The 144,179-nt window shown below is 38.2% G+C and overlaps 2 protein-coding genes and 5 long non-coding RNA genes across 9 annotated transcripts; 5 read left to right on the top strand and 2 right to left on the bottom strand.

Moving 5' to 3' along the window:
* Positions 1 to 55,313: 55,313 nt before the first annotated feature.
* LOC116408807 lies at positions 55,314 to 61,458 on the top strand. Its single transcript, XR_004221268.1, has 4 exons — positions 55,314 to 55,997; positions 56,479 to 56,524; positions 56,717 to 59,837; positions 60,961 to 61,458. It is a non-coding gene; the product is annotated as an uncharacterized LOC116408807 (long non-coding RNA).
* A 4,199-nt stretch (positions 61,459 to 65,657) lies between these two features.
* LOC108645765 lies at positions 65,658 to 85,006 on the top strand. 2 transcript variants are annotated; one of them, XR_001924021.2, is made up of 7 exons: positions 65,658 to 66,464; positions 66,551 to 66,601; positions 66,691 to 68,166; positions 68,336 to 68,425; positions 80,437 to 80,498; positions 80,693 to 82,692; positions 83,941 to 85,006. It is a non-coding gene; the product is annotated as an uncharacterized LOC108645765 (long non-coding RNA). The 2 variants fall into 2 exon arrangements; XR_001171903.3 differs by lacking the exons at positions 80,437 to 80,498; positions 80,693 to 82,692; positions 83,941 to 85,006 and adding an exon at positions 68,641 to 71,225.
* A 2,177-nt stretch (positions 85,007 to 87,183) lies between these two features.
* On the top strand, positions 87,184 to 88,670 carry LOC108645766. The gene is made up of 5 exons (XR_004221145.1): positions 87,184 to 87,272; positions 87,758 to 87,849; positions 88,068 to 88,210; positions 88,288 to 88,441; positions 88,579 to 88,670. It is a non-coding gene; the product is annotated as an uncharacterized LOC108645766 (long non-coding RNA).
* Positions 88,671 to 90,431: 1,761 nt separating this feature from the next.
* Positions 90,432 to 95,956, top strand: LOC116408808. Its single transcript, XR_004221269.1, has 2 exons — positions 90,432 to 92,797; positions 95,455 to 95,956. It is a non-coding gene; the product is annotated as an uncharacterized LOC116408808 (long non-coding RNA).
* Positions 95,957 to 98,242: 2,286 nt separating this feature from the next.
* On the bottom strand, positions 98,243 to 100,710 carry LOC116408809. The gene is made up of 2 exons (XM_031896775.1): positions 98,717 to 100,710; positions 98,243 to 98,408 (listed from the first exon to the last, which is right to left on the bottom strand). The coding sequence occupies exons 1-2, from the start codon at positions 100,553 to 100,555 to the stop codon at positions 98,403 to 98,405; spliced, it is 1,845 nt and encodes a 614-aa protein (XP_031752635.1). The 5' UTR covers positions 100,556 to 100,710; the 3' UTR covers positions 98,243 to 98,402.
* Positions 100,711 to 101,258: 548 nt separating this feature from the next.
* Positions 101,259 to 102,653, bottom strand: LOC116408595. The gene is made up of 2 exons (XM_031896204.1): positions 102,182 to 102,653; positions 101,259 to 102,093 (listed from the first exon to the last, which is right to left on the bottom strand). Exons 1-2 carry the CDS (start codon positions 102,223 to 102,225, stop codon positions 101,259 to 101,261), a joined length of 879 nt encoding a protein of 292 aa, XP_031752064.1. The 5' UTR covers positions 102,226 to 102,653.
* Positions 102,654 to 104,997: 2,344 nt separating this feature from the next.
* On the top strand, positions 104,998 to 112,058 carry LOC105948483. 2 transcript variants are annotated; one of them, XR_004221271.1, is made up of 4 exons: positions 104,998 to 107,196; positions 107,269 to 108,964; positions 109,036 to 109,872; positions 111,854 to 112,058. It is a non-coding gene; the product is annotated as an uncharacterized LOC105948483 (long non-coding RNA). The 2 variants fall into 2 exon arrangements; XR_004221270.1 differs by having other exon boundaries at positions 107,269 to 109,872.
* Positions 112,059 to 144,179: the final 32,121 nt, after the last annotated feature.

Here is a 144,179-nt window from a genome sequence, read left to right on the forward strand (position 1 = left end):
TGCATTAATGTTCCCTGGCACAAAATGGACTGGCCAGTCAGGGTTAATAGGGTTAGTTAGTTAAATTTGGCTTAAAAAAATCCCAGTGTGGGCAGATCAGGAAGGCAACATTTGAAAAAGTAAATATTTCTGAAAGACAAAGTGGAAGGAACATTTTTTAGTTAGGTAACGTCATTGTCAGTTAGGCGCCTCTTTTAATTACAGCATTGATGAAGACTGAGTCAGTCCAAAATACTGTATATATCATGCAATCTTTATTTGTCATTGAAAGATACTAGGTTTCAAAAAACTGCGTAACTTCTTGTAACTCAAGTAACATCTATATACTGGGATGCTAAGATGCTTTGCAGCAGGACAGTTTGCAGCAAATTCTTTATTATTACCAAAATGCACAGAATTTCCTGGGTATTGTGATACAAGACACTCACACAATGTCTAACATATTTTATACCCTAACATTGTCAATTAGAAAGATGAAAAAAATGTTTCCTGGTCAAATACCATTATTCTAAACCAACATGGTATTACAAAAGTGATCATTCAAAATGAACACACACAGGAAAAACACACTTTTTTGAGTTTGGCAAAATCTTTAGGTACAGTACTTGAACTTTCTCTGCCTAGTTAAGAAGATTTGGTAATTATATAATGTAGGTTTTCATACTCAATAAACATACATTTTACAGATCATACAATGGCCTTAACTATTAGCTCAACAGTTCCAGAAACTTGATAATCAAAAGGGATCTGTTTTAAAGAATGCAGCTATAAGAGTTTGCAGCATTATTCGAGAGAATGTCTGCAGTACTAGGGCTGTGTTGATGTTAGGGTGATGGATGTGAATGCTTATTTCCTGTAACTGATATGCTTGAAACTATAGCAGAGTTTAGGCAATTTGATAAAGTTTTACTATATCTCTAACCTTATTTTGTGCAAATAGGCTTTGACCAAATGTCAAACAGAACTAAAACTCAAAACATTTGAAGCCTTTAGCTGTAGAAATGTTTGCAAGGATATCACTAACGCTTTAAACTCTCACATAGAATATTCCAAAACTCTGAATGAATTCATTTTACAACAGTGTTAAATCCTACCGGTTATTTGGTGGAAATTGTGCTTTTGATTTATAAATTATAACAACTTTTTTATATCAGGCAAACAAGGAGAACTATATGTAAAATATACATTAGTAAAGGCAAAGTAGTATTTAAGCTAGCGAACAATAACAGGTAGCTTGTTACTGGGGAGGTAGAACTGCAATGGAAGTAATGAAGGAATTGGCGGCAAAGAGGTAGCTTCTAAAGTCTCTGGTGTAATGTAGCAGATTATTGAGTTGAATAAATCAAGTTCTTTTATTTTTAGTTCTGTACCTTTGTTTTGGAGTTTTTTTGTTTTTACAAAAAGATGGCAAATAGAAAATGTTCCTATTTCCTAGCTGTTTTAGGGTAAGATGGATGGCGGACTGACATCTACTGGTATCAATGATATTCTAGTAAAGCCACATGAGCCTTTGTTTAAAATACAATATTCATTATATATTTTTATTGTGCTCAATATAAATATTGTTTTCTGTGGATCTAGATGTAATTTCTCCAGTTGACAAAGGAATCCTTTGGTTTAATGTATATTTTTCTCTTCTTCTTTCAGTTGACTGTAAGTGTATTCTTTTAGGCAATCACAAGCTGAGTTAATGAGTTTTTAAATTGAATATAACTTTAAATACATAACAAATATATGTAGGACCCTTGCAGACACAAACAGTTTATGTGGCTATGAGAATGGGTTTATATGAGAATGGGTATAGGGTTTTGGTTGTTTAATCACAGATCAAAAACCTAAAGGAAAAGGGTTTCTATATCAAGATGAGCAGATTCTGGGTTTTTATTATTTTGGAAAATTCCTGCAACTGTATTATATATTTGAGATAAAATAGCATTTGAAATATTAGTTTACTCTGCAGAGGGCACACATACACACACACACACACACACACACATATATGTATATATATATATATATATATATACAGTGGCTTGCAAAAGTATTCGGCCCCCTTGAACTATTCCACATTTTGTCACATTACAGCCACAAACATGAATCAATTTTATTGGAATTCCACGTGAAAGACCAATACAAAGTGGTGTACACGTGAGAAGTGGAACGAAAATCATACATGATTCCAAACATTTTTTACAAATAAATAACTGCAAAGTGGGGTGTGCGTAATTATTCAGCCCCTTTTGGTCTGAGCGCAGTCAGTTGCCCATAGACATTGCCTGATGAGTGCTAATGACTAAATAGAGTGCACCTGTGTGTAATCTAATGTCAGTACAAATACAGCTGCTCTGTGACGGCCTCAGAGGTTGTCTAAGAGAATATTGAGAGAAACAACACCATGAAGTCCAAAGAACACACCAGACAGGTCAGGGATAAAGTTATTGAGAAATTTAAAGCAGGCTTAGGCTACAAAAAGATTTCCAAAGTCTTGAACATCCCACGGAGCACTGTTCAAGCGATCATTCAGAAATGGAAGGAGTATGGCACAACTGTAAACCTACCAAGACAAGGCCGTCCACCTAAACTCACAGGCCGAAGCGCTGATCAGAAATGCAGCCAAGAGGCCCATGGTGACTCTGGACGAGCTGCAGAGATCTACAGCTCAGGTGGGGGAATCTGTCCATAGGACAACTATTAGTCGTGCACTGCACAAAGTTGGCCTTTGCAGTTTGCAGTTTGCCACAAGCCATGTGGGGGATACAGCAAACATGTGGAAGAAGGTGCTCTGGTCAGATGAGACCAAAATGGAACTTTTTGGCCAAAATGCAAAACGCTATGTGTGGCGGAAAACTAACACTGCATATCACTCTGAACACACCATCCCCACTGTCAAATATGGTGGTGGCAGCATCATGCTCTGGGGGTGCTTCTCTTCAGCAGGGACAGGGAAGCTGGTCAGAGTTGATGGGAAGATGGATGGAGCCAAATACAGGGCAATCTTGGAAGAAAACCTCTTGGAGTCTGCAAAAGACTTGAGACTGGGGCGGAGGTTCACCTTCCAGCAGGACAACGACCCTAAACATAAAGCCAGGGCAACAATGGAATGGTTTAAAACAAAACATATCCATGTGTGAGAATGGCCCAGTCAAAGTCCAGATCTAAATCCAATCGAGAATCTGTGGCAAGATCTGAAAACTGCTGTTCACAAACGCTGTCCATCTAATCTGACTGAGCTGGAGCTGTTTTGCAAAGAAGAATGGGCAAGGATTTCAGTCTCTAGATGTGCAAAGCTGGTAGAGACATACCCTAAAAGACTGGCAGCTGTAATTGCAGCAAAAGGTGATTCTACAAAGTATTGACTCAGGGGGCTGAATAATTACGCACTCCCCACTTTGCAGTTATTTATTTGTAAAAAATGTTTGGAATCATGTATGATTTTCGTTCCACTTCTCATGTGTACACCACTTTGTATTGGTCTTTCACGTGGAATTCCAATAAAATTGATTCATGTTTGTTGCTGTAATGTGACAAAATGTGGAAAAGTTCAAGGGGGCCGAATACTTTTGGAAGCCACTGTGTATATATATATATATATATATATATATATATATACAATATGTGAGTACAAAATGGACCGTTATTTCAATATAAGCACGGGGGGGGGGGTTCCAAATATTGCCCCCTTATCCCATTTGGAAATTAGGTGCTGAAGGATTATATTATGTATAGGATCATATTACATATAGGATTTCCCCTTCATTGGCTAGTAACACAAAAAGGTTAAAATAGGGCAGTCATACCATGTTAGGGTACTTCACATTGACTCCTGCATTTTACTGAGGCGTGTTCCATCTCTGTTTATTTTCGGTGATAGGCAGAATACCCAACTATACAAGCAATCTCTAGTAGAGTATCTTACATAATACAAAAGACTAGCACTATTTACTTCTTAAAACAAAGTTCTATGGTATCTTAGACAACAGTATTGAGGTCTTACTAGATAATGACGTTTTTCAGTGGCAATGTATTTTGGTAAAGTTAACTCATTTTAGTTGTATTTATATGGATGTGGAGACATGGCTTCATCAATTAGAAATGTCTGAATGCTGTTATTGTTGCCTATTTTACAGTACACTTTGACCATGGTTGGCCCCATAAGCATCATCATCATTTATTTTTATAGCGCCAGCAAATTACCCAGTGCTTTGCAATAAATTTAAACAAATAGATCCTAAAACTTTAACAAACAAAGGTATGCAGAGTAACAATAGGATCAGAGGGCCCTGTTTGCAAGAGCTTACAATCTAGAGAAGCACCATGCTGACAGGGTATTACACATACTGGGGTGCCAATCGCTTCATAGTGGGTTTAATGGTGGATGTGGCACAGATTCTTTTCTCCAGTTGGTCCATTAGGTTGTAATTTTGGGCAAATGTAGCTGTAGCCCCTGGCAATGCATTTGTTTGCCCATAGGGAATGTTTTTAGTTCTTTTCTGTGTCCTTTTTTCATCATACCATTAGAAGTTATTTAGATTTAAAATGCATCTTTGATAAAGGTAAGATGCTCTACTGGTCCTATTTAGGGGGCATTTTTCCTTTGATCCCATTTACTTTATACAATATAATTGTTTTAATTGCATATTCTGTGCTTATGGCAGTGACACAAGTGGCAAAAACCTGCAACCTATTAAACAGAAAAAAAACATCTCATTCATTCTAGTTTCACATTACTACTGAGTACTGACAATGAGACATAAAAGCTGAAAAGATGAAACTGCAAGAGCATCATTATATTCTGTGCTGGAATTCACCAATTACTTTTGATTTAATTGCATGATTGAATGTGTGTTAATTGTCTGTTGACACTGTTCAAATTTCATGCTGGATTTAAACAATTATTCAGATTAAGCTGAAACGCCATGGCACACAATTAGGCCTTAAATTGTTTTGTTTTGAGTTAATGCTGTTTTCGGTTAACCATAAAAACATTGTTCGTGTATCTCTGACTTGTGGCAGAGACTTTGCTTGCTTAATGTACCTAACCAACCTTGTGTAACTAATTTCTTTATTTTCAATGAACATTAAGATTATTTGATATTAGCTCTTGATTTAGATGATTCCTTAAAGGGGAAGTAAAGCCAGACCAGAAGCTCACTGCAGAGGCGCTTTCCTATGAAAAATATGACTGGAGGGGTAAATCGTTAGGGCCACCATATGGGGTTTACCTTGATGTGATATGGTCACTTGTTATTTTATGATCATAATTTTGTAACTAAAAACTGTTTTTGAAAATAAATGTACTTGCATAGGCATAGATATTAATTGACTAGTGAGACAGGGGACCAGGTAATGTGCATTCAATACCCTCTCTTGTGCATGCTTATAGCTAATTTGGGCAGATCAGCTGCACTTCCATTGCATTTGTATATTTTTTCTTAGCCTATAGACGTTGAGAAAGGAGGGGGATTTTGAGGTGTGCAGTGACATCTAGGAAGTGCTGAATGGAAAGTGAAAGTAATTGCCTATGGGATAGAGATGGGGCCGCTTTGCAAATCTGAATAGCTTGCATAGCTGAGATTGTTAAATACCTTTATAACAGGCATGGATGTTTTAATAAAAAATTGAATTTGTTCATATTTCATTCAAATATGACTGTAATTACACAGCCTTTCATGTCTGGGTGACAGGACCCCTTTAAAAAAGTAAAATTAAAGGAATTATTTAAACCAGGAAAGATTAAATAGCAATAGATAGTAATCAAAACATACCGAAATATTAGGGCAATGTTAGGCTAATGCCCTATAGTATTTGTTACAGGGCAACACGTTGTACATTAGTTATTGTACTGTAGGTATGTGACAGTATAAAACATGCAGATTTATACCTCTACCTGCCTTTTTATGCTGTAACTACACCAATATCCTAATCAAAGAATAAAAACAGACTGCTATAATATCTAGTCCCCGGATGCAGTAATTAAAAGGTGTAAATAACCCCCATAGGGAACTAACTCCCAAGAATACCACCCAATAGGTAGGGGAAGCCAGAAAAAATAATAGTAGTAGTAGTACTGAGGATAAGTGTTCTAATGAATAACCAGACTCCTGGTGTATGGAGTAATAAATAGCGTTACCAATTGCTATATGTTTTACACACAAACACCACTTGCGAGCTGGTATATATAATAGGTAAAGAGAAAATCCCCCACGCTTAGAAATAAACAAAGTGACACCCTCTGTCCCGGCCGGGAACTTACTCAGGTCACAGTGAGTTACAAGCCTTCCGGAGGATAATGTATGATAAGGAACATCTTGTTAAAGAGTTTATGAAGGTAGCTGGTGACAATTTCGCGGTTTTTCTCCCCGAAGTAGGTGAAGTAGTTAGAGCAGATCAGATAGGAACTATTTCATCAGCCAAATTGGAAAATTTACAGACTAAAAATAATCTGGATTGTTTTTTGGAGAATAGGGATATTTTGGAAAGGTATGTTAGACATCAGCCGAATACAAAAGGCAATAAGTTAGGATATCATAAATTCAATCGGGAAAAGACGGGGAGGGAGATAGGATCTGGAATAATATCTCAGGAGAAGGAAGGGAGATTCAAACGGAAAAAGTTTTTTATCAACAAAATAGACTGTGTAGATGTGATGCAAACCACTGTCAATGAGTCGTCCGTTGAGCATGGCGAGTTGGCCTTGGTGGTCCAGTATCACTATAAATTGCCCGAAATACTTTCTGTACTTGAGAAATTCTGGCCTATCCTTACACATGATCCTTTTCTAAAAAACAATTTACCAAAACACTTACCTGTAATATGTAAGAAAAATAAGACTTTAAGAGATATCCTAACGCCCACTGTATTAAAACTACATAGAAAAAACTCTACGTTCGAAGGAGAATCTATTCTAAATTATTTTTCCAGTATCTCGAAGGGAATAGATAGGACAGACAACATGACCTCTAGGGGATGGCATAGATGCGGTAACTGTTCCCAATGTAATTATTGTCCGAAGAAGATTGCAAGCATTAATTACTATAATTCAGAGAAAAAATATTTTATTAAGGGCCATATTTCTTGTTGGTCTCAGTATGTAGTCTATATAATAGAATGCAGTTGTAACAGAAAATATGTGGGACGCACTATAAGATCTTTTCGCACTAGACTGTATGAACACATTCGGAAAATCAGATTAGGATCTACAGAAATACCACTATATAGGCACTTCAAAGATGTACATACATCAGATGCTAGACACCTTAAGGCCTGGGCGATTGAACATATAGAAGTGGATTATCGAGGGGGAGATAGACTTATGGCCCTAGATAGAAGGGAATCTTTTTGGATGTTCTCATTGAATACTTTTGAACCGATAGGTTTTAATGAAAATTGGAACGTAAAATCTTTTTTAAGTTAACCACTAGATGGCAGCATCACTGGAGGACTAGTGAGGTAACCCCTGGGGATAGCTATGAGAATCGCCTTTAAACTCTAATATTAGGCGTTGTAAAGATTATTGTATATGTTTCTATATGTTGATATAGCAATACATTTATCAGGCACCTTTGTTTAGGCAGTTTCATTAATGGTTACGATTGGTAGTTTTATCTGTTGTAATCAATGATTATTATGAGTTACTTTTGATATTGCTGTTGATTTTATTTTTTTTTGAAGGTAGATCATTTAACCTTGTGGGGCTGTATCATTTCATTTTATTTAGCTAGTATTTATAAGTTTATAGGTCAATTGGTAGGGTTTATGATTATTAGATTTTAGGATTACCACCCAAGGGTTAACATTTGCAGCAGGGGAGGGGGGTAGGTCTATGTAATACTGAGGGGTATATAAATGAGAGGTGATCCCTGTGATTGACTAATCCATGATTAAGCGCAGGTGCGCGAAACGCGTCGGATTTTGTAACCCAGGAGGACCCGTAGCTCGATCCTTGGCTCACTGTAGTGACGATCCTTGGCTCACTGTAGTGACGTCATCATTAGGAGCGCAACGGCGGCGCCGCGTGTAGGAGCGCGATCCTCCGGAAGGCTTGTAACTCACTGTGACCTGAGTAAGTTCCCGGCCGGGACAGAGGGTGTCACTTTGTTTATTTCTAAGCGTGGGGGATTTTCTCTTTACCTATTATATATACCAGCTCGCAAGTGGTGTTTGTGTGTAAAACATATAGCAATTGGTAACGCTATTTATTACTCCATACACCAGGAGTCTGGTTATTCATTAGAACACTTATCCTCAGTACTACTACTACTATTATTTTTTCTGGCTTCCCCTACCTATTGGGTGGTATTCTTGGGAGTTAGTTCCCTATGGGGGTTATTTACACCTTTTAATTACTGCATCCGGGGACTAGATATTATAGCAGTGTGTTTTTATTCTTTTATTATGGATTAGGATATTGGTGTAGTTACCCTATTATATTGAACTTACTATTGTAATTTTAGTAAGGATTATATCCCTCGATTATCTATATTTCTCCTTTTATGAATTTTTAGACCCATATTCACTCTAGGTTCTCAAATTGTATAATATATCTCTGATTATATTTTTTATGTATTTATGTATTGATGTACTTTATTTTTAATGCCAAGATGTATTCTTATATATGAATGTTTTCTATTTCAATTAATTAATAAATAATCATTGGTTTAATTTATCACATTTATTTGATGTGAGCGCCGCCTCTGTGTTTAAACAGTTGAATTTACTATTGGGGATTAGTTTGGAGGAAGGCAGCTATTCACTTTGTTGTAATTCACATTTTTGTGTGGGGACACTTTAGTTAAGTATTTTTCATTGGGTAAAAAATTTTTTTCACTAGCGCTGATAAGGTTTAATATATTTTTATGCTGTACCCTATATACATTTTTTTTTTTCAAAGGTTTTTATTTATGCATTTGTAACATAAAACAACATTAAACATTATGACATTGGTTCTGCAAGCGTATTCTGTTCATGTCAGGATATATACAGTACACTGACTTATATAATCAGTAACAACCTACTCAAGGTAATGTTAAGGCTTCCGTCGGATAGGGTGGAGTTGACTCTGGGGTTCTCAGTGCCTATATACATTTTTAACCAATATTGGAGCTTGAAGGACATTACACATAAATAGTCACCAAAGCAGAATGGTTGGCTGAATAAAACCATTTTTGGTCAGGATATTCCTCCTGGAAAAGGAAATTTAGTCAATGTGGCTATAATTAGCAAAACAACAATGAAAAAGTTAGTTTTCTATAGTTTTTCTTATTAAAAACTCATTCATTTGTAATGACGAATAACATGCTTATTGAAAAAGAATAGTTTACTGTTTATCTGCCTTTACACCTTGTACCAGTAAAAGTTTTGGTATCTGTGGAGTGTTGAACAGCAATAAAGATCAACACTTAACTAGAAAACATGTAAACCCTATTGAGTTGAGATACTATGTAATGAGAGCACTATTATTTTTGAATAATGTTTATATGATACTTTTGAGGCTTACAATTTTAACAATAAACCAGAAAAGAGTCCCATAGCAAATTCTAGTTAAAGAAGAAGGAAAGGCTAAGTCACTTGGGGGTGCCAAAATGTTAGGCACCCCCAAGTGACTTAGATCGCTTACCTTGTACCCCGGGCTGGTGCCCCTGTATGGAGAAAACAGCACCAGCCCGGGGTAGCAGCGATCGCTTCCTCCTTCCTCTCTCGCTGCGCGCGCATGCACAGTAGAGTGAAAAGCCGAACTTTAACAGAAAAGTCGGCTTTTTCACTCTACTGCACATGCGCCGGACTCGGAGTCTAGGGGAAAGGAAGGAGGAAGCGAATCGCCCCAGGTGCCCCGGGCTGGTGCGGTTTTCTCCTAACAGGGGCACCAGCCCGGGGTACGAGGTAAGCGATTCAAGTCACTTGGGGGTGCCTAACATTTTAGCACCCCCAAGTGACTTAGCCTTTCCTTCTCCTTTAAGGGTTTAGTAGTTTGTAAATACCACCAGTTGTTAATATATCAAATATGAATATCTTTTTCTTCTGAGTATTCTTGCCATAGTGGAAAGCGAATGCTTACAAATACAGTTGTGCTGTTTATCATAAAAAAAAGAAGCTTACGTCCCTCATCTTCTCCTGTGTTCCAGTTTAGATGGCATTCTGTCAAGATTTATTTGTGTGCGTTTGGCATTCACCTACATTCCAATGTACACACGCGGGGATCATAAATTTTATTTCTAATTCTGTTCATTACACGATTACTAAATGTACTACGAGAGGCTGACAATTCCCCTGGGTGTGCACCCTTGAAGTCCTGCTGCTGTGATCCTCTCATGATCTACAGTATGCTGGCAGAGGGCAACTGTTTTTTAAGTGTAGCTAAAGTGGGTCATCCTAATGTGTTTTTAAATTCATGGTGTTGTACTTTCCAACATTCATTACAGTGTATTGGGGGTGGGAGATTTGTTATGAGAATACATATTTATTCTTGTATTTTGCTACGGTTGTATTAGTAATTATTAAAGGAAACCTACTGTATACCCCCAAACAATTTAGGTCTCTATAATATATTACATAAAGCAGCTTATACGTAAAGCCTTATTTTATCTAAATAAAACATTTTCATAAAAATATACTTTTTTTTAGTAGTATGAACCATTGGGTAATCCTAACTAGAAAATTGCCATTTTCAGTACTAAAGGCCACCCCCTGTGATCATACGATTCATGATACATGTTAGATCACATCAGCCATCAGTTTATTCCAACGTTTCTTCCTGTTGCAGTTAGAGCTGCATTATTTCCTGTCAGCTGGTCTCTGATACCTTAACAAAATGGTGGCTCAAGGAAAAGATGTAAAAGGGCAATAGTTACTATATATATATATATATATATACTATCTGCTGTGTAAGTATTCATTCTGGGGTACAGTTTTCCACAGCAAGTATTATATGAACTAAGCATGAATGAGCAAATACTTTACTAGAAACTTGAATATGCCATCATATAGTTTCATAAAATACTGGTTCATGCGTAATTACATGTAAGTTCTTTGTGGTGTATGGAGGGTGTGTAGGACTAAAATAAAATTAGTTTGAAGTAGAAGCATTATTCTGCTATTTAAAACCAGATGTCCATGAAGCAGAGATCATTCTTCCAGAAATCCATGCATTCTATGTATTTTATTATGTGGTAAATAATGTATATGCTTAAAATATAACCTTGATAACCTTTCTTGCTTGCTATACTGTCAGGCCTGACTTTGCCCTAGGGAGACATTTGCATGGTATTTGTAGTATGGTGAATATTAAAGAAATGCTAATATTCCCAGGTCTGAGTTGCTGATCCTAATGCTGGACATCTACAAGGTATATGATAAGCCTCTACTAGTCATATTTATTTATTTTACATGTTTTCCTAATATAACATGACAGGTGCATTCTAAGATGTTTTTTAAGTCTTATATAAAAACCCCATGACAGTCATCAAACTGTGTGGCAATTCATTTGCAGGTATGTCTAGTTCTAAGGGTACTCATCACCCTGCATTAAACTTTAGCTATAAAGCCTGATATGGAATAAAAAGTGTAAGGTTACAATTAACTTGATCAAATACACAAAATAAATATTTATGGAGATCATTTATGCCTTACTATCACAAATACCCTGATGATTCCCCTCCCCCTCAATTTTACATTAATAAAAACAATGCTTTACCAGCTATCATTCAAGGCCTCAAATGAAACAGTTTAAATTAGAATTTCCTTTTTTCTTGAGAAATGCAAGTGTAGAAGACTTAGGGGTTTCTAAGTTACTTGACCAAAGGCCCAACTTCCCAGGATTTCTCAGAGACGATGAATGGACAAAGCACTCTATTTCCTGGCTGGGAGATATTGCTGCTGTACTAATGGTCCAACTCAACAAGAGCTGTACCTATCCCTATAACCATTAAATAAATCACTAGTGCAAAGAAAAATGTTGACATATATCTTGAGGAATAGACACCAGAATGTTAATAAAGATAGAATGTGAGGAAAAAATAAGTCCACAAACCACATTAGATGTGACTCTGTCGAATGTAAATCTTGATAAATCTGCTCCCAAGTATTATGTTGTTTTGTGAATGTATTAAAAAGGGGGTAAAATTCCGTTTACATGCAATAATTCCTTCCCATAGGGAAATAATAATGTACATACCACTAATTTATAAAGCAGGAGCTGGCATAAGATATGATTGAATTTAATTCAGTCGGTTCTTGTTGCTATGTGATGTACAAATCATTCTATGAATCACCTGGAATTGATCTACATCATCTTGCAGCATTATGAGCACTAGCTCATCCTGAACTCTGGGATTTATATAAGATTAACTTTCTAGGAATTACAGTTAATTTGCTCTTCTCTAGCTGGGTTATCAAAACAGCATATGCAGTGATGAAGGTGAGAAGAGCCAAGGAATACATCACTTCAAGTACTGGGACAAAAAAAGGTTTTTTTTACGCAGAAAAGACTTTAGTTGTCATATAAAGTGATTGAATTTGGCATAGAATATAACATAAAATGTATTCAAAATATCTATAATTTATACTACTCGCTGAATTATTGGCACAGAATCAAGGGAGGTGTAGCTGCCATCCAGTTTTCTGTCGCCAACAGTGGATTTGTGCACCCTGCGCTTGTGCTTTCTTTCCTCTCAGCAGTTTAATTAATAGAAAGATTGATTATTTCTGATGACAGGCAGCAGCCTCACTTGGGTTAAACCTGGTTGAATGGCCATGATGTGTCATGGATGCTGAAAGCAGTATCTGAGCTAGTGGTTTAGCAGCAGGACCTCTGCTGAGAGCCTCATTATAATTCCTATGCTAATTAAAACAACAGATGTTCTAATTAAAAGATTCCAGTACTTAAAGTGCCAATAATGAATACATATGATGGGAACTGAATGCCAACCTAGAAGAGTTTTACCTAGCATATTGAGTTTAAAGTATCACCCTGTCTAGTGTAGAAAAGTGTTTACTTTGAATGATTACTGGGAAAATTCTTATGGCGAAGACTGCGCACGTGTGTGTGTGTGTGTGTGTGTTTGCGTGTGTGATAGAGACAATGTCTATGCCAACATCTCTGTATGTTTTTAAATGTTGCTAATTTAAAGTGCTCTTAAACCACAACAAAACAATTTAGCCAAATTAAGGAAAATGTAATTCTAAGAATTTGTTTTTTTATGACACTGTTTTATATTGTAAAAAAAATCTCATTTGCATATTTAGCCCCTGCACTTGAATATTATTAGAGATTGCCAGCAATAACAGCTTTATTTAATTTGGGGTAACTACATACCAGCCCTGCTTGTTGTGCGTTATTTTGTTTCATTTGTTTCAATTTACTGTTTGTTATTACAGAGAAAAAGGAAACATCTTATTATTTTATTAAAATGGAGTCTATAGGAAACAAATGAAAGATAAATAAAATTCTGTGCAGCCCCTCTAACTTCTGTTTCTGTTCTGTTCTCAAGCTGGCCTTGGTCACTACTAGCCTGGCCTTGAAGGCACAGCCACCTATTTGGCTGTAAGAGCAGATTTTTGTTCTTCTGTGCTGTAGAGTGATATCTCTATACTCTCATACCGGCAACTCCCTTTTCACTCCAATAATATTTCTACGTAAAAAGGGTATCAAAACTGTTCATTCTTTGTTCTGTGTTCTGATCCTTGAATGTGCAGAATCCACAAAGCTTCAAGTGGTCTCCTGCAACTGAATTTCTCCGACATAACCTTCTCCTTAATTCGGAGCTTTCTGGATAGCAGGTTTCTTGATAATCAATCCTATATCATGGACTCAACTGAGTATGTATGTATGTATGTATATCTTTATTTATAAAGCGCTACTTATGTATGCAGCGCTGTACAGTAGAATTCATTAAAGGAACAGTAACACCAAAAAATGAAAGTGTATAAAAGTAACTAAAATATAATGTGCTGCTGCCCTGCACTGGTAAAAGTTGTGTGTTTTTTTTTTTTTTAAAGGTTGATTTTTATTGGGTTTTTTTTTTTTTTTTTAAAACAATAAATTTAAAGTAAAGGAAGAAAGAAAAGGGAAGAGAGAGAGGGGTTGGAGAGTAACCAGTTATTGTGCCACGGTGGCTGGAGAGTCTATCCAAGGGGACCAGATTTGTTCAAATTTAGCCGGGCAGCCTCTGGCTAGGTAGACAAGCTTATAGAGTTCCAATTGCGAGTTGACCAGATTAATCCATTTACGAAGGGATGGAAGCGCTGGGCCCATCCAATGCAGGGCGATGGTTTTTTTGGCATAAAAAAATAGCAGTCTCAATAGCAATTTTATATTTCTTCTGGGCATCAGTGTGTCAAGGGTACCTAGTATGCAGGTGGCTGGGTCGAGTATTTGCGGTAGTTCCAGTTCTGTTTCCATGAATTCTGTGACTTTACGCCAAAACTTTTGTATTTCAGGGCAGTCCCAGATTAAGTGTAGAAAGTTGGCTGTGTGAGCTTTGCATCTTATACAACTAGGAGAGTCTAGTTTTCCCATGTTGTGTAGTTTTTGTGGGGTAAGGTATGTCTGATGGATGATTTTAAATTGTATCAGTCTGTCTCTTGTGCTTATCAGGGGTTGGTATAGGTTATCTATGATTTCTTCCCAATCGTCTGGGTTCAGTTGTATCCCTGATGTTTCCCACTTGAGCTTTACCCTAGGCCGTGGGTCGTATCTCTGACTAATTAGGAGCTTATAAGCATTTGAGAGCAATTTGGTTTTGGTTGGTTGCATTGTCAAGTGTTCTAGGTCTGAGTGTTGTATTTGCGGTTGTTGTTGGAACTGTGTTTCACATAAGTGTTTTATCTGTGCAAATCTGAGGTCTGACAGGCCGGGTCGGGAGGCAAATTGTTGCATCTGGGGTAGCGTGTGTAGTTCTCCACTCGAATAGAGATGGTCTATGCGTTTTATCCCTAATCTAGCCCACGATTCTGCTTCGGGGAAAGTTGAAAAGTGTATTAAATTGCTATTTCCCCATAGCGGGGTATCAGGGGAGATTGAATCTGTCCTATTAGTTAGGTGTAGTATGGAGTCCCAGGCTTTCTTTGTGGCATCCATGACTGGTAGCAGCGGACTGATATCTTTTCTTGTCCTATATAGGGCATTGTGTAAGCTTTCTACAGATGTAAAATAGAGAGCCTCTAAAATTGATGCCGGATTCTCAGGGTCGAACACTTTCCAGTTTGCTATGTGTATGCATTGTGAAGCTAGGTAATAGAGCTCATAACTAGGAGATGCTAATCCCAATTGGTCCTGTGGGGCGTTTAGCGTTTTCCTAGAGAGGGTTGGTGATTTGTTTCCCCAGATAAATGCAGATTGAATACGGTCAATTTCTAATAAGGTCTTTTTGGGTATATGGCAGGGGGTATTGCTGAGTTGGTAGAGGAATTTGGGGAGAAAAATCATTTTACATATATTGATTCTGCCTATTAGCGTGAGCGGGAGCTTTGTCCAGAATTTGAGAGTATCCACGAATTTATTGTGGAGCGGGTGCAGGTTATGTGCAAGGAACTGTGCTGACTCTTTATGTATTGTTATCCCTAGGTATTTGAAAGTGTTAGCTATTTTGAGAGTACAATTTGGATCTGTCATTAGGGGGACCTGATTATCTAAAGGAAAAACTATAGATTTTTCCCAGTTAATTTGTAATCCGGAAAATGTGCCAAAAGACTTAATTACTTCTAGGGCTGATTTAAATGAATTGTCAGGGTCCGCAAGGTATAGCAGTGTGTCATCAGCGTACAAAGAGATTTTCTCTTCTACATTCTTGTATATGAGTCCTTTAATTTGTTGGGAGTGTCTGATTTGAATTGCCAAGGGCTCAATAGCTAGGGCAAACAGCAGTGGGGAGAGAGGGCATCCTTGGCGTGTGCCCCGAGTGAGATGGAATGGGGTGGACAGGATTCCATTGACCTTGACCATTGCTCTGGGCGTGTTATACAGCAGTTTGAGCCATTTAACAAGAGAGGGACCAAATCCCATTCTGGTTATTACCTCCCAAAGGTACGGCCATTCAATGGAATCAAATGCTTTGGCCGTGTCGAGAGACATTATTATTCTTGAGCCTTTGTTTTCGTGTGGTAATTGTAGATTAAGGAATAGCCTTCTAAGGTTAAAATGTGTTGATTTTGCTGGCATAAATCCAGTTTGGTCTGGTTCCACTAAAGAGGAGACTACTTTAGCCAAACGCTTTGCTAGGATTTTTGCCAGAATTTTAATCTCCATATTAAGCAGGGAGATTGGTCTATATGAAGTGCACAAAGTTATATCTTTCCCAGGTTTTGGGATAACTACTATTGTTGCGTCTGAGAATGTCTCGGGAAGGGAGAAATTTTCAAAGGCATACATCAGTGTTTCGTACAGTTTTGGAACTATTTCACGAATATGGGCGCGGTACCATTCTATGGTAAAGCCGTCTGGGCCTGGGGATTTGCCTGGGGGAAAGGACATAATAGCTTCTGCTAATTCGAGTTGGGTAATAGGAGAATCCATGTATCTAGATTGTGGCCGTGAGAGTTTGGGTAGGGGGATATTGTTAAGGTATCTGTGCAATTCTGTGTTAGAATAGTGGGCAGTGGACGTATAGAGGAGAGAGTAAAATTTACCAAATTCTGCAGCTATATCTCTAGGGGTAAGTAATGTTTCCCCATTTGAGGAAAGTATTTTGGGGACAGCCGTGATACTCTCCTGTGGTTTGGCTAGAAATGCCAATGGTTTCCCATTTTTATCGCCGTAGGCGAACATGGTGCTGGTGGCATGGAGAAGTTGCTTTTTGGTTAGTTCTATTCTGTGCAGGTTAAGACGTCTGAGTGCGTCGACAAAGTAAGTGTGGTTAGCTGGTGTAGGATCAGCAGTATAGGTTGATTCACAGGAGCTCACGGCAGTCTCCAAATGTTGGAGAATATCTTTCGAGTGCATTCTGGTTTTCGTGATGGATGCCTTCAAGGCACCTCTCATGACAGCCTTGAATGCATCCCATACTATTAGTGGATTTGCTGTATGTTGATTGTCCTGCCAGTATAATTTAATAGCTTCCTCTGAGTCAGCTGTAATTTCTGGAACTTTTAACCAGAATGCACTCAGTCTCCATTGTCTAGATGTGGGCTCAGGTAGTAATTCCAAAGTAAGATAGAGGGGGGCATGATCTGAGATAGCTCTAGGCAGAAATTTCACCTCTCTTACTTTTGGGAGAAGTTCCGGGGAAAGTAAAGCTAGATCTATTCTAGAGAAAGTTTGGTGCGTGGCCGAGTAGCAGGAAAACTCCTGTGTGGTGGGATGTTTCCAGCGCCACACATCTACTAAGTTATATGCAGACGTCCAGCTTGCTAATTTAGAGGTCGCAGCTGTGGTTGTAGTTAGTCTGTCTAGGACTGGATTAAGGCACGCGTTAAAGTCTCCCATAATACAGAATGGAGCTGGGGGCAGTTGCGTTGCTGCCTTATAGATTTCTTGTAGGACTGTGTCTGTGAAGGGTGGGGGGATATATACATTTACCAAGAGAAGTAGGTATCCTGCTATGGCACATGCAATTATTTGATACCGACCCGACCTGTCTGTGCGGACATCTAGCACATCAAATGGCAGACCTTTTCTAACCAAGAGTGATGTACCCCTGGCATATGTGGAATATGTAGTATGGTATGCATATGAGACCCACGGCCTTTGAAGTGCGAGGACTTTTTTACCTATCAGATGTGTTTCTTGGAGCATCAGGATATGAGGGTTATATGTCTTCAGGTAGTTGAAGATTAATGCTCGTTTCACTTTGTCGTTCAGGCCCCTCACGTTCCAGGACATCAGTTTGACTGTAGCCATTGGAGTCTAGAGGTAAAGGGTAAATAAGGAGGGTGCTCCGGCTTCTGCACATAATAGGGTCCTTGGAATAAAGTAATGTGATTAGTCTCTCCAATAGGGTAGAAATAGTAGAAAGGAAAAGAGGGGAAAGACAGAGTAGAAAATAACATGCAAACAAAATCCCAACATAACCCCCCCCCCACCCTGCCCGTCCCTGAAAATCCGGTGGGCTTACATTCCCAAATTGAACAGTAACTGGGGAAGGTGGTTGCCCGTAACAAAGTTGCATCGAAGCCCCGCAGTTGAGGTGGGATCTCCGTGGTTGTTTATGTCTGTAGACCCATGAGGTATACCCTTGCTGGTTAATTGGTATTGGCGGTCTGCTCGTGAGGCTGGAGGGTTAATCCATGTGGTGAGGTAGATCAAGTTGCCCCTCAAGTATTGGTGGTGTGGATGGGTAGATGGTGGGTGGGAACCCGGTAGTGTATTTCTTGGGTTATTCAAGTACTGTGATTGTTACTTATCAAATGTTTGACACCGTGGCAACCGTCCTTGTCGAATTCTGGCGCCGAAGTATAATCGAGGGTTCTTTATAGATCCGATACATTTATGGAGCATCATATGTATGTCTTTTACAGCCAATGGTGTGGGAGCTTTAATACTGCCGTGCGGTTGAAGGTTCCGTCTCCGCTTTGCTGGTGTAGTGGTAGGGATTAGCTGGGGTGTACCAGGTTGTATTGCCGGGGCCAGATATATCTAGTGTTTTGCTTTGCTTTCCTCAATATGGAGTATATGGCAAAGTTGTTGTTTCTAGCTTCCAGAGACTGCGGGTCTATGCCCTTCGGTCTGTATACTGCATATTAAAGAAATGCCCGAGATGGTTGTTAATGCTATCATGCGTAGCACTGCGCCCCCAGAGAGGCCGTTATGGTCATGGGAGTCTTTTAGTGGTTCCTTGGTCCGCTTCGCTGCACACTGTAGCACTATTTCCTTGGTGATATAGCCAAGTGCATAGTATCTAGGAATCAAGGGTCGTGTTATTAGTCCAGTGTAGTTGGCAGCTGCTAAGACCGAATCTCAGTATTATGCCTGTGTACTTAATACATATAGCTTATTCAGCGCTGTTCATGTGTCCATTATCTCTGGGGAAGTATGAGTTTGTGCCCTATCCATCAATGCGGGCGGTGTTTATAAGGGTTTCATTTCGGTATTTTAGCTCGGGTAAGATTGATAGTGGCATGGTACCAGTATAGTCGGGTGAAAGCTACATACGTATTAAAATTCCCACTGGGGGTCTGTTACAATGCAGTCAATAAATTGGGTGTTACAGTTGCGCCCAGAACGGTAAAGGAACTTACCCTCGACAGGTGCAGATAGTGTTGAGGGTTGCGGTGGCAAGTTCGGCTTTGATATAAATAGTTATGGCCATGGCCAACCCATTATGGTCGTGGGTTTCTCCTGGGCCGCGCCTCAATCCATTCCAAGGCCTCCTGTGGCGTGGCAAAGAAATGGGTTCTGTTGGAGTCAATGACTTTCAACTTCGCTGGATATAGCATGGAGTAGGGCAAATTTAGTTCCCGTAATTGCCTTTTGATGCCGTTGAAGGTGCTGCGGGTTTTTTGTAGGTGCGTAGAGTAATCCGGGTATAGAGACACCACTGCGCCATTGTGTACTAGTTGTCCCGCTGTTCGTGCTGCTGTTAAAGCTGAGTCGCGGTCGCGGAAGTGAAGGAGCCGTATTAAGAATGGACGCGGGGGGGCTCCGGGAGGCCTGGGACGTCCCGGCACTCGGTGTGCTCTTTCCACCGTGTAATGAGAGGTGAAGATTGCCTGTGGTAAAATTTGTTTGAGCCATTGCTCCGCAAAGTCCGTTGGGTTGTTGCCCTCGGCGCCTTCCGGAAGGCCCACCACTCGCACATTGTTGCGACGTTGTCGGTTTTCATAGTCATCTAGCAGGGCCGCCTGTTGTTTTAGCTGGTTCTGTAGGTCTCCCATTTGCGCTGCGTAGGGAGTGCACATGTCTTCCAGTGTACTCACCCTGGTCTCCACGGCCGTTGTGCGTTCTCGTATATTTTGTAAATCTACTTTAATGAGGGAGAGATCTATTTTGACCTCTTCTATGCGAGCGGTGAGAGTCGCTTGGCAGGTTGCGATCGCTGTGAGTACCGGAGCTAAGGCGCTTTCTGGTGCAGGCTCATCTGGTGGAGCAGAAGAAGGAGGTGCATCGGCGCCATCTTGTGCCGGGCGTCGTATGAATTGATCCAGTTTTTGTGAGGTTTCTGTGTTTCTTTTTGGTCCCTTGTTGCCCCCCATGATAGACTGGTTCTTTGGGGTATCGGAGAAGTGCTGTGAGCAGGTTAATATCAGGTCTGTGTGGATCCAGGATCAGTGCACCCACGGAGCTCACCGTGATGCGACTTGCTAGTTCGGCATTCGGCCACGCCCCCCAAAAGTTGTGTGTTTACTTCAGAAAGTCTACTATAATTTATATAAATAAGCTGCTGTGTAGCCATGGAGGCAGCCATTCAAAGGAGAAAAGGCACAGGCACATAACAGATAACAGATAAAACACAATTGTATTCTACAGAGCTTATCTGTTATCTGCTATGTAACCTGTGCCTTTTCTCCTTTTTTCCAGCTTGAATGGCTGCCCCCATGGCTACACAGCAGCTTATTATATAAATTATAGTAGTGTTACTGTAGCAAACACACCAGTTTTACCAGTACAGGGCAACAGTGCATTATATTTTTATTACTTTAAAGCTCTTTCATTTTTTAGTGTTACTGTTCCTTTAATACAGACAGGGGGTTAAAAATAATGGATAAATACAAAGTACAACAATAAATACAATAAATACAAGGTGCAGTTGCAATAAGAGTCAGAAACACAAGATGAAGGAGGTCCCTGCCCCGTAGAGCTTACAGTCTATATGGGAGGGGTAACTAACAGACACAAATGGGCAAATGTAAGTGCTGTAGGTCACAGTGGGTGACATTACAGTATAAGTGCCAGTCTCCAGATCAGGTGCTGGGTGAGTGCTCCAAAAGGTAGTCTTTAAGTTGAGTTTTAAAAAGACTGGGGGAGGATTCTCACCGGAGGAAATCAGGGAGGGAATTCCAAATGTAAGGGGCAGCAAGGCAGAAGGGTTTTAGGCGGGAAACAGTAGTAGTAGTGGGGGGCGCAACCAAACGGTTGCTCTGCGAGGAACGAAGGAGTCGGCCAGGAACGTACAGAGACACCAGGGAAGAGATGTAGTGAGGGGCAGAGGAATGGAGGGCTTTGAAGGTTAAGAGAAGGAGTTTGTAAACTATTCTTTGTTTAACAGGGAGCCACGATAAGGACTTTAGCAGGGGAGGGGCCTGAACTCTCCTGGATGAGAGGAGGAGAATTCTGGCAGCAGTATTTAATATAGACTGTAGGGGGAAAGATGGGAGTTAGGGAGGCCGGTTAGTAGGAGGTTACAGTAGTCCAGTCGGGATAGGATGAGCGCGTGCATGAGCAGCCTAGCTGTTACAGTAGAAAGAAAGGGCCGGATTTTGGCAATATTGCGTAAGAAAAAGTGACAGGTTTTGACAGTGGTGTTAATATGTTCAGAGAAGGAGAGACTGGAGTCAAAGATCACCCCCAAACAACGCATGGAATTGACAGGGTTGATGAGGGTGCCTTCAATAGAGATAGAAAAGGGGGGAGTAGGACCAGGCTTAGGCGGAAAGATCATTAGTTCAGTTTTTGTAAATTATATTTTATATAATTTATACAGATCCGCACTACGCAGCTGTCCACTAGTAGATGCTGAGAAAGATATAAAGGGCATTGGACTATTTCCCTTTAAACCTCAGAAAAGACAAAAAAGCAAATAAAGAGAATATGTTAAAAAAAAAGCGATGGATGGATACCATGTAGTATCCAAAAGGAACATTTGAGGAACACATTTAACACAATATTTGAAGAACAATATTATGAGGACTGCTCAGCAATGTCCATTGTAAAGAATCCATTTTAGCAATAGGAAGATAAACATGAAAACATGAATCAAGGCAAATAAATCTCAGTGTCAAACAAAACAATGACAAGTGGGAATGTATTCATCTAAACACTGGTATTATGGAGGTCATTGACATGCTTTTTATTGCTTACTAAATGTTTATTCTCACAAAAGATTACTTTTTGTAATTCAATTTTTGTCTAATTCCAAGTAGAGAGGGGAAAATGAACTGATATAGTACTGTAGGTACTAGTACGTTCCTAAGTCAGCCTGAACTAAAACTAGCAGAAACCATTAAAAGCTGATCAAACATGTCTGATAAAAGGTCAAACTTAAGTCACAAACTGAGACGAGTAGCTCTTGCTACCTAGTACAAATAGGTTTCATTGTTTCCTATTGGGTAAAATAATAGGATGGTGAAATAATTTGGCATGCATTTGCCAAATTGGATTTGCGTTGAATTTCCACGTTCACCATCGGCAAATTTTTTTGCGAAATGGGTGACAACATTTGCTGTGGAAAAATTCACCACGCGGAAAAAATTTGTCATCCACATCAAAAAATGTTGCCCGCAGCAAAAAAATTTTGATGAGTGTGACAAAAAGAAATGACACACAACTTTTTTTTTGACGTGCGGCATTAGCTTTTAAAGCACAACATTTTCGTCGTTTCACAATTTTTCTCCAATTTTTCAGCGAAGCGAAACAGGACAGATTCACTCATCACTACTACTGAAAGCAATTTCTAACAACCTACTGTACATAGCCTCCGTGGTACCCGATCACCTACCAATCTTCCAGTTGGGTTTTGTGAGAGATGAGTTTAATATAGTAGGCAGCATCACTATACCAACCCATGCAAGTCATTTCCCATTCTTTGTGTATACTCTCAGAAGAAATGTATAATAGTTGTCTTTAGATTGTTTTCTCTCTATAATGAAGATAAACAACATTTAATATTTATAGCTGAATTGTTAGAATTATAAAACATATTATGATATTCTAAAATTGCACTTTGAATAATTATAAATGACATATGCTTCTTAAACTTGTATATTGCTGGTAGAGTTATCTCGGATACATATTGAAAATCAAATCAAATTAAAAAAAAGTGATTAGTGGTCTGACTGTCTATTTCAGAAATATGTAGCAGCACCAAGCAGTGTGAGTGCAGCCATGATTGAATATTCTACCTAAAATAAAATATATGGTTTTTGTGCTAAATGTGCATTTTATTTGGATTAAACACATTTATACACACACACAAATGTCACTTAACAGTTGCCCATTTCCTGTCTATGAGTTTGCGCCAAATAACATTTATTGGCATTATTTTACTGTATCTCATTTTAATCAGCATTCATAATTAATATTGGACAGCCATTTATAAATACAGCTGACAAATTATGCCCACATTTTAAACATTTAATGTGTTAAATCACAATAAATTATTCCAACAGGGTTTTATCTGAAGAAATAAAACAGCTTCCTCCTCCATCTGGATTCAGACAGCTAAAATCTATTGATTGGCTGAACTATGTTCAATACGGTATCTCTTTCAACTTAACAAAAACACTGCTGATTTTACCTTCATCGACTTTTCAAGCTGAATTGGAACTAACAAACACTGCAGCCATGAGTAAAAGCAGCACAATAAAAAGCTGTCAGCTACTGTCACAAATGTATTTCCCTGGTTTCATGGCTTTAACTTCATTTGTGTTAATGATGAAGGCAATGTGGTCTGTCTCGGGAAAGCTTGTCTGTATACTGGAGAAACTAATCAGTAAGTATTTTACAAAAATGTTTTTTCTTTGTGCACAGGTAGGTGGCTTAGAGTAAATGTTTAACCCTTTCACTGCCAGCCGTTTTGGACAAAGCGGAACTTCTACTGCCAGACAGTTTTTGAACATTTTGCACTGTTTCACTTTAGGGGCCTTTCCTTGGGGGGACTTTTAGTTTACCCAGGAAAACTATATATTGTTTTTTTCAGGACAACCTAAGCTTTTAAAATATGGTAGAATTTTTGTGTAATTCCAATTCTGTAACAAGATATAGGCTTCCAGAAAGCTGCATACTTTAGATTTCAAGGCCAAAAATTCCACTAACAGAGAGTTTATCCCAGAAAATTTTACATTTTTAGAAAGAAGAGATTCTGGGGAATCCAGAATAGGCACAACTGTTTGTCTACTCCAAACTATCAAGTCGCAATGCTTTCCTAAAGTTATTGATTTTTATCAAAATTTGTGAAATTTTTTTAAAATCGCTTCAAAGCTTCCAGTCTATAGTATCTTAACTCCTAAAGGTCATAAAGTAACCAAATAAAACACCCTAAATATGAACACCAGGGGTCCACTGAACAGTTTGATGCCCAATATGTATAGGTTTAGCTAAGTATGTGGCATGTAGGGGCCTCAATGTGAACATACCCCCATATGTACTGTCATTTCTGTCATTTCAGCTTCTGCAAAATCAACATTTACATCATTAGATGTGGGATAAAACTAGTAAAAAGTACATTCACCCCAGAAAGCCATATATTTTTGGAAAGTACACATTCCCCCGAATCTAAAATGGGTACCCATGTCTTTCTACTCCACAGTACCAAGCCGCAAAGCTTTCCTAAAGTTGGCAATTTTGATAACATTTCCAAAAATCCACTCAAAGCTTCCAGTTTCCAGCATCTTATCTCCCACATAGCATTAGGTACCAAGATAAAACACCCTAAATATGAACGCCAGGGGCCCACTGAACAGTTTGATGCCCAATATGTATAGGTTTACCTAAGTATGTGGCATGTAGGGGACCCAATGAGAACATACCACCATATGATCTATCATTTCTGTCATTTCAGCTTCTGCAAAATCAACACATTTACATCATTATATGTGGGATAAAGCTAGTAAAAAGTACATTCACCCCAGAAAGTCATATATTTTTGGAAAGTACACATTCCCCCGAATCTAAAATGGGTACCCATGTCTTTCTACTCCACAGTACCAAGCCATAAAGCTTTCCTAAGTTTGACGATTTTTATGGCATTTCCAAAAATCACCTCAAAACTTCCACTATACAGCATCTTATTTTCTACAGGTCATTAGATACCAAGATAAAACACCCTAAATATGAACCCCAGAGGTCTACTGAACAGTTTGATGCCCAATATGTATAGGTTTACCTAAGTATGTGGTATGTAGGGGCCACAATGTGAACATATACCCATATGTACTGTCATTTCTGTCATTTCAGCTTCTGCAAAATCAACATTTACATCATTACATGTGGGATAAAACTAGTAAAAATTACATTCACCCCAGAAAGTCATATATTTTTGGAAAGTACACATTCCCCCGAATCTAAAATGGGTACCCATGTCTTTCTACTCCAAAGTACCAAGCCATAAAGCTTTCCTAAGTTTGACGATTTTTATGGCATTTCCAAAAATCACCTCAAAACTTCCACTATACAGCATCTTATTTTCTACAGGTCATTAGATACCAAGATAAAACACCCTGAATATGAACCCCAGAGGTCTACTGAACAGTTTGATGCCCAATATGTATAGGTTTACCTAAGAATGTGGCATGTAGGGGCCCCAATGTGAACATATACCCATATGTACTGTCATTTCTGTCATTTCAGCTTCTGCAAAATCAACATTTACATCATTACATGCGGGATAAAGCTAGTAAAAAGTACATTCACCCCAGAAAGTCATATATTTTTGGAAAGTACACATTCCCCCGAATCTAAAATGGGTACCCATGTCTTTCTACTCCACAGTACCAAGCCATAAAGCTTTCCTAAGTTTGACGATTTTTATGGCATTTCCAAAAATCACCTCAAAACTTCCACTATGCAGCATCTTATTTTCCACAGGTTATTAGGTACCAAGACAAAACACCCTAAATATGAACCCCAGAGGTCTACTGAACAGTTTGATGCCCAATATTAATAGGTTTACCTAAGTATGTGGCATGTAGGGGCCCCAATGTGAACATATACCCATATGTACTGTCATTTCTGTCATTTCAGCTTCTGCAAAATCAACATTTACATCATTACATGTGGGATAAAACTAGTAAAAATTACATTCACCCCAGAAAGTCATATATTTTTGGAAAGTACACATTCCCCCGAATCTAAAATGGGTACCCATGTCTTTCTACACCAAAGTACCAAGCCATAAAGCTTTCCTAAGTTTGACGATTTTTATGGCATTTCCAAAAATCACCTCAAAACTTCCACTATACAGCATCTTATTTTCTACAGGTCATTAGATACCAATATAAAACACCCTAAATATGAACCCCAGAGGTCTACTGAACAGTTTGATGCCCAATATGTATAGGTTTACCTAAGAATGTGGCATGTAGGGGCCCCAATGTGAACATATACCCATATGTACTGTCATTTCTGTCATTTCAGCTTCTGCAAAATCAATACATTTACATCATTATATGTGGGATAATGCTAGTAAAAAGTACATTCACCCCAGAAAGTCATATATTTTTGGAAAGTACACATCCCCCCGAATCTAAAATGGGTACCCATGTCTTTCTACTCCAAAGTACCAAGCCATAAAGCTTTCCTAAGTTTGATGATTTTTATGGCATTTCCAAAAATCACCTCAAAACCTCCACTATACAGCATCTTATTTTCTACAGGTCATTAGGTACCAAGATAAAACACCCTAAATATGAACCCCAGAGATCTACTGAACAGTTTGATGCCCACTGTACATAAGTTTATCAAAGCACATGGCACTTAGAGACCCCCAAATATACCTTGTGCACACTAATTTCATGGCTTATCTTTACCTAATTCATAAACACATGGCAGTTTTATGAGGGGTGGAAGCTGCAGAAATGTAGGGTGACCCCTAAAAACCCTATATTTTTGGAAAGTACACATTCTGACAAATCCAACAAGGGAAAAGAGTCCTTTCTACACCAAAGTACCAATCTGCAAAGCTTTCCTAAAGTTAGTGGTTTTTATGACTTTTGAGAAAATCGCATAAAAATGTTGCAGTTTGCCGCATTTATCTCACACAATTTCTTGCGTACAAAGGCAACACACCCCAAATAGGAACACCAGAGGCCTACTGAACAGTTTGATGCCCAATATGCATAGATATACCAAAGTCTGCGGTATGTACTGACCCCAAAATGAAAATAGCTCATAAGGATTTCTCGCCTGCCAGCTCAGTTTTTGCACACAGAGCCCCCTGACAGCCTATTATATGAAGTAAGACCCCCAAACTACACAGGGACCCCCAGAAAACCATATATTTTTGGAAAGTACACATTCTGACAAATCCAACAAGGGTAAAGAGTCCTTTCTACACCAAAGTACCAATCTGCAAAGCTTTCCTAAAGTTAGTGGTTTTTATGACTTTTGAGAAAATCGCATAAAAATGTTGCAGTTTGCCGCATTTATCTCACACGATTTCTTGCGTACAAAGGCAAGTTACCCCAAATAGGAACACCAGAGGCCTACTGAACAGTTTGATGCCCAATATGCATAGATATACCAAAGTCTGCGGTATGTACTGACCCCAAAATGAAAATAGCGCGTAAGGTTTTCTCGCCTGCCAGCTCAGCTTTTGCACACAGAGCCCCCTGACAGCGTATTATATGCAGTAAGACCCCCAAACTACACAGGGACCCCCAGAAAACCATATATTTTTGGAAAGTACACATTCTGACAAATCCAACAAGGGTAAAGAGTCCTTTCTACACCAAAGTACCAATCTGCAAAGCTTTCCTAAAGTTATTGGTTTTTATGACTTTTGAGAAAATCGCATAAAAATGTTGCAGTTTGCCGCATTTATCTCACACAATTTCTTGCGTACAAAGGCAAGTTACCCCAAATAGGAACACCAGAGGCCTACTGAACAGTTTGATGCCCAATATGCATAGATATACCAAAGTCTGCGGCATGTACTGACCCAAAAATGAAAATAGCACGTAAGGATTTCTCGCTTGCCAGCTCAGCTTTTGCACACTGAGCCCCCTGACAGCGTATTATATGCAGTAAGACCCCCAAACTACACAGGGACCCCCAGAAAACCATATATTTTTGGAAAGTACACATTCTGACAAATCCAACAAGGGTAAAGAGTCCTTTCTACACCAAAGTACCAATCTGCAGAGCGTTCCTAAAGTTATTGGTTTTTATGACATTTGAGAAAATCACATAAAAATGTTGCAGTTTGCCGCATTTATCTCACACTATTTCTTGCGTACAATGGCAAATCACCCCAAATAGTAACACCAGAGGCCTACTGAACAGTTTGATGCCCAATATGCATAGATATACCAAAGTCTGCGGTATGTACTGACCCCAAAAAGAAAATAGCGCATAAGGATTTCTCGCCTGCCAGCTCAGCTTTTGCACACAGAGACCCCTGACAGCGTATTATGTGTAACACCCCCAAACTACACAGGGACCCCCAGAAAACCATATATTTTTGGAAAGTACACATTCTGAGGAATTCAAAATAGGTAAAGTTATTTTTCTATACCAAAGTACCGCATGGCAAAGCTATGCTAAAAACAGATTAGGAACAGTTATACAGGGATAAAAATGCAATGAAACCACAAAAATTGTGTAAATCGATGACACAACAAAATAAGTCACATGACAGTGTAATTAGTGGTCAGAATAATAGATCCAATAGTCATGGTGTCAAAATAAAATTTTTAGGGAAAAAAACTAAAGACAAAGGGGTAAAAAAAAAAGTTAAAAAAAAAAAAATTTGTATACACAAAAAATTGTGTATACATGTGTGCAGACATCTAAAATGTGTGTGATAGTGTGTAAGTGTGTATATAAGTTTGCTAAAGTGTGCTAGAGTGTGCAAAATCGGACAAAAAAAAAAAAAAAGTATGCTAAATTGTGTGTAGATGTGTGTGTAAATGTGTGTAAATGCCTGTAAATGTGTGTAAGTGTGTGTATTAGGCAAATAAAGAGCACTTACCAGCAGGGATCGCAGGCAGGCAGTCCTCTCTGCAGTCCTCGCAGCACAGGAAGTGAGTGGGCGGAGCTAGGAGGAACAAGAAGCTGGGGAACAGACGTGACAAGCAGAAGACGCTGCGATCGGTCTGCTGCTGGGTAAGTAGGTCGTGCGATGCGATCGCATCGCTGGACCAACTTGCCAGCCCCCTTGGCTCCTTGCCGAGGGGGTTGGGGGCACAGCTGACTCTCTGCACCGGCGGCTTTTGCCGCCGGTGCAGAGAGAATTACACTAGTACCAAAAACGTAGGTACTACGTCGGTGGCATACAACTGCTTTTTTTAAACCGACGTAGTACCTACGTCTTTGGCAGGGAAAGGGTTAATAGTGTTTTTACACAAAATTCGGTGTGCTCCACAATTTGTGTGTGCTTCCATGAGTGCATGCCTAAGGAACACTAATGAAAGTTAACTTAATTTTTGTGAGCTTGTTCAAGCCTCATTCTGTTGCTGATTGCACTGACTAGGTGTGTCCTGTGTGCTTATTTGGCATGCTCTAATGTTGGTAAGTTGAAACAAGAACCACTATCAGAATCTTTAACCACTATACAACCGTATAGTCTGGAGCTCAGTGGACCAGCACAGTGAGCCCTTTGTAAGCTTCTTGCCAGTCTAAGAGCAGGAGGGCCCAAAGGTTTCCAAAATAAAAAAATGTTACCAATTTACCCATTACAAAAATATTATTCTTTGCCCATTAAAAATGTTATCCTTTACCCCCTGGGCCATCAATTACCATGGTCCCATACAGAAATTCAAATTGTCCCATTCAAAGGCAGCCCATGCACACAGTACATTGCATCATCTATGAAACACAGGGAGCAGATAAAACCATGGAACATGGTTCTAAACACTAAACCATTAATAGATTCCTGTACCATTAGGCTAAAACAGCAACTCCACATGTAAAGTACATAAGTTCTAGCATAATGCTTTGTAAGGTGTAGTGCTAAAGATATTTTTTGGTTTAGAACTGCAGTAATTTGTTAAGGAAACAAACTCCCACACACCATGGCTTACACCTCTTAGAGTTTCTTCAAGAGCTGCAGTCTTTAACAGAAGGTAGAATCCTGTAGGCCTTGTGTCAGTGGTTACTCCAATGTGAGACTACTTGTTCAGACAAAGTCCTAGGCGGGGTGCTTCTTTAAAGTTTTGGATTGGATTCCACAGTACAAACATGCACAAGTTCTTTTCTACTACAGTCCTCTTCCAATCAGAATCAACACCTAAATAGGCTAACGTCACTTGTACCTGGAGGGGACCTATTAGAACAAAGTATTGAACCTACCCATTTTCCTGTTATTATTAAAATATCAACCTCCCATTCAGATAGTAGGGTGGCCTGGGTGAGGGGAAAACTACTTCTAGTACAGTGTCTTTGTTGTGTTGTGTTTGGTATGAAGCTCCCAGGCCAGAATATTTTATTTATTGTTTACTGTAAATAGACACCAAGCCCAGGACCTTTATTTTATAATTAAAGCCTGTAGGCCACTGTGATCTAATGGTAAAGGTTAAATATCTTTTAATTCTGAATTGAGCACTGCTGCGCCTGTTGACATAGGGGAAGCCTGAAGCTACCTACTGAAAAGGCAGTAGCTCTGGGGTTCCCTTAGCACCCTGTGTCAATTGGCACAGCTCAGTTGTACTGAAAGACTAGACTGAACATGTCATTTGCACACCTAACTGCAGAAATGATGCCAGCAAACACAGGAAATGGCACTAAGCAAACTTCAAAACTATTTTTATAGTTTTGTCTATTTTGGTCAGTCGGATGCAATAGCAGTAGACACATCACAATTGTATTGAGAATAACTAATTTCTATTGCATTGTGGGGAAAAAGACTTCACACTTAATACATACATAAATGAAGCCTTATATTTATTTAAAACCCCTACAATCCACTTTTTGATTTCTGGTGTGTAATGAATCACAGCTGTGCATAAATTATGGTAACGGTCACACAAAGGACTAATTTAAAAATGTATAAACTGTAATGCATAATGCATTTCCCTTATTTTTAGTGATGAACGATTTTTTTCGCCAGGCATGGATTTGCAGAGAATTTCCGCATTTCGGCATTGGCGAAACAAACAAAACTTCTGTGAAAATTTGCTGCCGAAAAATTTGTTGCGTGTCAAATTAATTGTCCAGAAAAAGTAAAATAAGACACAATTGCACTTAAAACATGCTACATTCAATTTGCATAATTTCAATGGTTTGGTGTGAGAGTAACGTGTTTACCTAATTCTTTTGATACAAATGATTGACACAGGCCACTGTGGGAAAACCTGGAGCTACCGCCTGGCATGGAGGTGGTAGTAGTGGTAGCTTCAGATTTCTCTCAAAGACCTGCAGCAATTGGCACTATTGACATGTTATTATCATGCCAAGCATCTGAAATTACATCTACCAGAATTGTGTCTGCTCTGCGCTGTAGCACAAGTGCATATTCATGAGGGTGCCAAATAAGGGCTGTGATTGGAGCAGAACTGGATGTAAAAATTGCATGTGAAGAATTTTTCTGACTAAACCCTCATCTCTACAATGTATTATTATTTTTATTTGTATCTTTTATTTCAGTTTACATCTGGTTTGTGGCAGTTCTATTCCTTGGTGTGCTGTAGGTGTTTAGGAAAGTTGTGGGCTCCAGGATGGACTATTGCAGTCAAGGATTCCCAGTGGTTATTTTGCTACACGTGAAATAAGATATCTCAAATATCAAGTACAAGTATCAAGTACAATAACAGTTTTGCTCTTTATTTAATGTGTATACATATTAGGATGGATATTTGTTGGCATTTGAAATAAATGAAAACTTGGAAATTAAATTGTAGCATTTTCTGTGTGTAAGTTAGAAATCACAAGCAGAAAGGGACTAATGAGACTCAATGAGCCATATAAACGGTGGCACTGCTATTTCCTTGCTGTGCACTAGGAGGGCAGATGGGGGTGCCATATGTCCCTTCTGTCTCTAAATAATGGACTACACATGTATTGTTTCTCCAGACCTGAAACTTAAAGATAAGAGGTTTTTTTTATTTATATCTCAACATGGCTAGTTATTATTTCTTTTATTCACACTGTGCATATCCCTAGTACAGTGCTCGATTTACCACATATACTAAATGTAGAGGAGGATTGCTTGAAGCATTCACATACAAGTCAGCGTGAGTGATTTAAACTTAAACTAATACTTCTGCCAGGAGTCCTTTGAAAATCAAATTAAAATGTTATGAAAATCTGTAGCACTAATTTAAAAAGGTAGGGAACATAAGAAGTCAAGCCCCAGGTGAAAGAAAGTAAATATAATTTATTTCCAAGCTTTGCTTCATGAATCATTAAGTCACATGGGTTTGGATTGCCAGAGGTGACAAAGTCCCTGTCGTATCTATCCCTCTAACAACAGTGCGATCATAACAAATGTATGCCATTAATAACATGCGCTTGAAAGCGGCTATAGAAAGTAATTACTTTAAGCCACATCAAAGATGAAAAAACAGACACTAAAGATCTGAGGGTTAGAACAAAGATCAAGACACCTTTTCTTTGGTTCATAACAAATGCATTGTTATATACTGGAATTTTCTATCTGCCCTCATATATTTTGTGTGCGCAGGGACTGTTGAGTAAAGTGACTCATCTATCATGAATTAAGTCATTTGTTATGGTTACGTCGCTCTATACCGTTGTGTTTACATGTATTAAAACAAGCAACATAGTTCCTTTTTCAATAATTAAAGACTGGAAGCTATTAAGATGTTCCACTAAACTGCCCTTAGATGAATATGAAATGTCAAAACAATTTGCAATAATCTGTTAATGCAATTTTAACCATGCCAATAAAATAGCCCTATCGTTGTTATGGTATACTAATTTTAGATTTTGATGAAGACTGGGAAAATTGATACAGATAACATTGTATTTGTAGTGATTTACAATCTACCCATTAACATTTTAATTACCCAGTTCCCTTGCTAAAAAGGAGATTAACCACAAATAAGCAATGCCAGACAAGCTGTATTATCACACTTTCCTCCTTTTCATCATTCTGAATCACTTCATTTACATAACTTGTAATATTTCTTTGCAATTTTTCCATCATTACTTGCAAAATGCAAGTTGACAAACATTCAGACCATTAGCAAGTGAAGGGAGTAATATATGCACGCTTCTTCTTTTCATAGTCACAAATGTTATCAATTATCCCATATAAAGGGAGAATTGTAAACATGTAATAATGTCTCAGATAAAAATATGCCTTGCAATAACAAGGTGAGCTTCATTTTGCACTAGTTTCCATAAATTTAGTCTTAATATTTTATGGCAACCTAAACTGTTATATTTTTTAATATATAATATATTTTTTGAATGTCGTAAAAACGCCATAATGAATACATGGCCATGGAGCTAGCTTTCCAAATCACCTATGTTGGCTGCCACTAATTGGAGAGTAGGGATAGATGACATATACATAATTGAACTGCATAATTGGAACTAAGCAGCCAGGCAGCTTCTACTGCACATCTTCTGATTGGCAACCAAGGCAATTGGCTGATATTTTAATGATCCAATATTAAACAAGCCCGTATAGCTCTTTTTAAGGTTTCATCCCCCATGCAGAAAAATCAGAGGTCTTAGAGGAATGTGGTATGTATATATACACACAATTATCTTTAAAACAACCATTTCATAATAGCTCAGAATCCATATACATAAATACAACTACATTACTGTGGGCGGTGCTGGATCTCTTTGTGATTTTGTTTAAAATGTATTTTTTCCCCTGTGTGGCACCCCGAGGACGCCCCCATTCACCCCCCCCCCACCAGCGTGAATGCGCACATTAAAACTCACATTCGGAGCAGTGGGGAGAGGTCCTTATTGCTCCATATGGGAGCCTAATTACTGTGCAAGGCAGCATGCTGCCCCTAAATTTGTGCCACCCTAGGCCCGGGCCTTTGTGGCCTTGCCACAGATCCGGGCCTGATTTGACGTTTAGTGATGTTTAGTTCTATTGTACATTGCCATGACCAAGGACCAAGGAAATGAAATATTTTGAAATGCAAACCTGGGATGAACAAGACAGAATTGTCTTCATCAAGCTGAATCTTGTTAAACAATCATTGAGACATTTGGAGGGTTACATCATTCAAGACAATTATCAATTAATGAAAATATGATATTGGGAGATTTGAAAATAAAAAAAAAGAAAGGCGTGACAGCAACAAACATGGAAGGTATAAATATTAGCAATAATTTGGGTATTTAGTTTAATGCAGTTGCACAGCTAGAAGCAATTAATAAAGTAGTCACAGTTATATAGACTGGTTATATTGAAATTTCACAGATTAACTGTTGCTTATTTGGTGTTAAATTGTCATCACAATATTAGATTTTCATTTAAGTTATTCTTAATAGATGAGTTAAAAAGAAACAAGATGAAATCAAGGTCATAATTGGTGTTTTGATAACAAATGTGCTTTTATCTAGAGGCTCAGCAAGAGATGTATTTCACATATATTAGGAGAAATTGTTAATCATCCTTGAATCTCTTTATTAACTTGTCTCACTATTGGCTGCCATTGGTTAAAGAGGTAACAATACAGACTTTCTTACAGGGGAAGACTGTGTTTAAGCATATTGAAAGAATACTGCTTATCACTTGCCTTTAAAAGACAAGGAAAGGCTTCAACTTTAGATACCAACATTAGAAAGACCTCTGTTGCCTTTACTTGATTGCTAATTTTGTATTTCTTAATTGTCATTGTATTTCCCGCAGAGATTTATATGTTCCTTGTCTGTCGTGGCCGCCATTTTGGATAGGTATCACCAAATGTGCATGTGCAAAGCTCTAGCCTACTTGATCGCTGTGTGAATGCCCCTTCCATGTTTTTCACGTCACCATAGCAACCGTCAAAAATGGTTGCTATTGGTGTGCGCTCTGTAGTGGGAGGGCTATGAAGGGTCTTTGTTGGTGAGTGCTCCTGTGCTGAAAACACGCTCCCAAATACTTTCTCCTGCACATGTGCTGCCCACTTGCCTTTTCAAATGCGCATGTATGCCAGTCTTGGTGCAGGAGTGCAGACTTATGGGCAGGCATTTTTTTTTCTGTGTGGCTTCTGATCTGGAAAACAGGCTAATTATGAGAAGAATTTAGGGCACCGATGGCAGCACTGGAGGTATGCCTCAAGATAAAGATTAATTACTTAGTACCCTTTCTTTGTCCTTCTATACTATCTGCATGGCACCTTTATGCTTTTTGAATGTGCTTTCTGGTAGTTAAGCTCCATGGCTGAAAAGAATGTTGAATTGTGCATTGATCACTTGTACTCAAAAGCCTTGATTCATATGTAACAATATAAGAAAGTAAAATGTGTCTCTACCAACATTTCTCATTTCTGTAGTAAACAGGAGACAGAGTCAAAAATAACAAAAAAAGGGCATGATTATGTATAAACCACAGGAGACTTGTTCCTAGTGAACTAATCATGTCATTAAATGAAAAAGTCCAAGTTTATACAATGCAAATTCTGTATGCAAAAATAGAGAGCTATTTATTACCTCATTCAAAAAGGTCACATGTGATCTTATTTCTTTGGCTGCACAGGAGGTAAATCCTTTGTTATGAAGTACAAATTGTTTTTTCTTTTTAGTGCCATAATAATAACACAGTAAGCAGTTTGTACAGATAGAATCTTTTAATGAAATATTCAACCTTATAGAGATACTGACACCAGATGTACAAAAAAAACCTTTAAAAATATATGTATTTGCAAATAATGCATGACCTTTATATTTTTGCCATAAAAGTATTTACCCAATGTGTTTACTTATCCAATCTCTATGCTACTCCAAATTTGTGCAGCAGTAGTCCGTTAGCATTAGAAGCTATAACAAAAGATAACTTTTATGGTCTTATTTATCAATTTTCGTGTTTGTGAATCCGAGTTTGTTTTACTATATTGAATAAACTTGCGTATCAAATAAACGCTTTTTTATCAATATAGTAAACTTGTGCGATTAACCGAAATTTGAATACAAACTCCAATAAAACTCGAAAACTGGAATATCTTGAATTGAAAATATGGCTTGACTTTGCCTAGGACAGCTCCCATTGACTTCTATAGAAACTTCCAAGCTTTTAGATGGCAAAGTTTTACATTCGAGTTTTTGGTTTTTTTGCACTTATTAAATATTAAGTATATTTCCATTAGCCAGGATATTTGCCATTTTTTTGGCCCTTGGTTGCCTCCTAGCAACATATAATATGTGTGTTTGTGTTAGTGTGTTTATACATATATACATCTTTAGTTATCCAAAATAATTTTCTTACATACAGTAAAATCGTTGCATAGTCTCTGAAATATAATTAGTATCCACACAGAATACATTCCTTGGCTCAATAAAATACTAGGTATTACCTGATAAATGTCATGCTGAGCATCTGTACAAGTAATTAAAATCAATTAAAATATGAATAATTTAATACCCTATTTGGATCCTTCATAAGGTCCAGCTTGCTAAGGTTTAATACCACATCAGCTATACAAATTAATGACATATTTTTGATTGTATGTTCCTTAAAGGACACAACATTACTGTCTAGCTATCATTCATATTTTTTCCCATATTTTTTTTACATTCCTACATTCATGGTTTTAGAACCCATGGATCAACTCATTTCCATAACCACAAATGTCTAGTCATTTATTAAAAGATCTGAATTGAAAAAGCACGAATGAAAAAAGACTCCAAAAAAACGTAAAATCTACTTTTTTTTCCACTACAAAATCAATTTTGTTTTAATAATGAAAAAAAAGAACATTAGTGAATGACCCCCTTAGACTCTTTTATATTCCAAATAAGTTTTTGCCCTCTTATTTAATTTTTTCCTTATATACCATAGATCATATCCCAGTCTTTTTTGATTGTGTTATTTTTGTTCTTTTTTTATTAGTTCTTTTCTTTGTAGGGAGGCACCAAATCCAGGTTTCGGTTCGGATTCAGCCTTTTTCAGCAGGCCAAATAAATGCTCCTGGCCAAACCGAATTCGAATCCTTAAAATCATGTGACTTTTCATCACGGAAGTGGAGGATTTTTCGCTGGGCGCTTTACGCATATGCAAATAAGGATTCAGGTTCAGTTTAGAATCTTTCCGGTAGGATTTGGGGTTCGGTCGAATCCCAAAATAGTGAAAATAGTGGAATAGTATTTCCTTTCAAGTCCCATGTTTAATATCTCCAGTCTAACAATCAATTTAAACTATTTTATGGATATAAACTCCATAATGTATTGCCATTTGTTTTAAGAGCCATAATCATCCATTTTAAAAGACAGAGCATTTGGAAACTGCATAGGCTATTTTTAAGCATTCCTTTCCCATAGTTTCTTTGTTTCAGTAATCAATAAATGTTCAAGATATTCCATCAAAATGTCACTTTAAGCCCATATTCATTTTTCTACATTTGACCATCATGTGTCTCATCATATTCTGTGCGTTCAAATGAATTTCTTTCTTCTCATAAATACAAATTCTACAGGTCATTACAAACAGACCATTACATTTAAATCCCTTTTTAGAAACTGTAACCTAGAAGAACAATCAAGCAGACAAGTATCATCACCAAACTGATCTTATACCATTTGTTGAAATACTAATAAGGTATCTAAGCTGTATTAAAGGTTATTTGTTGAGCAACAGGCAAACTAGACAGTTGAACAATAAATTATACATAGCTTGACATTGCCAAAGGGTAAGTTAATAGTGCAAGTGCACCGTGCTGAACTAAAGGATCAGACCATTACCTTCTTCTCTCCTTTGCCCCCAAACAGCCATAAAATCCAGTATCCAGTTATTTCCTCTGTATTGTATGTTTTTCTTTGCAAATTAAAGTGTACTTATTCTTATGTATCTTGAAAATAATTGTGTTGCACGTGTTCGATATAGATGCAGAGGTTAATAACATTAATTTAAAACAGCCAGCAGGCTAATTTTCTTCCCATTTACTATCAGCATGCATGTTTGCAGGTGTGAATAAACATTTGCAATAGGAAGACATTCTTCTAGTGGCTCACGAGCAACATGTTGCACCCCAACCGCTTGGATGTTGCTCCCAGTAGCCTTAAAGCAAGTGATTATTTTTGACTTTCTGGCTTGGAGGCAAGTTTTGGTTGCATAAAAAACCTGGTGTGATGCAGAACCTCTGGAAGGCTGCCAGTCCACATAGGAGCTACCAAATGGCCAATCATAGCTCTTATTTAGCACCACCTTATCTTGTGTTGCCCAACACTTTTTCCATTTGAATGTGGCTCACATGTATAAAATGTTGGGGATCTCTGCGTTAGGTGATCTATTATTATTATTTCAGTCTGGTCTGAGCAGAAAAACAGCAGGACAGTGGGAGCAGGACTTGGTGGAACAAGGACATAAAACTATGGCTGTGCCTGCAGTATAGAACTAAGCACTCTATATACTTTAGTTTAAAAACCCTTGCGCGCCTGCAGTATAGAACTAAGCACTCTATATACTTTAGTTTAAAAACCCTTGCGTGCCTGCAGAGCTACCTTGAGTACTAACTATTGTTAATATAGAGAAAAACTTATTATGCATTCAAGTCACTATGAATGTTAATAATCATAATGGTGGCTGATTCCAGATAAAGTCATATTAAATAGATTTCCATCCATTATTAAATTAGGTTTGAACAAAAAATGTTTTTCTTCATCAAAGGAATGTGTCTGTAATAAATGCTACATTGATCTTGAAAGGCATACAGTATGCTATGTTTGTTATCCTGTTACCTAGAAAACTCCCAATTTCCCTTTCCATTCCATTAGCACTTTTCTCCTTAATTGCTAATTAGTTCTGCCTAATACAGTTTAGTGATGTTCGTAGTTATAGAATTAATGGATTTCCTTCAGGGTCAGGTGAAGTTTTACTCTGATCTGAATGTGCATCTATAAATCATTATAAAAGGTTCTTTGTGATGCATGGACATAGAGACAGAGGCTGATATTTTTTCTTGATGTGTATGCTAGTTAATTGATGCATTACACCCACCTCCTTAATGATTTCACAGGTTACATCTAATTTATGTGAATAGAAATGCTACAGTGCCTAAGACAGGAATAAAAACACTTTTCCCAGATGATGTGGTAATGCTACCACACTTAAAATAATCATTGCATAATGCATAATGAATGGGAATTTAGCACCCCAAGTCAAACTTATTTCTAATTGGATTTAATAATTCAATATTTAAAAAAAATGTAGACTTCTTCAATGCAACCTCTCTGTTCTGCCCTAAAGCCTGCTTGACATCTCTATGGTGAAAAGGCTTATTAGCAGAATAGCATGGACAGTGTGTTGGTTAGGGGGGAGGGCAGACGACAGAGTGGGGAAAGTGTAGGTTGTAATCAGGTTGTCCAGAGGAGAGCATAATTAAAATTTTGATCAAGCTTACAAGTAAAATGTCTTTTTTTTATTCTACGTGCTGTAGTACAGTTATATACAAATTGATAAAGGTGTGCTACACATTGGACAAACCGGCTAGTTGTAGCCCCAGGTGCAAGCTGAACCCTCAGCCAGGGTAAAACAATATCCAGGATAAAATGAAAAAACAGCAGCACTCCGGAAATGTTGTAGAAAAAAGTGACTTTACTCAAGTGCACATAGCAACGTTTCGGGCTTAAACCAGCCCTTTATTCCGGAGTGCTGCTGTTTTTTCATTTTATCCTGGTAGTACAGTTATATAGTCTAAAGCACAAGCAATACTGTTGATCACAGTGCTGTCAGGGGGGGTGATAGGGAAAGTTGTACAAAGATTTTCTTATAAGGAACTGTAGAGTATGTGCACCAATCATATAGTCAGTTCCATGTTTTTTAAAGTTTTTAAACTGCCTGCAATTAAAGGAGGAGGAAAGTAATTTTGCCATCTTACTACCATTAGATTTGCCACATTAGTGCCACATAGAACACTATATTTATTCTGCAGAAAGCATTGCCATACCTGAGTAAAGAGCTCTAGATGCTTTCGCTGTTGCTTAAGACAGCAACTTGCATTTTTGCTTGGTCTTCATAGCTTCCTGCTTGCAGCTAGCCGTTATAGCTCAGATCACACATTCCTAAGGGTGGGGGGAGGGAGTTTTATGAATTCTTATGGGAGGGGTGGTAGTAGAGGGGAGAGAGGAGAGAGCTGCCCAGACTCTGGCCCTGGGAATGCAACATGTTTACAAAAAAGTAGACAGGACACATCCTGTGTTTCTTTTAATAGAGGACTCAGTGCAGCGTTTCTGTGAGTGCTTATGGTTGTATTTACATAGACCTTTCTGATAAAGTTTTCTCAGTTTTTACATTTTCCTTTAAGTAGGAAATAATGAGGCTGAAAATCTTGAATGTGCTTGAGACAATTCCCATTGACTTGTAGAGAAATTAGCCACCTTTTCCTTTCTGAGTGGTGACCTTTTTTTCGTTTGTAAATCCAGAATATTCGAGGTTTCATAAAATACTCATGTTAGTATTTGTATTCATGTTTTTAGGAATCGAGAAAGAATAAATAATCACTAGCGATGAGTAATTCTGTCCCATTTTGCTTCCCTGAAAAATCGGTGAAGCTGCTGAAAAATTTGTGAAATGGTGAAAAATTTGTGAAATGTGGCTACCGCCCATCTTTTTTTGACGCAACTGCAAATTTTTTGTGGCAAAAAAATTTTGCCAATTGCGAAATGAGGAATTTTGCTGCGGATCCATCCCTGGAGAACAAACAAACCTAAATAATGTTTTGGTCATGCACGAACTTTGCCAATTATTTGTACACTTGATTAACAATATCTTTAACCCTGGCACCAGGGTGGTAGGAAACTGGTTGTAGTTATCATGGCAACAGATTACCTTGTCTTTTTGGGATCCACCTAGGAAAGTTATACAGGGTGTTGAAGAATCTATGTCACAAATATCAGCATCACACAACGTTATGTATTTTCTGAGTTATTTCTTTCAGTGATTAATTGGATTGCACATACACAGATTAAGTTGAAATCCTAGTCTATATTTCCATGCAAGTCGGGCAGTGGATTTTGGTTTATAGCACCCACATGGTTAATATACTGTATGTAGGGCAGACTAAAAGGTCAATAAAAAAATGGCTCATTTACTAAAGCAAATGCAATTTCCAGACTGCAAAAAAAGGGCACAAATTGTAATTTTTAACCAACACAGTAAGGTTTATTTTTCAGTATTCCAGTGTGATTGCTAACTAGAATGCACCACAACAAGGAGGCAGTTTACTAATGTTTGCCAAATTGCATGCAAGTAGTCTTTGCTTTGGTGAAAAATTCACGTAATGGCAAAAAATGTGCGAAATGCATTAAAAAAAATTGTTGCACGCGTCAAAAAATTGTTGCAAAACAATTTTTTTTGATGCACGTAATTTTTTTGTCACATTTTACCAACATAATCCACCAATGGTGAAACGTGGAAATTCACCGTAAATCCATGCCTGAGAAGTGGTGCATCCCTAATGGTAAGCCTTAGATTAGTGATCCCCAACCACTGACTAATGAGCAACATGTTACTCCCCACCCCTTTGATGTTGCTCCCAGTGGCCTTAAAGTAGGTGCCCATTTTTATATTTCTGGCTTGGAGGCAAGTTGTGGAAGCTCAGAGACACAGTTTTACTCCAAGCAGAGCCTCCTGCAGGCCAGCAGTCCACATGGGCATACCAAATAGCTCTTATATTGGACCCCTAAAGAGTTTTTTTATGCTTATGTGTCTCACCAACACTTTTTACATCTGAATGTGGCTCAAGAGTTAAAAAGATGGAAATCTTTGGAGGAAGTTACGAACTTAGAAAGGGCTGGTGAAAAATGCAGTTTCCCCGATGTGAAGCAAATTGGATTGAATACAGTATGCTTATGTGTATTAATGATACTCAAGTGTTACATTTTGAAATGCCTCTTCTAATACTTGTCTTTTTCTCTTCAAACCTAGAATAACGAATGTGCAAGTTTACATAGCTGGACTGGAGAAATCATCAGTATTTTAAATTCAAATTAGAATAGTTGGAGATGTGCTTGATTTTATGCTCTTCAGTGTAACAATGCCTGGGCTGTGAAATGTACCACGTCATTTTACAAACTAGTTTCGTGCAATCAGTGTATTTTTGGAGTAGCCTACTGAATAGCAGCACTCTTTAGGATGATGATTGAACTTGGCGATGTGGGAGGGTATAAATATTTCATCAGGATGTTTCTTGTGTAACCACACTGTATAAAGTAATATATATCTAACATATTTTGTTCACTATTTCTACACAATGGTTAATGATCTTTTTATAATGTTGATATGCTCTCTGGGTCTTTTTTTTTATACTTTGTAATATAGCGTTTGTTATTCCATAATCATGGTACACTATGGAATAGAAATGTGCAGGGAGACCCCACACAGACCTATCTATATCCTATAGCATCAACACTGCCAGAGTATACCTTAAAGCACCATTAATAACATAACTAGCATGACTGCATTGTACTCTGTGGGATTCATATAACAATTAATGAACATACATACAATAAATTAGTTGTGACGTGACTAATTTTCACTATTGTGTTTTATACAACACTCTCACACCTCCCTATGGGGCCATTCATTTCCATGGGCCCTAGGGATGTTTGATGGTTTCCCTGCATTAAGGGTATGGAAACCAGCTATAGAAATGATGGTCATAAAACAGTTAACAGTTGCTTCTAGCGGCAGTGAAGCTGCTTCCTGCAATTTGCAATGAAGTCTTTGGTATTTCACATGGAAAAGGGTAATTCATTTGAATGCTAATAAGCTCTTCTTTGCCTTCAGATCGAGTGTGCTGATTTGTAGACAGGTATAAAAATGTGACCTTACCTCAGACGCACATAATTTTGCAGATCAGAAATTATTGGAACTCGTTGAAAGGAAAAAATGCCTGAAGATTTGCATACTGAACTCTTCATATAAAACAGAGAATGGTGAAAGGTTATGCATCTAGTTTTCTATGTGAGTGCTCTGTTTCATTCTAAATTATTGATTAAATGCCTTCCTGAGATTATTTGCTGGAGAACAACATCCCTCTGCAATAGTTAAACAATTCATTTTCACTGGTTATGGAATGTTTTGATTGCAGAATCACTGAGAAGAAATTGGGTATTAAATGCAAAATAGAGTAAAATACTTTATATTTAACGTGTCTACATAGAGTGAACTGTTTTCTCCTTATGAAACCACAGCAATGTGCTTGAGGTGAACCAAGAATGAAGGAGGTCAGAAAACAAGCAGACATGAGTTCAGTTACTGAAATTGGGAAGCGATTCAGAGAGTGGATAGCAATGCAAATATCACAACAAGGAATGCACTTGGGTCCACATGCAGGCTATGCCAGAAAATACAGACATAAATCCTGTTCAGCAGACAGAGGGGTCAGCTATCACTAAAGGCAAAGTACCATACATTTTATTGCACCCCACATGATGTCTGTTAGCCTTTTTGCAAGTTGTTCTACCCTATTTTCAGGGATTCAACCCCTTTCCTGGATGGTGGTGGGATAGGGGGCATGCAGCAGACAGCAATGCAGTAAGATGTGCATTATTAGCAGATGTGCATTATTATGCTCACCCCTAAATAACCGAGGCATCTATACAAATATGGTCTTTTTTACCCAGAATAAAAACATGTTGGGTCTGTTATTTAAATGTTATGAAGGAAGGTGTGATAAGAAAGGAGGATTAACCATGTTCATCATGACGTGATTCCTCCAAACCTAACTTGAATTACAAGATAGATTTCAATTGGTGTACAAATTCATGTTTCAAGTTTCAAGTTTATTGTCATATACAAATAACAATGAAGCATCATTACTGTAATGAAATTTTTTTGACCTGTGTTCCTCCCAACTTTACATAGACAAACAAAACAAAAAACAAACAAACAAACAAAAAATAAATAAATACAAAAAAATACAAATATTAAATATAATAAAAGTGTGCAATAAAGGTACAAGTATTTACAATAATAAAATGCAATGCAATATTTGAAATTGTGCAGTGAGGATTTAAAGTGGCTTTGCTTAAAGTGACACTGGGAAGAGTCCAGTAGTTATGGGGAGTGTGTGTTGGTTTGGGTAGAATGTCAGCAGTTCAGAAGCCTGATGGCTTGTGGGTAGAAACTGTCTCTGTATCTGCTGGTGTGGGTCTGGATGCTCCTGTACCTGTGTCATGGGGTTTTAATGAGCTAAAAGGCACTGAAAATTCAGGTGACTTTATGTGAAACAGTGGTACTGATGGCCCTGTTCAATATTTCTAAATAATAGTTAATTAATATTTTTATAATGCCTTTATGCTCTCTGGGTCTTGTTTTGATACTTTGTAATACATCAGTGTCCATAGCGTTTGTTATTTCATAATCACAATACATTATGTAATATAAATGTGCAGGCAGACCCCATACGGACCTAAGTATATCTATAGCATCAACACCGCCACAGTACACCTTAAAGCACCATTAATAGCATTAACAATTAATTAACACACAAAAAATTAGTTCTATTCCAAAGAGCCTTAATGGGAGGGATCCTGGTCTCTGGGCCTCCCTTCATTTGTGAAACATAATTCCTCTTCTTTAAGGGAAATTGAAACCTTATGGGTTTTTCAATTCATTCTACCAGTTGCTTCCTCTACCTATGTCCCAAAATACTACCCACCTTTTAGAATTGGTTTCTTAAAATGCTTCCTATGTTATCCTTCAGACTTTCTACATCAGGGGTGGGCAAACTTTTTGGCTCACGGCCCACATTTACTCACCCCCGGGCCGGACCGGGCCAGACCGGGCCAGGGCGGGCCCCCTTCTCTCTTTAATTCCAGCGCGCCAATGACACCAAGTCTCGCGTGATGAGACTTGGCGTTGTCGGCGGGCCGGATTAAAAAGGCAAAGGGGCCAGATGTGGCCCGCGGGCCGTAGTTTGCCCACCCCTGTTCTACATCCTATCCTTCAGAAATTGGATATTATATCATCCCTTCATTCTGATCCCCATTCTGGGCTGTAAGGGCCTCTATTTTCCAGCAGACAAAATGGTACCCCTGTCTCTAAGGGCTATTACAAGATTAATAGACAACTAACTAGTGAGTGATTTAACCCTTTATATTCTGTAACACATGGGACTGTATTGCCCACATGAAATAAAGTTATATTATGAATGCAAGATAACTTAACAAGTTAAAAGTAGCATACAAGCCTATGGCAACCCCAGGAACCTTGTCCTTGTTGTACATTCTGGAATTTCCGAAACACTGACTGTGTTTAGGCACACTGAAGACCTGATTTTGTAAATCCTGTGTGGCATAGAACAGCTCACAAAGATTCATTCTCCCTCTGCAGCACAATAACTGTATATTTAATTAATGATAGATATAACTTTGAAATAAATGTGCTTTCATAAAACAGAGTCTTAAGATTTATATAAATGCATAGAGTTTATTACCTTTAAGATATCCTGAAGACAATCTCGCTGTAAAATATAAAATTTGGAATTTTGCCTAAAATCTTTGCAGTTTCCAGTTAAGTTTAGAAAGTTATTTAAAAAAATACCTTATAACATTTCACTGGCTCTTTGGTTCAGTAATTATACAGCTGAAGCACATTTTTCTGCCAGATATTTACTGTATATTGTTCTTTTGCAAGAATTCTTCTTTATATTAATGTAAGAGGCAATGACGACCAACAGAGATTAGAGAGGCTTCTGGGAACAGACAAGACTGATAAGACAGGTACATAAAAATCAGACTTCTTCTGTTCTTCATTAAAGAAACAGGTAGGGCAGACAAAATAAATGGGTCAGGCAAGGTAGGCAAAACAGGTCAAATAGGCAAAACAATGAAAAATCAAAGCATTAAAGGAGAATGCAAGTCAAAATTTTAAAAGCATACTGCCCAATAGTCCTCCTATTGTTTAGTAAAAACGTCACACTTTTGGCTCACCTAATCAAATATTTACTCAGTCACACTTACTTTACATTTTCTAGAACAGGCAGCCATCTCTAAAAAGGTATTCTCCCTTCCTTTCCCTCCTTGCTTCATACTGCACATGTGTTTCATTCCCCCCCTCCCCTCTGGCAGATCCGCTTCTGATTGGCTGGTGGGTATGTGTAGCTCAGAACAGGAGACAGGATCAAGTTACACACATGCTCAGAGAATAGGAAGGCTGCCGCTGGCAGCCTACAGGAAGGGGAGAGAGATTTCAGTGATGTCAGTGTAGTCTTCACACTGCTGTATGCTGCCAGCACCATATCTCAGAGAAGCAAGCAGGGATCTGGGAATTTAGATATGCAGTAAGTACTTAAAAAGAATGCCTTTAGACTTACTTTTAATTTATATTAACCTTTCATTGTCCTTTAAAGATTTGAACTGATGGAGGCAAGGACGGTAGGAACTGGAAACCAGGTAACAGGATATGCAAAGCAATCCAAGTCTAGCTCCATGAATGGGTCCAGACAAACAGAGTTTAGGAAAACAAAAAGAATCTCTGTACAGGAATTAAGCAGTGTGGACATGCAGGAACAGGCAACTGAGAGTTACAGTCAGGCAAGGGAAGGGACCAGGGGCCAGCCCAGGCAATAGGGAGGTCTCTAGCATTGAGCTGTGCCTTCTGCATAACTCAGTGCAGCTGAACTGAAGATGGGCTGCATTTATAGGTTTTCCTTATGAAAAAACCCAATGCATACATCCTGCCTCTGGTAAACCCAAAGTGGATTGAAGCCCTGTGAAAGACTGCAATTTAATAAAATTCTGTAGCACTGGGCAATAATATTGTTGAATTCTAAAAATGCAGGTAGCCTTCATGTTATGGGTACAAAAGTCATCTGCCAATCAGATAATGTAAAAATGATTTACCAAGAGACAAACAGCAAGGTTTGGTTAAAAAATACCTACCTCCTCATAGCTGCAGCAACACAAAGACAGCTACATGTGGTGTACCATTAATACATGCTGCCATTTATGCATTGTGATGTGTCTGACACCAACCATAAGCATAAAGATACAAGCAGTATGGCAATGTGGCCAGGACCATGACATGATCTTGTCTACCATCTAAATTTTTTATGAGATTCTTGTCTACCATCTAAAATTTTTCATATACCATGACATGATCACAGCATAACCCAATATGTAGTACAAGCATTGTGCTTCTAGCAAGTGCTGTAATTTGTCAGTCCTATATCTGTGCTTTGGATATCAATTGTAATTAAGCAAATTGTATTTGTTTTCCAAGCACAGTTTAATCTTTTGCTGAGCTTGCTGACCACTATTCCTTAGAATTTTAGTAAGGAATTCATTAAGAATAACCACCAGAAAGGAGCCATTCCTTAAATCTAACTATTCTCATTTTTTTTCTTTTTAAATATTCAAAAAAACTAATTTCTATGAATGTCTGACATGCACAAAAATTTGCAGAGAAGTTGCAAAACCTCTATTTGTCAATTGTCTCACAAAAAACCAGATTAAAAAATTTGAAAACCTCTAAAGTTTTGAAGCAAAGAAGGATCCTCCAGGGAAGGGAAGGGACATCTGCCATTGACATCACCAAGTTTTAGCTGGCAAATTGTCAGATTTAGATTTTAGCCATTTTGTCTCACAGTAACTCTCAAAAAAATCTTAAATGGCCCCCTTAGTTGGCCCAGAGGAGACTTTACACTATTCTGGTAGTCCTTTATTAGGGCAGGGTTTAATTTAATGAAAGTGGTTTGTGTAAACTTGAACATAGTATCGGCAGTGAATTAAGAAAACATTCTTAACCATAACAAATAATCTTTTATACAGTTTGTTTCTCAGTAATTAACAAGTTCCTATTCCAACCTAACAAAATTCGCATCTAACATATAAACTTTGATGGTCAGTTAGTTTTTAAACTAAAAATTCTACCTAATATAAACATATAGGCACCACTTGTGTACGGAAAGTAAAGTTCCTTTAAAATCATGTTAATTAAGTGCCTGTGTTTAAATGTAGTGATTTGAACAATTCAATCAGTATCTGATCATATCTTAGGAAACATAGGCCATTTTAGAATTTTAGTGCCCGTAGATTGCAATGGATTGCTATAATGCTTTCCAGTTAAGCACCTGTACTAGATAAATGATTGCATTCATGGCTCAGAAATGTATTTGAATGTTTTTGAACTGTATCCTGAATGATATATGTATGTACTGCTGTAGGCAGGGCAGTGATATGTGCTGTGGCATGAAACTGGATGCTGGGCTATTATATTGCATTAGCCACATAGTGAATTTGCACTCATATTATGAACAGTAGCTTAGAATGCCAGCAAAAGCAATGATTGTTTACTGAGGAAAACCATCATTTCTGTAGTCATCTCAGTTAAACTAATGTATTGGACAGATATACAGATGTATGGCTATGTGACAAAACAGCAAATACAAGGACAGCAATTCAGGACTGCTTGGCGGAGTTTAAGTAAAATACTATAGAATCATTCATCAGCACGTTGCTGTTGTGGAGGTTTCTTGCTGTGGTCATCATCACTTGATTATCTTGCTTGGAAATCCCATTACCTAATGACAGAAGAAATCTTTAGAGACCATTTCAAAAGTGACTGAGTACACACACACATGTGTTTGTATACTGATTAGACAAGTTTGACTAATGGACTTGGCACAAAACCAGAAAATATAGAGTAGCTGATACCTTTTATTGGCTAACTAAGTAGATTAAAAAAATGCAAGCTTTTCGGACCTAAGAAGTCCTGAAAGCTCACATTTTTTAATCTACTTGGCTAGCCAATAAAAGGTATCACCTACTCTGATTTTCTTCAATGGCTAACATAACACTGTGCTACTATGGACTTGACACAAACAGCAACACATTATTTTCCAATTAAAATTAATGATGTTCTGTGGGCACCAGATTCACAACTAAATTCTGATACATCTGTATATACATGTGTATCCCACCCTTGGGTGTGACCTATAATTTGTAATATGGGTTTAGTCCTGCAACACACCATGGAGACAACTCTGATTAAATATGCACTGACACAATGTACAGTAGCATTAACCAAAGGCTCCAGATTTATTTCTCTAGAACCAGCTGCTGGAAAAAAAATATACTGTAGGTTAGAGAAGATTTAGGTGATGATAAACTAATGTATAGCTTGACAGTAAAACACTACTTTAAAGTAAATACCTATATGGTTATTTGTTATTGCTTTTGGTTGTTCTTTGTACTGTATAACAAATTCAAATACTAATCAGATAATATACCTCTTAAGTTGAAATGTAACCTTATGCACATTGTTGATTTAGAAATGTATGGTGAGCTGTCACTATACTTCCTAAAGTAAAGCGATCAAGCTGAACAAATTCAGATTTTTATATGCATAAACCACATGTCTACATCTACATTGACTATTATCAGCCATTTAAATTCCCAAATTATGAATTTCCTCATATGGTACCACAAAGAAAGGCTAATATTGGGTTGATTCTAGTGATTCTAGAGTGTCATTGACATGAACAAAGCACAAAGTTGTTGTTTTTTTTAACAAAAACATTAAAAAAAAAATCTTCTCCCCCCAAAAATAATCCCCTGGTCAACTATTCTGTAGACACACACAAAGGCTGCTAATGAAATAATAAAATCTCTGCACCCCACCACATATAGCACAGACCCAGCCCCCATGCATTTTCTCAAAGACATTGTCAAGGCTATTACCATATCACTGGCAAAATCATTAACTGCTCATTCCAGAAGGGGATTTTTCCAGACTCTAAGGAGGAAGTCATTAAACAACTTCTCAAAAAACATCACTTGACCCACATGAATCACTGTAGGACAGTTTTAATCTTCCATTTCTCAGTAAGATTATTGGGAAGGTTGTTGCAATCCAACTGGAACACTAAACTTCAACATATCACATTCACAATCTTTCCAATCTGCTTCAGGAAGCCACACAGCACAGAAACAGTTTTACCTGGGTGATAAATGACTTGCTTATAACCTGAGACAAAGGAGAGAATGTGCTGTTACTATTGCTAGACCTGTCAGCTGCTTTTGATACAATTGACCATGAAATTCTATTGGGACAGCTGAGAATCTACTAGTATAAGGGCTCTTTCACACGGGGAGATTAGTCGCCGGGACAAAACTCCCTGTTCGCGGGCGACTAATCTCCCCGAGTTGCCTTCACCTGCCATCCCACCGGTGAAAATGTAAGTCGCGGGCGACTAATCTTCCCGTGTGCCAGAGCCCTAATAGGGTATAGTACTGAGTTTGTTTCACTCTTACTGATAAGACTCAGACTATTTCCTCGGGTTTACACTTTTCAGACCCACCAACCATGACCTGTGGTGTATCACAAGGATTTATTTTATCTTGTTTGCTATTTTCAATCTACATGCTGCCACTTGGCCTCAACTATCACTAATATGCTACTGTGCTGATGATACTTAGCTTTACATCTCCCTTTCAAAGGCATCATAAATCCAGTGAATGCAGTAAACACATGGTTGAATGAGCTGCAGGACTGGAGGAATTACAAGACTGGCCTCTAAGTCATGGTCATATCAAACAAGTCATGTTTTTTTCAAAATAGGTGCATGTGCCAAAAAAGTTTCTCTGTTGCATTTCACATCACTAATTACTATTGCAGATTCTTCTACACAAAATATACATTAGTAAAATAAATAACCCCTCAGTGGGGGCCCACCACCTCTGCACCTACCAGAGATTAAAAAGAGGTGAGCATAAAATTGCACATGATTGTGTGCCATTTTTTTTATTCAATACACTGAATTTGCTTTGTTTTTCAGTATTATATACTTCTACTTGTTGCTAAATACATTTCTGCTCATAAATGTGTGAATCAGAGAGAGGTCTCATGGCAATACAGAAGGAGAGAAAGCCTCATAGAATCAATCTAGAAATGCTTTTTTTACAGAACATGAAAATATGATGAGTTTTCATCTGTAGAGCAAGAATATAATTAGCTTGCATCCATCTCTGCCCAAAGTCTACACACTTGCCTCTACTAAACCTTGTACTAAACCTTTACCATTCCTTAGTGAGATTTCAGACTGCTCTACTAAATAAACCTGAGCTAAAGTGTATTTCTCTACTGGAACAGACTAAAAGAAGAATCAAATCTACAACAAGCTAGTCCTGTTGATGAGGTCCCTTCAATCAATGGTTTTTCTTACCCCATGGTTCCACTTTTATTTACATGTCCCTTACCTCAGGCTTGTGGCACCATCAACCCTCTTCTATTAACAGAGGCCACATGACCTAACAAGGCTACTCCTCTACTTTGTATACCACTAAAAGGAAACCACCTGACATCTCTTTATTAAAGAGATTATTAAAGTAATGTTAATGCAATATAGTGGGTGCATGGAGCGGGGGAGCCTTACAATTAACATCAGCCTAGAAAACGTGAATACTATTACTGAAAATTTCCTTTAGCACAAGGAGTGTCGCACAAACCTGTCTCTGCAACTTGCCTGTGATCTACCAAAATAGGCACTAATTTGCACCTGAATTGGAATGAATCCTTTACTCTTGTATACAGCCCACAGCATCAATACCCTAGAGAAATGTTCTTAATCAGAAAGGATAATAAACTGGAAAAAATAATAGGTGAACTGGGTTTGTAATTAAGACTATTTTTGGGACTTTTTTAATTGTCACATTACTTTTCCTGACATTGAGGGAAGGTGCTGCATAAATCAAAGCTTGGAAATCTAAGGGTAGTCATCCATATAAAATGACATTTACAGCACAGTAGAGCAGAAGTGAAGGAGAAGAGACAATACAAATAACTACAGAGTAGACTGTAGTAGCTGATGTGCAGAATGTGAGATTGTTTCAGAAACTGGAATTTAAGAGTATGGGTTATGCTTTATATGCTGATAAGGTTAACCTGATGATCTCACACTCCACTTCTCATTTAAATTGGCCATTATCTGGCTCCTAATTTAAAAGAAAGAGTGCTGCTGATCTACATGTTGCAGTATTGCATATACAGATGAGATTTCCAATTCTGTTTCTGAAGGATGCTATAACTTAGAATAAATCAGTTTTCTGGTGCCCATAATGGTAATTTGTGATGCTGAAGGTCACAGAAGAAGGTTGACTGCCTCCCATTATCTTTGAGCAGTGTATTATGACATAGGAAAATGGGTCTAAAGATGAAAGTCCTAGAATATATTTGTTGCAAATGTAAATAATTTAGTGTGCAGGAATAATGGGCATCCACCATCTGACGCATTCAGTACAAGTATGGAATCTATTATCCTAAATGCTTTGGACTTGGGATTTTCTATCATTTGTATCAATTTACCTTATGTCTATTAAAAAACACTTAGGGCCTGACTTACTAAAATTCATTTTTTCTGGCCTTCAAAGTCCAGACATGGTATAAATTCAAATTAAACTCAATCATTGTTGTATTTATAAAATGGCGCGAAAATGCTGTTATCGGTCGTACTAAAATTGAGTTTACGAGTTTATGTTCGTAAATCACAAATGTTTCTACTCATAAGTATCGTTAAAGGACATGGAAAGGCAAAGTCACTTGGGGGTCCCAAAATGTTAGGCACCCCCAAGTGACTTTAATCGCTTACCTTGTACCCTGGGCTGGTGCCCCTTTGTGGCCTCTCCACAAATCCAGGCCTGCCTGTACCCCTCTTACTGAAACATGATGATTATGTCTGCCCCTCTGAAGAGGGCCCTTTCCAAAAGAGCTTGCAGTTATAAAGAGGAGAGGTTGAGACACAAAGTTTGGGAATGGGCAAGATTAGAATTAAGCAAGGTGAGCGATGTAGCACAGGGTATGCTTCTCTAAATACATTTTAAAAGAGATATTTTAAAGAAATAAAGACTGGGTGAATGTGGGAGAGAATTCCAGAGAAGGGGTGCATAAGGGGTGTAATAAGAGAGGAGCTGCCTGTAGCAAGTGGTTTGGTGAATATTCCATAGTGCACAAGATATTTGAACAGAGACTTGCTGGGAGGCTGGGGTCAAGATGGGCATAGTAAGAGCCACACTTTTGGGTGACTTTTTGGGAGAGAGAAAAGGACACTTTGTTTATGTCTCCTAAGTTACCCATAGGCTATGTTGTGTTGGAATTGTTTTCTTTACATCATCTACATCATTTGTGGTTAAAATTAATGTTAGATTATCTGACAGAGCCCAGTTCACAAAACCTATTAATTAGTGTTAGTGATTAGTGAAAAAAATCACGAAACGGCAAAAATGCGTATACAATGCGTTTTGTTTTATGCTATGCATTTTTTGATGCATCCGCACCTTTTTTTGACGCGACTGCACCTTTTTTGACGTAACCACAATTTTTTTGCAGCAAAATTTTGCAGAGGTTTCACGAAACAATTCGTCAACGACGAAATGCTGAATTTCGCTGCAAAATCATGCCTGGCGGAATTTTGCAGTGAATCCATACCTGGAGAAATTTTGCTCACATTGTACAATATGCTGGTTAAAAAATTCTGCATTGTGGGCAAAAACATGGAAAATATATGAGGCATAAGGGTTCTTCTATAACCACAAGCACTATTACTTTAGGCAAAAAAATGCACCCGGTCTATGTGCAAGTTCTGCAAACTCTCAATGCTGCTGTGTCCATGCCCCCTTCTTTTCAAATCATACGCAATGTGCACAGAAGCTCCCTCGAACCAACAAGTTAGTTACATCAGTATGCACAGTTGCTCCTAAAGAATTACACACAGATATCATTTTGACACCAAGCAGCGAAAATGATGCAATCCTTCCTGACTACAGAAGTGAGGTGAAGTAGTGTGAAGTAGTTTGGGTCCCGACATGAATACATCTTTGGCAAGGACCTTGTTTGCACAGTTCTTCCCTATCCCCCCGCAGCTCAGACTCTAGCCCACTCTAGCTCACTCCTTTGTTGTAGGTTGCAAAGTTAACATGGCTGAAGGCAGGGGTTCTGCTGCCATGAAGCAAGTTGAAAATCTTACCTTGCAGGTTACCAGGGATGGCAGTAAGTCCCTCCTGGTTACTTATGGTAATTATTCAATGCTATTAACATTTGTTTCCATTTACTTTAATTTTAATTCTTTCTTTACTTGCATGTTTCCAGTGGTGTGACATGGAAAGTCTGAGTCTCAATAAAAATAAATCTTTAAGCTGCAGGGGGATGGGGAAGGGCTGCACCATGCCCTAGGGAGACTCTCAATCACCTGCTTATTTTTTGCTGCAGGTGGCAAATAGTGATGAGCCAATTTTTTAAAATTCTGCCTTTCGCCATCGGTGAGTTTTTTTGTGAAACGCCTGCAAAACTTTGCCACAGAAAATTGCATAAAAAAAATCGCAGTCACAGCAAATTGGCCGCAGTCACGTCAAAAAAATCACGTTTCTCTAATTTTTTGCCATTTTGAGAATTTTTCTGAAGTTTAGCAAATTTTATGGCGAAGCAAAGTGTGACAGATTCACTTATCACTAGTGGCAAGTAAACATGGCAGAAGGAGCTAAGTAAGGGGACTACTGTACAGACGTGCTCACTAAGGGGCAGATTTATCAAAGCATGAATTTCGGAGTGTTAAAAGTACAATTGGAAAAAATTCGGAGCAACCACTATAATTTCTGATGAGCGTAAATTGCACAAAAATTTGTGTCGTGGTCGTACGAAAATATCATGGTTGCGATCCGAAAGTTACGAAATTTTCGTATCTGAGCTATCGTAAACAGAGCAAACCTTTCTGGCTTTGAAACTTCAATGCATGATTTTGGAAGCCTCCCATAGGACTCAATGGCACTCTGCAGCTCCAACCTGGCCCAAGGAAAGTCATGATACCAAAGCTTGAATGAATTCCAAAATGTTCGTACTTGTTGTGACAAATATGATTTTGTCGTGGAAATTGACGCAAACCAAGAAAAAGTTGCGCAAATTAGCGAAAATATTGTGGAAATAACGCACAGTTCTAAGTTAGAAAAAATTTTTTTTTTATTATTCATACTCATTTGGACTTTAATGAATGGGCCCCTAGGTCTGCTGTATGCTAGTTACAATACTGCCTGCTTCTATTTATTTGTTTCTTAACAATTATTTTATTTATTTGCATTCATTTGCACCTAATAGCATTTGCAGGGTTGCATTCTAATCTGATTTCTGTTATATATGTTTGATTTTCACCTTTTTTAATTTGTTTTCATTTACTATGCAGTCTTGTACTCAGTTTGTGTTTATTTACATTCAAAGGGGAGGGGTGGTCAGGTGGGTGAGAATGATATGATGTCATCAGTGTGGGACAAGGATTATGTCATCAGTTTGGGTTTTCCCTCCATTTTGTGCTTATAAGGGAAAGAAATGATTTCTTTTGTAATTTTGACCAAGGCTGTGAATGGACCTGTGAGCTGTTATCACACCTGTGGATTCCTTCTTTGAATAGTTTTTACATGAAGGTATAGTGTATGTCTGTCCTTTATCATATGTGTTTGTTAAGAAATGTCCACTCTGGTGCTGTAATATACAGGGTAATGATGTATTATAAAGGTTTGTAATGTACTAGTAGAGTTGGATTTGAGCAGTGTGGTACCCTTACTGATTGCTACTATAATTAATGGGATCTATATACTATACTATTTTACATAGGGTAATGTTGTCATATGTGTGGCATGATATATAATAAAAACAAATGCTGTAATATGCTGCCTTATAATAATGTTTGCACAAGTTAAAATGTCCTATATATTCCTCCACTCACTGCACAATGGTCTACATGTAAATGTTTTCCAAAAAAATATTTGATTGTACACTCCTGCTGTATCAACATCTACATTTAGTAATATGTTTGAGTTTCTGTATGCTTTTGGGGTCGCTGAGTCATGCTTTCATATTGAAACCTACACAGATGTAACTATTTTCATAGACCCTGACTAGGCACTTTTTTTTTTTTTACTTTGCACTCTTTCAGATCTTTTGAGAAGTGAAGCAAAGCACCCAACATTTTTGTTGAGCCTTTGCATCTCAATGTATACAAATAAAACTGCAGCCAGTGAACTTAAAAGACTGGTAAGTGTAATATATAGGAGGTAACTCCTGTACTTTCTCCTTCAAGGTGGTTTTTAAGAAGGACTGTTATTGGTGTTTTCCTGAAAATGAAACTATATATGCTCCTGGCAGGTGAGTGGAAATTCTAGATCTCAGTAAGTTAGTAGGCATGCAGGACAAGATATGTATTATTTCAAATGTGTTTGGTAATGTGTTGGTTTAACTTAGAATCTTTGTATAATAGACTGGGCAAGGGTTTCAGTAAAAAGTCCATCTATGCAGGTGCTTCAGCCAGGCAGCTCCTTTGATGCCATTTTCCCCCTCCCACGCTTGCAATGCTGGAGGGGGTCCAGGGGGGCTGCAATTGAACTCTCTGCGCTAGCAGAGCCGTATTTCTGTTTTAAAAACAAGAAATTTGACTCCTAAAGTTACCAGGAGGGGCTTTTTCTGCTAATAGTGTGGTGTGTTTTTTTTTGTTTTTTTTAATGTGCGTGAGTGTCCATGTAAGGAATTTCTACCTTGGCAGGTGAAAGGGGGAGTTGGTTGGGGGGAGGGATAGATTGATTTCAGTGTATGCTACTACTTCACTGTAGGCATCTGTTTTACAAATCAGGTCCTGGTTTTGAAAAACTCCTGTGGACACACTTTAGCCTTGGCCGGTGAGTAGTGGATCTGGTCATCTTTGTTTTGTAGAATGAGCTTTGGTTTTTTTTTTTTTTTTTTTTTAAATTCAGTCCTTCAGTCTCAGGTGATTGGCATGCAGCTGCTTGAGGTAGGGTGTGGGCAAAAAATTGGATTGGTTTGGTTGTTTGTAATATTAGCTAGCTTTTTTTTTCTTTTTTTTTTTGCAGGCTTGGCCCTGTTGAGACCAAAATCCTTTCCCAGAGCCAGATAAAACTGGTTGAATGTGGATTCTGGTGCATTTGCATTTATTAGGTGACTTGCAAATTTAAATAAATCTCTCCCTCAGCTTGCACACCTGTAAGCTTCTTTTGCTTGGGTATATTTGTTTTTTTTTAGGTTGGACCCTGGTTTTAGTCACAGAGGAGGATCTTCCCTCTTGGCAGATAACTTAAACTGCTATATATTCCATTAAGAACGTCATTCCTCATATTTTTAGGCAGGCTTTTTTTTAAATATTGCCAGGTAAGGCTGATTTACATGTATTTCAATCATATGTAACAAAACCAATTCCTCCATCCTTATTTGTAAGTATCCTTTAGTCTAGGCACCTTTGTTAACCTTTGCTAACTTTTCCTAAAGCAGGGCCTAGAGGCAGGTAACCTTGGACTGCTGAAGGTTGCAATATGTGAGTATAAGAATGCATGGATAGTTGGACAATAGTGATTCTTAAGCCTTGGTATCTATTTTTAATTTTATGTTTTCCTGGTTTGGGAAATGAGTGAATGGCAAATTCATTTTGTTGACATTTCTTCAGCATTGTTTTACAGATTTGGACTAGGCATTCATTCCTTGACTTTTTTCAGACAGAGGTGAATACAGGAAAAGTGTGCATGAAACATGGAGTAATTCTTTTGCCCAGGCATTGAATTGTCTTTTCAGGAGACACCTAGTCACTGTGGTACATCAGCCTTGGCAGTTTATTCAGGATCGATCTTTTCTTTTGGCAAGTATATGAGCGGATAATAGACAAATTCTGTTTTGTTTTCATTTAGCCTAGGCATCTTTGTTTTTACAGGTTGGGTCCTAGTGTAGGAAATGATAAGAGCCAGGGACAAGTGACCTGGGACTGCTGGAAACTTTGATTTAATAGGTGAGTAGAAGAATCCAGTTTTCTTACATGGAGAAAATGAGGAGTTGCGACAGGTAACTTTGTACTGCTAAAGTTGGGCTAAGTGAATAGAAAAATTGGTGTGCATGGATAACTATTTATTTTAACAGGTTTTTCTGTTTGGAAGACTTCAAGCCACTGTGGTACTTTGGCCATGGCTGGGTAATTTGGAATCTTGTTTCCTTTTGTAGGTATATGAGTGGACTTCATTTCAACATTATCATTCTTTAGCATGGACTTTTGTATTACAGAAATTATTTATAGCCGTTTTCACACAAAGGCAGGAAGCTTTGGACTGCCAAAATAGATGATAGGTGAGTAGAAGAATTGGTGAGCATAGATAATAGTGATTTCTCAGGCTGGACATCTTTGTTTTACAGGTTGGGACAACCAAAGACTAGGAGTGGAGGCAGGTAACTTAGAACTACTGGAGCTAATTATAGGTGAGTATAAAAATAGATATGCATGGATAATAGTGATTTTCACCTGGGCTACCATTTGTTTTTACAGGTTTACCTGGTTTGTAAAGGATCTTGCTGCTATGGTATCTCAATGTTGACAGGGGTTACTTGGAATCCTTACTGTTTTGGTAAGTATGAGTGGATGGACAAATGCCATTTGGCACTATTCTTTAGCCTGGGCATCTTTCTTTTTATAGGTTGGGTCCTGGAATAGGAAAGGAAGCAGAGGCAGATGACCTGGGACTGCTGAAGCCTGTGGTCAACTGGTAAGCAGAGCACGTGTAAATGAATAATGATGATAGTGATTCTTTTTTCCAGGTTTCTATTTGTTTTTATAGGTGTTCCTATTTTTGGCATTGTATAGCCATGACAGTGGCAGGGGTTACTTGGGATCCTGTTTCTTTTGGTAGGTATATGAGTGGATGGGCTAATTAAGTTTGGCGTTATTATTCTTCAGCAAAGACATCTTTGTATTCCAGATTGGGACATTGTGTGGAAATGGCAGGTTGAGGCAGGTCATTTGGGACTGCTGAAGCTTATGATAGGTTAGTAAAAGAATTGATGTAAATGGAGTATAATGATTGTTCAGTCTTGGGAATCTTTTTACAGGTTGGCACATTGGAGTGGAGGCAGGTAACTTTGGATTGCAGAAGCTAGTGATTGGTGAGTAGAAGAATAGAGTAATATTAGAGTGCAATGATTTATTAGCCTGGATTTTTTTTAATACAGGTTGGGACCAGTTTTATTAAATGTAAAAATCAAAGAAAAAGCAGCAGGTAGGTAATTTTTTTTACTGCTGAAGCTTGTATATGAGTGAATAGGGAAATTCAGTTTGGCATTCTCATTTTTCAACAGAGAAGAAGGGTAACTTGGGGCTGCTGAAGCTTTTGATAGGTAAGTTGAATAATAAACATGCTACTATGAGAATACTATATTATTTTTATTTTTTTTGTAGCCTGAGGTGTTTTTACAGACATCCAGCCACTGTGGTGCATCAGTCTTGACAGATGTACCTGGTATCCTGTCTCTTGCTAGGTAGGTGAATGGTTGGCAGATTCAGTTTTGTTTTCACTCATTCTTCAGCATTTTTGTTTTTATAGGTTGGGTCCTGGTGTAAGAAAGGTTTAGAGCCGATGGCAGGTGACCTGGAACTGCTGGTAAGTGGGGGGAAAAAATGTATGCTAGGAAAAAATGTTTCTTCAGCATGTGCATCTTTGTTTTACAGGTTTTCCTGGATTGGGTGATGCCTAACCACCATCGCTTTTCAGCCTTTGCAGTTTATTTGGAATCTTATTGGTAGGTATGGATGGACGAATTCAGTTGATTGTCATTTTTCAGCATGGACATCTTTGTTTTACAGATTTGAACCCTGCATCTATTCCATGACTTTTCAAGACGGATAACATTGGGCTTCTGAACCTTGCAAACAACAGATGAGTATGAAAGAGAGTGAATGAAAAATGGAGTGATTCTTTTAACTAGGCATCTTTGTTTTTATAGGTTGGCTCTTGGTGTAAGAAAGGATTTAAGATGATGGCAGGTGATGTGGGACTGCTGGAACTTGTTATTTAATAGGTAAGTGAAAAAATAGGTATCTTAGGAAAAAATGCTTCTTCAGCATGTGCATCTTTGTTTTACAGGTTTTCCTGGATTGGGAGAGGTATAACCACCATGGTTTTTTCAGCCTTTGCAGTTTATTTGGAAACTTTTTTTCTTGTGGTAGGTATGAATGGACAAATACTGTTTGTTCGTGTCCTTCAGCCCTGGGCATCTTTATTCTATAGGTTGGGTCTTTGTTTGGGAGATGTCAAGAAGTGGTTTTGCTTCAACCTTGGCAGGTGCGTGGGGTTGCAAATGCTTTTTGGTAGAGGAGTGAATGGTGTTGGTTTGTTAGTAAGAATGTGCTTGTTTGCCTTTGTGTTGCCAAATGCCATGGAGGAGCCTCAGCCATGGTTAGTGAATAGGTGTTTTATGTTTGTGGTAGGGCTAAATTACAGGGGTGTTACACCTAAAAAGTTTAGCACATAATAAAAGAATACATAATTCTAAGCAACTTAAACATTCATCATAAATTTATGATGAATGTTTAAGTAATATATAATTGCTTTGAAAAGCAATGTTTGTCTGTCCTTTCCTATTCTCTGCCCTGGTGACTCTGATTTTTTTTAGGCAATATAACAATCTCCTTGAACAAGCCAGTTAAACAATGCTTTCAATAACATATACAAATGTTAAATTCATATTGTAAAGATGCTTAGAATTGTTTTCTTTTATTAGGTACAATATTTTTCAGTTGACAAGTCCTTTAATGAGTAGATGACGACACCAATGTTTGGCATGGTGATTTTAAGTGAAGGGATAGGTTTATCTGAATGTGCATGGATATCTGTAGTGTCTGTTTTACTGAATGGACCCTGACTTTGGAATCATTCTGCCGAAAAAAACGTTTCCCTCTTGATAAATGCTATGCAGGAGCATTTCTGGCCCTGGAGTCCTGAGGGTGGCCCTGCGATGCTGCCCCCTTATTCTCCCACATTTACCTTTTCTTGCATTGGAAGAAGTCCCGGGGTTGCATCTCTAGTACAGAGAGTGCAATTGCATTCATTGCCCTAGCAGTTTAATTACTGGTAATTTTAAGACTGGAATTTCCAGGTGAGTCTTTTTGATGCCCCTGGTAACTTTGGGGCCGCTGTAGCCTGAGGCAAATTGCCTCATTGCAGCAGCACCCCAGATTCTAGATTTTGTAGTATAGGCACAGGTTGCAAGATTTATTTATATATTTTTTTAATTGATTTTGAATGCAGATGTGCTGCTTAAGCCTGGACATTCCTTTTTATTACAGGATTGGACCTAGTTTGGGAAAAGTCTAGCCATAAAGGACACTTCAGCTTTTTTCAAATTTGGTCTGCCTGTTTTCCAGTTGGGACCTGGTTTGGGAAAAGTCTTAGCCGTACAGCCATTTTCTTTGATGTCCTACTAACTCTGCACCCAAGGCGACAACTCTTCTGTTTCAAACACATTTTAAAAGGAAGAGATGCTGGACTGGATATTCACTGTGCTATGTGTCCATTTGGATTTAATATTTGTATTAGGATTGTAAAATGTTTTTTATTTAATCTGTTTTGATTAACTTTCAAGTAAATGTATTTTTTTTTTTCTTTTTCATTGACCTGGGCTGAATTTGATGAATATTACAAAGTTTGCATTAGGTCCTTCTATCGTAAGCAATAGGCACTACACATTTACTGGTCATACAAATATTTAAAACCACTATATATATTTTGGACAATGGTAGATGGCTTCAGATTGTATAGCCATTCTGGGTCTAATAGTAGTCACATTCCCTTGTAAACCCTTTGGGGAAAATTAAGACACACTGCTACCATCTTTCATGACAATATGGCCCATAGAGTTTACGCAGTCTATGAAAAGCACTCATTATGTGGACACCTCGTTATGTGGATACACATCCGTTGCTATAGGTTACTGCTCCAGCACAAATTTTAAATAAAAAGAAAATCACGAATTATACCAATTGCTGTGTAATTATTTACTTTTTTTCTACACTTTAGCATACAACATTAGAATTGTCTATGAGATGTTCCCTTTTTTTGTACTCCATGGTGTAATGGCTATTCAAGAATGATATTGTTGGCAGAAATATATAAATTATAGCAGGTGGACCCTTTAACGTTCTGTTTGTAATTCTGTTCCCGTTCTGTTATTTGAATAAGTGCAATAAATAAAAGATCTAAAAACCTAGTACTCATTGCTTTCTAAATATTCCCATCAATTTTTTCCATCAGTTTCTTTTTCTCTCATCAACACTATGTTAGAGGGCTCAACAAACTTTAACCAGTTATCCAGTTTAAAAAAGAGACAAATCCATCAAGCTCTGTCTTTTTGCCTTAAACAAACCTACCTTTTAATTGACCCAGAAGAAGTCTTAGATTGCTTGCATAGTAACAGTGAGAATTTGCTGGGAGACTGGACTCAACATACAGTAGGCATTAAAAGAGCCACATGGAGTGTTTTAGGTGACATTTTGGGAGCACAGCACAATTGCCTGATACGTTAAACAGTTTTACACATCAGTCGCATTTCTATCAGATGCAATTTTCTTACGGCCTCAGTTCTAGGGTTCTAGATTCTACATTCTGGGTAAAATAAACACATGACTTGCATCCAAAATGGTACTTTGCAAACTGCATTTGCGTTAGTAAATGAGCCCTTACATGTGTTTAATTCATATATGGAACCTAAATTACATTTTCCTTTCTTTGTAGCACTCAAGCAAATGTAGCTTTCAAACATTTGTTTCCATTTACTTCAATTTTGATTCTTTCTCTAAACTAATTCTGTAGAGCGCCTGACATGCACAGTCCTTCCCCATCCTCTGAAGCTTGGACTCAGCCTGTGTGCTTACTCTTTTGCTGTAGGTGTCAGCCATGACTGGGTTAGCTGTATGGCAGCTACACCACTATCTGCTTTTATTTGTTTTTTTTCATGATGACATTTATTTGCATTCATTTGTAATTAATAGTGTGTAGGGTCCTATAAGGGTTAACAGCCCCTATGGCTTTAATCACTACACTTCCTAGTTCTACTGTTACCAGGTGGACATCTATGTTGCCATTTCTATATTTACATATTTGTATATTGTTGGCCCTTAGAATTAGGACCATCTCCTGTAATATACTGTAGGGTTTGGTAAGGGGTGGATCTTCCTTCTTGGCTTTCTGCAACTGATCTGAGTGGATCTTCCTCAGGAAGCCTGTGATCCACACAGCCCAGAAGTATTCGGCCCTAGAGAAAGTCCCCATCTTTAGTGAACTCAAGGAGCAGGGACCCCATTAATGAGGATAAGTATTTAAAGCAGGTTAGTTCTTCTTCAGTTATTACTAATCTGACTCACATTCCTAGAACATGCTAATGCATTTTTTAGGAACATGAGTCAGATTAGTAATAACCAGCAAGAGCAGTTCTTTAACCAGGAGAGATAGCAGGGAGTATTCTCCTAAAAGCCTCTACTGCCTTAGTGAAGAGACAAAAGTATCAGGCTTAGATTTTATTCTCCATGTTCAAGGTCTGCTGTTTGGGATCTGGGTCACTTGAAGAGGAAACTCTAAGGATATTGTATTACTGCCCATGCTACTCTCCAAAGTAGCAAAGTACAAATGTATTGCTCTACATCTGCACTGTGAGAACATATCCCTGTAAATAATTTGTCTAGGATAAATTAAATAGTTGTTCAGTTTTTTTGAAAAAAGCTTGTGGCATCCTTCTTTTCTCTTAGTTTATCACTATTTTACATCTGGCAATGGGGATGTGTAGTTCAACAACACCATCCATATATACTGTTCCAAATAGCGAAGGCCTATCCTGCATGGTAGAGTGAAGTGTACCCCATGCTCTAATCAATCTAGCTGGACATTTGTCTGATTACAGCTAGTGAACAGCTACATTTTTGCCAGGTATGGGTTCATTGCGAAATTCCACATTTCACAATTGGCAATTTTTTTTGTGAAACTGCCTCAAAATTTTGCCGTGACAAAAATTTGCAGAGTGAAGGAAAAAAGTCACAGTTGTGTAAAAAATGTAGTGGTAGCATCAAAAAAGTGATGGTAGCATCAAAAAAGTTACAAGCATCAAATAGTTGTGCAGAGGCCACATTTCACTAATTTTTCTCCGTTTTACTAAATTTTCTGTGAAGCAAACGGGGACAGATTTGCTCATCACTATTTACAGTTAAACAGGGGCTACAAGTGTTTGCAGGGCTGCATTCTAACCTGAATTCTGTTCAGTATGTTCTATTTTCTTTTACATTTTTTCATTTGTTTTTTATGTGCCTATGCAGTCTTTCACTCAGTTTGTGTTTATTTACATTCATAGGAGGGGTGGTCATGTAAATTAGAAGGATATGATGTCATCAGTGTGGGACAAAGGCATGTCATCAATGTGGGTTTTCCCTCCATTTTGGGTTTAAAAGGGTAAGGAATGTTTGATTTTGTAATTTTGACCATGGCAGTGAATGGACCTGTGCACTGTTATCACACTGTGGGTTCTCATTTAGGAAGTATCTACATGTAGGTATAGTGTATGTCTGTCCTGTATTATATGTGCTTGTCTTTGCAATCTGATACTATAATATAAGTGTTAGGATTGTACTATACACTGTGGCTCTGCTGCTTTGGTACTGTAATTAATGGGATATATCGGAAGGTACTATAGTACATAGGGTAGTGTTATAATATGTGCAGCAGGAGATACAATAAAAACATATGCTGTAACAACCAGCCTTATGACAATGTTTCTGTAAGTTAAAAGTTGTAATATGCCCCGCTCACTGCACAGTGATCCACCAATAATTAATGTCTTCCAAAAGTATAATTGTTTGTACATTCCCGCTGTCCCAAAAGTACATGTAGTAATAAGTTCCAGTCACCCCAGAAGCATACAGAAAGTCAATCATGCTTTTATATAGAAACATACAGATGCATAACTATTTTCATAGTCTGCCCACGACTAGACATTTTTTTCTTTGCACTCTTTCAGATCACTTGAGAAGTGGAGCAAAGCTCCAGTGTCCTTGTTGAGCCTTTGCATCTTGATGTATAGAAATGGAACTGCAGCCAGTGAATTTATATATTAAAGGTTCCTGCTGTATATTTCACTTGGTTTTACAGTATATACATGTAATAGTCTGACTTTTACTGCACTAACTGATGTGACTTTTCCTTCAGGGTATTATTTGGGTAGGGCCCTATAATTGGAATTTTTCTCAAAAGGAGACTATATATACTCTTGGCAGGTGAGTGGAGATTCTGGGTTTTGGTAGGCTGTTAGGCATACAGGACATGATATGCAATGTTTCAAATGTGTGCATTAATATGTTGAATTTTTTTTTTTTGATAGTTTGGACATCGGGTTTGACTAAAGAGATTCAACCATACAGGTGCTTTAGCCAGGCAGGTTAGTAGGCATGTTGGCGCTAATGGTGTGACGTAAGCATTTGTGTGAACGTTTGTGAGTGTTCTTCTGCCTGGGCATCTTTGTTATACCAGTTGGAAACACATATCTAAATCAAAGTCATGTAATGGGGAGAAGGGGGGAGTTGTTGGTGGGGTGAATGGATAGAATGGTTTCAGTGTGTGCTGCTACTTCACTAAAGGCATCTGTTTTACAGGTTGGGTCCTGGTTTTGAAAACCACCTGCGTTCCTCCTGTTTTAGCCATTCCTGGTGAGTATGGAATGCTGGTCATCTTTGTTTTGTAGCATGAGCTTTGCTTTTAAAAATACTCAGTCCTAGTGGCTCCTCTTTCTTCTTAGGTGAGTAGGTATGCAGGTGCTTGAGTTAGGGTGCAGCCTAATTAATAGGTTATATGTTGGCTGTCTTTCTTTTGCAGGCTGGATCCTTGTAAGGCCAAAATGCTTTTTCAGAGGCAGTTAAACCTTTTGATGATAAATGCATGACTAAATGTGTGGATCCTGGAGTTATTAGGCAATAAACAAATTACTTCCTCAGCTTGTCCACTTCTGGTTAGGTAATTTTTTTTGTTTTACAGGTTGGACTCTGGATTAGCAGGTAAATTAAATTAAACTGTTCTATATTTATTGACCTACTTTTGCAGGTAAGTGGCTTTCCTAATACATTTGATAGCCTGATTTACCTACCCCACCATCCTAATCTGTTTTAAAGTATGCTTTAGTCTGGGCTCCTTTGTTTTACAGGTTAGGCCCTGATGTAAGCAAGGCTAGCAGTGGAGTGAGATAAACTTGGACTACTAAAGCTTGTAATATGTTAATACATGAATAGGCATGCATAGATAGTAGTGATTACTGCTGATGCTTGTGATGTGTGTATGAGTGGATTATCTGAGAATTCAGTTTGTTTTCATTTTTTCATCCTTGGCACTTGTTTTACAGGTTGGATTCTGATGTGCATAAGGACAGAAGCAAAAGGTAGGCAGCCTGGAATTGCTGGAACCAGATATTTTTGTTTTACAGGTGGAGACCTCGTATTTAAAAGGCTAGGAGTGGAGGCAGGTAACTTAGGACTGCTGAAGTTTTTGATAGTTGCCCCGGCTAAAGAATCACTATTACTCACCTATTTGTTTTTACTGGTTTACCTGGTTTGGGAAGGATCTAGCCGCTATGGTGCTTCATCTTTTATTTTTTTTATTTTAGTAACTATGAGTGGATGCACAAATGCCATTTGGCACTATCATTCTTTAGCCTGGGCATATTTGTTTTATAGTTTAATCCTGCTGTAGGAAAGGAGGCAGAAACAGATGACCTGGCACTGATGAATCTTGTGAGCAGAAGAAAATGTACATGAATAATGAAGTAATTATTTTGCCAAGTTTTCTATTTGTTTATTCAAATGCTGGAACCTGTAAATTTTTAGCCTTGGCAACCATTTGTTTTTACAGGATTTCTGTTTGGGAAACATCTAGACACTTAGGAACTTCAGCCATGGCTGGGTAAATTGGAATTTCCTTTGGTAGGTATGAGTAAATAGTGCAAAACTGAATTAGTCTATTATTCCTCACATGGACTTTTTGTTTTACAGGTTGCCTCCTGTCCTACACCAGTACCCAAAGGCAGGTGACCTGGGATTGCTGAAGCTTGCGGTTAACAAGTGAGCAGAGGAGAAGGTATGCTTGAACAATGATAGTGATTGTTTTTCCTAGTTTGTTTTACAGCTGTCCTTGGTTTTTGCATTGTCTAGCTGCTGTGCTACCCCAGCCTTGGCAGAGGCCGGTTTACTTGGTAGGTATGAGTGGTTGGGCTAACTCAGTTTGGCATTATCATTCTTCATCATGGACATCTTTGTTTTATAGGTTGGGACCATTTTCCTTAAATGGAACAAGCAAGGCATGGCAGCAGATAACGGTACTGCTGAAGCTTATGATAGAACAATGGGTACATTTAGAACAGTGTACATTTAATTTTACAGGACTTCTATCCACGGTGACACTTCAGTCATGACAGGGTCACTTGGAATCCTGTTTCTTTTAGTAGGTATATGAGTTGATGGGGAAATGTAGTTTTTTTTTTTTTTTCTTTTATCTGGGCATCTTTTGTTTTACAGACTGGCACATTATGTGGAAAAGGCGGAGATTGGCTAGTGTGGTTAGGAGTGGTGGCAGGTAACTTTTTACTACTGAAGCTTGTGAAGGTGAGTAAAGGATTCTGTGTGGGCTGTGTGAGCATATATTTGTTTTTCCAGTTTTTCCTATTTGGCATACCACTAGACACTGTAATACTTAAGCTATGGCTGGGTAATTGAAATCCTATCTCTTTTGGTAAGTTATGAGTGGATGATTGGCAAAAACAATATTTCCATTTTCTCAGCCTGGGCATCTTTGTTTTTACTGCTTGGATCCAAATGTGTGAAAGAATAGGCACTAGAGGCAGGTGACCTGAGACTGCTGGAACCTGAGATTTAATAGGTGAGTAGAAGAATAAGTCACTTAGATAATAGTGATTCTTCAGCCCGGACATCTTTGTTTTGCAGGTTAGGACCTTGTGTTTTAAAAGGATAGGAGTGGAGAGAGGTAATGTAGGACTACTAGAGCTTATACTAGGTAAGTAAAGAAATAGATGTGTATATCAAATAGTGATTCTTTAGCCTGGGCTACCATTTGTTTTTACAGGTGTACCTAATTTGGGAAGGATCTAGTCACTGTGGTACTTCAGCCGAGTAACTTGGAATCCTGTTTCTTTTGGTAGGTATGAGGATGGCCTAATTCAGTTTGGCACTACTGTTCTTTCCTACATCTGGACCCAACCTGTTAAACAAAAAATGTCCATGCTGAAGAAGGCAGAGGCAGGTTACTTACCATTGCTAAAGTTTACGACTGGTGAGTAGAAAAATGTTGACAGGGGTTACTTGGAATCCTTTGTTTTGGTAAGTATGAGTAAATGCACAAATGCAATTTTGGCATTATCATTCTTTAGCCTTGGCATCTTTCTTTTTATAGGTTGGGTCCTGGTGTAGGAATGGAGGCAGAGGCAGGTGACTGCTGAAGCTTGTGGACAACTGGTAAGCAGAGGAAAATGTATAATAGTGATTCTTTTTTCCAGGTTTTTATGTGTTCTTGGTTTTGGCATTGTCCAGCCACTGTGATACCTCAGGATCCCAAGTAACCCCTGCCACTGTAATGGCTTTTTCTTTTGGTAGGTGTATGAGTTTGACATTATTATTTTTTCAGCAAGGACAACTCTAGTCTAGATTGGGGACATTGTGTGGAAAAGGCTAAAAGCAGAGAAGGGTAACTTGGGACTGCTAAAGCTTATGATAGGTAAGTAGTAGTATAAATATGCTACAATGTGATAATACTAATTCTTTAGTCTGGATAACCATTGTCTTTTATTTTAACAGACATCCAGCCACTGTATTGCTTTAGTCTTGGCAGGTTTATATAATATCCTGTTTCTTTTACTTGATATGTAAGTGAATTGTGGGCAAATTCAATTTTGTATACAATCTTCAGCTTTGGCATCTTTGTTTTTATAGGTTGGGTCCTGGTGTAAAAAAGATTTAGGGCTGACGGCAGATTATCTTGGACGGCTGGAATGTGTTATTTAATAGGCAAGTCGAAAAATAGGTGTGCTAAGAAACATTTTCTTGAGCATGTGTATCTTTGTTTTACAGGTTTTCCTGGATTGGGTGATGTCTAACCACCATGGTTTTTCAGCCGTTGCAGTTTATTTGGAATCTTATTTCCTGTTGGTAGGTATGAATGGACAAATTCAGTTGGTTGTAATTTTTCAGCATGGACATCTTTGTTTTACAGATTTGAACCCTGCATCTATTCCATGACTTTTCAAGACAGAAAACATTGGGCTTCTGAACCATGCAAACAGATGAGTAGGAAAAAGAGTGAATGAAAAATGCATTGATTCTTTTAACTAGGCATTGATTTGTTTTTACAGGAGACACCTAGCCACTGTGATACGTTGGCCTTGGAATTTAATTTGAGATGTTTGTTTTTATAGGTTGGAACCTTGTGTATAAAAGGCTAGGAGTGGAGGTAGGTAATTTAGAACTATTGCATCTTGTCATCGGTAGGTAAAGAAATAGATGTGCATGGATTATAGTGATTCTTCAGGAACCCAGTTCGGGAAGTATCTTTCCTCTATAGTACTTTAGTTTTGACAGGTGTTACTACTTGGAATCCTTTTGTTTTAGTAAGTATATGAGCCGATGCAAAGAAAATGCAATTATCATTCTTTAGTCTGGGCATCTTTCTTTTATAGGATTGGGTCCTGCTATAGGAAAGGAGGCAGAGGCAGATGACTTGGGACTGTTGAAGCTTGTGGTCAACAGGTGAGCAGAGGAAAAGGTATAAATGAATAAAGATAATGGAATAAAAACAAACAATCTCTATTTGTTTCTACAGGTGTTCCTATTTTTGGCATTGTCTTGCCACTGTGGTACCTCAGCCATGGCAGTGGTAGGCTTATTTGGAATCCGGTTTCTTTTGGTAGGCATATGAGTGGATGGGCTAATTTAGTTTGTCATTATTATTCAGCAAAGACATTTTTGTTTCCAAGATTGGGACATTGTGTGGAAATGGCTAGCAGTAGAAGCAGGTAATTTAGGAATGCAGAAGCTTATAATAGGTGAGTAGAAGAATTGATGTGCATGAATTATGATTTGTCAGCCTTGAGATTTTTTACAGGTTGGCACATTGTGTTTAAAAGGCTAAGAGTAGAGAAAGGTAACTTGGGATTGCAGAAGCATATGCTAGGTAAATAGAATAATTAATATGAATGAATAATATGAATTATTTAGCCTGGCGTCCATTTTGTTTTTACAGACATCCAGCCACCGTGGTGCTTCTGTCTTGGCAAGGTTACCTGGTATCCAGTTTCTTTTACTGGGTAGTTTTGTTTTCAATCTTCAGCTCTGGCATCTGTTTTTATAGGTTGGGTCTTGGTGTAAGAAAGGATTGAAGATGATGGCAGATCTGGGACTGATGAAACCTGTTATTTAATAGGTAAGTGGAAGAATAGGTGTGCTAAGAAAAATGTCTCTTCAGTATGTGCGTCTGTTTTACAGGTTTTCCTGGACAAGGAAAGGTCTAGCCCCCATGGATTTTAAGCCTTTGCAGTTTATTCTGAAACTTTTTCTTGTGGTAGGTATGGATAGACAAATGCTATTTGTTTGTGTCATTCTTCAATCCTGAGCATCTTTATTCTATAGGTTGGGACTTTGTTTGGGAAATGTCAAGAAGTGGTTTTGCTTCAACCTTGGCAGGTGAGTGTGGTTGCAAATGCTTTTGGTAGAGGTATGAATGGTGTTGGTTTGTTAGTAAGAATGTGCTCAAGTTTGCCTTTGTTTTGCCAAATGCTGTATAGAAACCTCAGCCATTGTTAGTTAATATCGGTTTTATGTTTGTGGTAGGGCTAAGTTACAGGGGAGTTTCAGCATTAAAAGCATGTGGATTAGTTTATCAGAGGAGGAGCTTTATTATTAAAGGACATGTCAACCTAAAATTTTTCACCTACTAAAACAATACATAATTCTAAGGAACTTAAAACAATTGCAAATTTATAATGAATACATGGATGTATAAGTTATTTGTATATATATAATTGCTATGAAAAGCAGTGTGCGTCTGTCCTTTCCTATTCTGTTACATGGTCTATAAAGTCACCAGGGCAAAGTCAGCAGATTGGCAGACCTTCCTTGCTGAAGGAAATTACCTTTTGTAACATTGCTGAAAAAGCCATTACCAGGAGTTAAGCAAATAACGCTTTCAATAGCAATGTAGATGTAGAAAATAATTTTTAAATCTCTAAATATTTTTAGTAAATTCATATTGTAAAGAGGCTTAGAATTATGTGTTCTTTTATTAGGCAAACTATTTTTTCAGTTGCCCCCTCATCCTCCTGCATTTACCTTTTCTTGCATTGGAAGGAGGCCCGGGGGTACATCATTAGTGCAGAGAGTGCAATTACACTCGTTGTCCTAGCAGAGCCAAATATCTGGTTTAATACCTGGAAATTCTCTCTTAAATATCTTTTAAAGGACAACCCAAATACAATATATTACCAAATAAAAGAAACAACAATTTGAAGCAAATTTGTAATATACATTCTCTGCATTCTCAAATGTGTAATGGTTTGAGTTATTTGCATATATAATTGCTATTAAAAGCAGTGTTTTCCTGTCCTTTTCTATCCTCTGCCCTGGTTGCTCAGACTGTTGAAACAGTATAACACCAGCCAGCAGACTGACAGACCTGACTTGTTGGAGGAGACTGACCTTTGCAATATTGTTTAAAAATTGACAACCAGGAGTTCAGCAAATGCTGCTTTAGATAGCAATTACATTTACAAATAGCTTTAAAAGCACTAAACTGTTTTAATTCATATCAAAATGTTGCTTATGCTTTCTTTTATTGGGCAAAAAGTTATTTTGGGGGTTGACATGTCCTTTAAAATTACCAGTAGTGTCTTTGATGTCCCTGGTAACTTTGAGGCTCTTTCTCAAATTACCTCCTTGCAGCAGCACCCCTGATGCAACCTGTGCCTGTACCACAAAAATCTACCAACATTGGGTTTTTTTTAAATAATTTTTGAATGCAGATGTGCTGCTTCAGCCTGGACATTCCTTTTGTTTTACAGGATTGGCCCAAGTTTGGGAAAAGTCTATCCATAAGGGGCACTTCAGCTTTGTCAAATTTGGCCTGTCTTTTTTTCCATTTGGGACCTGGTTTGGGAAACATCTAAGCCGTACAGCCATTTTCTTCTTTGATGCCCTACCAACTCAGCACCCAAGGCGACAACTTTCCTGCTCCAAACACATTAAGTGGAAGAAAAACTGGTCTGGATTTTTACTGTGCCATGATGTGTCCATTTGGATTTAATATTTGTATTAGGATTGTAAAATGTTTTTTATTTAATGTGTTTTGATTAACTTTCAAGTAAATGTATTTTTTTCTTTTTCTTTGGTCTGGGGTATATATGATGAATTTTGCAAGTTAGGTCCTTCTCCAGCAAGCAATAGGCACTACACATTTTACTAGTCATAAAAATATTTGAAACCACTATATAATATTTTGGGCAATGGCAAATGGTTTCTAAATGTATAACTGATTTCCCCAAGGAAAATTTCTTACACAAATCTAAGAAAAGGCAGTTTTCTGACTCACTGGGTTTCAATGCCAACATTGCTTCCAGCAGCAAAGTGAGTCCAAAAGGATTCCTAGAATATTGATTAACTTTAAAACCAACATCATCCATGCTATAAGTTTACTTCTGGGTTTAATAGTCACATTCACTAGTAAACCCCTGTGGGAAAGTTAAAAAACACTGCTACAGTCATGTTGTGACAATATGGCCCATAGAGTTTACTCTTTAAGCAGAGTCCATAAAAAGCATTCACTAATAGTTTTAATGAGAATCTTAGGATGCCTCCTGCTTATGTGAACACACTATAGTTGCTATGGGTTACTGCTCCAGCACAAACTTATGTTAAAAACAAAATCATGAATTATACCAGTGGCTTAAGAAATTTTTACTTCCTTTTCATAATTGCCTCTATGAAAAAATGGTTTTACAAGTTAATCTTTACCACTTTAGCCTACAACATTAAACTTGTCAATATGAGATGTTCCCTTTTTATCTGATCCATGGTGAAATGGCTGTTCAAGAATAATCTTGTTTGTTCATCTGTACTGGTTCTGTTATTTGAAAGTGCAATAAATAAATAAAGGGTCTTAAAACCTAGTACTCATTGCTTTTTGATATTTACACCAATTTCTTAGAACCATTTGTAGGGAGGTAGTGCTGGGTCCCTGCACTTACCCCCCTCCTGCTTCTGTTCCCTGTAGGGGAGCTGGCACTGAGACTTTGTGCTGTGAGCTGCTGCCTAGCAACAAGGTGAACAGCAAGCTCAGGGCTGCCGGAAGTTGCAAAGCAGCCTGGGAGAGGAAGTCAGTGGGAGGAGAGAGAAAGTCCCAGAGCTCCAGAAGCTGCATGTGGGCTCAGAGAGAGGAGCTGCACAAGAAGGAGCTGGCCTTTGGAACAGGCTGGTACAGGGAAGGCAGACCCTGTACCTGGAGAGACAGAGATCCTGTGAGGAGTCCTGACTGGAGGAACAAACACCTGCAGGGGAATCCCATCTGAGTAGCTAAAGGGGCTAGTAGTCGCACTGCATGGCTGTGAGTGCTGGACTCGCCTGAAGATTCTGTGTGAATCGCCCAAAGAGATCCCTGGAGTGAGTATCATTAAAGTGAAACTAATAAAGGAGCACTTGAAGATTTAAAGTATATAAACTTTCCTTTGGACTGAGCTAAAGGACTGTACATAGTTAGTGAGATAGCTTGCGCTGGCAAAGCTAGTTAGTAAGGCCCTTATTGCCACTTTGATAGGAGTGTTATGTGTATTAGTTTCCCCTTTATTTCAGATAAAAGTTATTTCGTTTATCAAGTACTGTGTGTGCATTATTATTGTTCCTAGTGGGGCCACCCGTAGGTGCACTCCCGGATCCCACTAGGTGGAGGCACTGCGCTAATAAGTACCAGGTACCCAGTCTCTCCCCATACCACTGCGGAGTGATTCAGGTTTGTCCCGTGCCATCAGGTAAGCGCCACACGTGGAGTGTAACACTGTCAAAAGTGCCCGAAACGGTGAGGATAGGGTTACACATTCTTGCTTTTTCTACCTATTTCTCTCATTTACACTATGTGCTCAACCAGTTTTAACCCCTTTCATGTGTTTAACAAATAAAATACAAAAATCCATTGTCTTTTCGTCTAAATGAAACCTATCTTTTTAATTGACCCAGAAGAAACATGAATTGCATACAAAATGGTACATGGCACACTGCACTTGCTTTAGTAAATGACCCCTTACATGTGTTTAATTCATATATGGGACCTTCATGACATTTTCCTTTCTTTGTAGCACTCAAGTAAATGTAGCTTTCAAACATTTGCTTCCATTTACTTCCATTTTGATTCTTTCTCTACTTCCAATAATCTGATGGAGAACATCTGGGTCCTAACAAAAATAAATCTGTATTTAGCGCCTGACACGCACAGTCCTTCCCCATACACTGAAGTTTTAACTCACTCTTTTGCTGAAGGTGACAGCCATTACTGGGTCAGCTGTATTGTAGCTACACCACTATCTGTTTCTATTTATTTGTTTTTTTTTTCCATGATGACATTTATTTGCATTCATTTGTAATTAATAGTGTGTAGGGTCATATAGGGTTAACAGCCCCTATGGCTTTAATCACTACACTTCCTAGTTCTACTGTTACCAGGCCAACACCTATATTGCCATTTCTATATTTAAATATTTGTATATTGTTGGCCCTTAGAATTATGACCATCTCCTGTAATATACTGTATACTGGGTTTTGCAAGGGGTGGATCTTCCTTTGTGGCCTTCTGCAACTGATCTGAGTGGATGTTCCTCAGGAAGCATACAAAAAAAGAGAGGGGGATTGATCAATGCACATTCCCTGGTCCCCTGTTTCATAAGTAAATTATCTATGCTAATGCATGCTGGTTTGAGTCCATCCCCCAGGTCAAGAATGGCAACAGTGCACGGGAGGTAAATAGATAGGACCACCATGCGGGGTTTACCTTGATGTGATATGGTGTCTTACCAATCTTATGATCATCATTTTGTAACTAAAAACCCCTGTTTTTTGTAAATACATTCACTAGCATTGATCAGTCCCCCTCCCTTTTTTGCATGCTTGTAGTTAATTTGGCCAGATCAGTCGCACTTCCATTTGATTTGTATGCTCTATTTAGCCTTGGTGTGCTCCCACAGCCCCCTTCTGTGTTCCTCAGGAAGCCTGCGATCCACACAGCCCAGAAGTGTCCGGCCCTAGAGAAAGTCACCATCTTCAGTGAAGTTGAGAAGCAGGGACCCCCATGAAGTATTTAAAGCAGGTCAGTTCTTGTAATAGCATGTTCTAGGAACGTGAGTCAGATTAGTAATAACTAGCAAGAGTAGTTCTTTTGTTCTCCAACCAGAAAAGATAGCAGGGAGTATTTTCCTAAAAGCCTCTGCTGCCTTAGTGAAGAGACCACAGGAGAGACAAAGGTATCAGGCTTAGATTTTATTCTCCATTATCCAGGTCTGCTGTTTGGGATCTGGGTCACTTGAAGAGGAAACTCTAAGGCCATTCTATTACTGCCCATGCTACTCTCCATCGTGGTGCATCAGTGCTCTGCCTTTGCTCTACCATTTGAAACTGCAAATGTATTGCTCTACATCTGCACCGTGAGAACATACCCCTGTGAATCATTTTTCTTGGACAAATTAAACAGTTTTTTGCAAAAAGCTTGTGGCATCCTTCTTTTCTCATTTATCACTATTTTACATCTGGCAGTGGGGAGGTGTAGTTCAACAACACCATCCATATATACTCTTTCAAATAGTGAACGTATGTACCCCATGTCCAAATCAATCTTGCTGGACATTTGTGATGAGCTAGTGATGAGCTAAATTTTTCACTAGTTATGGATTCATAGGGAAATTCTGCATTCCGCCATTGGTGATTTTTTTGCTAAACTGCCTCAAAAAATTGCCGTGAAAAAAGGTCATGGTTTTATAAAAAATGTAGTGTCATATTAAATAAGTTGTGGTCGCGTTAAAAAGGTTGTGCAGAGGCTGCATTTTGCAAATTTTCCCCTTTTTACTAAATTTTCTGTGAAGCAAAATGGGACAGATTTACTCATCACTTTTTACAATCACACAGGGGTTACAGTGTTTGCAGGGCTGCAATCTAACCTGAATTCTGTTCAGTAAGTTCTATTTTCTTTTACCTTTTTTCATTTGATTTATTTTAATGTGCCTATGCAGTCTTTTACTCAGTTTATTTACATTCAAAGGATGGGTGGTCATGTAAATTAGAAGGATATGATGTCATCAGTGTGGGACAAAGGCATGTCATCAATGTGGGTTTTCCCTCCATTTTGGGTTTATAAGGGAAAGGAATGTTTGATTTTGTAATTTTGACCATGGCAGTGAGTGGACCTGTGCACAGGTGTATCACACCTGTGGGTTTCTCATTTGGGAGCATCTACATGTAGGTATAGTGTATGGCTGTCCTGTATTATATGTGCTTGTGTTTGAAATCCAACACTTTAATATACAGAGTGATGATGTACCATAATTGTTTGCACTATAATATAAGTGGATTGTACTATACACTGTGACTCTGCTGCTTTGGTACTGTAATTAATGGGATATATGGGAAGGTACTATAGTACATAGGGTAGTGTTATAATATGTGCAGCAGGAAATGCTATAAAAACATATGCATTAACTACCAGGCTTATAACATTATGTTTGTGCAAGTTAAAAGTTGTAATATGCCCCACTCACTGCACAGTGATCCACCAATAATTAATGTCTTCCAAAAGTATAATTGTTTGTACATTCCCGCTGTCCCAACAGTACATGTAGTAATAAGTTCCAGTCACCCCAGAAGCATACTGGAAGTCACTCATGCTTTTATATAGAAACATACAGATGCATAACTATTTTCATAGTCTGCCCATGACTAGACATTTTTTTTCTTTGCACTCTTTCAGATCACTTGAGAAGTGGAGCAAAGCTCCAGTGTCCTTGTTGAGCCTTTGCATCTTGATGGATGGAACTGCAGCCAGTGAATTTAAAAGTAAGTGAAATATACAGCAGGAACCTTTAATATATAGACATGTAATAGTCTGACTTTTACTGCACTAACTGATGTGACTTTTTCCTTCAGGGTATTATTTGGGTAGGACCCTATCATTGGAGTTTTTCTCAAAAGGAGACTATATATACCTTTGGCAGGTGAGTGGAGATTCTGGGTTTAGGTAGGCTGTTAGGCATACAGGACAAGATTTGTAATGTTTCAAATGTGTGCATTAATGTGCTTAATTTCTTTAGTCAATCCATTGTCCAAACTATTAAAAAAAAAATTCAACCATACAGGTGCTTTAGCCAGGCAGGTTAGTAGGGATGTTGGCACTAATGGTGTGATGTAAGGATTTGTGTGAATGTTTGTGAGTGTTCTTCTGCCTGGGCATCTTTGTTATACCAGTTGGACACACATATCTAAATCAAAGTCATGTAATGGGGAGAAGAGGGGGAGTTGTTGGTGGGTGGGGTGAATGGATAGATGCCTTTAGTGAAGTAGTAACAGACACTGAAACCATTCTGTTTTACAGGTTAGGCCCTGATGTAAGAAAGGCTAGCAGTGGAGTCAGATTGACTTGCACTACTAAAGCTTGTAATATGTTAATACATGAATAGGCATGCATAGATAATAGTGATTACTGCTGATGTTTGTGATAGGCAAGCTTACAATTCTTTGTGCACAGAGAAGAGTGATTCCTTGTCCTGAGCATCTTTGTTTTTTGTAGGTTTTCCAGTTTGGGAGACCTATAGACACTGTGGTACTTCACCTATGGCTGGCTAACTTGGAATCCTATGTCTCTTGGTATGTATGAGTGGATTATCTGAGAATTCAGTTTGTTTTCATTTTTTCATCCTTGGCACTTGTTTTACAGGTTGGATTCTGATGTGCATAAGGACAGAAGCCAAAGGCAGGCAGCCTGGAACTGCTGGAACCAGATATTTTTGTTTTCCTGGCCATCCTCCCTGGCAGCATAACATTTGGGTTTATCCTCTACCAAATAGCATCTTCCCCAAATGTTATGCTGCCAGGGAGGATGGCCAGGAAAAGAAAATCTCGGTAAGTATGAATTGATTTTCTCCTTTCCTGGCCATCCCCTGGCAGCATAACATTTGGGGAAGATGCTATTTGGTAGAGGATAAACCCAAATGTTATGTTGCCAGGGAGGATGGCCAGGAAAAGAAAATCTCGGTAAGTATGAATTTTCTCCTTTACAGGTGGAGACCTCGTATATAAAAGGCTAGGAGTGGAGGCAGGTAACTTAGGACTGCTGAAGTTTTTGATAGTTGCCCCGGCTAAAGAATCACTATTACTCACCTATTTGTTTTTACTGGTTTACCTGGTTTGGGAAGGATCTAGCCGCTATGGTGCTTCATCTTTTATTTTTTTATTTTAGTAACTATGAGTGGATGCACAAATGCCATTTGGCACTATCATTCTTTAGCCTGGGCATATTTGTTTTATAGTTTGGGTCCTGATGTAGGAAAGGAGGCAGAAATAGATGACCTGGCACCGATGAATCCTGTGAGTAGAAGAAAGTGTACAATGCAAAATAATTACTTCATTATTCAAGTTTTCTATTTGTTTTTACAAATGCTGGAACCTGTCATTTAATAGGTGAGTAGATGAACTGATGTGCACTGATAATGTTTCTTCAGCCTGGGCATCTTTGTTTTACAGGTTGCAGTTGGGAGAATTTTCCTTGCGTGGAAAAAGCTAGTTGTGGTGGCAGTTAACTTTATACTTCTGAAGCTTGTGGTAGGCAAGTAGAAGAATCAATGTGCATAGGTAATAGTGAATTTTTAACGTGGGCAACCATTTGTTTTTACAGGCTTTCCTGTTTGGGAAACATCTAGACACTGTGGAACTTCAGCCATGGCTGGGTAACTTGGAATTTCCTTTGGTAGGTATGAGTGGATAGACTAATTCAGTTTGGCACGATTATTCCTCACATGGACTTTTTTTTGTTTTACAGGTTGCCTCCTGTCCTACACCAGTACCCAAAGGCAGGTGACCTGGGATTGCTGAAGCTTGCGGTTAACAAGTGAGCAGAGGAGAAGGTATGCTTGAACAATGATAGTGATTGTTTTTCCTAGTTTGTTTTACAGCTGTCCTTGGTTTTGGCATTATCTAGCCACTGCGGTACCCCAGCCCTGGCAGAGGCCGGTTTACTTGGTAGGTATGAGTGGTTGGGCTAACTCAGTTTGGCATTATCATTCTTCATCATGGACATCTTTGTTTTATAGGTTGGGACCATTTTCCTTAAATGGAACAAGCAAGGCATGGCAGCAGATAACTTTGTACTGCTGAAGCTTATGATAGAACAATGGGTACATTTAGAACAGTGTACATTTAATTTTACAGGACTTCTATCCACGGTGACACTTCAGTCATGACAGGGTCACTTGGAATCCTGTTTCTTTTAGTAGGTATATGAGTTGATGGGGAAATGTAGTTTTTTTTTTTTTTTTTATCTGCATCTTTTGTTTTACAGATTGGCACATTATGTGGAAAAGGCTAAGAGTGGCTAGTGTGGTTAGGAGTGGTGGCAGGTAACTTTACTACTGAAGCTTGTGAAGGTGAGTAAAGGATTCTGTGTGGGCTGTGTGGGCATCTATTTGTTTTTACAGTTTTTCTATTTGGCATACCGCTAGACACTGTAATACTTGAGCTTTGGCTGGGTAACTTGAAATCCTATCTCTTTTGGTAAGTTATGAGTGGATGATTGGCAAAAACAATATTTCCATTTTTTCAGCCTGGGCATCTTTGTTTTTACTGGTTGGGTCCAAATGTGTGAAAGAAAAGGCACTAGAGGCAGGTGACCTGAGACTGCTGGAACCTGAGATTTAATAGGTGAGTAGAAGAATAAGTCACTTAGATAATAGTGATTCTTCAGCCTGGACATGTTTTGTTTTGCAGGTTAGGACCTAGGGTTTAAAAGGCTAGGAGTGGAGAGAGGTAATGTAGGACTACTAGAGCTTATACTAGGTAAGTAAAGAAATTGATGTGTATATCAAATAGTGATTGTTTAGCCTGTGCTACCATTTGTTTTTACAGGTGTACCTAATTTGGGAAGGATCTAGTCACTGTGGTACTTCAGCTGGGTAACTTGGAATCCTGTTTCTTTTGGTAAGTATGAGGATGGCCTAATTCAGTTTGGCACTACTGTTCTTCAGCATGTACATTTTTGTTTTACAGGTTGGGTCCTGATGTAGGAAAGAAGGCAGAGGCAGGTTACTTTCCAACTTTTAAAGTTTGGGACTGGTGAGTAGAAAAATAGATATTCATTATGAAAAAAAAATTCAACCTGGGAATCTTTGTTTTACAGATTGGAACCCTTTTCCTTTATGTGGAAAATGCAAGGCATGGTGGCAGGTAATTTTATACAGCTTAAGCATGTGATAGAATAATCAGTGCATTTACTTTTACAGGTTTTTCTATTTGGGCTTCTATCCACTGTCACACTTCAGCCATGGCTGGATAGCTTAGAATCCTATTTCTTTTAGTAGGTAACTTAGGACTGATGGTACTTCAGTTTTGACAGGGGTTACTTGGAATCCTTTGTTTTGGTAAGTATATAAGCGAAGGCACAAATGCCAAAATGGCATTTGTGCCTATCATTCTTTAGCCTTGGCATCTTTCTTTTTATAGGTTGGGTCCTGGTGTAGGAAAGGAGGCAGAGGCAGGTGACTGCTGAAGCTTGTGGACAACTGGTAAGCAGAGGAAAATGTATAATAGTGATTCTTTTTCCCAGGTTTATATAGGTGTTCTTGGTTTTGGCATTGTCCAGCCGCTGTGGTACCTCAGGATCCCAAGTAACCCCTGCCACTGTAATGGCTTTTTGTTTTGGTAGGTGTATGAGTGAGTGGATTGGCTAACTGAGTTTGACATTATTATTATTTTTCAGCAAGGACAACTCTGGTCTAGATTGGGGACATTGTGTGGAAAAGGCTAAAAGCAGAGAAGGGTAACTTGGGACTGCTAAAGCTTATGATAGGTAAGTAGTAGTATAAATATGCTACAATGAGAATACTAATTCTTTAGTCTGGGTAACCATTGTCTTTTATTTTTTTAACCGACATCCAACCACTGTATTGCTTCAGTCTTGGCAGGGTTACATAATATCCTGTTTCTTTTGTTTGGTATGTAAGTGTAGATAAATTGTGGACGGAGCACAGGAACATCCTTCCATAAAATATCACTTTTATTCAAACGATTAAAACCATCATGGAGTTAGGCACCCACAGCTTTACGTGTTTCATGGCTTCTCGCCACTTCATCAGAAGCTACAAAAGATTTAGGGCTGACGGCAGATTACTTTGGACGGATGGAGCTTGTTATTTAATAGGTAAGTGGAAAAATAGGTGTGCTAAGAAACATTTTATTCAGCATGTGCATCTTTGTGTTACAGGTTTTCCTGGATTGGGTGATGTCTAACCACCTTGGTTTTTCAGCTGTTGGAGTTCATTTGGAGTCTTATTTCTTGTTGGTAGGTATGGATGGACAAATTCAGTTTGTTTTTGTATTTTTCAGCATGGACATCTTTGTTTTACAGATTTGAACTCTGCATCTATTCCATGACTTCAAGACGGATAACATTGGGCTTCTGAACCATGCAAACAGATGAGTAGGAAAAAGAGTGAATGAAAAACGGAGTGATTCTTTTAACTAGGCATTGATTTGTTTTTACAGGAGACACCTAGCCACTGTGGTGCATCGGCCTTGGAATTTTTGGGGGGATTTTTTTTTCTTTTAGTAAGTATATGAGTGGATAATAGGCAAATTCAGTTTTTGTATTCTTTTTTTCAGCCTGGCCATGTTTGTTTTTATAGGTTGGAACCTTGTGTATAAAAGGCTAGGAGTGGAGGTAGGTAATTTATAACTATTGCATCTTATGATCGGTAGGTAAAGAAATAGATGTGCATGTATTATAATGATTCTTCAGCAACCATTTTTTTTTTTTAACAGTACCTAGTTCAGGAAGGTACTGTACATTTTGGCATTATCATTCTTTAGTCTGGGCATCTTTATTTATAGGTTGGTTCCTGGTATAGGAAAGGAGGCAGAGGCAGATGACCTTGGACTGCTGAAGCTTGTGGTCAACAGGTGAGCAGAGGAAAAAGTATAAATGAATTAAGATAATGGAATAAAAACAAAATCTCTATTTGTTTCTACAGGTGTTCCTATTTTTGGCATTGTCTAGCCACTGTTGTACCACAGCCATGGCAGTGGCGGGCTTATTTGGAATCCTGTTTCTTTTGGTAGGTATGAGTGGATGGGCTAATTTAGTTTGTCATTATTATTCAGCAAAGACATCTTTGTTTTCCAGATTGGGACATTGTGTGGAAATGGCTGGCAGTAGAGGCAGGTAATTTAGGACTGCAGAAGCTTATAATAGGTGAGTAGAAGAATTGATGTGCATGGATTATAATTTGTCAGCCTTGAGTTTCTCTTTACAGGTTGGCACATTGTGTTTTAAAAGGCTAGGAGTAGAGAAAGGTAACTTGGGATTGCAGAAGCATATGCTAGGTAAATCGAATAATAAATGTGCATGGATAATATGAATTATTTAGCCTGGCATCCATTTTGTTTTTACAGACATCCAGCCACTGTGGTGCTTCTGTCTTGGCGGGGGTGCCTGGTATCCAGTTTCTTTTACTGGGTAGTTTTATTTTCAATCTTCAGCTCTGGCATCCATGTTTTTAAAGGTTGGGTCTTGGTGTAAGAAAGGATTGGAGATGATGGCAGGTGATCTGGGACTGCTGGTAAGTGGAAGAATAGGTGTGCTAAGAAAAATGTCTCTTCAGTATGTGCGTCTTTGTTTTACAGGTTTTCCTGGACCAGGAGAGGTCTAGCCACCATGGATTTTAAGCCTTTGCAGTTTATTTTGAAACTTTTTTTCTTGTGGTAGGTATGGGTGGACAAATTCTGTTTGTGTCATTCTTCAATCCTTGGCATCTTTATAGGTTGGGACTTTGTTTGGGAAATGTCAAGATGTGGTTTTGCAAATGCTTTTGGTAGAGGTATGAATGGTCTTGGTTGGTTAGTAAGAATGTTCTCAAGTTTGCCTTTGTTTTGCCAAATTCTGTATAGAAACCTCAGCCATTGTTAATAGAGGTTTTATGTTTGTGGTAGGGCTAAGTTACAGGTGAGTTTCAGCATTAAAAACATGGGGATTAGTTTATCAGAGAAGGAGCTTGATCATTAAAGGACATGTCAACCTAAAATTTTTCACCTACTAAAACAATACATAATTCTAAGGAACTTAAAACAATTGCAAATTTATAATGAATACATGGATGTATAAGTTATTTGTATATATATAATTGCTATGAAAAGCAGTGTGCGTCTGTCCTTTCCTATTCTGTTACATGGTCTATAAAGTCACCAGGGCAAAGTCAGCAGATTGGCAGACCTTCCTTGCTGAAGGAAATTACCTTTTGTAACATTGCTGAAAAAGCCATTACCAGGAGTTAAGCAAATAACGCTTTCAATAGCAATGTAGATGTAGAAAATCATTTTTAAATCTCTAAATATTTTTAGTAAATTCATATTGTAAAGAGGCTTAGAATTATGTGTTCTTTTTATTAGGCAGATTTTTTTTTCAGTTGCCCCCTCATCCTCCTGCATTTACCTTTTCTTGCATTGGAAGGAGGCCCGGGGGTACATCACTAGTGCAGAGAGTGCAATTACACGTGTTGCCCTAGCAGAGCCAAATATCTGGTTTAATACCTGGAAATTCTCTCTTAAATATCTCTTAAAGGACAAGTCAACCCAAAATACAATATTTTGCCAAATTTAAGAAACAGCAATTTGAAGCAATTTTGTAATATACATTCTCTACATTCTGTAATGTGTAATGGTTTGAGTTATTTTCATATATAATTGCTATTAAAAGCAGTGTTTTCCTATACTTTGCTATCCTCTGCCCTGGTGGCTCAGACTGTTGAAACGGTGTAACACAAGCCAGCAGACTGACAGACCTGACTTGTTGGAGGAGACTGACCTTTGCAATATTGTTTAAAAATTGACAACCAGGAGTTTAGCAAATGCTGCTTTAGATAGCAATTACATTTACAAATAGCTTTAAAAGCACTAAACCGTTTTAATTCATTCATGTTCTGTTTGAGCCTGGACATTCCTTTTGTTTTACAGGATTGGCCCAAGTTTGGGAAAAGTCTATCCATAAAGGGCACTTCAGCTTTGTCAAATTTGGGACGTTTCCATTTGGGACCTGGTTTGGGAAACGTCTAAGCCGTACAGCCATTTTCTTCTTTGATGCCCTACCAACTCAGCACCCAAGGCAACAACTCTTTCCTGCTCCAAACACATTAAGTGGAAGAATAACTGGACTGGATTTTTACTGTGCCATGATGTGTCCATTTGGATTTAATATTTGTATTAGGATTGTAAAATGTTTTTTTTATTTAATGTGTTTTGATTAACTTTCAAGTAAATGTATTTTCTTTCTTTTTCTTTGGTCTGGGGTATATTTGATGAATTGTGCAAGTTAGCTCCTTCTCCAGCAAGCAATAGGCACTACACATTTTACTAGTTATAGGATGGTGACTGGCTTCAGATTGCACAGATTTTCCCCAAGGAACAATTCTTAAACAAATCTAAGAAAAGGCAGTTTTTTCAATGCCAACGTTGCTTCCAGCAGCAAGGTGAGTCTGACTACTGTTGGCCATTACAGGATATATCCATAAGTCAAAAGGATTCCTAGAATATTGATTAACTTTAAAACTAACATCATCCATGCTATAAGTTTACTTCTGGGTTTAATAGTCACATTCACTAGTAAACCCCTGTGGGAAAGTTAAAAAAAACACTGCTACAGTCATATTGTGACAATATGGCCCATAGAGTTTACTCTTTAAGCAGAGTCCATAAAAAGCATTTACTAATAGTTTTAATGAGAATCTTAGGATGCCTCCTGCTTATGTGAACGCACATTAGTTACTATGGGTTACTGCTCCAGCACAAACATGTTAAAAACAATCATGAATTATACCAGTTGCTTAAGCAATTTTTACTTCCTTTTCATAATTGCCTCTGGTTTTACAAGTTACTCTTTACCACTTTAGCCTACAACATTAGATGATATGAGATGTTCCCTTTTTATGTGATCCATGGTGAAATGGTTGTTCAAAAATAATCTTGTTGGCTCATTGGTTCCGGTTCTGTTATTTAAAAGTACAATAAATAAATTGTCTTAAAACCTAGTATTCCTTGCTTTTTGATATTTCCACCAATTTCTTATAGCCACTCTTGCTTTTTCTACCTATTTCTCTCATTTACACAATGTGGTCAACCAGTTTTAACCCCTTTCATGTGTTTAAAAAATAAAATACAAAAATCCATTGTCTTTTCGTCTAAATGAAACCTATCTTTTTAATTGACCCAGAAGAAGCATGAGTTGCATCCAAAATGGTACTTTGCAAACTGCATTTGCGTTAGTAAATGAGCCCTTACATGTGTTTAATTCATATATGGGACCTTCATTACATTTTCCTTTCTTTGTAGCACTCAAGTAAATGTAGCTTTCAAACATTTGCTTCCCTTTACTTCCATTTTGATTCTGTCTCTACTTCCAATAATCTGATGGAGAAAATCTGGGTCCTAACAAAAATAAATCTGTAGAGAGCTCCTGACACACACACTTCTTCCCCATCCTCAGAAGCTTGGACTCAGCCCATGCACTCACCCTTTCACTGTAGGTGACAGCCATTACTGGGTCAGCTGTATTGTAGCTACACCACTATCTGTTTCTAGTTATTTGTTTTTTTCCCCATGATGACTTTTATTTATTTCCATTCATTTGTAATTAATAGTGTGTAGGGTCATATAGGGTTAACAGCCCCTATGGCTTTAATCACTACACTTCCTAGTTCTACTGTTACCAGGCTGACACCTATGTTGCCATTTCTATATTTAAATATTTGTATATTGTTGGCCCTTAGAATTATGACCATCTCCTGTAATATACTGTATACTGGGTTTGGCAAGGGGTGGATCTTCCTTGTTGGCTTTCTGCAACTGATCTGAGTGGATGTTCCTCAGGAAGCATACAAAAAAAGAGAGGGGGATTGATCAATGCACATTCCCTGGTCCCCTGTTTCATAAGTAAATTATCTATGCTAGTGCATGCTGGTTTGAGTCCAGCCCCCAGGTCAAGAATGGCAACAGTGCACGGGAGTTAAAGCCTTTGAAAAATATGATCAGAGGTAAATAGATAGGACCACCATACGGGGTTTACCTTGACGTGGTATGGTGGCTTACCAATCTTATGATCATTATTTTGTAACTAAAAACCCCTGTTTTTTGTAAATACATGCACTGGCATAGATAATTTACTTATGAAACAGGGGACCAGGGAATGTGCATTGATCAGTCACCCTCTCTTTTTTGTATGCTTGTAGTTAATTTGGCCAGATCAGTCGCACTTCCATTGTATTTGTATGCTCTATTTAGCCTTGGAGTGCCCCCAAAACCCCCTTCTGTGTTCCTCAGGAAGCCTGCGATCCACACAGCCCAGAAGTGTTTGGCCCTAGAGAAAGTCACCATCTTTAGTGAAGTCGAGAAGCAGGGACCCCCATAAATTAGGATAAGTATTTAAAGCAGGTCAGTTCTTGTAATGTATTGCTCTACATCTGCACCGTGAGAACATACCCCTGTGAATCATTTTTCTTGGACAAATTATATAGTTGTTCGTTTTTTGCAAAAAGCTTGAGGCATCCTTCTTTTCCCATTTATCACTATTTTACATCTGGCATTAGGGAGGTGTAGTTCATCAACACCATCCATATATACTCTTCTAAATAGTGAATATGTGTACCCCATGTCTTAATCAATCTAGCTGGGCATTTGTGATGAGCTAGTGATGAGCTAAATTTTTCACCATAATGGATTCATTGTGAAATTCTGCATTCCGGCATTGGTGATTTTTTTGCAAAACTGCTGTGACAAAAATTTGCAGAGTCAGAGAAAAGGTCATGGTTTTATAAAAAATATAGTGGTTATATCAAATAAGTCGTGGTCGGTTAAAAAAAGTTGTGCAGAGGCTGCTTTTCGCAATTTTTTTCCCTTTTTACTAGATTTTCTGTGAAGTAATGTGGGACAGATTTGCTCATCACTTTTTACAATCACACAGGGGCTACAAGTGTTTGCAGGGCTGCAATCTAACCTGAATTCTGTTCAGTAAGTTCTGTTTTCTTTTACCTTTTTAAATTTGTTTTATTTTAATGTACTATGCAGTCTTTTACTCAGTTTGTGTTTATTTACATTCATAGGAGGGGTGTCATGTAAATTAGAAGGATATGATGTCATCAGTGTGGGACAAAGGCATGTCATCAATGTGGGTTTTCCCTCCATTTTGGGTTTATAAGGTAGAGAAATGTTTGATTTTGTAATTTTGACCATGGCAGTGAATGGACCTGAGCACTGCAATCACACCTGTGGGTTTCTCATTTAGGAAGTATCTACATGTAGGTATAGTGTATGTCTGTCCTGTATTATATGTGCTTGTGTTTGAAATCTGATGTACCATAATTGTTTGCACTATAATATGTGTTAGGATTGTACTATACACTGTGGCTCTGCTGCTTTGGTACTGTAATTAATGGGATATATGGGAAGGTACTATAGTACATAGGGTAGTGTTATAATATGTGCAGCAGGAGATACAATAAACATACATTAACTACCAGCCTTATAACAATATGTTTGAACAAAGTTAAAAGTTGTAATATGCCCCACTCACTGCACAGTAGTCCACCAATAATTAATGTCTTCCAAAAGTATAATTGTTTGTACATTCCCGCTGTCCCAACAGTACATGTAGTAATAAGTTCCAGTCACCCCAGAAGCATACAAGAAGTCACTCATGCTTTTATATAGAAACATACAGATGCATAACTATTTTCATAGTCTGCCCATGACTAGACATATTTTTATCTTTGCACTCTTTCAGATCACTTGAGAAGAGGAGCAAAGATCCAGTGTCCTTGTTGAGCCTTTGCATCTTGATGTATAGAAATGGAACTACAGCCAGTGAATTTAAAAGTAAGTGAAATATACAGCAGGAACCTTTAATATATAGACGTGTAATAGTCTGACTTTTACTGCACTAACTGATGTGACTTCCTTCAGGGTTATACCAGTTGGACACATGTATCAAAATCAAGGCCCATGTAATGGGAAGGAGTTGTTGTTGGGTGGGGTGAATGGATAGAAAAGTTTCAGTGTGTGCTACTACTTCATTAAAGGCATCTGTTTTACAGGTTGGGTCCTGGTTTTGAAAACCACCTATGTTCCTCCTGTTTTAGCCATTCCTAGTGAGAAGGGAATGCTGGTCATCTTTGTTTTGTAGCATGAGCTTTGCTTCTCAAAATACTCGGTCCTAGTGGCTCCTCTTTCTTCTTAGGTGAGTAGGTATGCAGGTGCTTGAGTTAGGGTGCAGCCTTATTAATATGTTATATGTTGGCTATCTTTCTTTTGCAGGCTGGATCCTTGTGAGGCCAAACTGCTTTTTCAGAGGCAGTTCAACCTTTTGATGATAAATGCATGACTAAATATGTGTGGATCCTGGAACTTTTACTAAGCAATAAACAAATTACTTCCTCAGCTTGCACACTTTTGTGCTTCTTCTGCTTGGGTAAATTTTTTTTGTTTTACAGGTTGGACCCTTATTAAGGAATTTTCATTCTTAGCAGGTAGATTAAACTGTCCTATAGTTCTTGACCTATTTATGTTTCAATGTATGCTTTACTTTTTACGATTTTACTTTTACAGGTTTCCCTGTCTTGTAGACTTATATATGCTGTCACACTTCAGCCATGACAGGGTTATTTGGAATCCTGTTTCTTTTTAGTAGGTATCCGTGGATGGGGAAATGTAGGTTTTATTTTTATTCTTTAACCTGGGCATCTTTTTTGTTTTACAGGTTCCTTGTCCTGAGCAACTTTGTTTTGCAGGTTTTCCGGTTTGGGAGACCTTTAGCCGCTGTGGTACTTCAGCCATGGCTGGCTAACTTGGAATCCTATTTCTCTTGGTAGGTGGATTATCTGAGAATTCAGTTTATTTTCATTTTTCAGCCTGGGCACTTGTTTTACAGGTTGGATCCTAACGTGCAAAAGATACCAAAGGCAGGCAGCCTGGGACTACTGGAACCATATTTTTGTTTTACAGATGGAGACCTCGTATTTAAAAGGCTAGGAGTGGCGGCAGGTAACTTAGGACTGCTGAAGTTTTTGATAGGTGAGTAAAAAAAAAATGTTGTGGTGATGTGCATGGATAATAGTGATTCTTTAGCCTGGGCAACTATTTGTTTTTACAGGTTTATCTGGTTTGGCAATTTTTTTTTATTTTTTTTTATTTTGGTAAGTATGAGTGGATGCACAAACGCCATTTGGCAATATCATGGAACCTGTAATTTAATAGGTGAGTAGACGAACTGATGTGCACTGATAATGTTTCTTCAGCCTGGGCATCTTTGTTTTACAGGTTTGGGAGCATTTTCCTTGCGTGGAAAAAGCAAGTTGTGGTGCCAGCTAACTTATACCTATGAGTATATACTTATACTGCTGAAGCTTGTGGTAGGCAAGTATAAGAATCAATGTACATAGGTAATAGTGAATTTTTAACGTGGGCAACCATTTGTTTTTACAGGTGTACCTAATTTGGGGAAGGATCTAGCCACTGTGGTACTTCAGCTGGGTAACTTGGAATCCTGTTTCTTTTGGTAGGTATGAGGATGGCCTAATTCAGTTTGGCACTACTATTCTTCAGCATGGACATTTTTGTTTTTACAGGTTGGGTTCAAATGTAGTAAAGGAGGCAGAGGCAGGTAACTTTGGATTGCTAAAGCTTGGGACTGGTGAGTAGAAATAGATTTTCATTATGAAAAATGATTTATCAGCCTGGGAATCTTTGTTTTACAGTGGAGGCAAGTAACTTAGGACTACTGGAGCTAATTATAGGTGAGTAAAGAAATAGATGTGCATGGATACTAGTGTTTCTTTCACCTGCGCAATCATTTGTTTTTAAAGATTTACCTGGCTTGGGAAGGATCTTGCCGCTATGGTACTTCAGTTTTGACGGGTTACTTGGAAACCTTTGTTTTGGTAAGTATATAAGCGAATGCACAAAGCCATTTTGTCATTCTTTATTCTGGGCCGCTTTCTTTTTATAGGTTGGGTCCTGGTCTAGGAAAGGAGGCAGGTGACATGGGACTGCTGATGCTTGTGGTCACTAGTTAGCAGAGGAAAATGTAGAAATGAATAATAGTGATTCTTTTTTCCAGGTTTTTTTTTTTATAGGTGTTCTTGGTTTTGGCACTGTGGTACCTCAGGATTCCAAGTAACCCATGCCACTGTAATGGCTTTTTCTTTTGGTAAGTGAATGAGTGGCTGAGTTTGACATTATTATTTTTCAGCATATGGAGTTGGCACATTGGAGTGGAGGCAGGTAACTTTGCATTGCTGAAGTTAGTGATTGGTGAATAGAAAAATACATGTGCATGGAATACAATGTTTTATTAGCCTGGGCATTTCTTTTATACAGGTTGGGACCAGTTTTCTTACATGTAAAAATCACATACTTGCTTATCACAAGCTTCAGCAGTATTTTTTTTTATAGGTTTTACCAAGTTGGGGAACATCTACCCGCTGTGGTTATTCAGCCATGGTACAGATACTTGGAATCATTCTTCAGCATGGAAATCTTTATAGGTTTATAGATTGGGACATTGTGTGGAAAAAGCTAAAAGTAGAGATGGGTAACTTGGGACTGCTAAAGCTTATGATAGGTAAGTAGTATTAATATGCTACAACGTGACAATACAAATTTTTTAGCCTGTGTAACCAGGCCACTGTAGTGCTTCAGTCTTGGCAGGGTTACATAATATCCTGTTTCTTTTGCTTGGTATGTAAGGGAATAGTGGGCAAATTCAGTTTTGTATACAATCTTCAGCACTGGCATCTTTGTTTTCATAGGTTGGGTCCTGGTGTAAGAAAGATTTAGGGCTGGACGGATGGAGCTTGTTATTTAACAGGTAAGTGAAAAAATAGGTGTGCTAAGAAAAAAATTTCTTCAGCATGTGCATCTTTGTTTTACAGGTTTTCCTGGATTGGGTGATGTCTAACCACCATGGTGTTTTATCTTTTGCAGTTTATTTGGAATCTTATTTCTTGTTGGTAGGTATGGATGGACAAACTCAGTTTGTTTTTGTATTTTTCAGCATGGACATTTTACAGATTTGAACTCTGCATCTATTCCATGACTACTTAAGACTGATAACATTGGGCTGCTGAACCATGCAAACAGATGAGTAGGAAAAAGAGTGAATGAAAAATGGAGTGATTCTTTTAACTAGGCATTGATTTGTTTTTACAGGAGACGCCTAGCCACTGTGGTACATCGGCCTTGAAATTTAATTTGGGATTTTTTTTTCTTTTGGTAAGTATGAGTGGATAATGGGCAAATTCCATTTTTTGTATTCATTTTTTAGCCTGGGCATCTTTGTTTTTACAGGTTGGGTCCTTGTGTAGGAAAGGATAAGAGCCAGGGACAAGTGACCTGGGATTGTTGTAAACTTTGATTTAATAGGTGACTAGATTAATCCACTTGTCTTAAATGGGGAAAAAAATAAGGAATGCTGGCAGGTATCTTTGTACTGCTGAAGCTTGCAATAAGTGAATAGAAGAATTGGTGTGCATGGATAATTGTGATAATTCAGCCTGGTCAATTTTGTTTTCTTGTTTTAAAGACTTCAAATCTTCTAATAACCAATCTACTTATCTGCTGAAGAATGGCTTTGTGTTCATAGATAATAGTGATTCTTCAGCCTTGGACGTCTTTGTTTTATAGGTTGGAACCTTGTGTATAAAAGGCTAGGAGTGGAGGTAGGTAATTTAGGACTACTGCAGCTTATGATCTGTAAGTAAAGAAAGATGGTCATGGATTATAGTGATTCTTAAGCCTGGGCAACCATTTGTTTTAACAGGTAGCTAGTTCGGGAAGTATCTTGCCTCTATGGTACTTTAATTTTGGCAGGGGTTACTTTGAATCCTTTGTTTTAGTAAGTATATGAGCGGATGCAAAAAAAATGCTATTTTGGCATTATCATTCTTTAGTCTGGGCATCTTTCTTTTATAGGTTGGTTTCTGGTATACGAAAGGAGGCAGATGACTTGGGACTGCTGAAGCTTGTGGTCAACAGGTGAGCAGAGGAAAAAGTGTAAATGAATAAAGATAATGGAATAAAAACAAAATCTCTATTTGTTTCTACAGGTGTTCCTATTTTTGGCATTGTCTAGCCACTGTGGTACCTCAGCCATGGCAGTGGCGGGCTTATTTGGAATCCTGCTTCTTTTGGTAGGTATATGAGTGGATGGGCTAACTGAGTTTGGCGTTATTATTATTCAGCAAAGATCTTTGTTTTCCAGATTGGGACATTGTGTGGAAATGGCTAGTAGTAGAGGCAGGTAATTTAGTACTACAGAAGCTTGTAATAGGTGAGTAGTAGAATTGATGTGCATGGATTATAATGATTTGTCAGCCTTGGGTTTCTTTTTACAGGTTGGCACATTGTGTTTAAAAGGCTAGGAGTAGAGAAAGGTAACTTGGGATTGCAGAAGCATATGCTAGTTAAATAGAATAATAAATGTGCATGGATAATATGAATTATTTAGCCTGGCCATCCATTTTGTTTTTACAGACATCCAGCCACTGTGGTGCTTCTGTCTTGGCGGGGGTGCTTGATATCCTGTTTCTTTTACTGGGTAGTTTTTGTTTTCAATATTCAGCTCTGGCATCCATGTTTTTAAAGGTTGGGTTGTGGTGTAAGAAAGGATTGAAGATGATGGCAGATCTGGGACTGCTGGAAAGTGTGCTAAGTAAAATGTCTCTTCAGTATGTGCGTCTTTGTTTTACAGGTTTTCCTGGCCCAGGAAAGGTCTAGCCCCCATGGATTTTAAGCCTTTGCAGTTTATTTGGAATCTTATTTCTTGTGGGTAGGTATGGATGGACAAAGTGTTTGGTGTCATTCTTCAATCCTGGGCATCTTTGTTCTATAGGTTGGGACTTTGTTTGGGAAATGCCAAGAAGTGGTTTTGCTTCAACCTTGGCAGGTGAGTGTGGTTGTAAATGCTTTTGGCAGAGGTATGAATGGTGTTGGTTTGTTAGTAAGAATGTGCTCAAGTTTGCCTTTGTTTTGCCAAATTCTGTATAGAAACTTCAGCCATTGTTAATAGGGGTTTTATGTTTGTGGTAGGGCTAAGTTACAGGTGAGTTTCAGCATTAAAAACATGTGGATTAGTTTATCAGAGGAGGAGCTTGATCCTTAAAGGACATGTCAACCTAAAATTTTCACCTACTAAATATACATAATTCTAAGCAAATTATACATGTATACATTTATTATAAATTTGTAATTTCTCTATATATATATAATTGCTATGAAAAGCGGTGCTTATCTGTCCTTTTCTATTCCCTGACTTTTTAGACCATGTAACAAAGTCAGCAGATTGGCAGACCTTCCTTACCTATTGTTGAAAAAGTCATTACCAGGAGTTAAGCTAATAATGCTTTCAATAGCAATAACATTTACAAATCATTTTTAAATCTCTAAATATTTTTAGTAAATTTATATTGTAAAGAGGCTTAGAATTATGTTTTTTTATTAGGCAAAATATTTTTTCAGTTGACACATACTTTAATGAGTGAATGACGATGCCAGTGTTTGGCATAGTGGTTTTAAGTAAAGGGATAGGTTTTTTTAATGTGCAAGTATAGTGGATGGACCCTGGCTTTTGGAATCATTCTGAAAAGAAACTTTTCCCTGTTGGTAAATGCTATGCAGGAGCGTTACTGGCCCCGGAGCCCTGAGCAGGTATGTTATGTTGTCCCCCCCTCATCCTCCTGCATTTACCTTTTCCTGCATTTCAAGGAGTTCGGGGGGGTACATTGCTAGTGCAGAGAGTGCAATTACACTTGTTGCCCTAGCAGAGCCAAATATCTGTATTAAATATCTCTTAAAGGACAAGTCAACCCAAAATACAATTTTTGCCAAATAAAAAATACATCAATTCGAAGCAAGTTCTTAATATACATTCTCTAATGCAGTGATGTCCAACTGGCGGCCCGTGGCCCCCCCACCTGTCTGGCTGCTTTGAGTTAGCATTAAATGGTATCAGTACTGAGATTAACTGGCCCCCTGCATGGTTCTTACCTCAGATTCAGGCTGTAATCCCCTGTGTTTTTCACACCTTTTAATACCTGCATTGTTCACCCCCTGCAGTGTTCACAGAGTTCATAGGTACTGTAGGCAGAGTATGGCACACACAGCCAGCATATGGCAGATAGAGTATGGCACACACAGTCAGGGTAGGGAAGGCAGAGTATGGCACACACAGTCAGGGTAGGGAAGGCAGAGTATGGCACACACAGGCAGGGTAGGGCAGGCAGAGTATGGCACGCACAGGCAGGGTAGGGCAGGCAGAGTATGGCACGCACAGGCAGGGTAGGGCAGGCAGAGTATGGCACGCACAGGCAGGGTAGGGCAGGCAGAGTATGGCACACACAGGCAGGGTAGGGCAGGCAGAGTATGGCACACACAAGCATGGTAGGGCAGGCAAAGTATGGCACAAACAGTCAGGGTAGGGAAGGCAGAGTATGGCACACACAGACAGCATAGGACAGGCAGAGTGCTGCCTGTGTGTGCCATACTCTGCTTGCCCTATGCTGCTTGTGGGAGGTGAACCTGGCAGGGATTTGTTGTGGGAGTTTGTTAGCAGTTGGAAATAGCCATTAAATGGTCCCTAAGGTGTGTAATTATGTACTGGGGGTTGCTCTGCTATCCACAGGGGAGGAGGAGGCGGCATATGGAATTTAAGGGTATATCTTAATATGACATAATTCTTTCACATATGAATGATGGTTGATATCCCCACAGTAAGGACCAATCATTTGGGATTTTGCTGTGCTACCACCATTGTGATAAAATAGATGTGGTTTGAAGTGGGTGTGGTTTCAAAAAGGGGAGTGGTCAAAACTGGCTTCCATTTGCGGCCCTCCACCATGTATGCTAGAGAAATTCCGGCCCTCGGCATCGTAGAAGTTGGACAGCACTGCTCTAATGTGTAATGGTTTGAGTTATTTGCATATATAATCGCTATTAAAAAGCAGTGTTTTCCTGTCCTTTTCTATCCTCTGCCCTGGTGGCTCAGACTGTTGAAACAGTGTAACACAAGCCAGCAGACTGACAGACCTGACTTGCTGGAGGAGACTGACCTTTGCAATATTGTTTAAAAATTGACAACCAGGAGTTTAGCAAATGCTGCTTTCGATAGCAATGACATTTACAAATAGCTTTAAAAGCACTAAACATTTTTAATAAATTTATATTGAAAAGTTGCTTATGTTTTCTTTAATTGGGCAAAAAGTTCATTTTGGGGGTTGACATGTCCTTTAAAATTACCAGTAGTATCTTTTTGATGCCCCTGGTAACTTTGAGAAACTTGTCTCAGGCCACAACAGCCCCTAATTGCCTCATTGCAGCAGCACCCCTAATGCTTGGTTTTTGTAGTTCAGGCACAGGTTGCAAGATTGATTTTTTTGTTTTTGAATGCAGATGTGCTGCTTGAGCCTGGACATTCCTTTTGTTTTACAGGATTGGCCCTAGTTTGGGAAAAGTCTATCCATAAAGGACACTTCAGCTTTGTGAAATTTGGTCTGTATGTTTTCCAGTTGGGACCTGGTTTGGGAAAAGTCTAAGCCGTACAGCCATTTTCTTCTTTGATGCCCTACCAACTCAGCACCCAAGGTGGCAACTCTTTCCTGCTCCAAACACATTAAGTGGAAGAGAAACTTGACTGAATTTTCACTGTGCCATGATGTGTCCATTTGGATTTAATATTTGTATTAGGATTGTAAAATGTTTTTTATTTAATGTGTTTTGATTAACTTTCAAGTAAATGTATTTTTTCAATACCAACATTGCCTCCAGCAGCAAGTTAAGTCTGAATACTTTTGTCCATTAGACATATTGATATATCCTATAAAGCATTCCTAGACTAATGACTACCTTTAAAACTAACATCATCCATGTTATAAGTTTACTTCTGGGTTTAATAGTCACATTCACTAGTAACCCCTTTGGGAAAGTTAAAAAACACTGCTACAGTCATGTTGTGACAATATGGCCCTTAGAGTTTACTCTTTAAGCAGAGTCTATAAAAAGCATCCACTAATAGTTTTAATGAGAATCTTAGGATGCCTCCTGCTTATGTGAACACACATTAGTTACTATGGGTTACTGCTCCAGCACAAATTATGAATTATACCAGTTGCTTAAGCAATTTTTACTTCCTTTTCATAATTGCCTCTATAAAAAAAATGGTTTTACAAGTTAATCTTTACCACTTTAGCCTACAACATTAGATGATATGAGATGTTCCCTTTTTATGTGATCCATGGTGAAATTGTTGTTGAAGATTAATCTTGTTGGCTCATCGGTGCCGGTTCTGTTATTTGAAAGTGCAATAAACAAATAAAAGCTCTTAAAACCTAGTACTCATTGCTTTCTTATAACTATTCTTGCTTTTTCTACCCATTTCTTTCATTTACAGTATGTGCTCAACCTGTTTTAACACCTTTCACATGTTTAGAAAATACAAAAATCCATCATTTGTCTAAATGAAACCTACCTTTTATTTGACACAGAAGAAGTCATCGATTGCTTGCATAGTAACAGTGAGAACTTGCTGGGAGGCTGGGCTCAAAGCAGGCATAAAAAGAACCACATGGAGAGTTTTGGGTTTTATTTTGAGAGAGCGAAAAGGACTCTACTCCCTCAGTTACCCATACAGTCAGGTAACCTAACTTGAATTATACCAGAACAAACAATCGCGTCTGATACTTTAAAACAGACACGAGTCACATTTGAATCAGATGCAATTCTCTCATGGCCTCAATTCTAGATTTTGCATTCTGGGTAAAAGAAACACATGAATTGCATCCAAAATGGTACATTGCAAACTGCACTTGCTTTAGTAAATGAGCCCTTACATGTGTTTAACTCGTATATGGGACCTTCATTATATTTTCCTTTCATTGAAAGCTACAATTACTTGAGTGCTACAAACATTTGTTTCCGTTTACTTTAGTTTTGATTCTTTCTCTACTTGTATGTTTCCAATAATGTGATGGAGAAAGTCTGGGTCCTAACAAAAATAAATCTGTAGAGAGTGCCTGACATGCACAGTCCTTCCCCATCCCCTGAAGCTTGGACTTAGCCCATGCACTCACCCTTTTGCTGTAGGTGACAGCCATTACTGGGTCAGCTGTATGGTAGCTAAACAACTATCTGCTTCTATTTATTTGTTTTTTCATGATGACTTTTATTAATACTTAATAGTGTGTAGGGACCTATAGGTTTAACAGCCCTTATGGCTTTAATCACTACACTTCCTAGTTCTACTGTTACCAGGCGGACATTTATGTTGCAATTTCTATATTTAAATATTTGTATATTGTTGGCCCTTAGAATTAGGACCATCTCCTGTAATATACTGTAGGGTTTGGCAAGGGGTGGATCTTCCTTCTTGGCCTTTTGCAACTGATCTGAGTGGATCTTCATCAGGAGGCCTGGATTTGTGGAGAGGCCACAAAGGCCCAGGCCTAGGGTGGCATGCCACCCTGCCACAACTAAAGTTTTGAATTTTGCTCCCATACGGAGCAATGGGGACCTCTCCCCACTGCTCCGCATGGGAGTTCAAATGTATGGTATGCGCGCACTCGGGAAGGAAGGGGGGCGACCAACGGGGGCGGCCTCAGGGTGCCCGGAACACAAATTCGGCGCTGTTCCTCAGGAAGCCTGTGATACACACAGCCCAGAAGTATTCTGCCCTAGAGAAAGTCACCATCTTTAGCGAACTCAAGGAGCAGGGACCCCGTGACTGAGGATAAGTATTTAAAGCAGGTCAGGTCTTGTAATAGCATGTTCTAGGAACATGAGTCAGATTAGTAATAACTAGCAAGAGCAGTTCTTTTGTTCTCTAACCAGGAGAGATAGCAGGGAGTAGTCTCCTAAAAGCCTCTACTGCCTTAGTGAAGAGAAAAAAGTATCAGGCTTAGATTTTATTCACCATGTTCAAGGTCTGCTGTTTGGGATCTGGGTCACTTGAAGAGGAAACTCTAAGGACATTCTATTACTGCCCATGCTACTCTCCATCGTGGTGCATCAGTGCTCTGCCTTTGATTCCATTTCAATCCGTAAATGTATAGCTCTACATCTGCACTGTGAGAACATACCCCTTTGGATCATTTTTCTTACACAAATTAAATAGGTGTTAAACTTTGTTGCAAAAAGCTTGTGGCATCTTTTCTCTTAGTTTATCACTATTTTACATTTGGCAGTGGGGAGGTGTAGTTCAACAACACCATCCATATAGGGGAAAATTGTTTCATACTTACCGTAATTTTCCTTTCCTGGTCATCCCCACGGCAGCATGTCAAAACACACGGGTATGCACTCCTCTGTCAGCTACAGCAGAAGAAAACAACCACGCCCCCAATCAGCATAAGTACCTCCCCAACACCGGTCTCCTTCGTCTTAGTTTAAAGCTGAAAAATATGAACAGAAAAATTAAGAGGGCGGGCATGCTGCCGTGGGGATGACCAGGAAAGGAAAATTACGGTAAGTATGAAACAATTTTCCCCTTTCCTGGTCATCCCCAGGCAGCATGTCAAAACACACGGGTAAATACCAGAGCAATAAACAGGGAGGGATGATTGCAAGACATTTATTTTTGAGACACAGACAAAACAGACTGCCCAAACTGAGCATCTGCTGCAGACAATACATCTAGCTTATAGTGCTTAATAAAGGTATTAGTGGAAGCCCAAGTAGCTGCTCTGCAAATGGATTCTACCGAAACTCCTGCCTCCACTGCCCAAAAGGCTGCAATACTTCTGGTTGAGTGAGCTCGCACCGCTCTAGGAGATGACCTGCCCTGTTCCTTGTAGGCTTGAAGGATGGTTTTAACAATCCAACTGCTCAAAGTAGACTTTGCTGCCGCTTCTCCTTTTCTTGACCCTGCCGGTACCACGAAGAGTCTCTGAGACTTTCTTAAGGACTTTGTCCTGTCGATGTAGACCTGAAGACATCTCCTAACATCCAAGGAACTCTGCCCATTCTCAACAGGTAAGGTTGGTAAAATAATAGGTTCATTAACATGGAATCTTGAGAGGACTTTAGGCAAGAAGGACGGAACAGTTCTTAACACAACTTTTTCTTCATGAAAAATGGTATAGGGTTGATCTACAGACAGAGCTTGCAGCTCCCCAACTCTTCTTGCTGAAGTCACGGCCACCAAGAACACCGTCTTGAGGGATAACCACCAGAGAGGAATCTGATCAATGGGTTCAAAAGGAGCAGCTGAAAGAGCCTGAAGGACCAACGGCAAATCCCAAGGTGGAGAGGATTTCTTTACAGGAGGTTTCACTCTCAAAACGGCTTTGAAAAATTGCTCTATCAAGGGGTCTTCAGCCCACCTTTCTCCTAACACTGCAGACAAGGCAGAGATCTGTACTTTTAAGGAACTTAAACTTAGCCCGTAATCTAAGCCTGCTTGCAGAAACTCCAGAATCATGGGTGTAGAAGGTTGCAAAGGATCAAGATTCTTCTCTCTGGCCCAGGAAATGAACCGCTGCCATATTCTATGGTAAGTATTAGACGTTCCAGGCCTCCTGGCCTTCAACAGAGTATTAATCACTTGGTCAGAGCATCCCCGTCGCCTAAGTCTGGACTTCTCAACCTCCATGCCGCAAGATTGAGACTGCTGAGATTCGGATGAAGAAACGGGCCCTGCATTAAGAGATCCTCCATCAAAGGCAATCTCAGGGGTTGACAAATGCATAATCGTCTGAGGAGGGGATACCATGGCCTGCGTGGCCAATCTGGAATTATGGCTATCACGTCCATGTGAGAGACAAGAATCTTCCTCAGAACTTTGAAGATGATCGGGAATGGAGGGAAGATGTAAGCCCAGAGGTTCCGCCAGTTCTGGGAAAAGGCATCGATTCCCACTGCTCGAGCTGATGGGACTCTGGAGAAAAAATGTTTGATCTTGTAGTTCTTCTCCGAAGCCATGAGGTCTATATGGGGAAGGCCCCACAGAGAGGTTATCCATTGGAAGATGCTTGTTTTGAGCTCCCATTCTCCTCTCTGGAACAAGGTTCTGCTTAAGGCATCCGCCTGATAATTCTTGTCCCCCGGAATATGAACTGCTGTTATCTCCAACAAATTGCTCTGAGCCCAATTCATGATAGGACTGACTTCCCTCATCAATCTGCTGCTGCTGCCTGTTCCCCCTTGCTTTCTTATGTAGGACACTGCTGACATATTGTCCGATCTTATTTTCACCGAAGTCCCTGATAGGACTGGTCTGAGGACTTCCAAGGCTTCCCGAATCACTCTCAACTCCAAGACGTTGGATGGGAGATGAGACAAGTCCGACCTCCACTGACCCTGAATCGCCATCTCTTCTACATGCGCTCCCCAACCCTGACCCGAGGCATCTGTGAAGACTTCCACCCATTCGGGCTCGGCCAGGGGATACCCTCTGCGAAGGTTGCTGGGACTCTGCCACCATAAGAGATGTCTCTTCACCTTCCAAGACAGGGGAATCATCTGAGACCAATCCTGAAGATAACGATTCCAGTGAGAGAGGAAAAAACTTTGAAACGGTCTCATTCTCCACCTTGCCCATTTCACAAGACCCAAGGTGGATGTTAGGAGACCCAAAAAAGCCATGTATTCTCTGGCCGACAGGACTGAAGTAAACATCAACTGCTCTGCTCTCCTCGATAGCATCAGGATCTTCTGTTGAGGCAAGGACACCATACCTATCCTGGTGTTGAAAAGTGCCCCAGATAAATAATTGTCTGAGAGGGCTCCGGTTGACTCTTGGCTTCGTTCACTAACCACCCGAAGCGGGTCAGTGTATTCCTGACCAAGGCTACATGATGCAGGAGGGTAGATCTTTCTCTCGCCACAATGAGAAGGTCGTCTAAATAGTGGTAGACTTCCACACCTTCCCTCCCCATCTTTGCTACCAGGACGACTAGAACCTTGGTAAATTTCCTTGGTGCGGTAAAAAGGTGCTCTTTCCTCCTGAGGATTTTGCAATGATATCATCTAGGCTTTTTACCAAACAATCGTTTACCCTCATAGGGCAATTTACACAGCGTATTTTTGGAGGCGGTATCCGCATACCATGAGCGAAGCCATAATGCTCTGCGGGCAGCAACCGAATACATAAGATTACGAGCCGATAATCTAGAAAGATCAATAGCAGCTTCAAGGCAAAACTCTGCGGCCTTCTTGAGATCTAAAAGGGCTGAGCAATCTTCTCTCTAGGAGAATCCTCCAGAACTGCTTGTTCAATGTTGTCTGCCCAAATGGAAATTGCTTTAGAAAACTGAAACTATGGACACAGAAGGCTTACAAGCTGCCCCAGCCGTCATGAATAACTTTTTCAGTTCAGTTTCCATACGTCTGTCCATCGGGTGTTTTAAGGCTGAAATATCGTCAATTGGAAGCACCGTCTTCTTTGATAAGCGTGCCACCGGGGCATCAACAGTGGGAAGATTCTCCCATAATTCTAGATCTTCCAGAGAAAAAGGATACAACTGAGCAATTTTAGCCTCCACAGGGGTCTTTTTAGGACCTTTAGCCCATTCTTGATTCATAATGTCTTTAATTTCAGGATGCACAGGAAAAAATGGCTTTTTCTTCTTAGAAAAAAAGGAGGATATGGAAGATTCAGGCTGAGGGACCTCCAGACTAAGGGTTCTTCTCACCGCTTTAATTAAAGAAGGAACAAGTTTAGTTTCAAAACACTGAGACTCATCTTCATCATCATCCTCCTCATCAGAAAAGGAACATTCACCTTCATCCCCAGAAGATAATACAATTTTAGACTGCGCAGATGGCTCTTTACTACCCGGAAGGTTTTTTAGGCTTTCAGATACTGCTTCTCTAACCCAGTCTCTGATAATGGATTGATCCACTGGAGCGACAGCAGAAGTGGAGGGTCTCTCAGGATAACTAGCATGAGAGAGAGCAGGAGTAGCAGATAAATTCTTGCTAAGGTCTCTGGTAGCATACTCCTCCAAACATATCTGGCATAATCTTCTACCCTTGATAGCAGAATTATCACACGCTTTACACATCCTTAACTCCTTATCCTCTTTGCCATGATGCTTATCCCTTTTAGACACAGGCTCCTCCACAGGGACAGAATCACTAAGAAAAAAATAGTGATATAAATATACAGGCAGCTCTTTTCGGAGATAGGAAAAAGGGAGGTAAATTGAAGTGGGTTTGCACTCACCCTGAAGTCCTAGAAGCGGCGCGTTTAGAGGCAGCTGGCTCCATGTTGAACAGCACACTACTAAGGGCAAAGTTGCCAGCACCATGCACAACTTAACTACAGGTGCACACCTCTATGATGTCATCAGCAGTCGCCTCCAGACAGCAGAAGCACACTGTGCTTAGACCTGCCCACGGCAAGGAAAACCCCCACCGCACAGGGTTCCCAGCACACACAGCCTGAGCTGATAACGGCATGGGCTTCGGGTGGAGAGAAGCTGCAGAGAACTGCACCCGGTAATCGGATCCCTGCTGGGATCAGTGAGTGCAAACCCCTCCCCCAAACAGCTGACAGAAGAAAACAAAGACGAAGGAGACCGGTGTTGGGGAGGTACTTATGCTGATTGGGGGCGTGGTTGTTTTCTTCTGCTGTAGCTGACAGAGGAGTGCATACCCGTGTGTTTTGACATGCTGCCTGGGGATGACCAGGAAATACTCTTCCCAATAGTCAACATGTGTACCCCATGTCCTAATCAATCTAGCTGGACATTTGTCTATTTGTAAATGTTTCACCAGTTATGGATTCATTGCAAAATTCTGGTATTTTTTTGCAAAACTGCCTCAAAAATTTGCTGCAACAAAAATTTGCAGGTGACAGAAAAGGTCATGTTTTTTTTTTAATTTTTAAAATTTTTATTGGGTTTTATAGACAATCCAACTTTGCATGAATAAAATAGCAAAACAGTGTTTCCATAATGGTAGAGGATTATATTGTGCATAATGCAAATTACATTAACAATGCTCCATATTGTTTATAGTATTAAGAGCATAAAGAAGAAAAAAATAAAGGTTTTATAAACAATATAGTGGTCATATCAAATAAGTCGTGGTTGCGTTAAAAAAGTTGTGCTGAGGCTGCATTTGGAAAATTTTCACCATTCACTGAATTTTGTGAAGCAAAGTGGGACAGATTTGCTCATGACTATTTACAGCCAAAAAAGGTGTTACAAGTGTTACTTGCTACAGGTTAGGGTTGCATTCTAACCTGAATTCTGTTCAGACTGTTCTATTTTCTTTCATATTTTTTCATTTGTTTTATTTTAATGTGCTATGCAGTCCTTTACTCAGTTTGTGTTTATTTACATTCATAGGAGGGGTGGTCATGAAGAAGGATATGATGTCATCAGTGTGGGACAATGAGTATCTCATCAATGTGGGTTTTCCCTCCATTTTGGCTTTATAAGGGAAAGGATTGTTTGCTTTTGTAATTTTGACCATGGCAGTGTGTGGACCTGTGCACTCAAATCTGTTTCTTCATGTAAGTATAGTGTGTGCCTGTCCTGTATTATATGTGTTTGTGTTTGGAATCTGATGCTTATATAAAGAGCCATGATATATTATAGTGCAAACAATCATGATAAAAGTGTTAGGATTGTGCTATACACTGTGGCACTGCTGCTTTGGTACTGTAATTAATGGGATATATGGGAAGGTACTATAGTACAGGGGGTAGTGTTGTAATATGCTGCTGGAGATATAATAAAGATATGCTGTAACAACCTGTCTGAACTTACACAACCATGTTATTATAGAAGTTGCAATATGCTCTATTCACTGCATAGTCCACCAATTTTAATAGTTTTTGCCAAAAGTTTATTTGGTTGGACACTTCTGCCTTCTGAGCAGTACATGTAGTAATAGGTTTCAGTGACCCCAGAAGCATATAGATACTCACTCATGCTTTCATATGTCTGTATGTTTCTATAATTTATTTTCATAGACATGTATATTATTTATATAGACATGTAATAGTCTGACATATTGCACTAACTGATGTGACTTTTCCTTCAGGGTATTTTTGGGTAGGACCCTATCATTGGAGTTTTTCTGAAAAGGAGACTATATATACTCTTGGCAGGTGATTGGAGATTCTGGGTTTTGGTAGCGTGTTAGGCAAACAGGACAAGATATGCATTGTTCAAAATTTCTTTAGTCAAACCATTGCCCAATCTATTAAAAAAAATAAATTCCAGCCATACAGGTGCTTCAGTCAGGCAGGTTAGTAGGGATGTTGGTGTAAATGGTGTGATGTAGGGATTTGTGTGAATGTTTGTGAGTGTTCTTCTGCCTGGGCATCTTTGTTATACAAGTTGGACACACGTATCAAAATCAAGGCCCATGTAATGGGGAGAAGGGGGAGTTGTTGTTGGGTGGTATGAATGGATAGAATGGTTTCAGTGTGTGCTACTACTTCACTAAAGGCATCTGTTTTACAGGTTGGGTCCTGGTTTTGAAAATGGACACATTTTAGCCTTGGCTGGTGAGTAGGGGATGCTTGTAATCTGTTTTGTAGAATGAAGAGTATTGAATATTTCAAAAAGCAAATTTCTATCTTCTTAGGTTAGTAGGCATGTTGGTGCTTGAGGTAGGGTGCAGCCAAATGGATTTGGTTTGGGTGTTTGTAATATTGGCTTGGCTATCTTTTGCAGGCTGGACTCGACTCGACTTGCACACATCTGTGCCTCTTCTGGTAAATTGTTTGTTTTTGTTTTGCTTTACAGGTTGGACCCTGGCTTATGAATTTTCATTCTTTGCAGGTAAATTAAACTGCTCTGTATTTTTTGGTGGCTTTTTTTTTTAACAGGGTAGGACCTGTTGAAGGAAAGGCTAGAAGTAAAGGCAGGTAACCTGCTTGTGATACGCTAATACAAGAAAATGTGCGCATAGATAATAGTAAATCTATAGCCCGGGTATCTATTTTTAATTTTACAGGTTCTTCTGGATTTTGAAACGTTTAGCCTGTCATGGCCAAAGTAGAAAAAAATGGCTAGGAGTAGTGGCAGGTTACTTAGGACTGCTGAACCTTTTTGATGGGTAAGTAGAAGCATTAATGTGCATGGGAAAATGATTTATTATCCAGGGCACCTTTTTTTGGGGGGTGGGTCAGGGCGTACAATGTTCGGTTTTATGTGAAAAATAAGGAATGGTGGCAGGTTTTTTTTTGTTTTTTTTTTCTGCTGATGCTATTGATAGATTTAACAATTCTGTACACACAGAAGAGTGATTCCTTGTGAGCATCTATTTGTTTTTACAGATTTTCCTTTCTGGGAGACATCTAAACACTGTGGCTTCTTTGCTTTGGCATCTACCCTGTAAAACAAAGGCTGGTGACCTTGGGACTGCTGGAACATGAGATTTAATAGGTGAGTGGAAGAATAGGTGTGAGTTTGCTTAGATAATAGCCTGGACTTTTGTTTTACAGGTTGAGACCTCATATTTAAAAGGCTAGGAGTGGAGGCAGGTAATGTAGGACTGCAGAAGTTTGATAGGTGAGTAAAGAAATAGATGAGTGTGGAAAGTGGTTGTTTTTTTTTTTTTTAGCCTCTGCAACCATTTTTTTTCAGGTATACCTGGTTTGGGAAGAATCTGGCCACTGTGGTGCTTTATCTTTGAATTTATTTTATTTTGGTAAGTATGAGTGGATGAAGAAGTGCCATTTGGCATTATTGTTCTTTAACCTGTGCATCTTTCTTTTTTTAGTTTGGGTCCTGATGTAGGAAAGGAAAAGGTGTGCATGAATATGGAGTCATTATTTTGCCAAGGTTTCTATTTGTTTTTACAAATGCTTGACCTTTAATTTAATAGGTGAGTAGAAGAATTGATGTGCACCGATAATTGATTCCTCAACCTGTGCATCTTTGTTTTACAGGTTGGAACCTTGTGTTTAAAAGAATAAAAGTGGAGGCAGGTAACTTTGATTCTTCTACTCACCTATCACATGTCACTATTATCCATGCACATTGGCTTGCTGAAACATTTTAGGCAACCATTTGTTTAGAGGTTTCCCAAACGGGAAAGCCTGCAAAAACACAGGTACTTCAACCGTGGCGGGTAACTTTAAATCATGTTTCTTTTGGTAGGTATGAGTGGATGGACTAATTCAGTTTGGCACTATTTCTCAGTGTGGACATTTTGATTTTTTTTTTCAAATTGTTTTACAGGTGTTTTTGGCTTTCTGCCATGACTAGGGTACCACAGTGGCTAGAGGCCGGTTTACTTGGTAGGTATACCAGTGGATGGGCTAACTCGGTTTGGCATTATCATTCTTCATCATGAACATCTTTGTTTTATAGGTTGGGACCATTTTCCTTATATGGAACAAGAAAGGGATGGCAGCAGATCACCAGTTCACCAGCTTCACCAGCTTATGAAAGAAGAATTTGTGTTCATTTACTTTTACAGGTTTTCCTGTCTGTGAGACTTCTATCCACTGTCACACTTCAGCCATGACTGGGTTATTTGGAATCCTGTTCTTTAGTCGGTATGAATGGATTGGGAAATGTAGTTTTAGTTTTTATTCTTTAACCTGGGCATCTTTTGTTTTACAGATTAGCACATTGTGGCGGAAAAAGGCTAAAAGTGGCTAGTGTGGTAAGGAGTAGTGGCTAGTGTGGTAAGGAGTAGTGGCAGGTAACTTAACCTTATGAAAGGGGAGTAGAAGAATCAATGTGCATGAAGTGATTAACCTGGGCATATCATATTTTTTTTTATTTTTAGGTTTGTTTGTTTTTTTTCTTACATGGAGAACAAGGTGTGGTGACAGGTAACCTACTGAAGCTTGTGAATGTGAGTAAAGGATTCTGTGTGGGCTGATTCCTCAGCTAAAGTAATAGTGTCTAGAGATATGCCAAATAGGAAAAACTGTAAAAACAAATAGATGCTCATGCTATGGCTGGGTAACTTGGAATCCTATTTCTCTTGGTAAGTTATGAGTGGATGATTGGCAAAAACAGTTTAGTTCTGTTTTTCAGCCTGGATATCTTTTTACTGGCTGGATCCTAATGTGCAAAAGAAAAGGAGCCAGAGGCAGGTGACCTGACACTGCTGGAACCTGAGATTTAATAGGTGAGTAGAAGAATAGGTCACTTAGATGTCCAGGCTGAAGAATCACTATCAGTATGTTTTACAGATTAGGACCTCATTTTTAAAAGGCTAGGCGTGGAGAAAGGTAACATAGGACTCTAGAGCTTATGCTAGGTAAGTAAAAAAAAAAAAAAAAAAAATGTGTCAAAGTGATTCTTTAGCCTGGACTACCATTTGTTTTTACAGGTGTACCTGGTTTGGGAAGGATCTAGGCACTGTGGTACTTCAGCTGGGTAACTTGTAATCCTGTTTCTTTTTGGTAAGAATGGACCAATTCAGTTTGGCACTGCTATTCTTCAGCATAGACATTTTTGTTTTACAGGTTGGCTCCAGATGTAGGAAAGAAGGCAGAGGCAGGTAACTTTGGATTGCTAAAGCTTGAGACTGGTGATTAGAAATGAATAATTTTTCTTAATGAATATCTATCACCCTGGGAATCTGTTTTTTCAGGTTGGAACCCTTTTCCTTTATGTGGAAAATGCAAGGCATGGTGGCAGGTAATTTTGTACAGCTTAAGCATGTGATAGGAAAACCTGTAAAAGCAAATGCACACTAATTATTCTATTTTGGAGACTTCTATCCACTGTCACACATCAGCCATGGCTGGATAGCTTAGAATCACTATTATCCAAGTACACCTAAACCTATTCTTATATTAAATCACAAGTTCCAGAAGTTTCAATGTCACTTGCCTCTGGCTGCTATCCTTTCCCACATTAGGACCCAACATGTATAAACAAAGCTGCCCAGGCTGAGGAATGCAAAAGAAAAATGGAATTTGCCCATCAGCCACTCATACCTACTTAAAAATGCCCAGGCTGAAGAATCCTGTTTCTTTGTGTCAAAGCGGTGAGGAGCAGAAGCTGGTAACTTTTTACTGCTGAAGCTTGTGATGGCCAAGTAAAAAATAATCAATGTGCATGGATAATAATGATTCTTCAAACTGAGTATCTATTTTTAATTTTACAGATATTCTGGTTTGGGAAACATCTAGCCATTGTGGTACTTTAGCCATGGCAAAGCTATTGGAATTCGTTTTTTTTGTTATGTATGAGTGGATGAGGAAATTCAGTTTGGTGGTAGCCTTTGGCCTGGGCATCTGTTATAGAGACTGGCACATTGTAGGGCAAAGGCTATAAGTAAAGAAAGGTGTAAATGAGGACTGCTGAAACTAATGATAGGTGAGAATAAAAATTGATGTGTCTGGTCAAGTCATTTTATAAGCCTTGGCAATTTTTTTTTTCTACAGGTTGGGACCAGTTTTCTTACATAGAAAAAATGAGTAGGGAGTAGAATAATTAATGTGCATGGATAATAGTATATTCTCTTATTTTTTTCAGGTTTGGAAAGCATCCAGTCACTATGGGGTATCTTATATACCCAGCAAAAGAAACAAGTGGATGATGGGCAAATTCTTCATCTCATCTCTGTGGAAAGGAACTGAGCTGGAATCTTGTGATTGTGATTTAATAGGTGAGAGAAGAATAGGTGTTCTAAGAATGTTTCTTCAGCATGTGCTCTTTGTTTTACAGGTTTTCCTTGATTGGGAGAAGTCTAGCCAATGTGGTACTTTCGCTTTGTCAGGGGTTACTTACAATCCTTTTTATTTTGGTAAGTATGAGTGGATGGAGAAATGCCATTTGACTTCTTTCATTCTTTAGCCTGGGCATCTTTTATTTGATAGGTTGGGTCCTGGCATAGGAAAGGAGGCAGAGGCAGATGACCACAAGCTTCAGCAGTCCCAGGTCAACAGGTGAGCAGAGAAAAAGAAGCCTGGAAAAAATAATTACTATTTACATCTATCTGTTTTTACAGGTGTTCTTGGTTTTGGCATTGTCTAGCCACTGCGGTAACCCAGCCCTGGCAAAGGCCTGTTTACTAGGTAGGTATGAGTGGTTGGGCTAACTCAGTTTGGCATTATCATTGTTCATTGTGGACCTCTTTGTTTTATAGGTTGGGACATTGTGTGGAAAAGACTAGCAGTAGAGGCAGGTGACTTAGGAATGCTGAAGTTTATTGGTGAGTAGAAGAATTGATGTGCATGGATTTTATTGATTCTTCAACCTTGGGTATCTTTTGACAGGTTGGCACATTGTGCTTGAAAGGCTAGGAGTGGCAGGTATGTAACTTTGTACTGCTGAGCCTTGTGATAAGAAAGTATTAATTTTACAGTTTTTTTCCAGTTTGGAAACATCTAGCCACTGTGGTTCTTTAACCATGGTACATTCTGTGTTTAAAAGAATAAGTGGAGGCAGGTAACTTTGTACTGCTAAAGCTAGTGATTGGTGAGTAGATGTGCAACTTTTTTTTTTTTTTTTGTTCCTACAGGTTTTTGTTAAGATTACTAGCAACTGTGAGCGGGGCCTACTTGGAATTCTATTTTGGTAGGTATAGGTGAATGGACTAATTCAGTTTGGCATTATCATTCTTCAGCATGAAAATCTTTGTTTTACAGATTGGTACAGAAAAGGCTAGGAGGAGAAAAAGGTAACTTGGGACTGCTGAAGCTTATACTAGGTAAGTATTGTGCTACTATGTTTTAATACAAATTCTTTAGCCTGGGCAACAATTTGTTTTTACAGACATATAGCCACTGTGGTGCTTCAGTCTTGGCAAGGTTACCTGGTATCCAGTTTTTTTTGCTAGGTAGGTGAGTGAATGGCTGGCAAATTCTGTTTTTGTTTTCATTCTTCTCTGGCATCTTTGTTTTTATAGGTTGGATCTTGGTGTAAGAAAGGATTAAAGATTATTGCAGGTGATCTGGGACTGCTGGAACTTGTTGTTTAATAGGTAAGCAAAAGAATGAGCGCTAAGAAAAAAGTCTCCAGTATGTGCATCCTTGTTTTTCAGGCTTCCCTGGATTGGGAGAGGTCTAACCACATCAGCCTTTGCTGTTTAATGGGATCTTTTTTTTTTCTTGTGATACAGTAGGTATGGATGGACAAATTCTGTTTATTGACATCATTTTTCAGCCCCGGGTACCTTTGGTTTATATGTTTGGACTTTGTTTGGGGAAATGTCAAGAAGTGGGTTTGCAAATGCTTTTGGTAGGAGAGTGAATAGTGTTGATTTGTTAGTAAAGTTTGCCTTTGTTTTGCCAAATTCTGTGGTGGAGCCTGAGCGATGGTTAGTTAATAGGTTTTTTATATTTGTGGTAGGGTTAAGGGTTACAGGGTTAGACTGCATTAAGTTTTGTGTTCAACATTGAAAGCATATGGAAAAGTTTTATCACAGGATGAGCTTGATCCTAAAAGGACATATCAACCTAAAAATATTTTTTTTGCCTAATATAAATAAATGTGTATGTGTATATATTAAAAAGCAGTGTTTCTGTCCTGTCCTATTCAATTCTCTCCACTGGTGGCTTTGACCTTTGAGACAATGTAACAAGTTAGCAGATTGGCAGACCTGTCTTGCTCATTACTACTTGGCACTGGGGTACAGGCACATGTTGCAAGATCAGTTTTTGTTCTGAATGCATGTTTTCGGTTTCAGCCTGGCCATTACTTTGTTTTACAGCTTTGGTGCTAGTTTGGAAAAGTCTTGCTATAAAGGGCACTTCAGCTTTGGCAGATTTGTGTGATTTTGGTTCCTTTAAAGGAGAATACAAGTCAAAATTTAAAAAGCATACTGCCCAATAGTCCTCCTATTTAGTAAAAACACCACACTTTTGGCTCACCTAATCAAATATTTACTCACTCACACATTTTCTAGAACAGGCAGCCATCTCTAAAAAGGTATTCTCCCTTCCTTTCCCTCCTTGCTTCATACTGCCAGATCCGCTTCTGATTGGCTGGTGGGTATGTGTAGCTCAGAACAGGAGACAGGATCAAGTTACACACATGCTCAGAGAATAGGAAGGCTGGCACCTACAGGAAGGACAGAGATTTCAGTGATGTGAGTGTAGGCTTCACATTGCTGTAGGCTGCCAGCACCATATCTCAGAGAAGCAAGCAGGGATCTGGGAATTTAGATATGCAGTAAGTACTTTAAAAGTAAGTCTAAAGGCATTCTTTTTATTTATATTAACCTTTCATTGTCCTTTAACAGCAGCCAACATGGAAAGAGATGTAACTACTTCTGAGGTAGTGCTTTCTGCAAGTACTGCCTTGCTGGCCTCTCAATGACTTGATTAACAAAGTCAGTTATATTACTACACATGTAGCGAAGGTGAACACTGAGACTTGAAAGCCTTTGGAGTTCTCTACATCATGCGCTTTCCTTTACAAATTTGGACATGTAGTAAAGATTTTCGGTGGGGCGATTATTTTTGTTGTCTTCCTTCCACTGTTCAGGTTCAGCAGGGTTAGGAAGTGATAATACCTGTGTTTGGAGTTCTTTATTTGAAGGCTTCAATTAAGCTCTGCTTTTGGAAAAGTAAGGCTGTTGAGATGCTTTTGGCTTAACAGCAGAATTACTATTGTTTAGGGCAGGGGCTTGGGTGGAGTAAGTCCTGGGCATCTGTTTTACAGCTTGATCCCAGGTATTGTGGTGGCGAAATCCTGTTCCAGTCACTTCAGCCCTGGCAGTTATGGGACGCTGGTAGTGCAGAAAACTTACATTTCCTTTGGTGGTCTTCATGCTTTCTGATTCTCAATTGGGGGTTGGGGGTAGTGGTGGGTGTTGAGTGCTGCATAGACATATATTTGTGGATACAGGTGGGACCATGGTTTTCCTTTTAGTCTTGATTAGAGGGAATAGAGATACAGATGGGGGCAGTTGAATTCTTTGCATGTGTGTGCTGTTAAATTTGGTCATGTCTGTTTTACAGGTCAGGACCTTGTTTGGGAGAAGTATTAGCCTTACAGCAGTTTCCTAATGTTGATGCCCTACAAACTCAGCACCCAAGGAAACAGCTCTTGTTTGCACGTACCTGACATCTCTATCTTCACTGTGCCATGTATCTAAATGGATTTTATATTTGTATCATAATTGTAAAATATTTTTTATTAAATATGTTTTGATTTATCTTATAACCATTTTTTTTCTTGGCCTGGTGTAAACATAATAAACATTGCAAAGTTTGCAATAGGCACTGTACCTTTACTGGCGTTCATAGCACCTAGTAAAATGGTTAGTTTCAATTACATTGGTAAAGTGACAACATAAGGAACAGTCCTTGTCTGCAGCATAAATGTTGCTTAAACCACTGCATTATATACTTCTTAATATTATATTGTATCTACTCTTCTTTGTTTATTCTTTGACACTTTTTTAATTAGGCAGAGGCAGGCAACTAACTGTCTTGCTTGTTTTTATGTCCTCTTCCATTTGTTTTTAGTCATCCAGCTACTGTGGTACTTTAGTCCTGGCAGGGTTACGTGGTTTTCGTTTTTTTTGTTGTTGTTTTTGTTTTGTTGCTTGGTATGTGAGTGAATGGTGGGCAAATTTAAGTTTTTGTCATTCTTCAGCTCGAACATCTTTGTTTTTAAAGGTTGGGTCCTGGTGTAAGAAATTATCAGAGCTGAAGGCAAGTGACCTTAGACTGTTGGAACTTTACATTTTATAGGTTAGTTGAAGAATAGGTGTACTAAGATAAAAATGTTTCTTCAGCATATGCATCTTTTTACAGGTTTTCCAGGATTGGGAGAGGTCTAATCACTGATACTTCAGCCTTTGTAGTTTTTTTTGGTATTCATTTTTTTTTTTTTTTTTTTTTTTGGCAAAGCAAAAAAGGGAGTTTATTTTATTTTTTAACTTTTTTTTTTCTCATTCCAAATATTAAAGTGAATTTGGTCAGTGGCAAAATTGGGAATTTTGCAGGAAATCCATCCATCACTACTTATTTCTTGTGATGTGTATGGATACAAACCACCAGAAGGGCTTTGGCTGGTGAATGAGGTTGTTGTAGGCGTTTAAGGTGATTAGATTACTTTTGCTGTAGATATATGCACTAATTTAGCTCAAGTTCCTCTAACAGGTTAGCTAGTGGGCATGCTTGAGGGATCATGTTGATGGGAGGTACCAGAGTCTGTGTAGAACATAGGGTGGAGTGCTTCCACCAGTAAGAAAATGCCCGTAAGGGTCAGGTGCCTTCTAGTATAGGGGCGCAAAACTGCCTGGGGCCCAGAAAATCAAACTTTTGAAAAACAATAATACTGTGTAGGCACAACTGTTGCTGTGAAGCAGTGAAAGGTGCTTTTATTAGCTCTAAAAAGTGGCAAGTGAGTATGTTGTGAACTTAATCTCGAGGAATCCATTTTTTTATAGGTGAGTTGGGTTGCTGATACTTTGTCAAAGAGTTGAGCGTGGGGAGATAAACAGGCTTTAATGTGCCTGAAAGAGCAGTTTTTTGTGTGCTTTTTTTTTTTTTTTTTTTTTTTTTTTTTTAGATTTGGTGTATTGGAGTTACAGGTTTTCCAACAGGTGTCTGGCCATACTTTTCCTACAAGTGGTTCAGTATTGCCTGCTATTACAGCTTAGTTGTAATGTGAGCATAGGAATAGATTGTCTTTAGTGTTCGTGAGTGCCTTGCTGTAGCTGTGGCTCTGTCTTACAGTTTGATACCTGCTTTAAGATTGAAGGTGTTTCTGCTAAGGTGATTGCAGATGCTGTTGCTGGTCTATGTGCATGTGGCCCCCTTGTATTTTAATTTAAATTTCTTCTTTTAATTATTAAAATGCATTTAGTTAATTATTTTCAAAAAAGTGTAAGTCATTAGATAATCCTAAGAAAGTGGGTTCATGGGGTTATCCAGGGCACTTGAAATATGGCTATTTTAAAATAATGGAATGCTCAGGGGTTAATGCACTTTGTATGATTCCTGCCAAGGGAATTCCTTTCTCACTGCATCTCAGAAATCAAAAACTATACATTTAATATACTTTAGGGATCTTATGGTAGAGAAATATTTATTGACCCTTACTCTCCATTATATACAAGTGCAACGGAACGGAGATGAGGAGAAAGGTACTTTTAGTTAAAACTGCTTATCTGAAGCTCAACATTTCTATGAAATGTTCTGTGTTGAAATACAAGATAGTAGAAATGTTATACCAATATTATGATCTCTAAAATAGCAATATAAAAATATTAGGCAGTAGCAATACAGCCATGGTAGAGTGCCTGCCTTTGCTGTCTATAAGAATAATAGTTATATGCGATTTTTATTTTAAACAGCTTGGAATTTCATAAGATAAACAAGTATTTGATGGCTTTCTTACTAATCTCTGAGTGAAAACCTGCAGTCAAACCCCAAACAAGTCTGTAAGCAGTTCATCTAGGAAAGTAAACTACGGGGGTGATAATTCTTCTTTATCTGTAAGGCTACAGTTGAACAGTTAATAGTTTAGAAAGTTTATGGTTAGCAATGTATTGCTGTATTATGTCCTCAGAAAACACATTATGAATAACACACATCAGTGTTCTCTCTAAACAAGTGGTTATCAGACTTTTGCAGTATAAGCTTTCCTTAAGGGTCCAACCTTTTGTCAGGATTACTCTTAAGTGCTAAGTGGGTCTGGAGGATCAAAATCAGCATCTTATCTGCCCTGTGTATGGGGTCGTATCCATTGGAAAGGCTTGAAAATCCCATCAGGTGAGGACCACATTAGTTTATTTATTCGGTTTCTGTAGGCCCCACTGTATAATCCAGTCATCCCAAGGTCTGATCAGTTCAATTTGGCACTGCACCTGGGAGCGAAAATCTGGCCCAGATCTGCTTTTTTTTTTTTAAACCTCAAACAAGTTGTCAAATCTCAAATAACTGAACTTTAACAACTAAAGATTTAAAATAGGCATTTTGAAATGATTATATAGGTTTGTTTTAGAATAGAACCTTTCTTCAAAATGTCATTCTTTTGGATGTAATGATATTGAATATATTCTTTTTTTTTTTTTTTTTAGCAAGCACTATACCTGTACATAAATCACTTTAACATTGTCACTATAGCTAAAGCATCAGTGCCTCCTTTTCACATGCTCGTTACTTGTGAGTTATTGCAAAACACATTGTGCATCATTATAAGGTTCAAGGGAACTTTTTCTGCCATTAACAGGTTCAATACTACATGAGAATGTCCATGTCCCATTGGTGTGGTCTCCATAATGGTTCCAATTGTTCATCATTTACAATGGGTCATGCATTACCACTTTATTAGTGGGGGCAACGCTTCACCAACTTGCATCTGCAACAAAGATGTTTTGTTTCCTGGTAGCAGAAACGTTCTTTCATTATGAAGTGCTAGGTTGTTACATATGGGAGGTTCAATGTTACCTGGTACGTGTGCCTCCATAAATGCACCCACAATGCATTATTTGCTTAATACATTCAATCACATCCTAGCTCTGTCTTACATTTAGATTTATTCTCTTTACTAGTCCTGAGACAATTTTGAATTAAGTGGAGCTTGTACAGGAGTTATTATTGAAATGCTTGGCCTCAGTTTCTTTTCTTAGGAGTAAGGTATTGCTTTTTTATTGCAGAAAAAAATTAATAAGGCATTTTTATCTTATTTAAAAAAAAGTTTGAAATTTTGGAATAACTGGTTTCCATAAACTTGATCCCACACCTGTATTTTAGGTACTGTACCTGATTCTCATTTACATTAGCAGTATTACAGAGAGCTTTCACTTTTGATTCACATAACAGCTTAATAATGCATCCATGTAATTAATGGAGGTTAAGTTCATTAAATGCCAGAGCTCGGCAAAGGATTCTAATGAGGCTGACCTTGATTTAATCAGCATCAAATTACTGAAATGTCTTTGAACAAGGACAGATGATACCAAATTTTATTTTTTATTTTTTTTCCCTCTTCAGAAGAGATACAAGTAAATTATTTTCTGGTGTCTACATAATAAATGACATTAAATTAACCTCTTATTGTTGGAATAAAGTACAACACAGTTCATTGGACAATAGCCTGTTTGTGACTTTTTTTATTTTGTAATATCCTTTGAACCTAAGGAACACTAAAGACATGTACATTTTGTTTCCTGCCTTCTTTTCTGAATCTAAGCAATTCTAAAATGTTGTCGTTTGCTCCATTATAGGCAAAAAAAAAGATCTTTAAAGGGAGAAGTGCCAGAAAATATAGCTAAAGATTTATAAATTCATAGGTTTATAAATAATTGCTTGTGATAGTGTAGTTTATCTCCTGAAAGTTGTCATCTACAGCTCAGATATCAAATACTAGCTTGCTTTCCAGGTTACTAAAACAGGACCTTGACAAGTAAAAGGAAATTTTAAACTGTCTGCAATAGAAATATTCAGAGGTTTGGTCAAGCTCTTTAGCCTTTTTCAACTGTACTGCTTGGCATGCATGGCACCTTGTAAGGGCTATTTAAAGAGAACATCCTTTGATTCTATTGGGTTGTTGTCTTTCTTTCTAAAACTAAATCTTTCAAAACCTCTGCTTAATAAACAGCAGATGCAAAAAAAGACAATAGCTCAGTGTCACTTCTTTTTGTCTCAACCATTGGCATGGATTGCTAAATAGCACTGCAACCTGCCCACTGCTAGACAAACATATATGGTGTATGGTAACTTAAGACAATAAAAGTCAATGTCTATTTGTTAAAGATTACTACTCTACATTCAAAAGCACTTGTTTTTGATCCGTACTAGATGGTCCAGTCCCACCAGTCTTAGTCTCATAACAAAAATAAAAAAAACACATTGCTATAGGTCATAAACCTATCCTCTTTTCCAGGCATAAAAGTAAAAATAAAAAAGCAAAGTCACAATATGTATCTTCCCTTTATTATTATGGTAATTATTGTCAAAATGGACAGCAGCATTTTGGATTTCTTATTTCCTCTGAATAGTCAATGTGATTAAAGCATGAAAAAAAGTCTTTACCTTACACACTTTTGCAAATATTTGGCTAACCCTTAGTTGGCTCAAGCATGCATTTTTGGCAGAATCAGTTTTTTTTAATTCTAAACATCCAACGTATGTATACTTGAATTGTAAGTTATTGGTGTAATCTTGCTGTCTGACAAAGTTTTAGTGGGAATAATGGGTGATACTTGTGCTAAGCTGAAAACTCAATATCTAAGGAGAAAAAATACTCTTTCTCAAGTTCCTTAACCTCCCTCACCGTGTAACATTATCTTGTCATGCCTAACTCATTAGTTATGCTGTTGACAACACTATAATATGCATTGGGATGTTGGCTTTTTCTATCTGTGTGGAACACTTGTTTTTATAAAGACTTTTTTTTACTTGTAATAACATTATCTCATACACAAATAGTAATCCTACAATTGCTACTAATATCCCTTCTATTATGTTGCTTGAATTGTTGTACTAATTGTTGAACCTTTATATTTAAGCATATATTATCTACAAACTAATATTTCATTGGTAACTAATTGTTTTATTGTGTCTCACACTGGACTTCCTATTATCACAGGCAGGATTCGTACAGTACTTTGAAAAAAAATAATGGCTGGGATTTCTTATTGTCAGCATTACTGGTAGCCTAAGATCTGTGTTCTTCAGAGGAGTAGTGATTTTCCAGTGAGTAACAATTAGAAGACACTGTAGCAGAAGTTAGTGGTTCACCAGTGTACATATTTTATGCAGTGAATGGGAGTTACAAAACTTCTGTAGATTGAGTCAGACATGCACCAGAATAACAGAATGAAACGTAAACACATTTTCACCTTACCTTCTTCATATATATCAGGGGAAACAAACTGAGCAGATTTATTAATATTCAAAGCCAGGAATTCTAATGAATTCCCAGCAGTTTGAACTATTCTGCCAGTCAGGAAAATGTTTAAATGACTTGGTATATATGAAATGCTTGTGGCTTTTTCAAAACATGTCAGTTTATGATTTGACTACTACTACTAAGCAGTCAAGTTCAATTCTCTTCTATCAGGTGTTACAGTTCAGCAGCACTGTTGGCTAGTTCGGGAGTTCACTAAAAACAAGTACTGCGTTCATTTTATTGTAATTCTCATTGATGGGTGACCTACCAAACTGCTCAGAATTCTGCTATTCAATATTTTAACTCACATAGAGCAAATGATTCATGTTATGCTGCTAATATTTATTGTTTTGGTTACCCTACAAAACAAAACATGAATTTAGGGAATAAATAAATAAGAATGTGTGCTATAGATTGCACTAGTGAAAAATTCTGAGAGTTAGAAAACAGTGCCCCAGATTCTCACAAATACCTTTGATCAGTCTGCTAGAGCTAAAATAATGAAAATAAATCCCTTAAATGCCATACAGCAGCAACCATGAGATAGCAAGTGGAATATATTCTAATGCCTTTTTTCTTTTTTTTTTTTGCAGAGTTTCTTCTGGAGTTTCCAGGTACCTAGGGAACTTGTGGACCGCTGGATTAACTACACAAGGGGGTTGGAGTAGTGTCCTTACATTCTGGCTACCACGTTATGCTCATGTAGCCCATGACTGCCTTCTTCCAAAATGGTGGTCGTGAATGATGGCACACTGCCAAGACCATGTGCTACCCACCTCCTGGGTTAGGCTGTAAGGTAGAGTCTCAGGGGGGTTGTTACTGCTGTGTGTATGTGGGCACGCTCAATTACATTGCTTTTTTCTTCCAGATGTCCACTGCTCCCCCGAAAGAGTCTGCTGCTAAGACGTAAGAGGTCCGGTGGTCTTTCCCTGACACAGTACACCTTGAGACTTTAGTAATGCTCACTCAGAAAAAAAAGTTTATTGATTTGGTGCACCAAGCATAGAATAGCAATACAGCATTCAACAGCTTCGCATAAAGTTGTCTGCTCCCCACCCAGTTACATGTTCTTTTATGGCTGTGACAGATGCGGAGATTAGTCGCCCGTGACAAATCTCCCTTGTCGTGGGCGACTAATCTCCCCAAAGTGCCATCCCACCGGCTAGAATGTAAATTGCTGGTGGGATGGCGTACGTGGCGCGGCGATTTGCCAGAATCGCCAAAGTTGCCTTGAGAGGAAACTTCAGCTATTTTGGTGCGATTTACATTCTAGCCGGTGGGATGGCATTTCGGGGAGATTTGCCACGGCCCTTATACCCCTATGTAAACAACATTAACATTTGTGATTACATACTAATGAACTAATGATTCTCTTAACTCATTGGTTAATACATTAGTGTAGATCATAAAACCATTCATTTATTGGATTAAGCGGCTGAGCATCACTTGATGAATGGCCTGAAGCCAAAAGATAAAGGACTTCATCTTTCATCTCCCACTTCCTTATTTTTTACCAAATATCCTTAGAACATAGGATATCATGTCTTATGCTTGGAAATCCCCTACAGTTTTAACAGCATAATCATAACACAATACCTGACATAAAGCAATTTGTACGAAAGGTCATATGAACCATGTAGTTAAGCAAAGCAACTTGAGGCCTAAGCAAAGTAAGAATCAACCTTAACGGTCCACCCTTTGGAGATGCACCTTTTCCACACAAATGCAAAAATGTATTTGTACTTCGCCTTCTACTATATGGATAAAAGACTTAAGTCCTCTATCTTAGGACATCTTAGCCTTTTAGCAAACTTCCTTTGACAGTAGCATTATTTAGAAGGAGGCCTAGTTAAAACTCACCCTGATAAATCTCTAACTTCTGTCCTTGCTGCTGTATGGATGTAAGGAAATCAGGAAATTTATACTCATCAAAATTTATTTGGATGAGAATTTGCTTTTCCCTTAGTCCCTTCAGCAGCAAGAATTCTACCATCCCAATTAAGAATTATTACTGTTACTTTTTTATTACACTACTGAGCATGATTAGAGTTAACTTCTACTTATGGGTGGAGTAAAAGAGGATAAAGGGTTATTTACTGTATATATAATATCATGGTTTGCTGAGACTAAGGGAAAAGTAAATAAGCACAAATTTGCTGATTAGTTGCTATGGATTACAACTGTACTGCTTTGCTCCATGCTATTATATGAGAGTAATGTTAGAGAGAAATTGTAAGTGAAATAGCCTGAATATGAGAAATTGTACTTCAGTGGGAATGTGTGTTTAACGGTGTATGTTTATACCTTAGTGATTGAATGTTCATCATTGTAGGGATGAGTATAAGAATATACATTTATGTTAAGAAGTATCCATTTGTGTTAACCACCAGCAGATAAAAGATTGCATGGATGAGTTGCAGTGTGTATATTAATATAATATAAGCTTGCTACTGATCTAATCACCCATAGCAACCAGTTAGCAGAAAGCCTTTACTGGAGAAAAGCAACCCACTAACGAAGTTCAGCCTTTGTTATTATTACAAGTTAAAAATGAAAGTCATACAACCATACAACTGAACTAATCTGATTCAGGATTTGGCCAAAACCCAACACTTTTTTCAGGATTCAAATGTAACCTAGTCTTAAGTGCTTAGTCTAGCCAAAACTAAACCTTGAATCTTAAAGAAGAAAGAAACCCATTTCCAAAATGTTACAGTAAAATGTTCCCTACCCCCACCCCTCCTGAAATGCCGCTTTATTTTCAGAAATAGACTTACTAAATTAGTGCAGCAAGGTAGAGAAGATGGGCCCCTATTCACACTTTGCGGCCGCCATTTTAACTGATCGCATCACTTCCCTCACCTCATGCTACGTGTTGCGCATGCATGACAAATTTAAGACATTTTTCAAAAATTAAATATGCAGATTAGGGTTCAGATTTGGTTCAGATTATGCATAATCATTAATGGAAGATTGGTATTTGGCAAAGTAATATAGTAAAAACAAAAATTATAGATTTGGGGCATCCCTACACACAACATAATAAAACAGTAAGCCAAGATCAGAGTGCCAGCAGGGTTTAAGTTTGGTATTTAGCAGACAGCAGGCAGCCAACAGCCTATTCATCAGCACATAAAAAAATAGAACAAATAAACAAAAATGCTGTATTTGCCCAATATATAGAGCAATTACAAAACTGCAATTTAAGACTGCATAGAAATCTGTTTGCATTGGCATCAGAGTCAAACAACAACATCCCTTTAATTTAAGTATGGTCACTACTTAATTCTGTGTTTATCTGATTAGATGTTTCTTAGACAAATTATGTGTTTTCTTTCAGTATAATGGGTGTTAATCCCTAAGCTCAGGTAACTGGTAGCTGTCATAAGTAGAATGCATGTATTGAATCTTAACAGAAAACAAAGACAAGGACATACAGTTTGGAGTTATGAATCTTTGGATCTACTGTATATGGCTGTAGAAGCCTTGGGCTGGCACAAACAGAAATACTGTGATACTGTAAGCTCCAGGGGGCAGGGACCTCCTTCCTACTGTGTCTCATACCACATGGCACTTATTCCCTGTGCATTTATATATATTTATTGTATTTATTATAACACTTGTCCTCCCTGCGTGTAGTTTTGTATTTTGCAAGATTGTACAGCGCTGCGTACCCTTGTGGCGCTTTATAAATAAAGTTATAAATACATACACATACATACTGTGCCTTTATTTTACCATTATGCCACCTGGAAACTACAGGTTATATATTAATCTGAGAGGAATAAATGATGCTAGGAAACATGTGATTCCAATTAGTGATGAGTAAAATTTTTCGCCAGGTATGGATTCGCTGCAAAATGCACATTTTGCCATTGGTGAATATTTTTGCAAAACTGCCGCCAAAATTTGCTGCAACAAAAGTTAGCCGAGTGAGGAAAAAGTTGCGTCAAGAAAAGTCACGTGGTAGCTTCATTTGCAACATTTTTGCCAAAGTGAAACGAGACAGATTTACTCATATATTTATGAAGAGTAAAAACATAAAAAGAGTTAAACATATTAAATACATTTAGTTAGACTGCAGCCTCCATGTTGTTTTTTTATTATACGTTGCATGTATTTTCTATTCTATCAAGTCAGTCTTTTGTTCAGTATCCTACAATCTCAGCTTGAGATCTTCTTACAAATTTGATGCCACAGAGTAATCCCCAGGCTGGTTAAAATGTAAGACCAGTAAAGCGCAGGTTTATATACAATGTCTTTAGTGAGACATTTCTTGGAAACAGATTCTGTCTTATTTGGTATCAAGGTTGGATGTTAGATGTGCAATCTTTTGCCTAGGATAGAACAGATTTACAGCTCATTACGGTTTTCAGTTTCTGTTAATCTTGGTCAGAAAAGTGTGTGACAATAGTCTGTAGGCCATTAAGCCATCCACAAAAAAATGTTAGATATATACAGTATATTCTTAACAGAGCTAGACTAGGCTACATCTTTCAGCATCTTACAACACATAAGCAAGGCTTTAAATAGCTTGATGAAAGTCTCACAATACCTTGCAGATAGCGGCCTTCTGCAATTAACAGTGGATAGGTTGATCAATATACTGGTAGTCATCATTTGGAATGGAATTTCCATTTGAAGCAGCATAGGTGGTTCTTCACTGTGAGGGCAGTGAGGTTGTGGAATGCCCTTCCTAGTGATGTGGTAATGGCAGATTCTGTTAATGCCTTTAAGAGGGGCCTGGATGAGTTCTTGGACAATCAGATTATCCAAGGCTATTGTGATACTAATATCTACAGTTAGTATTAGTGGTTGTATATATAGTTTATGTATGTGAGTGTATAGATTGGTAGGTGTGGGTTGTGTGTGCTGGGTTTACTTGGATGGGTTGAACTTGATGGACTCTGGTCTTTTTTCAACCCTATGTAACTATGTAACTATCAATAAATCCACAGCCTATAAATTGTATCCTGATATCCCTGTACATGAAGTTACATGTTTTAAAATATTTGTCAGTAAGTATATTCTTAGATTATAGCCTAAAACAAATTACAGGTCTAAGTCTTGTAATGAAAGCAGGTTTATACCATGATTCAAATAACCAGTGAATGTGCTATATTTAAAAGCCACAGAAGCTATTCCCCTATTATGTTTTCCTAGCCCACTGCCAATAAGAAACAACAGAACAACATATGATGCTTAAAGCCATTTAACTTGATTGCCATATATTTGTGCTGCCTTACGGACTAATGGAAATGAAAATTTCAGTGGTAAATATAACAATTTTCTACTTCCATTACATCATACAGGCAGGACACAAATATTCTAGCTTCCGTAAAAGAGGAAGGTTACTCATGCTCTGAACCTACTGTGCTTTGGCGTTCCCTTTGTTGTTGTTGTACTTCAGCTACTCAATAAGTAATGTCTTTTAATCCTACACTGTTGTAAACAATAGGTTTTAGACAGGCTCTCTTACAGTTATAACAGAATTTGCTGCTATTAAGCTAGAATCTCAAAGGTAAAGTCTGCTTCTTCGCAAGAAAAAAGAAGGAAAAACAGCCATGAGCAATGCTGGTCGTTTACTGGTTGTTTGGCTAGTTTACCAAACATTGAATACTTTGCCTGATTTGGCCACACGGTGGCCACACAGGCCAAAATTGGGCTAATCCAGTTATTTGCCCTTTGGACCATGAATTGGATCAAGTGTGGATCCTGTGCAAACCTTTCAAATACATTTACAACTATGTTTTTTTTGGTCAGTGGAATTTTCTGCATTGCCCATTATCTGGCATAGCATCATTTTGAGGCTGCCAACTTGGTGAGTGGCTGAATGGAGGACAATATCTGCCCATGTATGTGCACCATATGGCTAAATAATAAATCCCTATTCAGGAACTAAACTGACTATAGCATTTAAGTAAATCTTAGTTTAAGGAATTGTTTATCTGAATATACTCCTGGTTATAGTAAATAACTTGCTTGTAGATGTACTTTGCCCTGCAGGCTTTAGTAGCGTATAAATGTTTCATGCATATAACATGGGCTGAGACTAGTATTCATAATTGTGTATTATGTGTGTGAATTAGCTAAACACATTCATTTTAGTTCGTTTATTTTAACAGCACTTAGATAACGGAAATAATGAAACTGAGACCCCCCCAGACACAATTTTACTTAACATAATTCATGGGGATCAAACACAGCTTAATCCCTAAACATCTGTAAGAATTAGTAGAAAACTATTATCTGATGTCTCAGCAATATCAACAAAAACTAAACAGTGCCAGCAATTATCAGCACTGCCAAGTCCTACAGGGACACGTTCTATTCCTATTATACCCAGCCTGTTCCTTCATGAATATTAATGTCATCTGTTTTTACCTTCTGCTCTATTATTTTCCAGTACAGTCTATTTTAACATTTCCAATGTAATACTAACTCTCCACTGAATGGCAGGAAGAGAAGAGCTGTTATAATAATACATGCTGGAATACTCTGACATCGATATAGGGGACACTTGTAGAAAAGTCGGTTCAACTCAGTTGGCTGAATGTGTCTGTCACAGGAGCTTACAAACATTTATTGCTTTATCTTTTAATAATACATAACAAAAACAGTTTCCATGTCATGCATTATTCTTAAAATTATTCTAGATTCATCATTTTCTTTATATTATATATTTTGTCTTACTATTTTGGACAATGTAGTTCATGTACTAATACCAGTCACAAATGTTATGTGCACTAATGGGTAGTGATGAGCGAAATTTTTTGCCAGACATGGATTCGCTGTGAAACTCTTCATTTTGCCATTGGCAAATTTTATGCGAAACAGCCACAAAACACAACGAAAAATTGGCGACTGGGAAATGCTAATTCTTTTTTGATGAGCGCAAGGTTTTTTTTTTTAGGCGACTACAGCTTTTAAGTGACTTTTTTCTCAATGTAATAGTCTGAGGAGCAGATTTATCAAACATTAGTTTAGAGCTTAATGCATAGAAACTCACCCACGTTCTATCATTACTATGGGATTTTTAGTGTATTTATTAAACGGTGAATTCTAACTTTCACCCATTGTTTAATATGCTTCTAAAAGTCATTGCGGACAATTAAAAACTTTTCAGTCACTGGTAACAACAACTTTTCAGTCACTGGTAACATCATGAAGAATCCACTTGGACACTTGTACCTCTGCATCCCTTGATTAATACCTGAAAATATGAATAAACAGAATAACTATGGATAACAATTTCTATTATACCAAATTTAAAAGAGAAAGAAAGGTAAAAACTAAAAAGTAAAAAAGTAAGCTTTATCAGAAAGGTCTATGTAAATACAGCCATAAGCACTCACAGAAATGCTGCACTGACTTCTCTGTCAAAAGATTTGTTGTGTCTGTAATTCCTGTGCCAGAGACACGCACCTCTCTCCCCTCTCCTGCTCCCCCCCCCTCAAAAATGCTAAGAAGTAAGAATGCTAAGAATGCCTCACTCAGGAGTGAGGCATTATGGGAACTTTCTTTACACAGCTCAGCGTTTTTTCTTCCTGTTTGGCTTCTGATCTTCTGAACAGGTGAAATATGGGGAGACTTAAGGGCACTATTGAGACAACTGAAGGTATGCCTGCAGCTTGACATGACCTCTTTATTAGTCTTTCCTTCTCCTTAAATGAAAAAGACCAGTTCATTGTTATCACGCCTAACCATAAAAGCGTCAGCACAGCAACACAGAAATAAGTTCATGCTATAATTATATATTTTGAAAAATCATTCAAAACTTCACAATAAATTATCACACTTTTCCATTTAATGAACTTTAGAGACAGTCTGGAGAGCTCATTTACTGACAATGGGCACATTGGTTGTGAGTTATTACTCTAGTGCAAATCACATATTTGGTTTTGTCGTTCATCCTGCAGCTGTCTTAATAAAGCTAATCTAAAACTGGTTGCTAAAGGTGACAGCCCAATTGCAGATTTTTCCAGTGTTAGTAAATGAGTATGCCATGGACTATTGTTATGCAGCCTGAGCTGTTAGATCAAAGCTTTTTCCATCTGTAGAAAAGAAAGCAAACGAAAAATGAAAGTATGCAGTACAACAGCAATGGCTGAAGGATGGCAGCACAGATTCTCAATAACATAACTGTGACTAATTCTGCAAAAGCAGTGATATAAAAAGAGAAACAAATCAAAATAAAAGGAAAAAAAACGACCAAGTTGGTTATGGCAGCCCAAATTTCATTTCTATTTTCTCCTTGTGAAACAATAGTGAAAAGAAAACCATTCACCCTTCTTTAATAGCGTTAGGTATAAAATGGGTTATATTTTAATGTGGCTTGTAAAGGTGCAGCATTTCTGTTATAAACGAATTAGGAAGATTTCAAAAGAAATATTCATTTTCCAGTTTAGGAGTTATAATAAAGGTTGAGTTGTTTTACAGTAACATTAATTACTGGAGTTATTCCTTCCAGACTTGTACCACTAGCCTCCTGTGGAGTAAGGATCAAAGTTAGAGTCAGAGTTAACTCAAATATTTGGTCCTGAATCCCAATGGTAGCGCTGTCATTGTAAAGACTTCACAGTCACACTGGCTGCTAATTAGTGAACTATCCACATCTATTAAATCAGGGGCAAAAGAAGTCAGATGTCACTCATGAGTTTCTATTTAATTAAAGCATAAACAAATATTTTAGTATAAGGTAATACTACATTCCAATACAAAATACCAAAAATAAATATTACTTGGGTCCTCCACCCAACATTTGTGTTATTGCATTATGTAAAATGTAATTTTAAGCCACTTTCCAATATATGCTCCTTAAACATTTTTGATAGTTTTTGTAAATGTAATTGCAATTACAAGCAGCATTTACATGACATGAGGCAGATAGCAGACCTTGACAGCTCCTGAATAACAATTGCCTGGCCACCTTGCTACTTCAAGTTCCAGGAGACAAATGTAAATAAATACAATCATAACTTATAAACTAAAAAAAATACCCCCTTGAGGAATGCTTGTCATAAAAAACCCACTATGCAGATTTGAGCGCTACCTGACATGTCAGCCACCTAACCATATAGAGTTAGGAGGGCAAGTGAAGCCAGGTAACCAATTATAACAACTTTGCAGGACCCACTCCCACAGTTACCAACCAAAATGTTAGGCACCCCCAAGTAACTTTAATCGCCTACCTTGTACCCCAGGCTGGTGCCCCTGTTAGGAGAAAACAGCACCAGCCCGGGGTACCTGTAGCGAGTGCTTCCTGCTTCGTTTTCCGGCAAATGCCAGTGGTCGGCGCATGCGCAGTAGAGTGAAAAGCCGACTTCTCTGTTAAAGTTTGCTTTTCACTCTACTGCGCATGTGTGCGCAAGCGAAGCAGGTAGGAGGAAGCGCTACATCTACCCCGGGCTGGTGCTGTTCTCTCCGAACAGGGGCACCAGCCGGAGTAAAAGGTAAGCGATTTAAGTCACTTGCTTAAGTCAGTCGCATTGCGTTAATTCTGGCATAGATATAATACTAATGCATGAGTCACCAACACATATGAAGCGTTAAATGCGCTAAATATCACATTAGTCTGTGTAAAAATTAACACCTTGGGGCAGGCGGTACTTAAAGAAAATGTGGTTCGGGAGCTTTTGGCAACACAACATGGACTTTGCAGTGGGATTTTTTTCAAATATGTGTTGGCCCTAGAGTGATAATGCAAACAACATCGCTTCTTAATTATGACCCATGTCCTTTTAGTGAATCATGCGTTATGTCGCAAAAATAAGAAGCAATGAAATTTTTAATGCATGCTATAAATAGCGCTCGTTTTATCGACCTTTAGTGAATCAGCCCCTAAGTGACACACAGTTTGAGATTGAAAAGGCCACAGCTTCTATTAATATATAACATAATAATGTTAATAAATATTTGTAAACTCTGATGTGTCAAAAGATTTCCTTGAGAAATGCTTGCCATAAAATAACCACTATGCACTTTGCAGGGCTACCTAACATGCCACCCACTAACACCTAGGGAGTTAGGTGAGCAAGTGAAACCAGGCAACCAATTATAACCACTTTGCAGGACCCACTCCTACAGTGACCTCATTTTACAAATATGTTGGCTACTTAGCCATAATAATCACTGGGCCTCGAACTGCATCTGCTACTTCATTATAACTGTCTGTTATAAAGAATTATGTCTTTGAAATGTAAGAATGGAAATAACAGGACTCATTGGGTAGTTTTGCTTTAACAATATTTCAGATCTAGGCTGAAGCATGGACTGTTAAACCTGTCACCCTAAGAAATAATTCCAATTTCTTTTCTATAGGGTTAGTCAAGCAAAATAAACTTCACTTACTTACACTATATAAATTATATAAATCTTGTTTCCTCCAGTGTTGGAGTTCACTGGAATCTCAGCAAGCAGGCAGGTGCCATTTTGTCGGCACTGCTATTAAGGAAAGCTTTGCATCATGCAAGGTTCTAAAATATGTCCAACAACTCACTACAGAGGAAGAGAGGCTCAGGTGCACCGCCCTGAGCCTTTAGCTAGGGGAGCGGATATCACCGCTTTTTTGAAGAGCAGGAACTCATTGAACAAATCTTCAGGCAATATGTGCCAGAATGGTGGACCTGATGCCCATGTCCATGCACTGGCTATACAATCAGATGACAAGGAAGGAGGAGAAAGTAAGGAGTACAGTGACATCTAGACATTGCTTAATGGAAAGTAATTGTCTGTTCCACGTCTATGCTTAAGGCATAGAGGCGGAACAGGCAATAAATGATTGACAGCTTGATTGCTTAAAATAGGTTTCTGTTAGATGCACATCAATTGTGGTTAGCAACAAAATTAAAAAAATGAGCAAAGACCAAGTAAGTTTTCACACTCTAAAAGAATAATTTCAAGTATAAATTGATGATATCTAACCCTACCAATTGGTTAACTGTGTATGTGTGTAGTTATACAGTTTATCATCCATTAGATGCCATAACTATACAAAACATTATTGTGTATATCAATACAATAGATATAACATATATCATGGTATGTAAAATGCCCTCTAATAATCTGCTACTTCATAGGAACCACAAAAAGGTGGTGGTGGTGCCTATGAACATTTTAACAACATCACCATCAGCCCATTTTACCAGGCCTTCACGCCTCATATCTATTGAGTAACTAAATTATTTCACTATAACTAAAGGAATATTTTCAGTCTACAATCAATTCACATCCAAGATGCCACTAAAATTAAGATTCCCCTTGTCTCTGGAATTTTCTCCCACGTTCAGTCCAACTTTTTCCCAATCTCTTAACTTTTAAATGATTTGTTAAAACACTTTTGGGCAAGATCAGGAGGAGCAAGTTGAGAGATGCAACTTTAAGCAATCATCAAGGAAACCCCATGTGAGTTTGTTAACTCATGCTGAGCTTTGAGTGGAAATTTGGCAAATTCAGTAAATTTAAACTAAAAGCTGCCAAAATGTTTCTTTGTTACAAAAGCCTGTTTGGGGAAATTTACAAAAGCTCATTCTGGAAATTTACGGAAATTGCCAAGCAATTGCCTAGCAATCATAAAGAAAACTCTGTGTGCGTTTGAGTGAAAATTTGACAATGTCAGTAAATTTTACCTAGAAGCTGCCAAATTGTTTCTTCATTACAAAAGCTCGTTCTGAGAAACTTACGAAAATTACCAAGCTTTTTTCCCGCTCTAAACCTTGCATGAGTTAGCAAACTCATGCAGGGTTTCCTTTATGATTGCTCAGCAAATTCTTGGCAATTTCCTTAAATTTCCCCAAATGAGCTTTTGCAACAAAGAAACATTTGGCAGCTTTTAGGTGAAATTCACAGAAATTGAATAATTTCTATTTGAAACCCAGCGTGAGTTAGCAAAGCCTGAACGCTCGAGCAATCATAAATATGGCACTTAAAGTTGCATAGTTACATATAGTTACATCGTTACATAGGTTTGAAAAATGACCAGAGTCTATCAAGTTTAACCCTTCCAAGTAAACCCAGCACACCCAACATATACTTACATATGTATACTCTCACATAAACTGTATACAAACATTAATACTGACTGTAGATATTAGTATCACAATAGCCTTGGATATTATGCTTGTTCAAGAACTCATCCAGGCAGCTCTTAAAGGCATTAACAGAATCTGCCATTACCACATCTCTAGGAAGGGCATTCCACAACCTCACTGCACTTACTGTAAAAACCACCTACGCTGCTTCAAATGGAAGCTCCATTCCTCTAATCTAAAGGGGTGGCCTCTGTTGCGTTGATTTTATGTGAAAAAAGAACATCCCCTATCTGCCTATAATCCCCTCCAACCTTGACAGTCTCACCTCATAGTTTAAATCTTCCATCCCCTTTACCAGTTTAGTTGCACGTCTCTGCACTCTCTCCAGCTCATTAATATCCTTTTTGAGAAATGGAGCCCAAAACTGCACTGCATACTCAAGGTGAGGCCTTACCAGGGACCTATAAAGAGGCAAAATTATGTTTTCATCCCTTGAGTCAATGCCCTTTTTTATACAAGACAGCACTTTATTTGCTTTAGTAGCCACAGAATGACACTGCCTGGAATTAGACAACTTGTTATCTACAAAAAACCCCAAGATCCTTCTCCATTAAGGATACCCCCAACACACTACCATTCAGTAGATAGCTCACGTTTATATTATTTCTACCAAAATGCATAACTTTGCACTGATCAACATTGAACCTCATTTTCCAGTTTGCTGCCCAGTTTTCCAATTTTGTCAAATCGCTCTGCAAAGCGGCAGCATCCTGCATGGAACTTATAGTTTTGCACAATTTAGTGTCGTCAGCAAAAATAGAAACAGTACTGTCTATGCCCACCTCCAGGTCATTAATAAACAAGTTAAAAAGCAAAGGACCAAGGACTGACCCCTGTGGTAAAGTTACATCTCTGCTGATTCCTGATCTTGCCATTCCCTAATACTTTGTGTCTCATAACCCCCTTCACTGTACGATCTATTGAGCAGGGCTTTCTTTACCTCTTATATTAGTTATCGTTTATGTATTTAGTATGTGTGGATGAATGTAATCAATATGCTTGATACATACAACCTTCTATTGTACAAAGCTGCAGAATATATTGGCGCTTTATAAAAACAAAAATAATAATGCCCTTAGAACCTCAGCAGCTACAATATCCTATCCTGCCAAAAGGTTTTTTTTTCAATGTACCTACAATGCTCTTGTATTGCTCTTCTCTTCTCTTGATGTAGACATTACACTAGGTTTTATATATATATATAAAAATAAGAATATACTGACTGCTTTGGGAAAAAAAAACCTCATCTAGTGAACACCGAAGAATGATGGCAAATCCCATATTGCTTACAATTCTTCTTTACAGTTTTGTACTTGATTTTGCAAGTAAAATGTAATTCTTCTATTCTTTCCTAACGAGGAGTCTCAATTCTATTCTGGCATATCTAGTAAATCTATTATACAAAACCTCAATAGCAATCATACAAGAGTTATCTCCTTTCACAAATAGCAAGCAATTTTTTATAAACCAAATAACTGTAACTTGATGATAGGGGGATCTTTTCTGCTTCAGGGATGATATTGATGATTCAATTTCATATCCCTTCTTTTTCTTTGCTTCATGAAAGAAATCTGCCCCATTAATGGAAAAGCTAACTCTCTGCTATTCAGCTGCTCCCGGCATAATCTTGTCAAATTGGAACTTCTTCTTGTGGTTGCAGTATAATGAAAGAGACGTTTTATTTTTAAATTGCAAACATGCTTTGCCAAGGTGATTGTCAGATCTGATCTTTGCAAAATCAGTAACAATTACTATAGCACAGGGTCTTGAGCCATAAAGGGGTTAAAAGGTGAGTTTTAGAATCTGCAGCAATATCTGCTCCATTTATATACGCACACAATAAATCTAAGATAAGGGAATGTCAATAATGGGAAAGCTGAAACATTATCCAGCCTAATTTCTCTCTGACAATCTATACTTCGTATCTTTCCAACTTACATATTCACATTTTCCTAGATTTCACAACCCTGTCTAACTGATACAATCTTTAGCATTTTATTCTTTTTGTTTACATTTGTTTGAAGTTACAAATCACTTGTCTCTAAAATTTTTACAAATAAAAAGAGGGGGCAATTAATACTATACTACAATTAAAACTATCATACAAAATGAAAAATAGATGATTTGCCACCCATTACAGTATATTTAAGGGCACCTTTGACAGCCTGACCACAGTAATAATCACCACCTACTTCTAAGCTTTTTTGAATTGTGGTGGGGGTACTGCTCACATGGTAGAAATGGCCAGGTCCAGTGTGAAGGGAGGTCAGTGAATGGGAGAAATGGAAGTGTATAGTGTGTGATGTTTGGCTTAAAGACATTATACTGACATGCATTAGGAGCCAGAAGGAAATATTGACACATACAAAAGACTGGCTTAATGGAGCAGCTCTGCTGGCAGCCACATGTTTATGATAATCTGATAGAATTTGTGGTACCAGGGTTATACTGGCCCACCAGTGTACCAGGAGAAAACCTGGTGGACTCCAGTTCTTTTGGGCCTCACCAGCCCAACCACAGTAGCAGGCTGTCAGGTACAGCAGTAGAGTGCTGGGGGCTAGAATGTAGTTATCTGCACTGGCGTCGGTACTGTTGGAGAAGTGGTGGGCTCTTTGCTCAGGTTTCCTGTGAGCCCCATCTGCCCCAGTTTGACACTATGGGGCTGATTTACTAAGACACAAATTCAAATCCGAATTGGAAAAATTCCAATTGGAAAATGAATATTTTGCGACTTTTTCGTATTTTTTGCGATTTTTTCGGCGCCTTTACGACTTTTTGGAAATTGTCACGACTTTTTCCTTACCAATACGATTTTCGCGAAAAAACGCGAGTTTTTCGTAGCCATTACGATTCGCTCGTATCTTGTCGCGACTTTTTCGTATTGAGCGCTCGTAAGCGGCGGCCGAAACTTTCAGACTTAGCATGATTTTGGAAGCCTCCCATAGGACTCAATGGCACCCTGCAGGTCCAACCTGGCCCAAGAAAAGTCACCATACTGAAGCTTGCATGAATCCGAACGCTACGAAAAAATCGCCAGATTTTGCGCAACATTCGGATGGCAACGAAAAAGTCGCGATAATTTTCCGAAAAAATCGCCAAATACCGATCATTACGAAAAAAACGCAATCGGACGCATTCGGCCGCTTCGTGAGTAAGTAAATGGGCCCCTTAGTATAGCCAATGATCAATAACTTATGACAACATAGAACACTAATAACATGTTTAACATTTTAATTTAAAACATTTTTTTTAAATTGTTTATTTCCTGCATGTTGGGTCATTGAGTTTGTTTGTTTGTTTGTATGTATGTATGTATGTATGTATGTATGTATGTATGTAAGTATGTTTACATACATATTTCTTATTTATCTAGCACTACTTATGCATGCAGTGTTGTACATCAAAACTGTGGTTATTTCAATGATACATACAGATAACTACAAAATAAAGTTACAACGTACATTAAAGACTAAGAGCTAAGTGCTAAAGGCACAAAAGTAAGGAGATCTCTGCCCTGTAGAGCTTGAATAAAGTAAGGATTTGTTTGGCACGCACACCCACTTTCACACCCACTTATTTTGGAATTCTAATATCTCACTAAGCATTTTATAGGGAATTCCTAAATAAATTAGATGAAAATGAGCAGCCAGACCAGGGAGAACTTTGAAATAGCCAGCCAACTTAAAACCGTTAAATACATTTTAATATGTACAGTAGCAAGCAATATAGGAAATAAGCTATTATATTGTGTTTCAATCACCAGGTGCCTTCAAATTGTACCTGGTAGCTTCTGGATGTTTATCTTATCTGCTCAGGAACCTCCTTGCTCTGCATGAATGGTTAAATCTATGCCTGTTGAAATTAATGTGTCCAAAGTATACTCCAGTGACAAGTTAAACATCTGCAGTCTGTCTAAGGGTTCCCAATTAAGCCATCCTACAGTTACTATATGGAGCGTATAAGACAATTGTATTCAGTTAGGGTTTACTATTAACATTCCTTATCTTCATGGATTTTTTCTAGAATCAAATTCATTTACATACCTATGGTCTTATCTGACAGCATGATTCTACGAATTCACAGTTCTTCTGTCAGATTAAAACCAATAGAAACTGACTGATACCTCTATCAGTTATCGTCTGAGTTTATTGATGACACTGCTACTGTTTTTTTGGTACATTATTACTCAGCTTTAAAGCCAAAGCTCCCTTACTGAATAAAGGATAACTATCATTTTCTAATCACACACCAAAAATGTCAGGTATCTCAACATTGATAACTACCTCAACAATTACAATATTGATAATTTATTTATACAGCAGCAACAAGTTAATGTGCCACTATGCATACAGATATTGGCTGCCAGCACAGAAACTCCTCACATTAGACTATTGGGTAATGAAAGGAGCATGAAAAGTAGCGATGAGTGGAATTTTTCACCAGGCATGAAACTGCAGCTAATTTTAGTGTTTCACCATTGTCGGATTGTTACGAGAAACGGGCACAAAAATTCAGCGCAGATACATTTTTTTTAGTGACAATTTTTTTTTTGGCGAGCGTCATTTTTGCGTTTTGCGGATTTTTCACCATTTGCAAATCTTTTCAAAGCTTCCCCAAACGGTACAGATTCACTCATCACATCACTAATGAAAAGCTATTGATTGAGAAAATGAGAGAAAATGAGCAATATTTTACTAGAATTATTTCAGCGGTTAATTCACTTTCCTCTGACATCACTATAAGGTCTCATACCTGCACTGCATTACTATTTTATAGATACAACCTTTAGAATTCATTCATTTCCAAAATTATATTTCGTATCAGTGGATACTAAGAACTTCTAGGCCAGTGTATCCCAAACTGTGGGTCTGGTCCACTAAAGAAGCAAAGAGCAATGACTGGGAGACACAGCCTGAAGGTCAGTTAGGGGGTTGAATTTGGGGGAATTCTATGCTAAGATTTGGGATGAAATATTATTTGCTATGCCACATATATTATAACAATTCTTGGACTTCAATAAAGGCTTGAAATAAAGACTAAAAGAGCTGCTCTAGGCCACCTCCTTCTCACATCTACTCAATATGAGTGTCAACATCTTTTTATGCAGATGTCTAATGGATTACAACATTCTTTGTTTTGCTCTCTTGAATTATTTAAGTTAAATATGTTATTAGTCCTTGTAACTATTTCTTAATTAATACAATACTGACTTTCACATTGAAGCTTTTTAATGACAAAGTAATTTCTTATAGTTTTAATTAGCCTTCCAATTATTCATTCCATTGAGGCTTGTGCTGTTATTGTTTCTGATTTGCAAGCATTTTCATATAAAATCTTAAGGGGGTTATAAAACCCAAAAGGCACTTCATATTATTCAGTAACAAGATTTTTTGATACAGACAAATAACTACAATGGCTACAAGGCATCTTATCTGCTCCATAGAAAAGATGGACTATTTAAATTATTGGCTGTCTTTCCCCATGTTTCATCTTGTGCGTAAGTGAGTGTAAAAAGCATGTGTTGTTTGTGATTTATATTATAAGTGTATTTTGCTACTGAATTGGAGCATTAAAGCCAAACAACAAGACAAACAAACATTTTGACAAGCAACACCAATAAATTCAATATACTCCTATTTAAAGAGTATACACATTGAAGAACTACTCATTTTATTGTTATATTTTTATAAATAGTTACAGATTGTGAAAAACATATATAAAATAGGCAAGTGCATAGTTAAGCTGGAATTTAGGGAAGTGTTGTCCCTTTAATTCTCAAATCTATAGTGATGCCCTATGGGCCATTCTCGTATGCTTCCTCCCAAAGAAGTTATCATGTATAAGCATGAGTGGGTGCAGCTGAAGAGGCATTGTATTGACTAAACTTGGTTGTACTACTAATAAAGGATTCTATGCAAGTTTCTAAATATTTTCTGGTTTCTTCCTGCTCACTTAAATGGTCACGTTTATTGAACTGTATGTTTTTGGCATACATTCTGGTGCAATGGTGGTAAATAAAAGAGAGGGGACAATGCACATTCCTTGCTCCTTTCTTTCACCAGTAATTTAACATCTGTTTAACTGTGTTGGTTTCACATGCTTAATCCTCCCCCCACTTGTAGCTTTTAAAAGGAGAGAATGTCCAGACCAACACCCATTTTTAAAGGCACAAGACCCCCATTAAAGGGACCGGTTTGGGGTTCTTACAACCTCAGTTTGGCCATTCTTCCTGCTGAATAAGTAAAGTACAGAAATACACAAAAAGGAGGGGGAGCAATCCGATGCTAAGTAAAATATACAAGTACAATAAAGGCGCAACTGGCCAAATCAGCTAAAAGCACACAAATCTGGATTGCCAATTTTATGGTCATAGCTTTTTAACTAAAACCCACTGTTTTTGAAAGGACACTATATTACTAGTGAAACATGGGACCAGGGAATGAGCATTGATCGATCCCATCTCTTTTGTATGCTTGTAGCTAATTTGGCCAGATCACAAAAGACACATTAATGATGATTCATTAAATAAAATCAAGATTTTTTTTTCCTCCAAAGAAAACCTCCAGCAATTATGAGTTCACTCTAAACACCTTCCCAGAGTACAGTATTTCAGCTCATACATTTTAGAATAAGTCTTTAGAATTGCCTGTATGTTCTTTTATTGGACTTTGCTGATCAAGTAAAAAATGTCATTAACCAGTTTCTTGATTTAGACACTTGAAAAAATCCACAATTCTAGAGGTACAGTAATAAATGTTTAAATCTTCTTTTTATATAAGGAAGCAAGAAAAGAAGACATAACATATTCCTGTTGCATCAATAATATTCTTTTGTCTTCTTCATTTTGTCCTGCCTCTACCCCAAAATTCTCCATTCTGAGCTTTTGGTGACAAGTTCATCAAAATCAAATGTATTGGGATCATGGTATAACAAGAAGGATCAGTCTTTAGGGCATGGTCAGGAATGGAAAAAACAGCAATCTCTAAGAGCAGAAATAACTCTCCAACTGTATTTATTTCAGTCTTCAAGCATTCTCTTTCCTGCCACTATATTCTTACCCAAATTGCCAAATTTAATAACAGAACCTTACCAACCCTACATATAATAAAGAACACATTCTTAAAGATAGTGATGCAAAAGATGACATTACTATACACATACCACACTTTACTGTAGACTTGACTGCAAAAGGTATTGAATATGTAGAAATTCTGTGGGAATAAATTCAGCACATTATAATCTTGCGGTAGTAATACATCAACCCTTTTTCATTTATACGCTTGCACATACATGCTTATGTACATATACACATGCACAAAACATTTCTTCTTGATAACAAAGCCGTCCCTTTGTGTTATTTGTATTGCGCCGACTTCCATCTGTAGATTTCCATATAAGCGTGTGAAATACAATTTGCAGGGCAATAGTGATGAACAAATCTGTCCCGTTTTGCTTCGCTGAAAAATTCGCAAATCTTTCAAATTTGTTTTTTTGCACGCACGACAATTTTTTTTGACGCGGATGACAATTTTTTGATGTGCAGAAAATTTTTACACGCCGAATTTGGACAATCGTCCATTCTGCTAAAAAAATCCACCAATGGCGAATCGCAGAAATTTGCAGCAAATCCATGCCTGGTGAATTATTTTGCCCATCACTACAGGGCAACCAGCATTGGCCAGCAGCTGGAGTTCCAGTGAAATGTACAGCAAATATCTTACTGGATACTCATAGACACAGTTTGAACCAAAAAAAAGGAAAATCTGATAAAAATGGTATATTTTGGTTTATCAAATAACAACACTTCTGCTGCCTATGGGAAAATGTACAACTGAGTATTTGCTGTCTCTTGTAATTTGTGTCAATTTATTACCATTATGTACACCTCCATAGAATAAGTTAGCTCTTTGCAAACAAAGAGACCTTATAGACCGGCTGTAACACAGCTATGAACGTCCTTATAGTGGCTGCTGATGCCAGGCATTAATGTATGCCAGGTAGTGCCATTTCAATGAATTCATTTATCTGCAAAGCTCAGCACAGAGAGCAGCTCACAATAATACTGTGATCCGAGAAACATTAATATCTGTATTATCAGCAGTTGTTTGAAAGTCGTTTTTATCTTTTCTACAGAGAAAAGAGAATGGTGTTTGGATCAGCTAATCATGGACCAGAGGAATTAGCATTTATATACTGCTGATTTTAAGTACAGTTATTTCCCAGGGAAATCAGCCTATCTAGGTGTCACTTTATATGTTTTGAAATTGAATGTTAAGAAATAATCTGACTGAGTCTTTCATCTGATAACAATTTTAATGGGTGACTTATTTTTCAATAAGAACAGTATCATAATTTGCTGATATTTAGATGAAAAGACATTTTCTTACACAAGCAAAAGCAACCTGTATGATGATTGCTGACTGAACTAATACATGCAATGAATAGTGGTTGGTAATCACAGAGAATAATAGAAAGTGAAAGGAATCAATGAACAAATATGATGCTGTTAAATATAAATATAGAGAAATGGGGATGAGCAAAATGATGGGTTATTATTTGGGATTTGATGAAAAATCAGCATTTATGGACTGCAAAATAATGTGTTCATGTAGCATAGATTTCAGAGCAAAGTAAAGAACTAAAAAGAACTAATGTTGCCTGCACTGGAAGTAATAAGTTCACTTTTCATTTTTTGTGATTTTAACTATTAGAAGCGAACACCAAGCAGTGCATTTTTGTGTAAAAATGTATGAGTGGACCTTGGAGATTTCCTGTGTATGCAATGGATTGAGACCTATTCTCAGCCAATCATTACAAGCAAGGGTGAGTTGCAATTACCACACAGGGCATAAAGTAAACAGCTCTATGTCAGTCCCACAGTGACCATTGTACCAACATTGGCTTTAGTTCTCGGTTTGTTTTTTTGCTTTCCTTTCTATGGATAAATATTCACTGTTACATGGGTTGAACTTACTGAACCAATCCCTTTATTATGCTTTGTATGTGGGTCACTAAAGGTATATGTATTAATAAATAAAACAGTTGTGATATCACTGACAGTGTCACTAGAGCTTACACTCAATAGTGAATTTTCCATCGTTTCTGTTTTTTTGCAACACATTCCCACATATCCATACTGTTTGCATAAATGATGTATAATGAATGCAATTATTAAGCTGATCTATATTAAGTTGAATTGCTTTTGTACAGTATTGCATTATTGAGTGTACAAAATGAGAACCTGTCACGCTTCATCACATATTTCTAATGACAAACAAATCCATGTCAAGAAATAGGAAAGTAAAAGTATAAGATATGGAAAAAAGTCCTAATTTTTCAGAAGGCTTACAAATGAAGTCTAGTACATAAGCACTGAAGTATAAAATGTAATTCAATTTAAGCAATGTAAAAGAAGGATTGAATATTACTATTAATATATATTAATCTAACTTCATATTCTGGTCTAACTTACCCTTTACTTTGGCCTTAAGGCTCATGCCACACAGAGCATCAGTCTCCTTCTTTGTCTGCACCCTAAGCCATTGAGACAGCCTGGGTGCAGGCACACACAGCGGACATTGTTAGAGTTTGCATGTCAGACACCATATCCACTGTGTGTGCTAGCACAATGATGCCGGGTTATTATTTCTGTGGGCGAAAGAAAGTGATGTAACTTTATAAAAGCAGAGTATGATAAAAGAAGAAATAATATTATACCAGTAGTAATAATCTCTCTCTCTCTCTTTTATGCACCACAGATAGGTAAGCTATGGCAGGATGTAAAAAAATAAAGGGGAACTATGTAATATAAGTTGCATCTCATGGACATAAGAAATTTCCTAATTGGTTGCTATGGGTAACATCACTGGTTGGCTTACACACTATTATAAGGGGTATATTTATCATGCTGTGCAAAAAGTGCATTAAAACATTACCAGTGATGTTGCTCATAGCAGCCAATCAGATGCTTTGCTTTGGTTTTCTAACTGGTGAAATCTAATTGCTGATTGGTTGCCACAGCATGATAGATCTACCCCTATGTATGCCCCTTGGTGTTTCTTTGTGCAAGCAGCTACTGTACCTCCAATGTTTTTTGTCTTGCTCAAATTTCTGCTTTCATTTGTACTACCTGCCAATGATCATCGGGAACATGCCCCCAGCGTGTGTCTAGAATAGTCCACTCCTGCTGCCATGCGTGAAAAAAGCAAACAGGTTACTGTAGCACATCCTTAATATTTCATAGAATACCATGTATCTTGAATTTGGTCCCTTTTTGCTTGTGCCCACTTGTCCTTTTTATCACAGTGTTAATATGGTCAGGCTGACCTCTTTGCGTTATCCTTTGCCTTTCACAGGGCTGGAAATACAGGTAGACAGAGAAGGAAGAAGTATCAGGCACATTTTCTGAGGGGACACCATTCTGTCATAATGTTAGCACTGTAACAGTATTTGCAGATGAATTGGCTGTCTGAATGTATCAGGGAGAGGACAGTGTTTCATACTGTATTGTACAGATACTCTACCAAATACTCTCTTACAGTGCACTGAGCGAAATCCTCAGAGTGGTCTTTGCTGGTGAGTGGTTGCTTCCCTGCTTAATTTCTTGTTGCAGAGCAGGGGTTGGTTAGGGGCACTCATTCTGGTTTGCTCTGCTTAGGGTGCCAAAGTATCTTTGACCAGCACTGATCTGTCACACTATTGTTACATACCTATGATTATCACAGTTCTAACTATAATTTAAAAAAAGAACATAAGTACATTACTCATATAAGGTCACATTAGTCACATTATGGGGGAGATTTACTAATCCACGAACGGTTCGAAGGCGTCCGAATGCGTTTTTTTCGTAATGATCGGTATTTTTGCGACTTTTTCGTCACCATCGCGACTTTTTCGTATGTTCCGCGACTTTTCGTCACCATCACATCTTTTTCATATATATTTTCCTCAATTTTTTTTCGTCGCTATCGTGAAAAAATCTGATTGGTTTTTCCGGCATTTACAACCGTGCAATACGAAAAAATTGCAACGGCGACGAAATAGTCGCACAAAATATGATAAATTTGCGGCGGCGACGGAAAAGTAGCGTCAAATACGAAAAAATCGCAACGGCGTCGCAAAATTTTTGTTTCCAATACGATTTTTTCCCTTTCGGGATTCGGATTTGTGGATTAGTAAATCTCCCCCTATGTGTTTTATCTGATTGGGATTGTTCCTTCCTATGCTATATAGTTTGCTTAGTATTACAAACATATTTTATCATTTAATCACACATACCTTTGCTATAAGTACAGATGTTGATACTTGGTCCGTGACCTTTTTTTCCTTTTAATTAAATTAGCTATTTCAAGAAAGTGGAGAAAATACTAAGACACTGTTTCAGGACTCTGTGGTGATAAGCGGAAACCTCGGCTAGTATAAATATGCAACAGCAAATCCCCTGAAGGACTCAACCATGATAAAACAGTATTGAATTAAAATGTTTCTCTGTTATGCAGTAGGAAAGAAATTAGTAAGAGCTTGCATTAATTGAAATTCAGTTCTCTGTGTATATCAATTCACTTTTATCCTACAGGGAACTACTGCAGTGTGCGAGCCACAAAGCAACAGATTAATCCAAACATTGGCAGTGACAAAGACAAATTGAGACTTTAAAGCTCTTCGTGAGATAAATTGCTATTAAAAACCTGTTCTTTCATATCGAGTAATGAAATCAAAAAGTATCTCCTCAATAATAGTCTTTTGGTAAGGTATTGAGTTCCCAGGATGCACTTGTTTTGATGAAGAGTAGAAGGAAATGCTCTATATCTTTGGGTACTTGTTTTGAAGCATAGCAAGGTCATTTTAACTATAAGAGTGTCATTTGTAAAATTAATATTCAGAACTATCAATTGCAACTGTTTGCTCATAATAAGAACTGGATAAATGCAGTTGCTAAGAAAGGTTAGCATCAGTTGCCCAATCAGGAAACACACACACACAAAATGTGTTTTGGTTACTTGAAGGAAAACTTTTGCTAAGAACATCTAACTCTAGAACATTATTACTATTAATACTTTATTCTAAGACTCTCCTGCTTTAGCTGCAATAAAAGATGCCATGGATGTCAAGCAAGACTGTTGCCAAGAGTGGTGTTCCCTGGGCAAAATGCATATACTTTGGCTTAGTTCTTATGACTAGGATGTTATGCCAGTATATAGGTCCTACAGTGGGTAGCTGGTACCATGTAGTCTTCTCCAAGCATGGATTTCAATTCAGAACCATATAACCCTAAAATTCTTCTTTAAGCATGGATTGCAAAATTAAAAACATATATAAAGTATAGGTGATTATGTGCAACCATAGACCTGTTAGATCATATACATTAGCTCTGTGTATTTTTATTATTTATTTTGCTTATACTTTTATTTTTTTGCCTTTGTGTGAGATACAAAATGTGTAAAGGCAATTTGGTTTGAAAATAAAGAGGCCCCCAACCAACTTCAACTGCAAGTTTGGGATTGCTTGTCCTTTGTTCAAATATAGTTTGGCCGCCTACTTCAGATATATAGGGGGTGCAGTGAAAAAGTTTTACAGAGGCTTTTGTCATTTATTAACACCAAATTATTCCTTCTTGAGCTACTGGAGTGTAAGTTTAAAAGTCAGAACAATGTTTCATATTCTCTTTATGGAGCCTAATTATGTCCATCGCTTGAGCAATTGTGTGAATTGTCATAGTTTAGCTCCCCTCTTATCATTTGGTGCCATTAGGCATTCTCATTGCAGAAATGTCTGTGGCTGCTGCTGAGATAATTAGAGCATGTGTTTTGTGGCAGAAATATTTCCTATAAAGAAAAAACATAATCCTAAAAATGTTTGGATTACATGGACATACCTGTCATTGCAGCCCATTAGGCAGCACATTATTTCCATAATATAAAAATATCTAACAACCAACTGAGATTATTGAGTATAATAGCAACTATTCAAACCATGAGGATGTTAGGTCCTTATTCCACCTAAACATCTTTATCAATATGTATTGTTCTTCTCCACTACTACTACTAAAAAGTAATTACCTATCTACATGTAATGATTTGGGTTTTTTTTCATAGGGGTAAAGGGGTGAAATACAGACTGGGCCCATTATAATCACACAGTGATGTGAGCCATGTTATCACAGCATTATCACAACATTGCCTTGCTGACACAAAAGGGGTAATGTAATAAATGATCTTAAGCATGCTTCTTTTTTACCAGCAGATACATTTTACTGGTTAGTTGTTTGAAAACATTTGATTGGTTGCTGTTGATTACTAGATGTAGGCAAGACTTTTTTTTTCACTTTTAACTTTTTTATTGAGAATAAGGTTACATAACATATTCAATGATACTTCAAGTTGTGTATGATTACATCAATAAATTATACAGTTGTTAATCAAGTATAATTCTTATGAGTCATTCTTTAGGGGAGGGAAAAAAGGGTGGGGAGGGGAGGTTGGGGGGGTGGGAGAGTGTGCAAGTCCGGGTCTTGTTTTCTCAGAGTCCTGACTTGCCAGAAGGTAGAAAATAAAAGTCAAAAAATGGATACAAAGAAAAAAAATAGTGTTATATTTGGTTTAACTGAAACCAAACCGGGTGGGGTGCCTCTCTTAATTCCTCCCCACTCCTCTCCGGGATCCAGGTTCGACCTATAAATTTTCATTTTTGTTTCATTTTTGGACTCATCCCAATGTTCTGTAGGACTTTCAGTTAGGATTTTCTCATCCATTTCCCTTTCCAGCCTCCAGGGTTCCTTTTATGTTATGTTTTATATCACTTCTATAACTTATATATAAGCGAAAGGCATGGTCTAGGAAGTAAAGATGGAGTATTGTTCCCAGGGAGCCCATGCTTTATGGAACCGTTCTTGCTTGTCATTTAGAATGCTGGTTTTTATTAATATATATCCAGTTCATATGTAATAGACGGCACAGTCCCCTCTACAATTTCTAAAGCATTGTGGATCGTATTGGTTATTTATTTTGTGGAGTCAGGCTGGGACCAAGTACCAACGTAGTAAAACTTTATATCCTGCTTCAAGCAGGGAGGTATCAATTGAGCTGTGTGCTACTTGGTCCCATATTTTAAACCATTCGTTTTCATCTAGTTAGTGACCAAGATCTATTTCCTAGGTTTTTACGTAAGGTAACATATTGGGAGGTTGGTTTTAGATAGGATATTGTATAGTTGTGACAGCACCCCTTTAGAATATGGATATTTAGTACATATGTTTTCTAAATACCTAGAGGGTGGTGTGTTTGCATCTTTAAATTTAGATTTCAAATAATGTTGTACCTGCATATATGTAAAAAGTTCTCCAGGAGGG

The sequence above is a fragment of the Xenopus tropicalis genome, chromosome 2 (genome assembly GCF_000004195.4).
Source record: "Xenopus tropicalis strain Nigerian chromosome 2, UCB_Xtro_10.0, whole genome shotgun sequence".
NCBI lineage: Eukaryota > Metazoa > Chordata > Amphibia > Anura > Pipidae > Xenopus > Xenopus tropicalis.

Bases quoted from the DNA above. Each gene is read 5' to 3' on its own strand.
- LOC116408809 (XM_031896775.1), bottom strand. From the start codon at position 100,555: ATGGGCAAGGTGGAGAATGAGACCGTTTCAAAGTTTTTTCCTCTCTCA.
- LOC116408595 (XM_031896204.1), bottom strand. From the start codon at position 102,225: ATGGAGCCAGCTGCCTCTAAACGCGCCGCTTCTAGGACTTCAGG. The intron at 102,094-102,181 runs GTGAGTGCAAAC...TTTTTTTCTTAG, and splicing joins GCCGCTTCTAGGACTTCAGG to TGATTCTGTCCCTGTGGAGG.